This window comes from Culex quinquefasciatus, chromosome 3 (genome assembly GCF_015732765.1).
Source record: "Culex quinquefasciatus strain JHB chromosome 3, VPISU_Cqui_1.0_pri_paternal, whole genome shotgun sequence".
In the NCBI taxonomy this organism is placed as follows: Eukaryota; Metazoa; Arthropoda; class Insecta; order Diptera; family Culicidae; genus Culex; species Culex quinquefasciatus.
The window spans coordinates 138,497,647-138,630,005 of NC_051863.1; the positions used below are offsets into that span (position 1 = coordinate 138,497,647).

A 132,359-nucleotide genomic window follows, 5' to 3' on the forward strand; every position below is an offset into this window, starting at 1 on the left:
CAATAAAAACCTATTGCTGGTAGTTTGAGATTTGGGGGAAGGCTCTCATTTGTGTGCCGAGTGATGAAAGCCGTGACGCTGAGTGTCAACAAGCGGTAAGCAAAAGTGGTGAAAATTTTGGGCCTAATGGGCAACTAGTAATTTTCTACAAAAAATTTGACGAGTGATATGTTTATACCGTTTTTTCCTATTTAAAAGTAAATAGTGAATTATTGTTGCCCACCAAACTGAAGCTAATGACAGCAAGTATCATTCCCAAGTGGCAGTTTTCTGCAAATTGACGGTGGAATGCACGATTTCGTCAAATTAAGTTTGGTAGGCTCAATATAGGTACTAGGCCCAAAATAGGGACAAATACCCTATGTTTTTGCCTCTTCATAATTCGGAAGGGTGGCAACAATAACGAACGAAGTTGACTTTATAGCTGTCGGCCACCATTGCTAGTTCCAACCACTAGTGTCTTCCTTTTTATCTACAAGGACTTCACCGCCATGGGCTCCTAAGTGTATGAAAGTATGGCACGGAGCGACGGCGCCGAATACCCATATTTACACAAAGAATTTTAGAGCGCCCGCCGCGGGATTCGAACCGTCGACCTCTGGATTATGAGTCCAGTGCACGGTCCGATTGATCCACATGGGCGGGGTGGCAACAATAAGTAAAATATAAATTGGATTTGAATATTAATACCGATTTTTTAATACTTAGCATTTTTTGAAAAGATCTGCAATTTAAACTAAATTGCGGATTTAAGTATAAAAAAAATAAATAAATTGAAAAAAAATAAAAATGAGTTCAAGCGATTTTAACCATTGTATTTTGTTATATAATAATTAATAATTATTAAGCATTTAATTATTAAGCATTTGAGCAGAAACTTGCAATAGAGACCACAAAAGACCCGGGGGTCGTTAATGTGGATGGTTTGATTTTTTTTAAGCATTTGGGTCATTCTAGGTCAACTGGGTACACTTGTTACGTCAGTAAATTTTGTAATGCGTTTTGAGTAAAAATCGGGGAAAATTAATTGTAATTTGTATTAAAAATATGTAATTAAAACGATAAACGCCCAAATTCTGCCCACCGTGTACCACGTGTTCGCCGATCCCACCCTCGTCGAGCAAAATCTGTCAAACACCAAGCATACCAACGCAGACGTAAGGCTTCCGGTACGACAGTGTGAGAAGAGCACAAAATTCGGGGAGCAAAATGAGAGCGGAGCGTAAGCAGCGGTGGAGAGAGACGGTAGGTCTCGACCGTGCACAAACGTCAACGCTCGGGAAGTTCTTCTTTGGCCAGCAAACAAACCGGTCGCGTTCGCCGAGTCCGCGGAAAAAGTTTCGGTTCCACGCGGCGCGTGTTCTACTCGGTGGACGGGAACAACTCCCGGCCGAATCCCGCTGCGAGTCTCCCCAATCACCCAGCCGGGTCGAGGCGAAACACGTCAACAATCGGACAAAGTCCGACGAGCGGCGGGAGGCCGCGCAAGATCTGCGTCGTCGCCGGAGTCCGGACGAATTCACCCGGAGTTCGTCGAGCTGGGGGCAGGACGACGCCAGCTGCCAAGGGGAAGCGAATCCGGAGGAGGACCTGCCACACCGCCAAGAAAATCCGCGTCGCCGTTCAGGACAACGCACCCAACATGCCGGTCCAGAATCTGCGCCGTCGCCGAAAGATCTGCGCAACAAAGAACCGGACTCGCGCAGCGGCGATGAAGATCGCGACGTTCCGGAAAAGATCGACGGCGGGGCCGTTGATCCAGAAGAACCAGCCGGAATCGGAACGGCTGACGAGACGGCCACGTGGAGCAGTAGCAGGCTGTGCGGTGATAGGAAGAGGTGAGGCGAAAGGTGGAAGAAGAAGTAGAGAAAGGAGAGGTTAGGGCAGTACAGTGGGTCGAACCGCACAATAAATATTCCAAATTTTTAATGTTCCTCTTTTATCTGTGAGTTAGTCCGGTCTAACGTTTCACACTTTTGGACTCGACTTCCACCGATTTGGTCCAAACTTGGAGGGAACGTTCATCTATCGATAGTTGGAATAACCCTCTTTTATGACGATGTTCTTAAAAACTATTTACCTATTATTTTACTCGTAAAATAAAAAAAAATAAGGAATGAGTTAAAATCACGTTTTAAATCGTAAAATGCAAAGAAATAATATTGGAAGGCATTTTTAATTAATTAAACTCGGCTTTATCCATAAAGTACGTCACGCTAAAATCAGCCAAAATTTACCCCCCCCCCTCCCCCCCCTTTGTCACGCTTTTCCTATACTTATAACATGCAATGTCACACTTCTTCAGACCCCCCCTCCCCCCCTAGAGTGTGACATACTTTATGGATGACGCCCTCCAAGTTTTGTCCAAATCGGTAAAGGTCGAATCCAAGAGTGAACCCAGTTGACCTGGAATGACCCGTATACAAAAAAAATCCGGTTGTTTAACATAACATTTCATAGGTCATTTTAGATTTTTTAGAGCTACGTGAAATTGTAGGGGAGATGGGGGTAAGACGGCCACCCTAAGGGAGAAGTCTAATAAAATTTACACAACAGATTATTTGATCTCAAATTACGTACATATTGTTCTACTACTAATCCATTATAGAAATAACATAAATTAGTTGGTCCAAAAACCAATTTTCAATACTTTTCAGCAATTTAAAAAAATAATTGAAATCGTGTATATATGAAATACGCGGGGTAAGACGGCCAGTGCTATAAATTTACTTAATAACTTTACTAAATCCACCCAAATACCTACAAGGTTGGTTGAACAGACTTCTCTGAACATCATAACTATTTTGGTTGAAAAAAATCAGGTTTCAAATGTGAAGAAAAATGCTGTTTAAAAAATTTCATATTTTGGCTCAGTGAATTTCATATTATTGCGACCACATTTTATGAAAAACTGTGCATTTTTACTACAAAACAAACACAATTTGATGCAAAATAATTAGTTTGTGTATTTCGATTAGAATAAGTAAATCATAATTATGTAAACAATATTAAATTCGCGATTTTTATGAAAAGTTTGATAGGATTTCATACTATTCAATGAGTTTTGCTATATCACAGTAAAGAATGTTGTCGAAACGGTAGTTAACAGCATTTTGATTAAAAATGGATATGGTTTTTTTGAAAATAATTTTCCTTATCTACAAATATGTCTTAATAGTAAAAAAACCGCCAAAAATATAACCTATATCAAATAAAATCCACAAATTACGGGTGGCCGTCTTACCCCCGGAGGAGGTGGCCGTCTTGCCCCCAAATAAATTATTTAGCTCATCGCATTTTTTAAACTTTTTTAAGGGACATAATCTAGGGAAAACTTCAATTTAACATGAAAAAATATTTGAAGACAGGAAAACATATTGTTATCTAACAAAAATGCCTAAGTTGTAATTCATGAAAATTACATTCAGTTTCAAGTTCAAAAATTATTTCTTTATTTTGAGCTATTTTTATACTATTTCAAACAATATTTTTGGCAAAGGTGACTCCATATGCATAATTTAGCAACATTTTAGTAATATTCATTAGTATACTTATTAAAACAGTGGGGTGGCCGTTTTACCCCGCCTGGCCGTCTTACTCCCAGCTCCCCTATGTCTTCGGATAGTGGTCTCCGTGAAAATTGCATTCTTTAGCGTGATAACAATTTAAACAAAAGAAAATTGTGAAGAATCATCTCAGATTTTTGAAATTATTTTGAAGTGGAGAGGAAAAGCACTATACAGTACTAGTTCGGTAACTGGGCTGAACGAAAAATAACGAGGGGACCACCGATGCATAATATTTTCCTGATGAAATATAAAAAATAAAAGTTACTCAAATTATTTACAATGCTCACTCATCATATTTCTTTGATTGTGACTTAAAATTAAATAAAAGTTTGAAAAAAGTTTTTTTTTTCTTTATTGAACAGGCTTTTGGCATCCATCAACCCCTCGGCCATTTCGGTTTGTTTTGGTTTTTTGACGTTTGTGTGTTTTTTAACTGGGCTACGGCCTGTTACCGAACAACTACTGTATTTAAAATTTGAAAATGACAATAATTTTGAAAAAAAAATCCAAACATGGTTTTAACTTGAAAATGGTACCGTCATCTGCGGCGAATCGGGACTACCGTCTGAATAGGGACAGCAGTTTTTTGAGCACTTAAGAGCTTGAAATTTGGAAAACGATGCACTATTTTTGATGTTCTGTGTCTGTTCTATCCGAAACTAATCAATATAGTTGCCAAGATATCATGAGCCAAAAATAGGGCTAATTACCAAGGTGACACTGAGAAAAACTCAATTTTCAAAAAAATAGCTTTACCAATCAGCAGTCCTATCAGCAATGTTTAAAAAGAAAATTCAAAGAAAATTTGCTCAGCTCCTAACAATATTTTTTTAGGGGTGCTTTTCCTTCATAAAGTATTTTTAAATTGCAATAAACTGAACATTTTTCGAAAAAAAAATACCTTAAAATGCTTTTAACTTTAAAACACAGCACATTATCTCAAAATGTTTCTGCAATTGCAAATTTGATTTTGTTTCTAAAAACTACAATTCAACAAAACCATATCTCCGGCATCAGAAAAAAAGAATATAACTGTGAATGATAAATAGTCTAATGTAATTATCGTGATTTTTTCCTAGTACCTTTAATTTTTTTTTAATCCCAATCTCCTTTAACTTTACCGAAGACATCAGATCGATCATCTCAAGATACATATTTTCGAATATTCAAAATGCCCATTTTGTATTTATGACCAGCCCAAAAAACGTATGGAGACTTGTATGAATCAAAAACAACGATTGATGCAAAATGGTTTCTTTTGACACAGGGATTGCATAGATAACTTTTCAACCTAATAAATAAATACAAAATTTAAAAAGCCAAAAAAACATTGTATACCTCACCGAAAAAAGGACCCCAAGTTTTGGACAAGCCTAGAAACCATAGAAACAACTAGGATAAAGATTCACGAAAAGTGTGTATAACTTTTGAAAAGATATTTCTCTAAATTTTCAACCCCTCAGCTCGTTAAATTTTATCTTAGTCTTTTGTTTTGTCCATAGATTAACCCAACAAAAGTATGAAGAATGGCACCTGATAACCACACTCACCATCACAGGTGATTACCGCAAGTCTCGAAAGGGGCTGTACGCTATCAGCTCATTACAGGTGATGAAATCACCTACCAAATTGAGCAAATTTTCTCAACTCACCGTTGCACGCCGATAACAAGCCGTTTCTTCCAGCGCGCCAACAGTATTTAAGTACTGTGTGTTGGTTGACTTACAACAACAAAAAAACTCAGTCCCTGTCGAGCTTTCGCCTCCCATTTCGTGAGTCAGTCGTGATTTGTTCGTTCTACTGACCGGTTTGTGGCACAGAGTGATTTCTAAACGCAAGAAAGGGCACAACTCCAAAGTGCTTGTCGGTAACCAAAAAAGTGCTAATTATCTTACGGTTCTCAAGAAGTAGGAAAAAACCCAAACTTTTAACATTTTCATAAAGATTAAAAAATCTTGAAATTATATCTTTAAATCAACAAACTTTTGTGAATGTACCCCTCGAAACGTGGTCTTTGGTGGATGGAACCGGGTTCAAAATCGCCGACAAACGGCTAACAGTGGTCCCAAGTTCGGTACTTGAACTGAGTGTCGGTGGTAAATCCCAAACCTCTTGAAGCCAACAAAGACGTAGGATTGCGTCATATTCGGCGGGCGATTTGTGGACGACAGAAAAAAAGCTCATCAGAAGCTGCCCAGACAGAGGGAAGATAATTACTCGAGCCCTATAACTATTGCGCCAGCGCTCTGTACAGTTGGACAAGTTAAGGTAGGTTGATAAATAGGGCTTGTTGAGCCACTTCCGGTTGACTCAATAAATGACGCGAAACGAAACGATAATTATTGAGCAATTTGAACAGCACAAATAGGCAAAATACTGAGAATAAATTTACGGTAAAATTTCATTTATTTTCGCAAATGGTTTGCCGTTTTTACTAAGACAATTTTTTAGATACTTTTTTTTACTGGTAAAAATCAATTATTTCAGAGTCAGTCAAAACATAATTTTGAAACAGCAAAAAACTTGTCCATTATAAAAATCATTTTAAATTTGCAAACTTTCTTAAACTCTCTAAAATCAAATCAGAAAACATCAAATTAGTAGGTTTGAACGAACTTCCAAATTTCTTTCCAATATCATACGAGTACAGTGAGTACAGCGTATGCTTCGATGCAAGTGATGTCATTTGCTGGCTGAAGTTGATTGTTTGTCTATTCAATTGAATTTTCGCGAGTCATATTTTTGGATTTGTCATAAACCGGCTTTTTGAAATGTGCTCGATTCAGGGTACAGGCAACATAATCGGTAATAGTGTTTACTTTTGCTGGTGTTTGTATTTGAAAAAACTATTTTAGAGAAAGTGAAATTTTTTCATCCCATTCAATCCAAACCTTTCAATTTGGATTTTAAATATTTTTACAATTTAGTTAACTAGGACTTGTTTGGATGTATGATTTTTTAAAATATATTAAGGCTAGTACACATTTTGGTAAAAAATTGTCCTTCGACAGTGGTAAAATGAAACAAAATTTGAAATTTGAAGCATTATTAAAAAAACAATATTACTGTATGAATTTACAAAATGTCAAAGAATTTATGATTATTTTTTTCCAAAATCTATCTTTTTTTCCTATCTATGCACCTCGGATTAAGATTCTAAATCGATTGCACATGATTTTTTGATGAAAATTATAATTTTTGGCAATAGTCAGCCCAAGTGAACTTCAATTTTTTTCAAGGCATCAATAAACCACTTAGAAACTTTAGGGGGTGAGGGATTGTCTACGCTCCAAAAAAAGTTAAGGGGGTAGAGATTTTCAAAAGATTTTCAAAGTGTCTACGTGGTTTATGGATGGTCCCAAACTAGTTTACTAAATATTATAAATTTCAAAACCTTCATTTTTTCTCAAAATTGGGTAGTTTTATAAAATCAACGGATTTTTTTAACATTCTTAATTGGATTCTAAAATTAAGCTTAAATTTGTGATATTATTGTTCACAACGATGAAGCTTATTTATTTGAGTACAATGACCCTTTATACGATCGCAATGCATTTAAAATGGATTTTGAAATCTTTTTTTTTTATAACTTGGTGTTCCTTCTTGACAGAAAATGTCCTACTTGACAGCTCGTTCCAAGCGGACTATAGTTGATCCACAGGTTGATCCATCGAAAAAATGTCTTGTCATTTTTTTTTGTTGAATTAAAATGAAAAAAAGTGATGAAGTTGTACATAAAAATTTACTTAGGGCTTTAAGGACCCTATTGTACAAAAAACCAAATAATTTATTTGACCGAAAAAAAATACACATAAGCAACCAGTAGTCTACAATTGCCATCAATTGGTACATTATTTGCAAATAGTTTACAAAAGAGTACCATTTACTTTTTTGCTTTTCTTACAAAAGAAAGGTTTAAGGTTTACTTTTGGAAAAACGCTTTTCCCAGAAATCTTAAAAAATTCGTGCACGGCGTGGAATCGTCCCAGAAAAAATCCTATTTCTAATTTGAAGGTTTTGATGCGCTCTTTCGATTGAATTTTAGCCCGAAACCCGGAACTCAAATCCAGATTTTTGAGAGCTCTTTTTCTGAAATACTTGTGCGATGTCTGTATCCGCTCTCAAAACTTTGTGTCTTCCATCATTAGAAAACCGCTCGTAAAACCCACAATTTTTATATTTCAGGTTTGTAGCCGTGGGGTCAGAGACGAACTTTTTAATTTTTGGATTCACAATTTTCGACCATTAAATGTGGTCAATGCCATTTCTAGAGGTATTTTTTTGACTATTTTACAGATAACACTATTAAATTAAAATAATTCAGTTTCAAACAAAAAGCCATTCGAAAACATGCGCCATAAACTGCTTTGGCCCAAAATTTGAAGCTTATCCAAAATGTATTTCCAGAGATATAGCCATATTAGTGTTTTACGTCTTATTTTTACCCTATTTTTACCTGCGCGGCGAGTGGATGTGTTCTTTCTTGCTTCTCATAATAGATCGACAAAGTGCAATATCGATACATATTTTTTTAAGTTAATCATAGACTAACATTAAAGACTGAGTACCCCATGTTCAGAAATAAATTTGAAAGTTGAATGAAACTTTGGCTTTAGGCTCTTGTGAGAAGTGATTGATGAATTTCAACTAAAAATGTCCAATGATTGACATCTGTATGTCTATGTTAAAAGTATTTTGAGGTACATTTTGCTTCATAGTATTGAACATTAAATTAGAAATTAGTTGTTTTCTTTATTTAATAATGCATATCAACAGAGAGAAGTTAAATACTCAATACTTTTGATATCAATGTGTTTTTATCAATGTATTTTTATACTTAGCTTAACCAAACATGAATGTTCGAATTGTTTCAACAAAAGTTAGGATTGATAAAAATATGTTTCCGTCTTTGACGAATTCACCACGACTTTAACCAAATTAGAGGTGGGCAAAACCGCTCTTTTTTAGGAGCCGCTCATTTTCGTTCACTCATTAAAAAGAGCCGCTCATTTGAACGGCTCTTTCGCTCTTTTTCAAAATATGGATGGAAATGATATTTTTTAGAATGTATTATTTTTTAAAGCTGTTTCACATTGGAATTATATAAATTATTTGAAAAAAAAACTGAAAACGAGAAGAAGCCCTTGAAAACCATAGGTCTTGGCGGTCTCTTTGTCAAGATTTCTACTTGAACCTAAAAGTTCGAATGATTGAATAGCAAACTTAAATCGAGGAGGCTTTGGAGAAATTGCTTTCTATTTGAAAATTACGTTATTTCTGCCAAAATTGAACTAATGCTGATATTTCAATACATTCTGATTTGATCGTTAAAGTCAGTAAACGCTAAAGTTTATTCGGGCAAAAGGAATTATTTTTTCCAAAATCTCTCAGCTATTAAGTAGATTTTTAATAATAATAAAAGCAATTTGAAATACTCAAATTTGTATTCGAGTTATACTTTGATGTACGATCAGTACAAAGAAAAGTTACTTCATTTTGTTTTAAAAATCATTTAGGCCGTTGCAAATACTTTTCAAAGTTTATGTTTCCCCCCTTCCCACCTTCAAAGTTGGTCTGAAAAATCAGGGGGCAAAAAAATATTGTTCCAAAAAACTTTAAAATTTTCATAAAAATAGAAGTCTAATCAACTGAAAACAATCTAAAATCGAGTCTAAAATACATTTTTCTGCATTAATAATCATATTTAGCATGTTTGAGCTTGTTTAAAAAATGATTTGAATTTTTACAAAATTCCAATGTACAGCACCGCAAACATTTTATTTTTCGCAAATATAAAATTTTCGCCAATACTTAGGATATTTGGGAAGAAAGAACCGCGGTTCTTTTTTTGTGATCCCTGGTTCGTTCGCTCTTTTTAATGAACCGGCTCTTTGAGCGGCTCGCTCTTTTTTTGCCCACTTCTAAACCAAATTATATCAAATACAGTCTTTTAAAAGTTTTTTTTTTAAGAAAACCTTAGATAAACAGACTCAATTCTTGGAACATTTTTATTAAAAAATCTATCTATTACGCCTTCCTGAGCCATCTAGTTGTGATCGTGAGCAACACATGTGTAGATGAGCTATGGTGAGTAAGCGTTTGTCGTGGTGAGTATTAAGGGTACACAGCAACCAAGGAAGTTGTTATCTTCTAATCTAATCTAATCTAATCGAACACAAGCGCAGCCAGTCCGAAGAAAGCATCCTGGAAGAACTTGTGGTAAGATTACGCCTCAAGTCCTTTCTTGTCAATATTAATGATTACAGTACATCCGAGTTACCCCGAAAATGTATAGCAAAAATTAAAGCGGCCAGGCCTACTGCGTTGCATTAACCGCAGAGACAGATTCTGTGAACGGATCACATTTCATAGAATCATCAGGGGAGGAAGGATGCGTGGACATACCGTACCAAACGCTCCGAAACAGTTGTGGTGTGGTGTGTAAGTGTAAATTTGGCAGTTAATAATATTTAGGGGCAGGGGGAGGAGGGGAGGGGGAGGAAATGTGGATAGGAGAAAAGGAAGGTGGGAATGGGATAATATGGATATATCATTTGATCAATAGAATATTATATAAAATAAGAGAATAAAATCATCTATCAAATAATGATAGATAAAATGGATAGATCTCACCAAGTCTAGATTCAACAGCTCCAGCAGGGTTTGGACTTATCCACAAAAGCCACTTGAATCGTAATTCTTCCAAGACTTCTGGACTTGAACAGGACTACAGTAAAGAAGCGGGCAGCAACAATCAAGGTTTCAGTTCTTCCAGCAGCAATCCTGGTACAGCTCGACTGGCAGCAAAGGCATAAGACGCCGCAAGTTGGTACTTCTCACCGCACGATGCATTTAGTCTGCTACTGCTGGCCGGATTGGTAGATTGGAACAGGAGCATGATGACCACTTCATAAAGTGCTCCAGCTGTTGCTGATCCTGCCTTCTTATTCGTGTAATCGTCACCCCCATGAAGAGCATCAAGCCAACGAGAAGTTGAATTCTGGGTTTTGATATTCCACTGACACTACCTTAACCGCTACCACCATTAAAATTGTACAGGAACCGCAACCAAGGAAGTTGTTATCTTCTTATTCCAAAATTGATGAACTTACGGACCCAATCCTGAAATAATGTGATTATAAAAATTGACAAATTTTGTTGTAAATGTTTATGGAAATAGTAGCTTAGGGGATGAATACAAAATTATATCGATAGTACCCGTAGTTTTGAAGATACTAAAATGTCTGTAGCAAAAATCTGGGTGCAAAAGTTCTGGTTGATGTGCACCGTTAATCAGTCAAATTGATAGCTTATTTTTTGTTTAATGTATTTTTAAAGATATTAACTTCTATTTATCTGTGGCAAAACTTTCACATACTGAAGGAATCCCCTTTAATATTTTGAATGCATTCGAAGCGCCCGCGATAAGACTGCTCCACTATTTTATACAAAGTGGTAAGCACTACCAACACAGTTAAACCAACGCGAACAAAACAAGCAGTGCTGATTACAGCGCGCACAGTTTTGCAACTCATGTTTTGTGCACGTACGTAAACTAGTATTTTGTAAACATAGATCTGATTGCGAAATATAGTTCAGATTTGATCTTTTTGGTATTTTGTCTACGGCTGAGTCTAGGGTAATTCGGAATAAACATATTTTTTTAGAGAAGTAACAAGTAACAAAAAGATTGCAATTTGGACCGCGGCAGGATAAAACTCTCTCCAAGCAGTCTTCCAAACTGACCAGTTGTGATTTCACCACAAACATGTGCTCTTGCCACGCGACCTGGTGCTGTTATTATTTGCACCTCCCTTTTGATTTGATAGCGCCAGATACGAGCTTGCTCGCTGATATCTCGAGGCTTGTTTCAAAAATAAGCTGCAAAATATAACGCAAATTGTATTGACCAAAGCGATAACGAGACTTTGCTCGATATGTGTTGTTCTTTCAACTTGGGCACTTGATCCGCGTTGCCGTAAAAGGCTAGAAACGTGATGAAAATTTGTTTTGAACTTGATCTTGATAGGTTATATCTGGTTAAGGTTTGCTTTTAAATGGAGTTTATATTTTTACGAACTGCCACTCGAATAAAGTGTCAGTATATTTATGTAGATTTAGTAAACAGTTAAAAACTAATTTAAGAGAAAACACTAAAACAAATTCACACATGATATTCTGTTTACCCTTCCGATTCAAAAATAGACTGTTTACGAAACACACATTGCATGCCGCGCATGGTACGGCGTTTAAATTTCACGACCTTTGAACTCCGCGGTCTACCCTGGTTGTCGTCGTCGTCTTCGTCCAATTGAATAAATTTGCACCTCTTTCGCGTCGAGTTATTTACCGAGACAGAGCCACGTTGGAAAGCTTCATGCAATGCATCGACGCCGCATGTGTGCAATTCCGACTTTGTATTCAGGGTATCCCTTTTATCTGGGATGGGATAAACAGAGAGAAAAAAAAAACTATTGTCAAACTAAACCACTTTCAACATGGCCGCTTCTGTCAACCTAAACCAGTCCTTTTATGTGGGTTCTACCGCAGACAAACAGACGTAAATCTCTTGTTAAACTTGATCTATCAACAATTTGAACGGTCAGTTTGAATAATTCGAAACTCACCACGGCAATTTTGAATTCACCACATCTAAGTTTACGCGAGTGACAGTTGCTATTTCGTTTTGCTATTCAAGATGGCACAGACAAACAGACGTAAATAATTAAACAACTTTATCAAAAAATCATCACTTCTTACCAGAGCCATCTGGTTTTGAATCCGCACACTCCACAAAATTGATAGGTTAATAAATTTTGTTTTCCTTTATTGTTACAGACCAGAGCTGCCAGCATGCTCAACAAGGAAACGGGCGAGCTGGAGCTGGACCCGTTCCAGGACGGGACGCTGTACCACGACCGGGAAACCGGCGAGAACAGTTCGTACCCGACGTACGAGCTGCGCCGCGAGCGGTCCAAGTTCTCCATCCCAAAGCAGTACCTGCGCAGCGGAGAAGTGTTGCCATCGTCGTCCGGGCACCAGTACCGCCGCAAGCCCGCGTGCTGCGTGGCCAAGGTCAACGCCAGCTACCCGCTGGCCAGCCGCGAGAAGATGATGCACCTGAAGGAGGTATTCGTAAAGCGATAGCCTGAGCAAATGTCAGTCGCATTCACTACCTTTACGTATTTTGCTTGTGCGCGGGGATAACGGAGTCCAAAACGAATCACGTGCTTTCCTCCACTAAAAAAAATCAACCTCAAATTAACCGGAAACGCGTCTGAAATTGGCAAACCCTTTTCAGGAAATTATCCTCGGCTACAACAAGACCAGCTATCTGCTTTTGCTGATTCCGCCGCTGTTCGTCATGCCCAAGCTCGCCATCATCCTGATCCTGCTGAGCGAAGTTCTGCTGCACCGGTGGGCTCACGCCAAGAACGACCGCAATCGCAGCCCGGACATCTACTACCGGTCGCCGCTGCACATCGTGTCGATTCAGTTCTGCGGCATGTGTCGCCACGAGCGCCAGATGGACCGGATCGTGCAGCTGCAAGACAAGCGGATGAGGCAGATGCAGAACTACTTCCGCAAAGTTACGCGGAATATCGCTTAGAAGCGGGGGTTTTCCCCCCTATTTGTGTACGATTGAAGTCGTAGCGCCGTGGAATCGGAAGTTGAATAAAACCATCAATTGTCAAAATATTTTAGATTTTCAGTCGAACGAAATCCATTGTAATCTTATAAATGTAAATCTATTTGGCAAAACAACAATCCACAATTTGGTTCCGACGGTCATTTTGTGTCATCGGAAACTCACAGCAATTCAGAGTTCACCACAGCTCAATAACACGCATTTGACAGTTGAGTGGTTCGCGGATTCACAACTAGATGGCTCTTGTCAGAAGTACATAAATAACATATGTTTGTCTGTGGTAGAAGTTTACACTCAAAATCAGAAATACCCCTCAAAAAGGGTTCTTCTACCCTTTATCTGTCAACACAATGTAAACAAACCATTTTTGAGGGTTACTTCCACCCTTTTTTCATGTTTACAAGACTTAAGATTTGCGTTTGCAAGACTCAAAATGTGATTTACTCTTCAAGAAAATAAAACAAACAAGATCCATTGCTGTAACACTTCAATTGATGAAAAGTCATTTAATTGCCACCATTTCCTCCAGCCTTTTCCGCCAGATACTGCTCCGCAGCCCGACACAGCTTCTCCACACTTTCCCTTAGATATCCAGCCTCGTGGAAGGCAAACGTGACCCGCAGGAAGTTTCGGTGCGTTGCTCCGGAGGCGAACCGCGACCCGGCAATCGCCGTCACGCCAAAATGCTTCAAACTGTACTGATTAAAGTCGACGCAATCGACGCCCTCGGGAAAGCGAATCCAAATGAAGTACCCTCCCTTTGGTCGCTCGAATGAACATCCGGCCGGGAGTTTCGCCTCCAGCACGTCCGCGGCCGCCCGCAGCCGTTCCGAGTATTTGGTGGAATATTTTTCCAACTGTTGCTCGGCCAGTCCCAGCTGGATCAGGCTGGACACGATTCCGCCGGTGTAGTTGTTGGCCGCGCCACCGCTTTTCAGGATGCCGCTGGAATTGGGAATACGCATTTTTACTTGTTTCACAACGGTTTCATAAGGGTTGCAAGTCTCTCTAATAAGTTCAAATGATCTAAATTGAATAAAGTTGATAACCATAAATTAGTTTTTGTCTTCCAAAGGTAACATAAGCATTTCAAAGTGATAAAACCATTGTGCAACCCTTATAAAACCTCTGTGCAACTACGAAGCTACAATATAACCACAAACCTTGCCCGAAACAGCTCCAAGCACCGTGGCGGGCACTCCATCCAGCCAAGGCGAATGCCCGGGGAGAGAATTTTCGAAAAGGATCCATTCGAAATGACATTTCCCTGCCAGCCGTTCGTGCCAATATCCTCGATGTCGTACGCAAAAAGGCGCTTCGGAGGACACACTCCAGAGCCTTCTTCCGGCTTTCCAACGCTGTAGTACAGCAAATTGTAGACATCGTCACACGCCACCAAGATATCGCTGGCGCGAGCCAATCTTATCAGCTGTTTATTAATTTCTGCTCGCCCAAAAAGGAAGAAAATAAATTATCAAGATAAATAGACAAATCACAGACCAAAAGACGTCAATCTCATTTAGAATCTATCCATCGATCATCAATTTAACGGAAAGATCCGAAATTCACCACCGCAAAAATGAATTCACCAATTCAATTCTGAGTTATGGTGATATCAAAATTACCGCGATGCTGATGAGTTCCTGATCATTCAAATCGACTTTTAAAATGTTAATTAATGACTGTTTGTTTGTGATCATTTTAATAAAGATAAATTTTTGTGATGAAAGAAACCCGAGTCTGACGATCGTTTGTCTGTTGTCTTGCTTCCTTTTATGGCACTCACCTTCAGTAAACAGTATCCCGGTTGGATTATGAAAAGTCGGAATGGTGTAGTACACGCCCCAGAACAGCTTACTTCCGGTCGGTTTAAACCTGTACTTGTTGATAAGGGCGCCAAGAGCGTCCAAATTGGGCCCATCACAGTTTAAGGGAACTAAAACGAAAGGCGACAATAAAATCAGACCATTATCTTTTCACACCACCGCGATAAGCTACAAACCGGGAACGATTCGCATCGATTCAAACTGCTGGAACGCCTCCAGCGCGATCATGTAAGTAACTTCGTCCACGAAGACGACCCCGGCCAGATCGACCAGCGTCGAAAGGATTAGATGGAGACCGTGCGTTGCGCCGGAGGTCATCACCAGGTCGGATCTTTGGGGTGGGAAATAAATCAATAGGTTTTAAGATCTATAACTTTTTTCGAAAAGGAACCTACTTGTTAACCTCGGAACAATAGCCTTTGGAAAGGAATCCGGCGAGAGTTTCGCGAAACTCGGTCGTTCCGATTGTTGGACCGTATTGAAAGAGGTACGAGTTGTTTTCCAGCTCAAATTTCTGCAAAGTAGATTTGTTTAATCTCTTTAGTATTAATGTCTATAAATCAATCTATAAAAATCAATAAAATCCGCAACTCTAAATCTTTAAATCTTTAAATCTTTAAATCTTTAAATCTTTAAATCTTTAAATCTTTAAACCTTTAAACCTTTAAATCTTTAAATCTTTAAATCTTTAAATCTTTAAATCTTTAAATCTTTAAATCTTTAAATCTTTAAATCTTCAAATCTTTAAATCTTTAAATCTTTAAATCTTTAAATCTTTAAATCTTTAAATCTTTAAATCTTTAAATCTTTAAATCTTTAAATCTTTAAATCTTTAAATCTTTAAATCTTTAAATCTTTAAATCTTGAAATCTTGAAATCTTGAAATCTTGAAATCTTGAAATCTTGAAATCTTGAAATCTTGAAATCTTTAAATCTTTAAATCTTTAAATCTTTAAATCTTTAAATCTTTAAATCTTTAAATCTTTAAATCTTTAAATCTTTAAATCTTTAAATCTTTAAATCTTTAAATCTTGAAATCTTGAAATCTTTAAATCTTTAAATCTTTAAATCTTTAAATCTTTAAATCTTTAAATCTTTAAATCTTGAAATCTTGAAATCTTGAAATCTTGAAATCTTGAAATCTTGAAATCTTTAAATCTTTAAATCCTTAAATCTTTAAATCTTTAAATCTTTAAATCTTTAAATCTTTAAATCTTTAAATCTTTAAATCTTTAAATCTTTAAATCTTTAAATCCTTAAATCCTTAAATCTTTAAATCTTTAAATTTTTAAATCTTTAAATCTTTAAAATATTTTTTGAAGTATATGTTCCTCGTCTCTGACCAAAGTCGAGAGGGGAGGGGGTGGCAAACAAAAAAAAGTATAAAAATTGAAATTACGAGCCATGGTTTCAACATTTTAACGACAAAGTTGTTTTGCCATCATTAGTATCCAAAATATCTAGATATTGACAAAAATTTAATTTTTGGCGAAATATAAAATTTTTGCAGTGCTGTTTATTGGAATTTCTTAAAATTCGAAACATTTGTAAACCAGCTCAAGCATGCTAAATATGATTATAAATGCAGATTTTTTTTCATTTTCATGGAAATTTTGAAGTTTTTTGGAAAAATATATTTTTTAGACCAATTTTGAAGGGGGGCCGACATAAGCTTTTAAAAATATTTGCAACGGCCTAATGAAAAAGTCTCAAATTTCATTATTTCAAAATCTGTCAATCTTTTTTATCTTCGATTCTGTAAATCTATTTATCACTAAATTTTAAAATCCTAAATTCTACAAATCAAAAAATTACAATAATTATAATAAAAAACTTAAATTAAGAAAATGTTGAAAATCTTTAATTCTAACAATCTCATAATTTTAAAATTTTAAATTCAAAAATCGATTCATTCAAAAATCTTTTGGATAGTTTTCACTAGGCCGTTGCAAATATTTTTCAATGTTTATGTCTCTTGCCTCTGGTTGAGGTCAAGGAGGAAGGGGCATAACAATAAAAATCTCAATTAATCTCCATGGTTTTGACATTTCAATAAAAAAAATTGTTTCAAAATGCATGATACATTAGTGCAGTGGTTTTACAATCATTAATTTTCAAAAAATCAAATGAAAAAGTATTTTAAGCGATTTTTTTGCGTTTATGTACATAGAAATTTTACAAAACTTCAAATGTGGGGGCGACATGAACATTGATAAATATTTGTTTATTCATTAAGGCCTGGGTTTAGAAATAAATTTGATAATGATGGGGAAATGAAGGTTTGAAGCAAAGACTAATGCATCAGTTTGTCTACGGATCGAATAATTTATGAGAGGCTCTGAAAAAAAAATTTAGGTAACTTCTAATCCATCAGGTCTTTATGAGTTTAATCCAAAAGTTGTTAAAACATCAAGACTTATTTTTAATTTTAAAACTTTATGTAGATAAGAAGCGTTAAATTTAGTTTTTTTACGTTAACTCGTTAACTTATCCAAACAATCAAATTTCACAAACAGTCATTCGAGCAGTACTTGGGCATAATAGTAAGTCATAAATTAATTGATTAAAAAAAAATAATATTTTTTTTGCACTTTTCGCAACATTTAGATAATAAAAAAAAACAAGTGCCTCGTCTGCAAGCCCGGATCTGTGCCACTTTTGCTGAATCACCCCTCGCGAAACCGCCACGCGCAGCGCCATCCAGCTGTGAGTTTTGAAAGTGAAACTGACAGCATTGTGACTTAAATCTGTCAAGCTTGATGTCAAAAATAAATTATTTCCAGAAAGTTTGTTGTTTGTTTGAGTTTTTACAAGTAGAAAACGTTTCGCTTGAATTTCCCGACTTTTCCTGCAAATTTGACGCTGAAAATCGTTCCGGCACGATGTGGGAAGAACCGGACCAGCCGACGTCCACGTTCGTGTGGCAAAAGAAGCTGGAGAAGCACGGCCTGAAGAACCTGTCGCGGAAGGAGCTGGAAGCGCTGAACCGTCGCAAGCAGCAGGAGAACATGATCGAGCTGGAAAAGCTGAAGAAGCGGCGCCAGGAGCGGGAACACGCCCGCCAGCAGCACGAGGACGACATGTGTCTGATGCAGCGCTCGAAGGAGGCGGCCCAGTTTGACGAGTGGCAGCGGCAGGAGGAGTGCTTCCACCTGGAGCAGGCCAAGCTGCGGAGCAAGATCCGGATCCAGGATGGGCGGGCCAAGCCGATCGATTTGCTGGCGCAGTACATCTCGGAGAAGAGTTTGGAGGAGTCGATCGAGATGCAGATGCACGAACCGTATCATTATTTGAACGGGTTGGGGCTGGACGACTTTGAGGACTTGCTGGCGGACATTCGGGTTTATAATGAGCTGGAGAAGTGCCAGAATGCGGATTATTGGAGTGATTTGACGATTATCGTGGAGGACGAGCTGCAGAAGCTGCGGAAGGCCGAGGCGGAGAAGCAACGGATGGCTCCGGGAAGGCGCGAGGGAATCCATCAGAGTGTGGCCAAAGACGTGACGCAGATCTTCAAGGGGAAGAGCTCTTCGCAGTTGGAGGAGTTGAAGCGAAAGATTGAGGACAAGATTGCCAGTCCTCAGGATGGGTTGGATATTGGCTACTGGGAGAGTTTGCTGTCGCAGCTGAAGGCGCACATGGCTCGGGCAAGACTGCGGGATCGTCACCAGGAGAATCTAAGGAATAAGCTGGAACTGCTAAAACAAGAGCAGGAAATGAACATCAAGAAGGAGGAACTCGACGAGCAGGAAGCGGGTCCGAGCGGAGCTGGTCCAAGTAGAAAGGACGAACCGGTCGACGAAACATCCCGTGACAGCAGCAGTCATTCCGGAAACGAGCAGGTCAAAGACGAAGAAAACGCCGAAAACGACTTGCTGCACGAATGCTTCGAGCTGTACCTCAAGGGAGGCTACGAACCCAAGCTATTCTCCGAAAAAGACTTGGATCCATCCGTCGAGCTCACCACCGAAGAAAAGGTCGAAGAAGACCTGGACCAGCTGCGCCAGAAAGTGCTCGGAATCAACCAGGAGGACGACACGCTCTCCAAAGATGAACTCATCCTGCGCAAGGAGGCCAAACGCGGCATGAACGACGACGAGGCGGAATTCTCCGTCGAATCCCGCGTCGACTCGCAGGTTTACCTCTGGTCGGACAAGTACCGGCCCCGAAAGCCTCGCTACTTTAACCGCGTCCACACCGGCTTCGAGTGGAACAAGTACAACCAAACGCATTACGACATGGACAATCCGCCCCCGAAGATCGTGCAGGGCTACAAGTTCAACATCTTCTATCCGGACCTGATCAACAAAAACACGACGCCGCAGTACTTTTTGACGCCGTGTGCGGACAATCCGGACTTTGCGACGTTGCGCTTCCATGCGGGGCCGCCGTACGAGGACATTGCGTTTAAGATCGTGAACCGCGAGTGGGAGTTTAGCTACAAGCGCGGATTTCGATGTCAGTTTCATAACAATATATTCCAGCTTTGGTTCCACTTTAAGCGCTATCGGTACAGGAGATAGAGGGAGGGTGAGGGGTTTGTGCTCAAAGTTTATTTTATTGTGAGTGTAATTTTTTTTGTATGAATAAATAAAATGATAGACATTACATGAAGGTTTCACTCTGTTATTTCTTTTTTTTCGGCATATGAAGAGTTGTTTAGGCTGGTACAAATTTTATTTAAAGTTTTTATCTCCCTCCCCCTTCCTTGGGCATGAGTTTTTTGTTTGGGCCGGCAAGACAGGTTTAAAAATTAGGTATAGGAATGTTTGGCTTTGTAATTACAATTTTTGGGATTTGAGATTCAAGTTACTTTTAGACAGTTCAGTTAAGGCTATTGATTCAAGTTAGTTAGTTTTCCATAATAAAGAATTGGATCTAAATGATTAGTTGAATTGGTCCAAGTGTTCTATTTAAGTGGCAGATCTGCTTCTAGTTGTAATGTAGGACAAGAATACTAACGGACGCGACAGGACGTGGCCCAGAAAAGGCCTCAAGATTTGTATTCCCTAGACAAGTTAGTTTTCATCTATCGTTTTTTTTTTTTCCTTTAAATTTGATATACATGTTAGGTTTCCTTTGTATCAATCTCCGTTTAGTAACATTTTCTTATTTAATTAAATAATAATTTAATTTCCTCCGGGCCTTTTTATTTTGAATCAAAATTTAAGATTTTCATTATTCAGTGTTAAACTCAGATTACCGTAACTGCTCAAGTCATCCAAGTTCTTACTACTCACACCTACACTAATTTTCTTTCACCTTCCCCTTCCCGATCCCCTATATCTTCCGGTGGTGTTCATTTTGTATGCAATACTAGTTCGGCCACTACCCTTTTTTCCACAAGAAACCGGACTTGGACTGACTTGAGGCCGCGTCCCCCACCTTGCTCCGTAAAACGAAAACGAAACGAAGTTTTTATCTCCCTCCCCCTTCCCCCCCCCCCCCCTTTTCAAAGTTGGTCCGAAAAATCAGGGGGCAAAAATAAATTTATTCAAAAAACTTCAAAATTTCAATGGAAATTGAACTGAGATCAATTTAAAATAGAATCATTTCTAGCATGTTTATGTTGATTCAAAAATCTTTTGAATTTTTGCAAATGTTCGATTCGATAAAATTGTTGTTTTTGTCAAATCTTATATTTTTTTGAAAACTAATGATTGCAAAACAACTGAACAAGTCTGGAGTTTTCTTTTGAAAAGGTCCAATAAACCAGATTTCCAGTTTTTGCTTTTTGGGTTTTTTTTTAAACCGCCTTGAGTCAGGGGTATTAAAAAACACCCAAAAAGCAAAAACTGATAATTTGGTTTATTGGACGTTTTCGAAAAAAAAACTCCGGACTTGTTATTTCAATATTTATTTTTTTTTTGCCTTGAGTAAGCTCCCAAATTTATGCCATTTACTGGCAAAAAAGATCAAAATAAATGCACTTTTGATCAACATTCCAATTTTGCGACACCATTTCTCATCGCTTTGCACACACAAGATGAGAGCTCAACCGCTTAAAGAAAATCGCCATATCCATTTTTGCACTTGTGCTAATGTTTTCACAGAGCTTAAAATAAAAAAAAATGTATCCAACTATCGGTAAAATATTCTCTTGCACATGATTTAGCAACTCACTTGAACAAAAATCCAGAAACATGTAATTAATTAGCAAGCGCGATCAAAAAACAAACGCTCTGAGTCAAATGACGTTTTACCTATAGAGTAATCTACGTGCGCATGTATTGCGTGTACGTACACGATGGATTTCTAGGTTAAAATTTGTACCCGCCAGCAAAAACAAATGGTAAGCTAGTGTGCGTGAGATCGGGCTTAGATAACTCTATTCTCGTCGGAGGCTGACGAAAACCGAGCGAGAAGCGAAGGCAACTAAAGAACAAAGGCTTGCCACCAACACCACCAGCAGCGCGTGTAAGAGTGAGCCAGTGATGCCAGGAGACTCTGGAAACGCTACTTTTTGTCAGTTTAATCGTAAATGTTTGTTTCAAATAACATGAACTGGCAGCCACAAAAGTGCGCTGAGAGCAAAAACATGCAAGGCGATAATAGAAATTGCGTGGCCAACAGGGCATAACAAATAAAAATTAATTATTGTAGAAGTCAAATTAAACACAAATGTTTACAGAAAGCTGCTCTACTGGTTGTTGTCGTTGTTGTACTTCAGTGGCTCTTAACCTTTTTCTTGGTTAGTTACCCCTTTTCGTTTTACTCAAGCTGCTGGATCCCATATTATGTATAAATACATGAAATTTTTCGTCTAAAAAGTTATTTTTAAGAATTATTTAATGTTTCATTCAAAAATCCAAAATTTTTAATAGTTTTACGTTTACAAGGTAAAACATTCATAAAAATTCATACCTGATTTCAGAATTTTGAAAAAAATATTAATAACTGAGAGATTGTAATTACTTGCCATGATTTCAATATTTCAATGAAAAAAGTGTTGAAAAATGCATTGTATATCAGTACAATTTTTGCAACCAAAACTAATAGTTGGAAATTTGACGGAGAACATTTTCAATGTTTTAACATTCAATTTATGTCCACTCAAAGCCGAGATATTTGCATTTTAGTGACGAATTTTCAAAATTCTTGGTATATTAGCGTTTAGCTTCTTTTTTTTTTTGATCGCTCAAAAACGATATTTTTAAAGTAATGTTAAAAATTTAATTTTTGTGTAAAGACCCACAGTATCTAGTTTCACAAAACCGCAGAAAATATGTTTTTTTTTAAATTGGCATAGTCACAAGTCACACTTCCAACCTTAGTATTTTTATAAATTTAAAAAAGTTCTTCTTTCCAATGCTTTTTGAAGAATTAGTTAAAAAAATGATTCATGGCGAATTTTTAAGATCATAGATTTAGATGGAGGCGGGGTCCCAGTCACGAAATATTCTAGCAGAGCTGGTTCTGTCAGAATCCTGCTAGAACGGTGGAACATTTTTGCTAGAATGCTCTAAGAATATCCAGCTCTCTAAGAATTCTGCTAGAATGCTGCTAGAACGTCGAGACTGGGGTTGTGTTGTAAAGGGTTAATATCTTCTGATTTATAATCTTGGATAGGCCCTTTGGTTTATCAAACCGAGATTTTTTTAAGAGTGCGTGTTGCCATCGCATGCCGCAATTCGAGTTGTCAAAATTTCAACCAAATAGAGTGTGGGTCCAAAATAAGTACAGCGATGGCTCTGAAATACATTCAATAAGTCCAAAATGCATCCAACAAATGTTTTGCTGAAAATGCATATAATATTGAAATAGTCAATTTTTTTTTCAGTTTTCAATAGTATACTTTGTTAAGCAGAAATTAAGCTACAAAAAATCCTGAAACGCGCCAAATTAGTTAAACCGTTCCCGAGAACAAGGTGAAATATGTTGATGCTTTGCATAGTAGGTCCAAAATAGGGTCTTCTACCCTAGTTACCGTTTTTATTTTCTAAATTTTGAAAATAGCGATTAAAAAAGTAAAATCAAATTACCTAAATGGACTAAAATGTATGGCAAACTTAAACATTTAAATTGAAAAAAAAACTTGTAAAGTAAACAAATTCATAAACTCACCATCCGATGCTCGGTGGCAGCGCGAAATATCTGGCAGCACTCGGCCAGCAAGTCCGGCCCTGGTGCCCCGGCGGAAAGATTCGCAATCTGTTGATCGTACACATTGAGCTCACTGCCGTCGAACAGGTGCCGCATCGGAACTTCGTTTCGGGTGGCCATTTCACTGCCAATTTGCTACAGAACAAACGCGTTATCAGCGAATTTTGGGAGCTATTTAGTCACTCTAGCAGCACCGATCGAAAGATACAGACTGACTAAACTTTGTTTACCTAGTTGGTAGACAGTCACAATGTGGAAGAAATTACACTCAAACGCGAGTACGCATACGCGAGAGAGATAAGAAAACTTGAACAAAAATGAGCGTAAGAAAGGAATCTTCCCATGTGATCTGTAGCGTGAATTTTGAGGCACTGTAAAGTGGCGTAGATCTGCTGTCGTTAAAATGCTTAACTTTTTTAAATCAATTTTTAAGTATTTGTAAAACAAAATATACAGAAAAAAATCGAGCTAAGACCATGGTCAGAAAAAAAAAACAACAAAATGCTGGTCCAATTATCATAAAAAAAACAATAGCTTATCGGACCTTAAAAAAAAAAAAAAAGCTCCAGAAATGAATAAAAAATCTAACTTTAGGCGAAATTCATTTCTATTGTGTGTTTCGTGAAAACATGTCGGCGCAAATGAATATTCTCCAAATCAACGAAATCATACCATCCTGTGATCGGTTGCGGCTTGAAAGGTGTCGCAACAGTCGGCCAGCAAGTCCGGTCCCGGTGCCCCGGCACCCAAATCGGCAATCCGTAGATCGTACACGTTGATGTCTTCCTCGTAAAAGTGGCGCATCGGAATTTCTCTTCTGGTGTTCATTTTAAGATTTTTAAAACTTTCAATCAATTGAAGTAAACTTGAAGAACAAACTTTGAGTCACAATGTTGCGTCTTGACTCAAAAACAAACAACTATCGACTGAACTTAGTTTTTCAATCTAGCGGTATGATATAAAGGTAAAGTGCTGCGATCAAACTAGTCAAGCATGGATGAACACAGGGAACATGAAGGCATTTGTTTATGAAAACCTTCGGCTAAATTTATTGTATTGAGTTATTGCTCGTCAAGCAAAGCCTTACAGTAGCTTCCTTGAAAATATGAATCAGTTTACACAGCAAAATGATGGTAGCTTCAAGTATCTTGAGAACAGTTCTTTTGATTGAATTGATATCTTCGGCAAAGTGGTAGATATTTATATGAACAAGTAAGAAACATGTTAACCCTCTACTGCTTAATTTTTTTTATTTTACTCGTGTTTAGAAGGTCATTTTGAGCACCTTTTGTTCTACAAAAAACTTTACTTCTGTTGTTTTATATTTTTCCTGTTTCATTTTCAGTATTTTCAATTTTCAATTCGGTTTTATTGGTGAATTATCAATAAACAATAAGTTCTTTTGGAATACATAACAGAGTTTTGGAGTTCCTTTCAGCTGTGTGTTACAACATAATCCATTTTCAGTATTTTAATTTGCATTTATCTTGTTTAGATTATGTTTGATTCTGATAGAATTTGGCTTAAGGACGTATTAGACTTTCACAAACATACAAACAAACAATAGAGTTATCTAAGCCCGATCTCACGCACACTAGCTTACCATTTGTTTTTGCTGGCGACCACAAATTTTAACCTAAAAATCCATCGTGTACGTACATGCAATACATGCGCACGTAGATTGCTCTATCTCGCAAACAAACAAACGTTTTGACAGTTTGGCAATTTGACTGCATTTGTTTGTAGAAACGTCATCCCGCATACAATTTGCTTTGTTTGCGAGTTTGGCAAACTGTCAAACACAAAAAGTGCGAGTTTGTTAGTTTGTTTGACATAGTCTATTAACTCCTTTACTCTACCACCTCCGATCAAAACATGAAAAAAAAATAGAAAGGCAAAATGTAATGATAGGAGGTGGTAGAATAGGTCAAATACTACCCAAAACAAAGATAAACTAAACAAGATCAATGCAAATTAAAAAACTAAAAATAAAACAAGAAAAACATAAAACAAGACAAGTAAAGTTTTTCGTAGAACAAAAGTTGCTCAAAATGACTTCTGAACACGGGAAAAATAAAAATTTTCGAAAAAACAATTTGGGCAGTTGAGGGGTAAAAAATATTACAAATATCAAAATTTTGAAAAACTAAAGGAAATTGGTCCTTAAATTAAGCTTAAATTGCTGATAATATTGTTCATAACGATAAAGATTACTTTTTCTGAGTACAATGACCCTTTGTTTTTTTACTTAATTTTGGAAAATTGACTTGTCGGCCCATCTTGACAGAAAGCATCCTACTTGACAGCTCGATCCAAGGTGACCATATAGTTGATCCGTCGTAAAATGTTGTCTATTATTTTTTTTGCATTAAAATAAAAAAAAAGTTATAAGAAACTATTCAGAATACACTGTAAAACGAAAAATATGAATAAATGTTTTATATATTTATTGATGATATTTTGCCTTTTTATTTAATTAAACATTTCAAAAATCACGCTTCAAATTTTTAGTTTTGAGTTTTTAGTTTTTAGTTTTTAGTTTTTAGTTTTTAGTTTTTAGTTTTTAGTTTTTAGTTTTTAGTTTTTAGTTTTTAGTTTTTAGTTTTTAGTTTTTAGTTTTTAGTTTTTAGTTTTTAGTTTTTAGTTTTTAGTTTTTAGTTTTTAGTTTTTAGTTTTTAGTTTTTAGTTTTAGTTTTAGTTTTTAGTTTTTAGTTTTTAGTTTTTAGTTTTTAGTTTTTAGTTTTTAGTTTTTAGTTTTTAGTTTTTAGTTTTTAGTTTTTAGTTTTTAGTTTTTAGTTTTTAGTTTTTAGTTTTTAGTTTTTAGTTTTTAGTTTTTAGTTTTTAGTTTTTAGTTTTTAGTTTTTAGTTTTTAGTTTTTAGTTTTTAGTTTTTAGTTTTTAGTTTTTAGTTTTTAGTTTTTAGTTTTTAGTTTTAAGTTTTTAGTTTTAAGTTTTTAGTTTTTAGTTTTTAGTTTTTAGTTTTTAGTTTTTAGTTTTTAGTTTTTAGTTTTTAGTTTTTAGTTTTAAGTTTTTAGTTTTAAGTTTTTAGTTTTAAGTTTTTAGTTTTTAGTTTTTAGTTTTTAGTTTTTAGTTTTAGTTTTAGTTTTTAGTTTTAGTTTTTAGTTTTTAGTTTTTAGTTTTTAGTTTTTAGTTTTAGTTTTTAGTTTTTAGTTTTAGTTTTTAGTTTTAGTTTTTAGTTTTAGTTTTTAGTTTTTAGTTTTTAGTTTTAGTTTTTAGTTTTTAGTTTTTAGTTTTTAGTTTTTAGTTTTTAGTTTTTAGTTTTTAGTTTTTAGTTTTTAGTTTTTAGTTTTTAGTTTTTAGTTTTTAGTTTTTAGTTTTTAGTTTTTAGTTTTTAGTTTTTAGTTTTTAGTTTTTAGTTTTTAGGTTTTAGTTTTTAGTTTTTAGTTTTTAGTTTTTAGTTTTTAGTTTTTAGTTTTTAGTTTTTAGTTTTTAGTTTTTAGTTTTTAGATTTTAGATTTTAGTTTTTAGTTTTTAGTTTTTAGTTTTTAGTTTTTAGTTTTTAGTTTTTAGTTTTTAGTTTTTAGTTTTTAGTTTTTAGTTTTTAGTTTTTAGTTTTTAGTTTTTAGTTTTTAGTTTTTAGTTTTTAGTTTTTAGTTTTTAGTTTTTAGTTTTTAGTTTTTAGTTTTTAGTTTTTAGTTTTTAGTTTTTAGTTTTTAGTTTTTAGTTTTTAGTTTTTAGTTTTTAGTTTTTAGTTTTTAGTTTTTAGTTTTTAGTTTTTAGTTTTTAGTTTTTAGTTTTTAGTTCAAATCAAGTAATAATAATCTGACGCATCGTTGTGTTAAATAGTTCCGTTTATTTCAACAAATCAATAATTTAAAATCGTGTACAATTCTCACAGTGCAAATTTGATTTGCATTGAACGCTACTGTGCAGACCTACTGGTTTATCAAGTCTTTAATCAAAATTTGTCCCTATATTTAAATATAATATATTAAATTAGCTATCGAATACAATTAACATGTATGATGAAAAATAGTCTATTTACAATAAATAAATATCTTAAGAGACCACCGGAACGGGGAACTTGATGATTTTTATTTTTTTTGGAACCACTGCTGGGGAGGGAAAATTCCATTGCTACCCTGATGACTTTGAAAATATTCCAGTACGCAACAGCAGGACGCTCATTCAGCAAGACGCATTTTTCATAAATCAAAGCCTACCTGAAAGCAATTTGCGCGCACATGGTACATCACACGTGGTGATGGATGGAGTGACGGCTTGGTTTGTGTTTTCAGGAGTATTCTTATGTGAATCAAATTTTAAATATTGGGGAAATACCGTCATCAGGGGGGCTGAAATTTGTGTGGCCCAATCTCACCCCCAGACCCAATGTCATGCCTGATGACGGTAAGTAAAATTTGTACAATAGCCTGGTCCGTTGGTGTAGTAGTAAGCGTAGTTGCCTCTCACTCCAGTTCGCTTCGCTCCTAGTCGGCTCAGGTGGCATTTTTCGAGACCAGATTTGTCTGATCACGCCTTCCATTGGACGCGGAAGAAAATTTTGGCCCCGGTCTAACCCAGAGGATAGGTCGTTAGCTCAGTCTAGGTGTAGGAGTCGTCTCCCTGAATCAAAAGATCTGTCTCGGTAAAGTCGCTGGTCGGCGGTTGGACTCGCAATCCAAAGGTCGTTAGTTCGAATCCAGGGTGGATGGAAAACTTGGTTCGGATTGCCTCACCGTTTCAAGCCATCGGGCACCCTTATTTCGAGTAGGGATCTCGCAAGCGAACAATTTGATTTTTTGACGTACAAATGCATAGCTGAACTGGAAGACAAAAAACTGTAAACAAATACCTAAAGCCAAACAGTTTTTCGGTCGATTTTTTTTTGCAAGACTTATTTTATATCCTCATAATGTGATGAGAACTCAATTTGACTACCTAATCATATAGGATTTTGAATTAGGCCACCGAAATTCCGGTCAGAGGCCGTACAGCTCTCTTCAACAATCACGTGTGAAATATTTTCCCTTCTTTCCACAGTGCAACATCTTTTGAGTGAAATCATTACTATAAATAACCAAAACCAGAGATTATTCAAAACTAAATCTGAACCAGTCATGTCAGTCTCAAAATTGGATGAAACACAGTTTTGAATCAAATCGCGATGCTATATAAGTGCCTTTTGCTCGTTGTAAGAACTGATCGAATTGGGCAAAGGTGGAGCTGAAACATATAAATACGCTGAGAATCCTCTTTGGAATAGGAACCTGAAGCAAACGGATGCAAAACAATTCGATTTTTTTTAGAAAAGAAAGTGGAAAACTATTTATTCGACTCGACTTGATCGTTGAATGCTGACTTAGCGCGTCTGTCGTTATCATCGTTATGCAGAGACCATCAGTGAACGAACACAAAGTTGAAACGAACGTGTGTCAAGCTCGAAACTCAAGCAGCCGCGTGACGCGAATGGACATGCTCTTTCACTTTTTCTTTCTTTTTTGCTTGAAGCGAATGTATTCATTTGAATGCAAGCATGGGAAAGGTGATCGGAATTTTGGTAGAATTCAAACAAATAAACTAAGTGCTAATGATAGAGGTGATGTGAGTCAAACGGCTGTGTGAGTGACTTTGCGCTGCGCTCGTGCATCAACGAAAGCAGAATGTCAAAGTCAGGTTGACGCAGTGAAGGGGAATCGAATAGTACAAAAAATTAAAATACAACAAAGAAGATTCTTTGCTAATATTTGAAATAGCGCCATGTCTCACGCAATGCTTTTTATAATGACTTTATTTGAACAATGAAGTACCAATTGAAAGCTGATGATAAATATCAAGAAAAATAGCAAAGCTGCAACTATCCAGTACAAAACAGTATTCCAGAAAATCCTACTTTAGTTTGGCGTCAGTGTGTTGGTCAATTCAAAAACCAAAACAGTGTCAAAAAGTTATACTTTTCGAAAAAAGAACTGAGAGTATGAACTTTTCAACACTCGAATGAATTACATCGATAAGTAAACCCAAACGGTGGTCGCATCTTTTTGTTGCAAATCGGCATGAAAGTATATCAGAATCTGCACGAAAACTCTCCAAATGCATTCTTTGCGATTTAGGGGTATGGCAACTTTGCCCGTTACCGACAATTATCGACATTACCGACGGCTGTTTGATAGTATTGTAGAAAAAAAATTAACAGAACGAGGATTGAATCAATCAACTTCGTGTGTGTTGATCTGACATGCTACCACCGCGCCATGGAGCGCTTGATAACATGATAGCGACAGAACACAAACATATTCTTCTTTGTCAAGGATGGGTTAAAAGATCACACGGGCAAAATTGATATACGAACTCTGTTATAAGATGTAACATTTTATGAAGCAAATCCACTATGACAGATTTTTATATATATTTTTTCTGTGGGTGTAGTAGTATTCAATTATCGTATTTCCAATTTTCCAAAATTTATCTCGCCGGTGCCGGTTGTTTAGTGGTAAGCGTAGTTGTCTCTCACACAATTATCATGCCCGTAAATTCATCTCCCAACTTCACTACGTGAGATTCTCAAGAATTGCCAGTCTCTATCGCGTGTTTTCCCATGTGACATTCTATTTTCCTCTCTCAGTCCCATATACACAATCAATCTGTAATCTGTGGTCAATCCTCCAAGAAAACAAAAGAATTTTCGGCGAGTGTTCGTGAAAAACGAAAAAGAAGGAGTGATAGAAAGAGAATGCTCAGGCTGGCATTCATATTTTGGTGCAAGAATCTACAAATGATAGTTTTTCTATCTCTCGCTCAAAGATTTTCTTATTCACGCTCGGATTCCATCACTGTCGAATATACACAGTAGGGCAGTGTCATACTAAAGGGTAAAATATCGTACACCCACAGTAGGGCAGCGACTTCCGAGAGAATCAGGGATGGAATAATCGCAAAAAAAATCTTTTTCGCTTAGGAATTTCTTTACTCGCGAAAGAGAGGAGGCGAAAAACGCAAAAGAAAATCGCTTCCGAACTTTCTCGAGGAAAACCAATCAGGTGAAGATTTTGTGAACTTGCTTGTTAGCACCACTCAAATAAATTGATGTCGTTTTGTTTACACACATTGCCCATCAACTAAAAATGTCATGTTACTTTTTTATTTTTTTTTTGTCTTTGTCAGACTTTTTTCGGAGTTATTGGAGGTTACTGTCGGAAGGAGATTCTCTTCCCCTGAGGACACTGTGAGTGATTTTGCTTGTTCGCGTCCAACCACCCCCTTTTGGCCCTTCATACGACAGTAATTTGAAGATGCTCCCTTTGTTTCTGAGCCACTGTAATTCTAGGCAACCGCTACATAGGTCATCCTTGTGGCCCTGTTGGTTATCACATCAAATCAAAATCAAATCAAATGAGCGTCAAAAGATTTGTTATTGATGTTGATTCTTTCATAGCTGTAAGAAAAAAGCTACTGTGAACGGACGCAGAGAATAAATTCCGAGTTTGGTAAAAAAATGCCGATATCGAGAATCAAATGAGCGAACGATCACTATTTCTTGGTGGATCCTTCGCGAGAGTTTTTTTTCTAGATTTTGGTTGAGCTACACAGAAAAAAAATAATGTAAATTTGGAAGCTGTAATTTTGGAAGGTTAAATATTACCTCTTTTATGATGTAATTTTACCTCAATTTAGACTGAAAAAGTGACATTACACCAGAAAAGTGGTAAAATTACACATTTCCAGAGGTAAAATTACACCTTTTTTCTGACATAAAAGATGTACCCCTTCCCAGATGTCATATTACCATGATTTTTTTTTCTGTGTATTCTTTGAACATTTACGGAGATTTTATTTGAGTAGAGTAAATCAGACCTCCTTTGTTTAAATTTTCTGAATGAATTTTTGTCTATATGTTACTTATAAGTCATAAAAAAAAGTTGTTTTATTGATTTATACTGGGTTGCTCACTTTCATAACACAAATGCATTACATTGCTCTCTACGCTAACGAGAATTTCGTGGCCGCGGTGTCAAATCGACAAATTGTATATTTCTCTCTTTGTCCAATTGTCAAATTGTCAAATTGTCAAATTGTCAAATTGTCAAATTGTCAAATTGTCAAATTGTCAAATTGTCAAATTGTCAAATTGTCAAATTGTCAAATTGTCAAATTGTCAAATTGTCAAATTGTCAAATTGTCATATTGTCAAATTGTCAAATTGTCATATTGTCAAATTGTCAAATTGTCAAATTGACAAATTGACAAATTGACAAATTGACAAATTGACAAATTGACAAATTGACAAATTGACAAATTGACAAATTGACAAATTGAAAAATTGACAAATTGACAAATTGACAAATTGACAAATTGACAAATTGTCAAATTGTCAAATTGTCAAATTGTCAAATTGTCAAATTGACAAATTGACAAATTGACAAATTGACAAATTGACAAATTGACAAATTGAAAAATTGACAAATTGACAAATTGACAAATTGACAAATTGACAAAATGTCAAATACTTCAACACTGACGTGTGAGATGCAACTGCCCTTCGAGTGTTTACGTTCTTGGTCAATGAAATTGAAACATTTCTTTTTTTTGTGAATGTATGCGTGAATTTTCGAGAACGATCAAATCGGGAGAAATTTCCGCGTGATTTCAACGATGTCCCTTGCTTTGCTTTGCTTTTACTGCTCGTACAACCTCCGGGTCATGAGCTGTCTCCAGATGCGCTGCCACTGGACTCGGTCCTGGGCTGCTACTCTCCAATTCCGCTGCGGAACTCCCACACTTTCCAGATCTTCCTCCACTTGGTTCAACCACCGTGCACGTTGCGCCCCCCTCCGCCGCGTTCCAACCGGCTCCGAATTGAACACCAACTTCACCGGATTGATTGTCTGGTTCGGTTGGCGCGCATCCAGCGCGTCCGGCATTCTCGCGACGTGTCCGGCCCACCGAATTCGGCCAGCCTTGGCGACCTTCCGAATACTTGGCTTGCCGTAGAGTTGCGCCAGCTCGTGGTTCATCCTTCTCCTCCATACAGTGTTCTCACGCACGCCGCCAAAGATCGTCCTAAGCACTCGTCGCTCGAAAACTTCAAGTGCTTGCAGGTCCTCCTCGAGCATCGTCCACGTCTCGTGCCCGTAGAGGACGACGGGTCTTATCAGCGTTTCGTACATGGTACACTTTGTACGCCGGGAAAGGTGACCAGACCGTAAGGTCTTGTGGAGTCCGTAGTAGGCACGACTACCGGTGATGATGCGCCTCCGAATTTCTCTGCTGCAGTTGTTGTCCGACGTAACCAACGATCCGAGGTAAACAAACTCCTCCACAACCTCGAACTCGTCGCCGTCGATCGTCACGCTCGGTCCTATGCGAGTCCTAAGGGACTCGGTTCCTCCTGCCAGCAGATACTTCGTCTTCGCAACATTCACCTTCAATCCAACCTTATCCGCTTCCCGCTTCAATTCGGTGTACCGCCTGGCCACCTCCTCGAACGTTCTGCCGACAATGTCCATGTCGTCGGCATAGCAGATGAACTGGCTGGATCGGTTGATAATCGTGCCCCGCATGTTGAAGCCCGCCCGCCTCATAACACCTTCAAGCCCAATGTTGAAACAGAGGCCGGAGATACCGTCGCCTTGTCGCAGTCCCTTGCGCGATTCGATCGGGTCGGACATCGCCCCGAAATCTTCACGCTGCACCGCGCCCCGTCCATCGTCGATTTCACCAGTCTGATCAGCTTCCCGGGAAAGCCGTTCTCGTACATGATCTTCCATAGCTCTTCGCGATCGACCGAGTCGTACGCGGCTTTGAAATCGATGAACAGGTGGTGCGTCGGGATCTGGTACTCGCGACATTTTTGGAGGATTTGGCGTAGCAAAAAGATTTGGTCCGTCGTCGATTTCCCCTCCACAAAACCGGCTTGGTACGGCCCAACGAAATCCTTTGCTCGCTCCGACAGACGACAGAAGATGATCTGAGACAGCACTTTGTAGGCCGCGTTGAGAATAGTGATGGCTCGATAGTTCTCACATTCCAACTTGTCCCCCTTCTTGTAGATCGGGCATATTACTCCCTCTTTCCACTCCTCCGGTAGCTGTTCTGTGTCCCAGACCTTGACAATCAGCCGGTGTAGACAGGCCGCCAGCTTGTCCGGGCCCATCTTGATGAGTTCAGCACCGATACCATCCTTACCCGCTGCTTTGTTGTTCTTCAGCTTCTTGATGGCATCCTTAACCTCCCTCATCGTGGGTGCTGGCTCGTCCTCGCCGTCCACCATACCGCTGACGTCGTTTCCCCCGTCGTCCTGGTACTCCGCCTCTGGGCCGTTCAGGTGCTCATCGAAGTGCTGCTTCCACCTTTCGATCACCTCACGCTCGTCCGTCAAGATTCCTCCGTCCTTATCCCGGCACATTTCGGCTCGCGGCATGAAGCCAGTCCGGGATTGACTGAGTTTCTTGTAGAACTTACGCGTTTCGTTGGAGCGATACAGCTGTTCCATATCCTGGCACTCCAACTCTTCCAGGCGGCGCTTCTTGTCCCGAAAGAGATGGGTTTGCTGTCTTCGCAACTGTTTGTACGACTCCTTGTTCCCACGGGTGTTGTGCAGCAGCCACTTGTCCCGCGCTGCTTTCTTCTCGTCCCAAATCGTCTGACATTCCTCGTCGAACCAGCCGTTCCGTCGAACTCGGTCCACGTACCCGATGGCGCTCGATGCCGCTGCGTTGATGGCTGCTTCCATATGACTCCAGCAGGCCTCCAGAGGGGCTTCGGCAAGCTCACCCTCGTCAGGCAACGCAGCTTCGAGTTCCCGCGCGTACTGGGTCAACGATGTCCCACACAACTCAAATTGGGAGGGCCACCCTCACAGATTTCTCGTTTGCGTGGATAGTCCCTAGTGACACTTTTTTTTTGAAAGGTGAACTTTCTGGAAAATCATTCCCTTCTGGATTATTCTCGATTTCATTGGTAGGTTTTCAAACAAGCACGAAGCAAAACGTTCATCGTTTGTGCAAAACGAGAGAGGATTGAGAGAAAAAATACCATTTCCGGTCTCTTTTCGCTCAATTCTCTCCCATTTATCATCGAATTCCTTCATTTTCTTGACATTCGCGTCCTACTTCCTACTCCCTGATTCCTGTTTGTGTCATTTTACATGCATTCGAGTTCATCGCTCATCCATTTGAGTTCATTGTAAGTGCTCGTTTGAAAACCTACCAATAAAATCGAGAATATTATCTCGGCCATCTCGGGATTTATCCCTTCCATTCGTTCACAGTACCTCTTTACTACCGAACCATTCTCTTTATATTCTCGTAGGCCGATACCCAGTTCTGGGTGTACAAATGGCCTCCTACCTACTGAGAATTTTGGTTCGAGTCACGAGTCGATCTGGCTCGAGATCGAGCCTGAATCGAGTCGGGGCTCGAGTCAAAATTCCCAGTGGGCATCGCTGAGTGCATCGGTCAATCCTGTGTGTGTGTGTGTGGTCCAATCCAATACCCGCTAACCGGTAGCGATATTATGGGAAAGTATAGTTTGTATCAGACTTTGTATATGCCGAATGCTGATACAACTTATCTCAGTCCCGGGTATTAGGTGGTGATAGCCCTCGCGCTGCTTCCAGAGCTCCTTGCGGTCCAATTCCGAGGTCGCTGGGCATTGTTCGACCCCGCCTAAACATAGAAGCAAGCATCTGAAGGAAACTCGATCTATATTTAGACTTCCAATCCCGTCAGGCAAATCAGGGATCAGCGCGTATTTAATATGAGAAGATAACATGTTTCAACACTACGGATCATTTCACTGCTAGAGTGTAAACCTTCTGATGGCCGACTGCTTAGCGTCCCAGACCACCAATCCAAAGGCGTGAGTTCGAATCCCGCCTGATTCCTTTTTCGTTTTTGTTCATATTCAAAGTTCAAATTCCTGATTCCAAATTTCAAAGGTACCGACCGGGATTTGATCCCTGAACCTTCTGCTCGTGGGGCAGAAGCCGTAACCATTAAGCCACGGAGCCGGCTGAGTGCATCGGTCAATCCTCCACTCAAAATTCTATCGAAATTCCAGTTTTAATGTTCACTATCATAAACCATGATGGTCGGTTGTTCTGGACTGATCCTTGTCCTCCAGGCTATCTGCTTGCAAGAGATGTTACTACTCGCATATCAGGATTCACCGACTGGGACTCCACAGTCCTGACAGAATTTACAAATCCATAACTGTCAACTTCTTCGCTCTGATCAGGACAGGTCAAGACCCAACGGATATGTCATCGCCAAACACCCAAACTGAACGTCGCACGCCCAAGTGCTTATCCGTGGGGCACACGAGGTTACTTCTCGTCCGCTATTACGTGTCACGCAGCCCTAACTCAAACGGCACTCCTAACAAGAACGTGGCCATACCACGTGACAAGAGGACACATTCTTGTTTTTTTTTGCACTTCCCGTAGTCGGTCATCCATAGGGGTCTGCTAAAGCCTTGGGTCAAAGGGGCCCATCAACGGAAGTCCCTAAAACGGCCTCGTAGGGAATCCCGCTATTTTTTTCTCGCCGCACCTGAACTGGAAAAACAAATAACACGTATAGTGGTATAGTGGTTACTCACGCAGACTTGAACGATACTGCAGAATATCTTTCCAGGATCGTTCCACTGCCACCTGCGGCGATCTGAACGCGTACAACAGCTGGTTCCAGTTCCAGAACGGAAAGACCATTCAGGAAAACCGACACCACCGAGCTGTAGAAGCTTACAAACACTTTGCTTGAATTTACACTAGAGCCCCACAATCTCTCGGCGTTGGGACCTCCGATATAAAAGTCTTCTTTCTGTACGACGCGGTCCATAATCCGGAACATCCCTAAAATTACTCGAAACATTCTGAAAGCAAACCTTTGATTGTAAACAAATGAGTAACAAACTTGCTTTCATGGTAACTATGGCTGCGCCGCGACGCCACCCGTTGACAGAGGGGAAAATCAACAACAAACAGTGGTTCTCAAATGGTGGAATCAATGTATGGAAAAATGAAATCTTCCTCCGTTTGAACAACTTTTTCTGCAACGCGGTTGAATGAATCAACATTTTTATTTCGTCTGTACCTCCGTAAGATTTTGACGATTCTAAAGAGCCTATACATGCCTAAGAAAAAATGAACCGATTTGTAGACACCTACATTCTACTCCAATTTCTACCAAAAAATAGCGCAATTTTACCAATTTCAACAACAGGTTTCAAATAGAAAGAGTGCTCAAATCTCTACATGCAACCTTTCTACATGTTCAAAATTGATCAATTTAGGTGACCCGATGATTTCAAAGCATTTCATTCAGCCATTTTTGAGTTCTGGGGTCAAACGTGGAAGAAAAGCTCGTAGCAGATTTTCCGCCTCCGGTGGTCTCTTAAATACTGTCATTTCACAGAATAAGAGGACCATATTCTTATCTCTTGCTAAATTTCGCTCTGCATGCAGTGAATCGCCGAATCCTCCGATAGTTCATCAAATGAAGATTCTGAAAAAATGGTTTTGATTATTAAACAAAATAAAATTAATTAATTTCATTGTATCAACTTACCATGTCTGCTGTACGGAGACGATTTCGAGGACACAACTGTATTGTTGTTGTTGTTGTTGTGATTGATGCTGCCAAATCCAGAACTTCCCGAACCGCCCGAATGTCCGTGCATCGGCGGTCCCGGACCCATGTGCATCGGTCCGTGACCTACGTTGGCCTGCTGAAACGTGTACGATAGCTGCAGGTTGATGTGTCGGGCGAACGGATTCATGTCACCGTTGGAAGGAACTGTTGAGAGAAAGCTTAGTTGAAGAACTGTTCATAGCTCTATGTGCTGAACTACTTTACCTTGAACGTGCTTCTTCTGGCGAGCTCGTGAGTTCTGGAACCACACCTGGGTGACCCGTTTGCTCAGTCCCGTCACCGAAGCTATCCGCTCCAGATCCTGCCCGTCGGGATTGCTGTCGATGTTGAAGTTGGCCTGCAGAATCTGCAGCTGCTCCTCGGTGAAGGTCGTCCGGACACGTTTGCTTTTGTTACTCTTCTGTAAGCCATCCGCTTCACAGCCATCTAGAATAAAGGTCATTACGAAGGTTCAGAACTTGATCCTGGTAGACCTTCCCCCTCGAAATCCTCACCATCGCTGGACGTTCCGCAGTCGAAAAACTCCGAGTAGTGCTTCTTGCACAGCACCTTATCGTCGGCCAGCGCAAACTGCTCCCCGGTGGACAACTGGCGGCCGCAGCTGTCGCACGCGAAGCACGCCAGGTGGAAGATCATCTTCCGGGCCCGCCGGACCCAGTCCGAGGCGGAGATGCTGCGGCTGCAGCGGGCACACTTGGCGCCGAACGTGCTGGAAATGGCATAAGAAATATCTTAATGGTCTATTACACTCAACCCCCGGTGGTTGGTCACTTTTTCGTTTGACACTTTTTTAGTTTGTACCCCGTTGGTTGGTCAAAGTCAAACTAAAAAGTGACGAACTGTCACTTTTTACACGACGCTCACGCACACTATCAAAACAAACGTTTGGTAGTGTGTGTGAACTCCGTGTAAAAGGAGTGTCAAACTAAAAAGTGACCCCGTTCGTTTGACAACAGTTAGTGTCAAACCATCGGGGTTTGAGTGTATTATTGCTTAGTACACTCAAACCCCGATGGTTTGACACCAACTGTTGTCAAACGAACGGGGTCACTTTTTAGTTTGACACCCCTTTTACACGGAGTTCACTCACACTATCAAACGTTTGTTTTGATAGTGTGAGTGAGCGCCGTGTAAAAAGTGACAGTTCGTCTCTTTTTAGTTTGACTTTGTCAAACCAACGGGGTACAAACTAAAAAAGTGTCAAACAAAAAAGTGACCAACCACCGGGGGTTGAGTGTAATATTATTTAGAACACATTTTTGAATCCCCTGATTTTATCAAAAATATTTGAAAGGAAATATTTCAACATTTTTGTCAAGATTTTTGTCTTTCTTCAATTATACTTTCAACAAAACAAACAAATTCATTCAACAGACACTTTCATTTCATAATGTTCTTAATTAATCATTCAAACCAGGGCTGTGGAGTCGGAGTCGGAGTCGGAGCCGGAGTCGGTGGAGTCGGGTCTTTTTGGGGACCTGGAGTCGGAGTCGGAGTCGGAGTCGTCAAAACTCAAACAGCTGGAGTCGGAGTCGGAGCCGGAGTCGGCTAAATTTTAAGAGCTGGAGTCGGAGTCGGAGTCGGAGCCGAAGATTTCTGATAACCCGGAGTCGGAGTCGGAGTCGGAGTCGGAGTTATCTTAAATTCAACAAAAAATATGATTTTTTATTGTTCAGTATTTCCTATGTAACAGCATAATTCATAAAACTTTTCATATTTTTTATTATTTTTTACGTCGTATCAGATGCCATTATGTTTTTGAAGCTATTTATTGTGATAGGAAAGCTCTAATTGTGTTATTTCACTAAAATCACTAAATGATAACCTCTTACCCAAGTATGTAGTATCATAATTTAAAAAATAATAAAAAATATTGGTTATGTAGTCAGACATATCTTATTAATTCTTGACTTCTTCCTTTTGCCTATATTTATGTGCCCTTTCAATCCAAATTTGACCAAATTTCATCCAGTCATCTTTTACCCCGATAGCGAATGTCTTGGAGGTTTTAAGTTGAATAATTTTTTAGGAAAAAAATTACGAGGTACATAAAAAGATTAAAAAAGTAATCACTGTTTTTGGAAATCCAACAAGAGTAACTGACAGTAACAAATAATCAACGTAATAACAATGTCTTACTTGGAACTCAACATGCGCATTTTGTTTATAACTTAGTACAAGAAAATCAAAGTGTTGCATTTAAAATAATTAAAACTAACAAAAAATATCAAAAGAAGTTGTAACTAATTTTTAAATAATCATTGAATGTTGATGTTGATGTTGATTTAAGATAAACTATTTTGATATCGTTGCAAATTATCGTTGAACAAATCTCAAGATTTCAGTACAAAAATGAACTAATAAAAAAATGTATAGAACAAAATATAGGATTTAAATTTATTTTTCAAATATTATTAAAAAAACAAAATCAAAATATTATCAACCTGTAAGAATTTTTTTCATACTGTATGTCCCACGTCAATATGACGGATGCTTATTATCATTGGGTAATTCTCCGCCAACTCACACAGCAGTTGCCCCGACCCCTTTTCGATTTGCGTGAAACTTTGTCCTAAGGGGTAACTTTTGTCCCTGATCACGAATCCGAGGTCCGTTTTTTGATATCTCGTGACGGAGGGGCGGTACGACCCCTTTCATTTTTGAACATGCGAAAAAAGAGGTGTTTTTCAATAATTTGCAGCCTGAAACGGTGATGAGATAGAAATTTGGTGTCAAAGGGACTTTTATGTAAAAATAGACGCTCGATTTGACGGCGTACTCAGAATTCCGAAAAAACGTATTTTTCATCGAAAAAAACACTAAAAAAGTTTTAAAAATTCTCCCATTTTCCGTTACTCGACTGTAAAAATTTTTGGAACATGTCATTTTATGGGAAATTTAATGTACTTTTCGAATCTACATTGACCCAGAAGGGTCATTTTTTCATTTAAAACAAAATTTTTCATTTTAAAATTTCGTGTTTTTTCTAACTTTGCAGGGTTATTTTTTAGAGTGTTGCAATGTTCCATAAAGTTGTAGATTAGAGGGGTTTGCTTATAAACATCACGAGTTATCGCGATTTTACGAAAAAAAGTTTTGAAAAAGTTGGTCGTCATCGATCATGGCCGTTCATGGTCACCCGCGACAGACACGGACGACGAAACAAAGAGAAACGCAAAAAGTAACTTTTTCAAAATATTTTTTCGTAAAATCGCGATAACTCGTAATGTTTATAAGCAAACCCCTTATGTCTATATATCAAAATGTTTATAATTGTCTGCTCTACAACTTTGTAGAACATTGTTACACTCTAAAAAATAACCCTGCAAAGTTAGAAAAACACGAAATTTTAAAATGAAAAATTTTGTTCTAAATGAAAAAATGACCCTTCTGGGTCAATGTAGATTCGAAAAGTACATTAAATTTCCCATAAAATGACATGTTCCAAAATGTTTTACAGTCGAGTAACGGAAAATGGGAGAATTTTTAAAACTTTTTTAGTGTTTTTTTCGATGAAAAATACGTTTTTTCGGAATTCTGAGTACGCCATCAAATCGGGCGTCTATTTTTACATAAAAGTCTCTTTGACACCAAATTTCTATCACATCACCGTTTCAGGCTGCAAATTATTGAAAAACACCTCTTTTTTCGCATGTTCAAAAATGGAAGGGGTCGTACCACCCCTCCGTCACGAGATATCAAAAAACGGACCTCGGATTCGTGATCAGGGACAAAAGTTACCCCTTAGGACAAAGTTTCACGCAAATCGAAGAGGGGTCGGGGCAACTTTTCCCGATTTCGTGTGAGTTGGTAGAGAATTACCCCATTGCAAATATTTTACTTGTGGATATTTGTTTTTTTTATTATATTTTAAATTGTTTCATTTATTTTGATGGAGGTGCAAGATCATTCATAAAGTTTCGTTTTAGGTGAAGATTCACGAAGTATCCTTTTAAATGTATATTGAATTTTAAAATTAAAAAAAAAAATTAAAATTTCCAGGGTAATTTTTTTTTTCATGTCACAGATATTTGAAAAGGAACTCTCAAGCGTCCTTTCCACGAAGAAATTGTTTAGATACATTGATTTGCAATAATAATTTCCTTCAGTCATGGCGTGATGTCCATGTACGTTAGGGTGCCCAGAAAAAATGAGCCCCTGCTCCACAAGCGGAAAACGGTTTTTTGGGTTATTTTAAGCATCTATGTAAATTTTGAGCGAAATTGGATGAGATTAACCCATTGATACCCGAGCCTACAGTCAGAAAAAAAATGTTTTTCATACAAAAATGACTTTTTTAAATTGCTAATAATTTTTCAGGATCGAGTTTTACAGCTTTGGTATGTTCTACAAAGTTGTAGAGCATTAAATTTCCAATAAGAATCTCACTTTTGAGAATATTTGGATGGAAGAAGCGCACCGTGCAGACCAAACCGTAAAAAAATGGGTTTTCCATAATTTTTTTTCGATTTTTTCCATACAAACTTCACCTCCGAGTATCAATGGGTAAATGATGACCGATTTTGCTCATAATTGGCCCAGAGTCCTAAAATAGGTCAAGGAACAATATTAAGCTTGTGGAGCGAGGTTTTGAAAAAAAGTTCCATATTCTGGGCACCCTAATGTACGTCTTAAAAAAACAAAAAAAAAATGTTTCGTTTGTCATTAAAAAAAAGGTGCCTGTCACTGTGCTTCTTATAAATGTCAACCTGAAAGTGAGCAAATTGAATTTTTATGTTCAATAGATCATTAAGGCCAGGTTTATTTTAATTATTCATTCAAAAATAACAATTAAATATTTAAATTTATAAGCTTTGAATAAATTATTTGCAAATTTGAGGTTAAGCAAATAAATCCAAATTTACTTACAAAACTGTTCTTCTCAAAATGCCTCTAAAACTGATATTTTTGATTTCTGTTTCCATAACGTATAAAACTTGTAACCTAGAAACTTTTTTTCCGTTTTGTGATTCGAACTTATTTTTCTTGAGAAAAACATGACGCTTAGCGAGTATTTAAATAATCCTATTTATCAATGTTTTAAAAATAATTAACTATAATAATAATTAACTAACTTTTGAAACATTTAAAAATATGTGGAGTCGGAATCGGAGTCGGAGCCAACCATTTGTAAGAAGCTGGAGTCGGAGTCGGAGTCGGAGTCGGCTAGAGTTGGTAGGCCGGAGTCGGAGTCGGAGTCGGAGCCAACCATTTGTTGAAAGCCGGAGCCGGAGTCGGAGTCGGAGTCTGCTAATCTGAGAAATGACGCTTAGCGAGTATTTAAATAATCCTATTTATCAATGTTTTAAAAATAATTAACTATAATAATAATTAACTAACTTTTGAAACATTTAAAAATATGTGGAGTCGGAATCGGAGTCGGAGCCAACCATTTGTAAGAAGCTGGAGTCGGAGTCGGAGTCGGAGTCGGCTAGAGTTGGTAGGCCGGAGTCGGAGTCGGAGTCGGAGCCAACCATTTGTTGAAAGCCGGAGCCGGAGTCGGAGTCGGAGTCTGCTAATCTGAGAAAGCCGGAGTCGGAGTCGGAGTCGGAGTCGCTTGAAATAAGACCCGACTCCACAGCCCTGATTCAAACTACTCCTGCTTCTGATACTTGATACGACAAAGCTTTCATCGCTGCCATCAACTCGTTCCTTCTATCAGAACCACGCGATCTGGACAAGCTCCCTGTTGTTGCTGCTGAACATGCTTGCTGGGCCTGTCTCAGAGACTCATGTCGCGAGGATCGCGAGCATGCGATCAAGATCTTCGACGCTTCATCTCACACGTCACATCTTCATTGCTTCACTGCTTCTAGCATGCAACCTTCTCTCTTTCTCTCTCTGGACCATGTCGTCACATGCAGCGATTCACCACCGGATCCATCGCGGGATCAGCCTCTGGACCAGGGTTGCCAGATCAACATGGTATTGAACATCAAGTCAAGTCATAATGAGAAGAATATAACATAATATCACACCAATCACAACAAAACATCTGGCAACCCTGGCCCCCGGACAGACAGTGGGAATGATAAATTTCGAGATATTCGCCAGATTATGTGCATAATTTGTCCGCTCATGTTACGCGCGCGCAGATTCTTCTTTCCCTTCCATTTCAGCTTCTTTTCTCATACTGTGCAACATTTCGTTGCATGCTTCCGTGTGTTCCCAGGGAGCAGCAGGTCCGGCCAGGTGACGACAGCCCCCAGAGAAGACAAAACGTTCCACCAAGCGTTCGGTCCATTAGAAGGTGGAGAGGGAAGAAGGGAGAGGGTGGGATCTCTTAAATGTCCAGAGTCTGAGGCTGACAAAATTCAACCTCACTTTATTTTTGTGTACGTACACGCAATGCACGTAGATTTCCTAGAAAGTGACGAACTGTCACTTTTTACACGGGACTCACACTTACTATCTTACGTTTGGTAGTGTGCGTGTGAGCTCCGTGTAAAGAGGGTGTCAAACTGAAAAGTAACTCCGTTCGTTTCACAACAATTGAGTCCTAAAATTAAGCTTAAATTAGTGATATTATTGTTCACAACGATAAAACTTATTTTACTGAGTACAATGACACTTTGCCCGAACACAAAGGATTTGAAATTGATTTTTAAATCAATTTGAAAAACTAACTTCGCGGCCCTTCTTGACAGAAAAATGTCCTACTTAACAGCTCGTTCCAAGGGGACCGTAGTTGATCAATCAAAAAATGTAGTCTTGTCAGTTTATTTTTTGACTTAAAATGAAAAATGGTGATCAGAAATGGTATTTTAAATAAAGTCAACTGGTTATAATAACATAAATTTTAGAAACACATTACTTTCGCAATGTGTTTCTAAAACCATGTTAAAATCAGCAAAAATTAACCCCCCTTTCCTCTATTTGTCACGCTTTTCCATTTAAAATTTAATGTTCATGCTTTGCAAGGGAGTAATTTTAAAGAAATAATTTTTTTTCGAATATATCAATTATGATTTTAATTATTTAAATGTAACATTATCGATGCATTTCCTTTGCAAAAAAAAAAAACAATTTGCAACATAAGTTTTCCCATACAAGGTTTCATACAATTATGCGAATTGTTCAAACAAAATGGGCATGCTTAAAGTGCCTAATAGAAAGTGGGGACACGGAAACTGAGAACCCAGCGATTTTCTGTCAAAAAATTGAGCGCCTCCAAGATCTTACACATAAGGTGCTTACAATCTCTACTTCGTCAATAGGATTTGTCAAAAAATAAACACCTTCCATTTAAACGCTTGGTAAATTTTGAGTGACCAACTGTGAGTGGCATTGCATTTTGAGTGCCTTGTCCCCTATTAGGCACTAAAGTGCCTTATGTGTAAGATCTTGGAGGCGCTCAATTTTTTGACAGAAAATCGCTGGGTTCTCAGTTTCCGTGTCCCCACTTTCTATTAGGCACTTTAGGCATGCTTATATCTGAAATTCTATATCTTGAGAAAAGATTTTCTGATCGATTTGGTTTCTTCGGCAAAGTTGTATGTTTTTTTCAGAAAAAAAGTTCTCGTTTTTTTAATTTTTAGTGTATCGCTAAAAAATAAATTCCAAAAATAAATATTTTTAAACATTTCGGTTTTTGGGATGCAAAATCTGGTATCTGAGATATGATCTTTTTTTATGAAACAAAGGTCAAACTAAATTTGAAATATTTAATGCAATATAAATTTTTTTTCGGCGAAAATGACTATTTTTTTAATAAGGGGCACCATTTTGAAGCTAAGGAATGTTCATTCTTTTTTTAAATTTAATGATATTTCATGAAGAAACGTATCCCAGCAATCAGTGCTTGAAAAGAGATCTGTTACTGAACTGCTCAATATATGAAATAACTTTCTGTCAGCGATCATTTCCAAACACGAAATTTGATCGCGCACACACCCGAACGAGACAACGTGCTCTTTCTCTTTCTCTCGTTTTTCGTCTCTCTCTTCCTTGTGTTTTCCTGCGTGGTGATAGAAGTCATTTGAATGCGATCATGTGAGCGATGATCGGAATCTCGGTAGAATGTCAATCGACCATTCTCTGAGCGAGTGTATTTCTAGAGGAAGACTGTTTGAGTGACTTAGCACTCAATCGTTTGTGTGTGGAACGAACAAAAGCAGAATGCCAAAATCAGATGGACGTGGTGAAGACGATTGGAGTGTCAAACAAAATCAAAATGTTGATACATTTTTACACAGCTATACATTTTTTTAAAGCTAGAAAAAGTCTTATAAAATTTGAAAAACAAGGTTTACAATGTCACTCAACTAGCCTTGATTTTTCAACTCACTTTTCGTTTTATTTTCAATATTATAAATATATTTTTTGTGAAATTGTCAGCTGAAATTTGAAAATCTGGCCAGTATTTTTAAATGTCTAAATAAATTTTGTAAGCTCTTTCAAGAGGTCCTAAAATTTTGGAATTATTTGTTTATTATAAAAAGCAGAAAATTTCACAAAAATTTCGTTATTTAACATTGGAAATCAAACCAATAATTTCCTAGTTATAGTTAATTTGAAAAAATGTGTAAAAAAATTGGGTGTGCAAAATTTATTTATTTTTCTTTTGTACATGCTACATAATACACGTTTTCTCATACAATATTACATGCTTTTTCTCACAAAGGTTTTGCATGCAACTTTACACAGAAATTTTTTACTGTGTAGGCTAATTAATTACACAGCTAAAAAAGTAGTGATCAAGCTGCGTGTAAAAGGCCTGGGCGTAAAATAAATATTGCATTATTTTATGCAATTTTATGTGATTTTACACCCTGAAATATGTAGCCCATCAGTATGGGAAACCTACTTGACCGAAATGTCAAGCTCATATATGCGTTTATCCGTACAATTTTTATCGGTCTGATTGCCGAGTGGGCTAAGGCGCCAGTCCTTACTGTTGGTGCTGGGTTTGAATCCCGTCGGTTGCAACTTTTTTTTGTGTTTTTTATTAAGTGTTTATTTTGACGAAGGTGATGTGCATGCTTTTGCATGCGATTTTATCATCGAATTTTTTGCTGTGTATATAAACTTCGAGAGGCTTTTTAAGCAACCAGCAGTCTGATAAAAAAAAAATCATAAAATGAAAATCTGGGAGCTCTCCCAATATATTTTTTAATAAGTGCTTTTGCTTCATGAAGTATTCCTAAATTTGAAACCGGAACATTAATCGAAAAATGTCTATATCTTCAAAAAGGTATGTTTTACAAAAAAATAGAGTCATTTTCGATGCTCTCCTTCTAAAAAACCTTTAAAAAATCAGGGGGCAAATCTTAGAAGTGCAATCAACTGAACTGAGTAACGAATAATTTAAAAATATTTTGAATAATGATGGAATTATTATGAGTAGAAATAACATTGACTCTCGATACTAATACTCATCCAGAGTAGTGGGACATATTTAATCATAGGAAATATCTGCAGCCACCTAAATTTTTTTTTGATAATCGCATAAAAATTTGATGCGCATAAAAATTCTTGAACGCTAAACAAAATTGAAAAAACAGTGGTTTTCTGAAAATGGAATAAAGTGCTATAAAGTGGAGAAAAATGTTTATCTACTAGTTTAACTGTAATTATGATTGATATAAATGGTATGGTATGCAACATAATTACACGTGATTCAAGAATCAAGTAAAAAAATCACAGCTGTAAATTAGCCTCGTTCGAGCAATTTTAGGAATTATCATAAAATTTTTCTCACCCTTTGCTCACTAAAAAGGGTCAGTTTTCCCTTTTCAAGCCAACGAGCCAAATACCAAGTGTCGGGCAGCAATAGTCCGAGCCCCAGCACAATCGAACGGGAACAACCTCGATGAGAATTCCGCAGTTTTTTTTTTATTTCGAACCAGCTCACACTTATTAATAAAACATTTTTCGCGTTCGGAAATGTGCACTGACATGATTTTGACAGTAATTTTCACATGTCGCCAGCGAACGCCCATGGAATTTTAATTACTCGCATACACCTCTCTCGTTCTGTCAGCAGTTGAACACAAGAAGCAAGCCACTGTGCACGTAAATATTTGGCTCCCATGTGGTGTTGATGGCTGGCCGTTCCAGGTTCTGGTCCAGGGTCTACACACAGCCAGGCCAGCTTCCCATTGAGCTGACCAGCTTCAAAACCATTCTGAGAGAGGGATAAAAAGTGGAAAAATAATAAATATCGACATATTTTTTCACGCGCGCCACAAGAACGTTAACATGCAATAACCATGTAACCATGCGCCTTACAATGCATTGCAATCTCTGGTGCGGGAACCGGGGTCCGGGCCCAGTATCGACAGCAATGCAGAACATTGCAGAACGCAGCAGCAACATTTCTCGAATTGCTGTTATCGTTCCGTGCTGTTAGACAAGGTTGGAGATTTAGGGTACTTGTAGCTAATTTTAACTTTCCTTCAACTTGAATTTAAACTTTCTTTCGTTAATCACATTAAATTAACATTTAACCACATCCAAATTGATGACCCCTTGATCAGCGAAATTTGACCATTATTGACGATCGACCCTCGTAAAAGCCTCCTCTGCTTCGCACGGTAAAAGTTTTGCCCCATTCTCACTGAGTCCGCGATTCAGTAATTCCAGCATCCCATTGATCACATCTGACCGGGGCTGGCTGGAGTAAACCGGTAGCGCTCAACAGCCAAATGGGCGAGCAATAAAAATCATTATCTCTGACGGAGCAGAAGACGCTTCGACGTGGACACGATTTTTGTTCTCACCACACCATAGCCTGCCTGCACTGCCAGAAGGGGTATTGAATGAACGACTAACCGAGCTGCACGATGGTCAACGAATTGGATTGTAACAAACACTTAAAAAGTTGCAAAATTTAAGTCAATGAAGGAATTTTTGAAAAAAATACATTTTAACAAAATGAAATAAACAAAACAAAAAAAAAACTTCAATTTCGAAGGAAAATGAAAAATGTATTGTCAATGTCGTGATCGGGGACTTTCTTTTATAATAAAAACACAGATATTTTGCAATCAACAAACAACACGTCTTATTCCACAGAAATTAACCACAAAATTGATTTGACAATCTTCATTCTCTCTTTCGCTGGCCGCGCGCATCTCGTTGTTTTCTCGCTCGTTGTTCTCTCTCGCAGCTCGCTAGCGCTCTCGCACTCAATCCACAATCAGCTAACAAGGCAATATTCATGAAGGTGCGCACTTTTTGTTGCGCTCTTAACTCTTATTTATGAATTATATCAATCTTATAATAAATACTCATTTAATAATTTATTACATATTCAATCCTGCAACCCATAATCCCTACATTCTCCCTCTTTTCTACTCTCAAGATGACGAATATCAATCATAACTCCTAACAGAAAAATTGCATGAATGCTAAATCAAACAATATTTTTTTTTAATTTCCTGAAAGATTTTCGTCGGGTTCCTCGACTTTGTTTTCATGCTGATCTAAATACGAAAGCGCAGTCTTCGAAATGTTTCATCTATGTTGTCCAAGAGACTGACATCCGATCGCAGGAGTTGTAGAAAATGGAATGCGCTGATGAGGTTGAAAATTTAAAAACACCTGAAAATATAAGAAAAAGAAAAAACGAGGAGAAAAACAAAAACCACAACTATTTCTCAAATAAACGCAGGTTTATAAATTTTTTATGCAATACGAGATTAGTGATTGTTTACCTGATTTTCTTTAAATTTTATGTAATTTAAAATTAAAAAGCAAATTTTACAAACATTGCTGAAACAACACGATTTAAAAAAATAATAATTCAAATTCAAAAGCAATTTTTATTTTTTTTAAACATTTTGAATGAAATGGAATCACATTATTTTTATTTATTATCATTATGTGAATATGAAATATAAAACAATGTATTCTAAATTCAAAAATCTAACATGTTGCTGACTTAAATAACAAATGAAGCATAATTATGGCGTTTTTAAAGTTTTAAATTTATGTGTACCATAAAAAAACAAAGAATAAACATTTCTAAAAATATATACAATGTGATAATTTATTTAACTTATTTTAAAAAAAATCTGAAACAAAAACTATGACAGGCACAGATATTGTTTTTACTCAAATTTACACTTTGAATTTATGTGCGCCCGCCACGGAGTTCAAACCAATCTATGGATTATGAGCCCAAGCCCAGTGCCACGTCCGATTGATCCACCAGACGGGACTTGATGGTAAACATAAACTGATTTTAATATTAAATGCAGACGTGACGAAAAGTATATGTTTGAAATTAATACCCAAAAACACCCAAAATGGATCTACAAGCAAGCTTATTCCTTCCTCATTTTCAATATTTTTATCTGTACTTTTCTGTAATTTATTCCCAACCAAGCTGTACAGCTAAAACAAACAACATTTTTTTTAAATAAAGGCTAGTATGGAGATCGGAAGGAAAGAGGTCAAGAAACAGCTTTACGAACAGCAGAACAAAGGAGAGGGAGCGTTTTCTTGGGGCTTTTCTTCACCCTATCTGGCTTGCTTTCGCTTCTACTGCTGCCCATTTGAATTTTTTCTTGAGCGGTTCCTTCCGATGTGCATACACCGCTTAACATTGTATCAAAAATTACCGCATTTTAACTAATTTTGAAACTGTTAATAAATCATGGCATAAATTACTAAAATGCAAAATCAGTAATATTTTCGAAGATTTTGTTTTCATCAGTACCGGTACACTTTTATAAAATAAAAAATAGTCCATATTTCAGTTTAAGATGATTTCTTGAAAAGCAATCTCAATAAATGAAGCAAATTGCAAAAATAATATAAATAATTCAATTAATGCTCTAAATGAGCTTTGCTGCACAAAATACATTTTTTTTATAAAAAAACAAGCCTTACCCGACAAACTTCGTTCTGCCTTTATTCGTTTGTTGACGTTTTTCGATTTTTTGCTTATTCAGCCTCCTGTGACCAAAATTTAGTTTTTCGTTTCATTTCCCATGCAAACGGTGATGTTCCGGAATCAGTTCCAGAGTGGCCAAAGTGTCAATTAGTTAGCGTAAGAACCTTCCATGGGCTTATACGAACCCAACCCAACAAAAAGCACCTCGATCCGACGCTCCGTATTGAACTGATTCGCGTTCGAACAAAACCGTCGAAATTTTTTATATATATAGATAAAATCAAATGTTTTTTTATTTTTGCCACAAAAGCTTTCTTTAAAAAAAATTACCGATTTAACGATTTTGTTCTGTAAATGCATGGTAGTATCAACATGTTTCAACTTTTATATTCAAAATTTTGAACTTTCTATTAATATTCACTTACACGATCTTTTAACCAGACAAACGATAGTTTTTACCGAATAGTTTTTTTTTCTCTGTTGTGTCTACTTAAGAATATTTTTGTTTATCTTGAAACAAAACATAGTACAGAAAATATTATTCTAACGAATAAAACAAAATCATGTGGTAAATTGTTGCAATAAAAATTAAATATATAAACTGAAATAAATGCCGTTCCGCTATATTCGATTTCTATTATATGTCAAATTAATTTTCTCTTCAAATTGTTTTTATTGTAGCTAAAGGTATGGATTCAAGCACTTTTGATATTACCGTAGATTAGATTATTCAATGTTACATTTAATCATGATCAAAGCAATGTTTAAGGTCATATTATTTATATATACCTTCAAAATGTACTGTGCTTATCAGATAACAACAAAAAACATATTTTATTCAATTATTCTTGTAATGCATAGATGTATAGATTGCAATCTGACTACTTTCTCAAAGAGTTCCAGCTCAGGCGAAACATTTTTCAAACTACCACCGCAGAGGTCTGTCAGGCTCCAACACGGAGGAGACAATATCCTAACCATAATTTCCTTCAAAACGTACCTTGCTTATCTAAAAACAGCTGAAAGATTTTTAATGTTTTATATTTAAATATTTTGTTTTATTTTTCTCGTAATGTAAAATGGGTTCCAAGCAACTTTGATATATTACTTGAGTAGATTGTTCACAGAAACTTAATTTTTTTTTTAATCACGATCTTTACGATCCCTGTCAATAATTTCTTTTCTTATTTAAAATTTTAGCTTTTTCTTTGCTGATAAACTCCTGTTATGTAATTTGAAAAAGTTTAGTTTCATAATTATGTACAATCGATTAAAGAACCCCAAAGTTTCTTTAATTTATTTCAAAATAATGTTTCTCTTAATTTAATTTTGATATATTTACATTACTAAAATTCTGAAAGTTTTTTTTTTAACTCAATTAAATGATACAGTGTTAAAATATAATTTCTATCGAAATTAATGAATGATTTTGAATTATTTTGATACAAATAACAGATATTGCATTGAAAAATAAAAATAAATATAATAAATATTTCCTAGTTTTTTTTTAAATAATGTTTTTTTTTCGTTGCTCAAATTGTCACTCATACTTCTCAACTCAAAATTAATATTTAAATATTTGTATTATTTTCTCTTGTGACGCAACGCTCTCACACTTTAAATTATATTTTAAGCATTTCTGATGATTAATCATTCCTTTATTTATTATTTAAAAATGCATCAAATTAATAATTAAGTGAATTATTTTACCTTTTTTTTTAACTAATAATGTATTGTTCATGTTAACGATTACTTAAATTTTTTACTTCCCTGTGAAATAATGTTGGGTTTCAAGCAACTTTTGTATCACAGCTGAGTAAATCGATTAAAGTAACAATTAACCATAACAACTATCAATATGGAATACCTGATCATTAACGTCTTTCAATTTAGAGGTTTATCTTTCAAGAAAGGACAACTCCAGTGTTAGTGACAACCGTTTTAGTCCTATTCGATGAATTTAAAATCATTTTTTAGGTAGTTCACAGACATAACGCCAAAATACACATTGCTTTATTTGTGGATACCAAAAAGTGCTCACTTTCACATTTAAATTTATTTATTCATTTTCTTAGGTCAATTTCTTTTGTGATGTTAAAGACGGTCCTTAATTGAATGAAAAGATTTGCTGAACAATATATTTTTAAAATCCATAAGGCTCCTTCTGCGAAGTTATTTAAAAAAATCATCACAAAAGTCTGTCGGGTTCCTTTATCGAGGAGATTGTTATCTGACTGCTTTCGCAAAGAACTCCAGCACAGATTATTCATTTTTTTTAATCTGACTACCATCGCAGAGGTCTGTCAGGCTCCAACACAGAGGAGACTTTTTTTTCTGACTACCATCGCAGAGGTCTGTCAGGCTCCAACACAGAGGAGACTTTTTTCTGACTACCATCGCAGAGGTCTGTCAGGCTCCAACACAGAGGAGACTTTTTTTCTGACTACCATCGCAGAGGTCTGTCAGGCTCCAACACAGAGGAGACTTTTTGCTGACTACCATCACAGAGGTTTGTCAGTCTCCAACACAGAGGAGACTTTTTTCTGACTACCATCGCAGAGGTCTGTCAGGCTCCAACACAGAGGAGACTTTTTGCTGACTACCATCACAGAGGTTTGTCAGTCTCCAACACAGAGGAGACTTTTTTCTGACTACCATCGCAGAGGTCTGTCAGGCTCCAACACAGAGGAGACTTTTTTTTCTGACTACCATCGCAGAGGTCTGTCAGGCTCCAACACAGAGGAGACTTTTTTCTGACTACCATCGCAGAGGTCTGTCAGGCTCCAACACAGAGGAGACTTTTTTCTGACTACCATCGCAGAGGTCTGTCAGGCTCCAACACAGAGGAGACTTTTTCTGACTACCATCGCAGAGGTCTGTCAGGCTCCAACACAGAGGAGACTTTTTTCTGACTACCATCGCAGAGGTCTGTCAGGCTCCAACACAGAGGAGACTTTTTTCTGACTACCATCGCAGAGGTCTGTCAGGCTCCAACACAGAGGAGACTTTTTGCTGACTACCATCACAGAGGTTTGTCAGTCTCCAACACAGAAGAGACTTCAAAATTAACTATGACTAATCAATTATAACGGCAAAAAACGTTGCTCAAATCAAATTTCAAAGCAAAACATTGATTGTCAATTTCTGCATAAATCTATAAAATTTTCATTAGAATTCTAAAACGATAGTTTTCAATTTCCACAGCATCAAGCAACAATCTAATATTGCATCAAATTCACAGTAATAATTTATCGTCAATAATAACAACAATCAAATCTTCATTCAAATGAGAACTAAACATTTTTTCATTAACCATAAAATTAATAATCAAATTTTGCATCAACTTCAAAACAAAACATTGGTCATCAATTACCATATAAACAATCAAATATTGCGTCAAATTTAAAACTCAAAATTGCCCATCATAAAACAACAATCAAATATTGCATGAAATTTAAAACCGAAAAAAATACCGTTCTATAATAACAAAACTCAAATTCAGAAAACAAATCTTGGCCTTCGATTGCCACAACAAAAAGCAAATCTATCATCATATTCAAAATAATAACTGGTTTTCGATTACCACAATATCAATCAAACCTCGTATCTTACTCGAAACAAAATATTGGTTTTCATTTATCGCAAAAATAAGCAAATTTGTCATCTTATCATAACAAAACATTGGGCTTTAATTCCCTCATCAACAATCAAACCTTTCAATCAAAATTAAACCTGTAAATTTTGTAATTTGTGATTTTATTGGACTTTGCATCAAGCCATTGCCACAACAAGCATATCTTTCATTAAATTTAAAACAAAACTAACAAGAAGCAAATATTTATCTTATTCAAAAATAAACATTGGTCTTCAATTATCAAAATAACCAGCAACCAATCCAAAATAAAAAATTAAAATAATGATCATCAATAATAACAATCCATAACAATCAAATTTTGCATCAAATTCAAAATAAAACATTGGTCGTCAATCAAAACAACAACAATCAAATCTAAAGCAAAAATGTGATTGTACAAAAACAATCAAATTTCGAGCAAATTATTTGCCTTCAAATTTCACCATAAACTTAGAATAAAACATTGGTTTTCAATTATCACAACGAAAAGCCAAACTTACTACTTCAAAACAAAACATTCGTTCCCAATATCACAACAACAAGCAAATCATTCATTAAATTCAAGACCGTTAATTATCGCAGATAGTTTTATGCCTTTTATCAATTTCAAATAACAAGTTCAAGCAAAAATCTCCCTGTTTCACACAGGCAAAACAACAAAGCGAAACTTTGGACCTGCATCCTGGCAGGTAAACAAAACTGTTGGATTTCACAACACAACAATTCAAGCAAAACAAATGATCTTTCATGAATCAAAAGGTTCGACTTACCGGACTGTGCCATTGTCGTGATCGGGGACTTTCTTTTATAATAAAAACACAGATATTTTGCAATCAACAAACAACACGTCTTATTCCACAGAAATTAACCACAAAACTGATTTGACAATCTTCATTCTCTCTTTCGCTGGCCGCGCGCATCTCGTTGTTTTCTCGCTCGTTGTTCTCTCTCGCAGCTCGCTAGCGCGCTCTCGCACTCAATCCACAATCAGCTAACAAGGCAATATTCATGAAGGTGCGCACTTTTTGTTGCGCTCTTAACTCTTATTTATGAATTATATCAATCTTATAATAAATACTCATTTAATAATTTATTACATATTCAATCCTGCAACCCATAATCCCTACAGTCAAGAAACAAAATATGAACTTAAAAAATGTATAAGGTACCAGATTTTGCTCCAAACTAAACATTAGCACAGAAGGTGCCGTTTTGAGTCCCCTAAAACATGAGCAGTTCTTTAGAATTCTGCAAAAATAAATCCTGATTTTAAATTTTGTTATTTGTTTGAAACTCTGTCCAACGAATCCTTATGCCATTATTGCTATTTACATTATTAGTTTCTTCATACAAATCTCCATAATATTGTGAAGGCTGTCCATTAGGCCGTCCCAAAAAAATGAAAAGTTGTCAAATCTTTGGTGCTCACCCCTAGAATGATAGATTAGGATGTCAGGAACAATGTTTTCATACAACAAAAAAAATCCCAAAAATGGTTTACAACTCGCGCGCGGAGCTTGAATGAAAAAAGTGCATTTTTCGAGTATTTTTCAGAAATGCGAGTAACAATCATACTAAAGTCATTCAAATTTGGTCATCTTGGGCTTCAAGTTATAGTTTAATGTTCCCTGAACAAATTCCTGTACAGGCATAGTCCATAAAAGCTTGTGTTTGGGCATGGCATTGCGTTTTAGGGAGAAAAAATTGCATTTTTTAGCCAAAAAATTTCAAAAATCACTCCTCAAAACAAGCCAAAAAATTTTGCAGCCAAAACTAATGCATTCAGCTTATAGGAAATTTTACGGAGATCATTTTGCTTTTTTTTAACATTCAATTTATGTCCACGCAAAGCCGAGATATTTGCATTTTAGTGAACAAAAAGTGACGAATTTTCAAAATTCTTGGTATATAAGCGTTTTTAGCATAAACCATTTGCTACTATGATTACAAACGGGAAAAGGCATATATTTTGGATATTTTTATTTTGCTCGCTCAAAAACGATATTTGTTAATAATATTTCATGAAAAAATATTAGATTTTCTCACAATGCGACGTAAACGACATATTTAAAAGTACTGCTATGTGCTCTTCCCGATATGAACAAATAGAGCTCTAATGGGTAACTTTTTTTGAAAAAATAAGTTTTTTTTTATAAATGAATTTGTTTTATTCGAATGTACATACATAAAAATCAAGTTCACAGCCTAGAGATATGAACTTTAATAAAATTAATTTTGATTTATGATTATTTGTCGTTTACGTCACATTGTGAGAAAATCTCATGATTTTTTCATGAAATGTTATTAAAAAATATCGTTTTTGAGCGAGTAAAATAAAAATATTCAAAATATATGCCTTCCCGTTTGTAATCATAGTAGCAAATGGTTTATGCTAAAAACGCTTATGTACCAAGAATTTTTGAAAATTCGTCACTTTTTGTTCACTAAAATGCAAATATCTCGGCTTTGCGTGGACATAAATTGAATGTTAAAAAAAGCAAAATGATCTCCGTAAAATTTCCTATAAGCTGAATGCATTAGTTTTGGCTGCAAAATTTTTTGGCTCGTTTTGAGGAGTGATTTTTGAATTTTTTTGGCTTAAAAAATGTAATTTTTTCTCCCTAAAACGCAATGCCATGCCCAAACACAAGCTTTTATGGACTATGCCTGTACAGGAATTTGTTCAGGGAACATTAAACTATAACTTGAAGCCCAAGGTGATCAAATTTGAATGACTTTAGTATGATTGTTACTCGCATTTCTGAAAAATACTCGAAAAATGCACTTTTTTCATTCAAGCTCCGCGCGCGAGTTGTAAACCATTTTTGGGAATTTTTTGTTGTATGAAAACATTGTTCCTGACATCCTAATCTATCATTCTAGGGGTGAGCACCGAAGATTTGACAACTTTTCATTTTATTGGGACGGCCTAGAAAGGTGCTACGAAAACTTTCGAAGATCTGAATATCTAGAAGGGATTTTATGTTTGATTTGGTGTCTTCGGCAAATTTATAGGTTATAATTAGGACTACTCAGAAAAAAATAATTACACTCTTAAAAAATTACTAATTTTTTCAACTTTTTATCAAAAAAACTCGATTTTGACAAACTTTACCTCCTTTTTAATTTTTGAAATTACGACTTACATTACAATAAGGATAAATTTTGATTAAAGCCCTTTTGAAATGTAAGTCGTGCTTTTAAAAATCGAAAGCAATCAAAGGTCGGATCAACAATGTCCAAAAAAGTATTCTCAGCTTCTTGTATATTTGAAGGATAGACAAGGATGGACACTATTTTATTAAATTAAATAAATGAATTTATCGAATAATTTGGCCCAAAATTGGCTAGAACTCGGAACCGGTGCTCTTTTTCAAAATTCTGCAAAATTACTATCGATTAACAATTTAATTTCTCGTCTATAAATGTTTTTTTAATTTTATTGTGAGCTTTTTCGATACTATCTAAAAACACTTTTAAAAAATCATAGCTTGTCAAAAAACAAATCGTCCGTCATACCCTATAGCTCAAAAGTTTACAAAAACACATCAAAAAATTAACAAAAGTGAAGGGGTAAAGTTTGTCAAAATCGAGTTTTATGATAAAAAGGTATTTAAAAAAGGGAATTTTTTTTAGAGTGTAACTTTTTTTCTCATTAGTCCTAATCATAACTTAAATCTTTGCCGAAGACACCAAATCAATCATAAAATCCATCCTCGAGACACAGATATTCTGTAATGTTTTCGTAGCACTTTTCTTTGGACAGCCCCCAGATTTATATGGAGCCTGCATGAAGAAAAGTAAGGATGCAAAATGGCTTATTTGGACATGTAAAGAAACGATGAACAAAGTTTCACACAAATAAAAATAAACCTAGGTGATCGAACTGTTTATGATAAAAAATTTGAAAAAAAATAATGAAAATTTTGTTTCCGTGTATCTAATTTTTCTAAAATGTACTAATCTTAACCTACAATTTTGCCGAAGACACCAAATCGATTAGAAAATCCTTTTTCAAGGTACTTTTGACATAGGAAATGTATGGACAAAGTTTCATCCAAATAAAAAAAAATACAAAATTCTAAATTTGACACAAAATCTAGACAAATTGGCATATTTTCCTATCTATTTTGCATTTTTGATTTCTTTTGGATAAAAACAACAAGAAAACAATTTATAAAGTCAGTCCAAATTTATCTAACAGTAAATTGAATATAATCTATCTAAAATCTATCTAATCTATCTAAAAGTTGTCTTAAAATTTGCTTGAAAATTAAAAAAAAAATATAGAAATTGAAATAACAAGCCATGGTCTCTACATTTGAAATGCATTTTAAGATGTTTTTCAATCATAAGTTTTCAAAAAAAGTAAGATTTGACGAAAACAAAAAAATAGCGAAAAAAAATGCGATACTAAACATCTAAAGTTTTCAAAAATTTAAAAGATATTTAAATCAACCCAAACATGCTTAAAATGATTTTAAACGCAGGGAAATGCATTTTAATACAATTTCATCTGATTGCACTTAAATTTCCATAAATTTTTTGAAGTTTTTGTAAAAATATTTTTTTTTGCCCCCTGATGTAATATAACCATAACTATTATTTCTTGAAGGTGTAGGGCCATACATAAAGCACGTGGTTACAATTTTTGAAATTGTGTTTAGCGATTAAATTTTGGCTAGCTTGAAGAAAAACAAAAAATAAGTGGCGAGATAGATCATTAACTGACAGAGTCGGTTCAATAATTCGATTTTACTTTCAAAGACATTACCATAGCAAAAACTGATAGTATCCTAAAGCAACCAACGAATACATATTTTCAAAATTTGCACAGAGATGAAAAAGCACCATAATTTGAATATTTTTGGTTTTAGATTTAAAAGTTTCATGACAAAGATGTGAAAAGTTCCCATTAATTAACAAATTAAAAATTAAGAATGGTGCATACATAAGTAAATCACGATTAGTTGAAATTTTAAACATATTCAAAATCGTCAGACCAGAAATTCTTTGCAGCTGATTCCATTTTTTCGCGCACAAATTCAACAATTTGTTGAATCTAAACTAGCCTTTTTGCATTGATTTGAAAAAAGAGAGAAAAAAAATGCAAACAGCTTTCAACACAAATGTTGAACTCTGTTCTGTTCTGCGCGTGAAAAACTGTTCTTGGCCAACAACACCACCATTTTATGCATCACTCGTCGTCACCCATCGGTGGGGCTGCTGCCACTGCAGAAGAGAGCGAGCTGTTTATCATGTTGCCCCCACCCCAAATGCCTACCTAATTGAGTTAAATTGTGCATGTAAAACGTGTTATTTATGTCAGTGTGTGTCTGTGCGTACCTTATTTATTCATTTTCACTTGTCCAATCCAGGTGCGAGTCAGTTCCAATGTTTGTGGGGCGTTTGCTGCTGTTTGGCATAATTTTTCCCGGCCAGCAGTTCATTTTTTTTTCATACATAATTGCCAGCTATCATCAGCTTCGGTTCTTCCCCCGCGCGAGGGGGAGAAAAAATAAACGCCTTCCCCCCGGGGTAGTTGGCGTACCTGTTCTAATCATGGGCCCAAATCACGCACACACTCCCGCCTAAATTAATTAGCCAAATTAGCCTCCGCTGTGGCTGGTGGTTGTGGTTTGAGAATGCGTTTTGTTTTTTTGGAGTCCGTTATGTTCAGTTATAATTTAGGTATCAAATGCTGGAAAACTGAGAAAATATCAAATAATCACTTAAATCGCGCAAATCTGAGAAAGTAGACCATGTAATTTTTTTTTTTAAATAATTGGAAATGGAAATCGTTTTTGTATATTTTAGCAATTTTTCGGTATTTTCTGTTAAACTATACCAATCAGGATTAGTGAATTTTCACGATTGTGCGGACTGTGTGAAATTCGTAAAATTTCCGTGTAGTTTGACAATTTCTTAAACCAAAACTTAAAAATAACAAAATTCAACAAAAATTTTACCCACAAACAATTTTTATGTAAATTATACAAGACTGAAAATTCCATTTAAGACTTTTCTTCAAAAACATACATAATTTAGATATATTTTCATTCCTTAGCTTTGCTTGGTTGACCGTAGTAATTTAATCATATTTTCTTTCCCTGCAAAAACAATTTGACTTTAAATTTTACTTCATTATATTATTTTGATTTTGGGTTGCATAGAATAATATTTTAGTTTTTTTTCTGCGTTTTGTGCAATTATCACGAAATTTCATCATTTGGTGATGATCCCCATGGATATTGGAAGTATATTTTTGCTTCTTAATTTTATAATGAGGCTTTTGAAGCAAGAGATGAAAACTTTTAAACATATTTAAAATACTAACATAAATCGAATAATTTGAAATGAATATTTGCATTAAACAAGATTAACAAAGAACAAAGACATTTAGAAAAGATTTGCTTTCAGTGACACTTTAAAAATTGGTGAACAAATTTTAGTTGATTGAAGAAAAACACAAAGTGAAGTATATAAAGTATACTTTATGTAGTTTATGAGTTTACAATGAGACTCTCTAAACATTTTTTTCACATTCCGTGAAATTTTATTTAATTTGCTATATTTGAGTGTGAAAAATCACTAAGCCTACACAGAAAAAAATTATGGTAATATTACATCTACTGCCCATAATTGAAAATTCGGCTATTATGCCAAATCAAGTATTCCGAGAAAAACGCGTTTTAGTGTTTGTCACAAAATCTCCATCAAGGCAATTTCCCGTAAGAGTGGCATATTAGCCGTTTGGTTTTTCGCATCGGCAGCCAAGTCTAAACACTATTTCAGTGAAATTCAAGTTCCAGGAGATGCGTTGGAACATCCTCTACCACCTGGTGCTAATATCTCGTTTTGACGTAGACTTACGTCTTTGTCGAAGGTACTGGGGTGTCATTCCAAAAAACCCGGGCCGAAGGCCCTGGATAACTGCGTCATCCGTCAAACGCTTATATCTTCCTTCCCTCTAATCGAATCGACACGATTTATGTTCCATTCGATTCGAAAATTATTCAGCAATTTGCTATAAAACTTTCATTGTTGGCAAAATAGTTTAACTATTGAAACAATTGAATGTTTTAAAATGTTTTCAAAATGCAGAGATTTTGCAAGCAAATGAGCGCTTCCCACTCACGGACGGGAATGTCAAGTACCTATTTTGAGGGGAAAATCATCCGAGCAACGCGACCGAGTGTCGGTCGCGAAAAAGGAGGGGAAGTAGCGGGCCGAAATCATACATAAGAACGTGCGCCAGAGCCCATTCCATCATTCACGTCTCAGACGTCGGACCGGCAGCAGCAGCAGCAGCAGCAGGAAAGCTCAGCCCAGAGCAGCAGCAGCAGGAGAGAGACCAGAGCAGCAGCAGGAAAGCTCAGCCCAGAGCAGCAGGAGAGAGACCAGAGCAGCAGCAGCAGGAGAGAGGGACCAGAACTGGAAAAGAAGTGCGCATCGCCTTCTCGTCGTCACCGTCAGCCAGTTGCCTCTCGATGGCCGGACCGTTAGGATCTTTCGTGGTTGCTGTGGTTCGGAGGTGCTTCAATCCCCATCCTCGTCCCACCCGGGACGAGGCATCAACAAGATGAGGCGCGCGCCTGCTGCCTTCCGCCGAAAAGCCTCTCGTGGGTCAAGCCTTGGTTGTTAAACAATCGGGACATCCAACTAGCTCGTCGCATTCGCGGCGAGCGCTTCTGAAAGATTTACGTCTCATCAAATTCTAGTATTGAAAGAGTTGCCCTCGTCCCACCCGGGACGAGGCAGCGAGCTAATTTGAATTTAAATTTCAGGGACAAATTTTGGTCTTCGGGGGCGACGGATTGCACAGCTTTCTGAGGCTGCTCTCGCCCCCAACCCCTATGCCCCCTCTCCCCCTCCCCCCATTCGTAAAGTAAAGTAAATCTTTCCCAGTTCCTGAGGGGAACACCCTTGAAGAGTATCGGGGCCGGCATTTACAAAGCGGATTCAGTGGCAGTTTCATTCTCAACTTAATGTTAACATATTAAGGATATTGTTAACATTCCATAGGTCGCCTCCCTAAGGTGTCGTGATAAGGTCCAGTTTGTGACGATACACTACCTTCCCTTTACTAAGCAATCGATTCCAGAAGGGAAAAGATCACCAGTTGTGTTGGTCCGAGCCGGGATTTGAACCCCGATCTACCGCTTACGAGGCGGAAGCGTTACCACTGGGCTACGTGGCTCGGTAAAATTTCCCCCCATTCGGCTCGCTAAAATTCCTTCGTCTCTTTCTTTCCTCTCTTTGCCGTTCGAATGGGTGTTCCTTCCAATATATATAGCTAATTCTTCAAATTAATATATGGAAAACCCACATGTCCACATATCTAAATTTTACGTAAGTCTACGCCATTCCGGTTATGTCTGTGACATAACTACTTTGACTTTTTGCCAAAAGTGGATATTAGCCGTTTTTTCAATGGTGGGCAGTCTAGGAAGGGGTACATATTTTATTTCAGAAAAAAATGTGAAATTTTACCTCTGAAAATGTGTAATTTTACAACTTTTTTGATGTAATGTCACTTTTTCAGTCTAAATTGAGGTAAAATTACATCATAAAAGAGGTTATATTCAACCTTTTAAAATTACTCCTTCCAAATTTACACAATTTTTTACTGTGTACCAAATAATATAAATAATAATAAAAAGCCACATTTAAAACAAAATTTTATGAACTAATTTTACACTCCAATACACCCACACTCCCTCTCACCTCGCGTAGTCCGCTTTGCAGTAGATCTGGCGGTCCCGCAGGAAACACGACGGCTGCTGGTCCAGCGGGGTGTGACAGATGCAGCACCGGAGGCAGGCCGAGTGCCACGAGCAGCCGCCAACGTCGAGCAGGTACTGGTCGGAGATCGGTTCGCCGCACGCGGTGCAGGAGCGGAGTTCCTTCTGGAATGAGAAGTAGAATGAAAATTTAAAAGAATTAGAAATTTAAAAATAATCATTTTCATTCCTCCGAATATCTCTGCAAAAAGTCAGAAAACCCTTGAATGCACAAACGCACTTTGGGACCTCCTGCGGCGACCAATTCTGTTCAATGAGCATCAGCCGCTACATCATCTCGAGTGCGGATTGCTTTCTATTCAATTTCCACTCAAAATCAAATCTCCTGGAAGCGCAGCAGCACCTTTTAGCCCACAACAAAGCCACCACCGGAATGATGAATGGAACGAACGTCCTAACCACACAACCCGGAATGGTAACTTTGGTCGGTCGTACAATACCCGTTTAGCTCGGTTAATGGGGAGGGAGGAAGAGGCAAAGGACACTACGCATTGTCAGAGGGAAAATTGTAAAGGGCTGGAACGTGTTACATAATCGCCACATTTTGTAGCCAAAATGTCCTAGCACTTGAGGGTCTCCACAGTTGGCAGACAATTCCGGGAAGTCCTCCAAGCGTACAAGAAGCATTTGTGCTACAATAGCCAATTCGAGAAAGAAAAAAAGTCAAAAGAAGGGAGCGTTAAATCTGGCGCTTAGCAAAAGTAGCTTCTTGATTTATAGGCTTTGGTGTGGTCATTGAATTTGGGCATGTGCCCTCGGCCAGAATTAGCACCTGGACACACGATATGAGCGGCTAATTGGGAAGGAAGACTGGTTTGGAAGGTTGTAATAATTTATATTGAAGGTTTTATATTCTTTGGACACGAGCCTCCAACTATTTGAGGGAGGATATAAATTTATATTTACTAAAGTGATACTGTATTAATTGATATTTAAGCTAGTTTTATACTGCAAATTGGTCCAGATCACATAAGTAGTGGTAAATTCCTAGAAAATTTAGCAACTTTGGTGCTTGTCTCCGATATAGTTTTATTAGTTCACGTTTATCAAGTTTTTGAAAATCAAACTTTTTAAGAATATTTTTAGTTATTTTCATCAGTCAGTCAGTTTTTTAAACTATTTTGGACGATGATCCCGATTTCCTTTTCTCGATATCTCGAGGCGGTGAAGCGTTACGACCCCTTTCTTTTTTATATTTTTTACTAAATCATATTTTATATTCTGTCCACACAGTTAAAACATTATAGTTATGTGTATTGTACCTATACAAATTTCAATCATTTTCCGAAGTAATATATACAGCCATTCCACGTCAAACAGGAAGTCTCCAAATCAAAAGTTCTCCGATTTGGCTCAAATTTGGAGTGGGGTTTTTTGGCCCAAATAATTAGACCCGTATTTTTTTTGGCGATTAGGGTGGTCCTATCCGAAATAGGGTGGTCCATAAAATTGCGTTTTTCGTCGATTTTCGCAAAAGCCACATTTTTCAAAAAATCATATCTCCGGAACGGCTGAACCAATTTTGGAGCGCCACAATACAAAAGAAAGGATATTAGTTGTGCTTTTAATGAAAAATATGTTGATGTCCAAAAAACCACCTGAATATTTGAAAAGGTCCTATGAAAATTTCATTTGCCGATTTCAAGGTCTCGGGACCAAAGAGCCCATGTCTGAAAATATTTTTCCCTGATTCCTTGTAATATTTTACATAACATTTAAAAAAATTGCGAATATCCATTAACACGTTTCGGAGATATGATTTTTTTAACATAAAAACTGGGTTTTTCGACGCGCCGCGCGCAAAAATGGGAAAATGACGAAAACGGGTAAAAATCAACTTTTTTCACTAAAACTGTGATAACTTGAAAATTTCAGCGATGACCTATGCATGTCTGGGTACCAAAAGTCAATTACGAACATTTTGGTACCCAAACATGTATAGGAGAAACAAAATTCCGTGTATTCTTTTTTCGGAAACAAAAAAAAAAAGAGGTAAAAAGTTCGACAATATTGAGTTATTTTGTTACAAAGTGAGAAAAACTAGACAATTTTTTCCGTGTACTAGTTATTTTTTTATATTTATACAGTTTTGCCGAAGATACCAAACCGATCAGAAAAATCCCTTCCCAAGATACGGATTTCGAACATTTTCAAAGCACTTTTGAATGGATGCTAGTATCCTAATATGGAGAATAGCGTGGTTCACGTTTCTATGAAAAAGACAAAAGTTGTTGTTCAAAAGCCACCATCTAAAAGTATCTGTATCTTTAAAGGGTCACTTCCTAGCATGTTGGTATGTTCTACAAAGTTGTTCCCCAGTTCAAAACCTATCTCCTACTATAAGAATCAAGTCATTTCATTGATTTATTAAAAAAAATCCTAATACAATGTAAAAAAAGATAGTTTCCCATGGAAAATAAATCAAAATCCCATATAAATTTCAAATTAAAACTGGAGCTCCTAGACCTTACCAAATGGGCTCAAATTTTCAGGAGTGCTTCTGGGGACATAAAAGAACGAAATTCCGGTTGATGCAAGACAAAATAACAACTTTTGTCTTTTTCATAGAAACGTGAACCACGCTAATGGAGAATTCATTCATGCAAAATTGTTTACAAGGAAAACAGGAATCAATGTTTCAAAAATCCAATTAAAGTACAAATAAAAAAAAATAAAACAAATAAAAAAAATATAAAAATTGAAATTACAAGCCATGGTTTTAACATTTTAATGAAAAAGTGTTTAAAAAATGCATTTTACAACTGCCCAGATGTTTTGCAATCTTTAGTTTTTAAAATATCAAAGTACTGGCGAAATATTTTTGTTTGTCGAAAAAAAACTTATTGCAGTAGGGGAACAGCATCTAATTCCAGCGTGCCTCTAAGGTTGCCATATCAGCACTTTGACGTTCAATTGCAGCTCATAAAACGTGTTTTCAACTGAAATCGGGTGATAAATAGTACAACAGGAAGTGAGCAGGTGGGTTTCTATAAACAGTTTTCCAAAAAAAAAGTTGTTTAAACAGTGAAATTGGATGGAGTTACGAGAGAGTTCTTAACCTGCCAAACATACGTGAATTTCCCCTTCTGTACAACGGAATTTCAACAAAAAAATATTTTTGATCGATCTCAAATATGCTAAATATGATTTTAAACGCATGAAAATGCATTTCAATTTATTTTCAGTTCATTAGACTTCTCGTTCCAATAAAATTTTGAAGTTTGTTTAAAAAAAATATTTTTTGCCTCCTGATTTTTCGAACCGATTTTGAAGGGAGAGGAGGAGGGGGGGGGGGCGACATAAACTTCAAAAAATATTTGCAACAGCCTAATGATTTTTTTAAAGTTTGGTTAGAAGAGTAAAATAAAGTATTTTTAAACCTATTTTCGATCTCATTAGGTTTTTGTGCCAAATTTTCCCTAGTTTTTGTTTAATTACATTTGAAGAACCTTCTGTTACTAAGCGGTTATTGAAAAGGAAATATTTGCAAGGAACACCAAATCTCTATGAACCAGTTATTCCTCACAAGTTGTAAAATTGTTATTTCGATAAATAAAATGAATTGAATTGAATCAAACTATATTATGAATGTAAAGATGGATTTGCAATGGAAAAGTAATTATGATAAATTTATATAATAATACTAATAATAATCTCAAATTATTAAAAAAAATCAGAATTAAAAGAATTAACGTAATCGAATCAAATGATTCAAGACTACTTAATTTAATATCAAAAAATTGAACTCATTCTTGACACATTATTATTTTTTGTAGATACTTTTAAGATAAAGTTAAAGGTCATTTTAAATTTCGTTGCTGTTCAAAATTTGAAGATGCCATCATAAGCTCCTTATAAACATCAACATAACGGTTTAGAGCAAGTATAAATAAGTTATTATAAGTTATCTTAAAATGTATTTCAAAACATGCCGTTGCAAAAACACAACGACTCAATTAATCATTTTGCTTTCATAAAAACAAATAGCAGAAGCCAGAGCAGTTCTACAGATTCCGGCTTTGGCTGACACCGCTCGGTCACTTCGATGCCTTCATTGAACCGCCCCACAACCGTGAATAATGGCGTTACTCTTTTCACCGAAATTGAAGCGTCGCGAATCGCTAATCGCACTCCCCAGACGCACACACACACACATACTCGCTAATCGCTCACTCAGCTACAACTCTATCGATCGTCCAGCTACCAGCATTAATGGTGGGCTTGTACCTCGTGCGCCAAAGGTTAAATTGCACAGTAAAAAGTTTATTAATAAATTGTTGTTTTTACAATTATCTTTTTTTTTTAAATCAATAGAAATTTAAATATTTCTATTGAAATTAATTTGAGAAAATCTAATTTTTGTATTGTGCCTTCAAAAGTGAGAGAGTTAATAAAATATAATAATCCAAATTACCGCAAACCGATCGAAGCATCATCATCGACGACGCCTAATGGCGCAAGAAAGTGGCGTTGAAAGTCGGGGACGACCTGAACGTTCCCTTTCAAACCTTCTCCTCCAAACAGTCAGTGTTGCTCGTGCGCGGAACCAATTCATCCGGAGCTCCACGGCTTTGGATTTTCCCTTCACGCCCATCAAAGGCTCTGATCGCTCCGTAGCACATCCATCAGGGCCTAGCTATGGCTGGCGGAGAAAGATTTTGAAAAAACGAACGGGGAAATCGCCACCACCGCCGCCATGGACACACAATCGATCCGATGATCTGTGAAATCATGTTTAACGGTAGCGCTTTGCTTTTGGTGTTTTTTTTTCTATCTATCTGTTCAATGAATGTAAAAAACAACAACGCTAAAATAGCGACAGAGAAAGGATTTTAATAAAATTTGTTTCTACTTTTTCTATAACTAGAGAAACATTTTGCAGCAATGGTTCGTCCAAATAAGTCTTTATACAATTCTGGCAACCGGCCATCTGTATCTTGAGAACGGATTTTCGAATCGATTTGGTGTCTTCGGGAAAGTTGTAATTATTGCTTATAATCGATAAAATCGAAAGTTATTATAACCAAATTTTTCTGAAAAAAAACTGCAAAAAATAAGAGAGAGTTGCTCTGCTATGAAAATATATAAGAATTTTTATCTTGAGAACATGGTTTCAGACAAGATTTCAGTTCAAGTTGAAAATCATAAATTTTGGAAATCAAAAATAATGGTTATTTTTTATTTGTTTTATAAATTTGATTATAATATTTCAAACTTGAAGGATCAGAAAATTTTGCTGATGATGCCAACTGATTTCGCAAATTTATAGTTACAGATTTAATTGATGGTCAGGTTTCGTGAATAATTGTTCATTTCGATAAATTGATCACCTTCCTGTTATTCCTAAAAATCGTAAGGCAAAACAAGTTTTCTGTTTACAAGTGTTCTATGAAAATGTTGACTGTGTTTTTAAAGGTCTTCGCCAACTACTTATTAGAAATAAAATATGAAGAAATAATGATCTCTAGGCTTAGTGATTTTTCACGCTAAAATAATGCAATTTTCGCAGGGAACACTATCAAAAAAACACAAATTCTCACGGAAAATTCACGGAGCGTAAAAAATGTTAAAATAACTTATAAACTCTTAACAACCGGAAAGATTTTCGTATACCGTAAAACGGGGTGACTTTGATAGCCGGGGTGACTTTGATAGGTTTGCGATTTTTCAGCAAAATGAAGAGTACTATTAAAATACGTACGGAATGGTTTAGAATCATACTGGCCGTGTTAGAGAAGTATTCAAAGTACCTCAAAAAGAACTTTTCATAAAATTTTGATAAGTTTAAAAAGTTAGTAATGTTAAGAAAATGTTGATAAAAGTCATTATTTTAAACTTCTCAAAGTGTCATGATTTTCTCAATGATCATGATTTTGAATTGGAAAACGTAATGCATTTTCGGATTCTTTGGACAATTTTGTTGAAAAGCTTATAAACTTAGTTAACTAAACATAAACATTGATTTTTTTTTCTTAAGAACCATATCAGCTACTTTAGTGATGGTACATTTAACGTACAAATACAGTTTGAACATCTTAAATATGATTTTAACAAGAAAAACTATGACTATCAAAGTCACCCCGGAATGTAAACTAAGATTTTTTAACGTAACTATTTTTCTAAACACTATTGAAAAAACTTTTTTTTCCAAAATAGTACATGGACTTTGTGTGGCCTACCCCAGTTCATGGTTTAAAAATAATAATCTTGAGAAAAACCTTACCTGTTGGAAAATATTCCAAAAACAAATTGAAATCCTATCAAAGTCACCCCGGTTTACGGTACTTTATTATATACATAGTAAACAAATGTGTAAATTTTTAAGGTGTAATTTTGAAAGGTTGAATATTACCTCTTTTATGATGTAATTTTACCTCAATTTAGACTAAAATAGCAACATTACAACAGAAAAGTGGTAAAATTACACATTTTCAGAGGTAATTTTTTTTTCTGACAAAAAGTACCCCTTCCCAGATGTAATATTACCATGATTTTTTCTATGTTTAAAGCTAAGTGATTTTTTATGCTGAAAATTTTCAGTTTTCAGTTGGGGCGCGGACTTAGTAAGCTAGATATAACTATCGTCTGTTTGAAATTTTTTTAGGATTACAGATATTTTTATTTTATTTTTAGTTTCTGTCCATAAAACAAAATTAACTAAAAATATTGAATACTAAGCTTATTTTTATATTAAGCAAAGTGTATCAAGTGATGCTTTATACATTTTTACAGTTACATGCTATTGTGAAAAAAATAAAAAAATCCCTGCGTGCTACTGGTATTTCCAATCTGTGGTTCCAACACTCAAAATTTGAGAAAAGCTTAAAAGTGCTAAATTAAATTGAAAACGCTAAAAAAAACAAAATACAATGATTGTACTCATTTTTATTTCAATGAAAATTTATATTTTTAGCATACTTTTTTTTCAATTCAAATTCCGCTATATATTTTGTTATCTTGACAGATACGTAATTCGTCTACTACTTGCAGACTTCATCAATCTTTCGTGTTTGTCAAGATAATAAAATATATAGAAAATTTAAAAGGAACAACTCGTCTCTTTGTATTCACAGTAATGCATTCTGCTAAAACGCTTAACCAAACCACAAATAAAGTATGTTTATTACAAATATTTTTTGCTTCAATTAGATATTTAATGCATGCATTTCTTATTAAATGTTTCAACAACTCTTATTTAATAATTGAAATTTTTGAAATATTAGAGTTCAATTCAAGAGTTCAAAAAGTAAATATCTCGTTTTCAATTGAAAACTTATCAAATTCACACGTTAAACCATTGTGGGTTAAATATTTGGTGTTTTTGTACGTTGATTTCCGAAATTCTTCGAATTTCACGTGATTTCGCGTAAATTGTGGAATTTCACGAATTTTACGACGTCCGTGAAATTGTGAAAAGTCACTAACCCTAATGATCTTTAAAACGATTTTATTCTCCCAAACTTCAGAGCAATAAATTTCACAAAATCAGAATAATAGATTTTCCCAAAATAAAATATCATAATTAACTTTCTGTAATTAACTGTTTTCTAAGTTTTAACTTTTACTTTTTGAGCTTAGTTTTCAAACTAATATTTTGATTACGACACAGTTGTTGATGCTGTTGTACGGTATTTTATGTAAATGCTTTTAACTTTTATCTATATTTTTTATTTTTTATTATTGGTTTAGATCTGTTTAGATCTGTTAGTACAAACTTCTAGTTACCAATTTTATAATCAATATTTTTTTTTTGTAAAAATTTCGTTAAAATTGTTTTTTATTTATGTGTTATGGATGAAAACCAAGAAAATCATATTTTATAGATACTTTTACAACAAGTAACATAATGTTTTTCGCAGTTCCTAAAACCACTTTTGAAAAGGATTTTGCAGTGAAACTTGCATCAGGTTGGCTTCTAAGACAGTATCGAAAATTATTACTTTTCGGTGCAATGAACTGATCAGCACTGTTATTTTTGGTCAGTATAGAATGCCACGAAAAGTTAGTATTTTAAAAATGGAATTACAAAAAAAAAGGATTTTCATCCAACTTCTTATTTTCTGTTTGTGTAGTCGAGTACTGATAATGTAAATGTTATGGTTCAGCAACAAGTTGCAAAATGTTGATTTTCAGCACGAGTAGTATATTTCTCCAGGATCGATCAAGTTGAATAAATACGACGGGTGCAGCAAAACATCGATTTTTTATACTAGTTATTACATACAACATGATTTGCATTTACAAAATACTCTTCTAAATATAATTTTCGTTTTCCCGCGTAAGTTTGGCATCCGTGAGTTTGGACAACTCAAAAATCAAAACACTGTTGATACAAGTTCTGAAAAGTTAAATTTGAGTGCTATACTGATAAATACTGTTATTTTTGGTTGTGATAAATAGGCCATAATATGACAGGAAAAGAAAATATTTTCAAAACGGAATTGCAAAATAAAACATATTAGTGAATTTTTCTTAATAACTAAAAATTTAGTTCTGTCCAGCTGCCCCTCAGAGAAAGTTCTCCATTCATCGATCTCTCACCTGCGAAACCTTGGCCCGCACACGTAAAGATGCCAACTTTATGAGCCGTACCTGGTTCAGTTCAGCCTCTTTTATCACTGCTGTCGTCGTTGATGTTTCATACTTTAGAACCGGACGCCGCTGTGCTGCTGCTGCGTGCCCGAGCTATAAACTTATCTTAATGAGGACCTATAATAATATAAGCAAAACGGTTCGCTCCCTGGACAGCGTTCTGGTTCCTCGAGTTGTCTCGATTCGTGTGGGAGTTTTTCTTCATTGACAGGCTCTTCGATTTCGCCAAATTATATTTACTAAAGTGAAGTTAAAACCGGTAGCCGCGTATTCACATTTAAATTTTGTGGCGTTCGCATCATTGATTGTGGTATCGGTTCCGAACATCGGACTTCCCGGGAACTGGCGCGTAAATTTTGAACACCAACTAACTTGACGCCTACTAGACGAGGCGTCGCGAGCATCGCGTCAAGTCATCAAGTTGAACTCCATGCAGTAGTACTCCACGCAATTGCTATTTATAGATAAGGTTTACATATACAGTGTCTTGCGAACCTTCGTGGTGAACGGACACTAGAGCTGCGGTATTTTTTACTACCTAAGCTCAGAGTTATTTCAAACAAAATTCACAGTCTTTTTAAAGACTACCTGAGTTACTTTCCAAAATTCTAAACAGTCTTTTCAAGACTAACCCCACCTGAAATTTTGTTGTATTTTACAAACGAAGCCATCTTTTAAGAGAACTTTGCTTGCAAAATGCGTCAAAACAAAGGTAAACGCAAATCTTCTGAAGATTTGGTCGTTACGTCGGTGAAGCGTTTGAACGCTAAGCCGGCTAACGGAAACAGAAAAAGAAAACAGCCTCATCCGAGGTCTGATTCTGATTCTGAAAATGAGGTCAATCCTCCAATTCCATTGGCAAACAGTTTCGGTGTTTTATCCGAAACTGTTGACAAGGATCCTTCTCCTCGTACTGAGCCTTCTGCCGTCGAGAAACGAGTAAAGGCTCCGCCAATTGTAGTGACTTCCGTCTCCGATTTGGCCAGCTTTCGAACGCAACTGAAGAATTGCAAGGAAACTTGCAATTTGAAGGTTTCGTTCCAGCTTGGTCGAAGAGGAGAATGTCGCTTGTTGACGGAATCTTTACAAGATCACCAAACTTTTGTTGGTTATTTGAAAAACCACAAACACAATTTCTACACGTATGAGACCAAGAATGCTCGTCCATTCAAGGCGGTCCTGAAAGGTCTCTCCAACGACTTGTCGGTGGATGAGATCAAAAACGAACTTAAGGTGTTGCTTGGCTTTGCCCCATCCCAAGTAATACCAATGAAGAAAAAATCAAACGGGAATATTTCTCGCTTTGGTTTGACTTCACAATTTTATCTGATTCATTTCAACAGAAATGAAATCAACAATTTGAAACTTTTGGACAAAGTTCAGTTTTTGTTCCATGTACGGGTAAAGTGGGAGCATTTTAAGAAACATGGCGGTAATGGCCAGAATCTGACCCAGTGCCGGCGTTGCCAGGCATTCGGTCACGGTACTGATCATTGCGCCATGGTTCCAAAATGCATGGTTTGCGGGGATTCTTCTCACGACAAGGACAATTGTCCCGTGAAAGAAGTCACCCAATTTAAATGTGCAAATTGTGGTGGAAATCACAAATCAAATTTCTGGGATTGCCCCATCAGAAAAAGGTTTTGGATTCTCGTGCTAAGCATCAGCCGAAAACCAAACCGAAATTTTCTCAAAGTCAGGTTGTACCTGCATCTTTAAATCAAACGTTCGTGCTGTCTCACTCGAACAATACCCCTACCATGGAAAAGTTAGGTAACACAATGGTATTTCTTATGCCAACGTCGTTTCGGGTTCGGGTTCATCCACGAATTTTAAATCCTCTACCAATCTTCCTGAAATTGGGCAGGTACCTCAAATTTCATTTGAAAATTTTTCTGCTGGCAACGCTTTGGGATCTTCTGATCTCGGCGATGTTACGTTTGAAAAATGACTTTTTGCAAAACTCACTGTTTGGTTTGATTCAAACAATGAGTAATGCTACATCCATGATGGAAGCTATCCAGATTGGATTAAAATTTGCGAATGATGTTGTTCTTACCCTGAAGTTTAATCATGGATCTAAGTAATTCCATCAATATTATGAATTTTAATGCTCGCTCTTTAAAAGCGAAAGAAAATGAATTTTTCAACTTTTACGAGTTCATAACGTGCATGTTGCTGTTATAACCGAAACATTTTTAAAAACTGGCACTTATTTGAAAAGTGATCCAGATTATAAAGTTATAACCAATAACAGAATGAATCGAAATGGCGGTGGAGTTGCAATAGTTATCCACCGTAGTATGACTTATAGCACGTTACGTGACTTTAAGTTAAAAGTTATTGAAAGTTTGGGCATTGAACTTGAAACTTCTTTTGGGAAAATTATGATTGCAGCTGCATATTTGCCTTCCAATGCACTGGGGAAAATAAAAATTATTTCAAAGGGGATTTGAATAAACTTACTCGGCATAGATCTCGATTTTTGATCATCGGTGATTTTAATGCCAAACACCAATCTTGGAATAATTCAAAAGTAAATTCCAATGGTAAAATTCTATTCAGAGATTGCACTTCTGGTCTTTATTCGGTTTTATACCCGAATGGGCCAACTTGCTTTTCTTCTGTTAGAAATCCATCAACAATTGATTTGGTTTTGACAAATCAAAGTCAGTATTGTGGTCCTTTAGTGACTCATGCTGATTTTGATTCTGATCATCTTCCAGTAACTTTTTCACTTTCTCATGAAGCAGTTACCAGACCCAATAGTTCTGTGTTTAATTACCACAAAGCTAATTGGGACAGGTATCAGCATCATATTGAGAATAATTTAAATCATGATTTTGTTTTAGAAACCAAAGCTGATATTGATTCAGCCTTGGAATCTTTAACTAATGCAATTTTGGATGCTAGGAATATTGCTATTCCTAAAGTCCAAGTCAAATTTGATTCTCCCATTATTGATGACGATCTTCAGCTTCTGATTCGTCTGAAAATGTTCGCCGAAGACAGTATCAACGTTCTCGTGATCCTGCACTGAAGCGAATTCAAAAGATTTGCAAAAGGTTATTGACCACAGATTCACTCTCCTGCGAAATGAAAAGTTCGCAAGAGATGTCGAACAAATTAAACCTTATTCCAAACCTTTTGGAAACTTTCAAAGGTTCTTAAGAAACCTCAAAACCAATCCCTTCTTTAAAAGATGGTGATAATATTCTATTAACTAATGGGGAGAAAGCTCAAAAACTTGCTCAGCAGTTTGAGAGTGCTCATAATTTCAACTTAAATGTTTTGAGTCCTATTGAAGATCAAATTTCAATAGAATTTCAGAATATTGTTGAACAAGAATTTTCATCAGATGAAGTTTTTAATACGGATCTGAATGAAATAAAATCTATTATCAAAAATTTTAAAATATGAAAGCCCCTGGTGAGGATGGCATTTTTTACATTTTAATTAAAAAATTACCTGAAGCAACTTTAAGTAGCTTGGTCAAAATTTGCAACAAATGTTTTGATTTGGCATATTTTCCCAGTAGTTGGAAAAATGCCAAAGTAGTTCCGATTTTGAAACCGGATAAAAATCCTGCTGAAGCTTCAAGCTATCGGCCCATTAGTTTGCTTTCATCTATTAGTAAATTATTCGAAAGAATAATTCTTAATAGAATGATGACGCACATTAATGAAAATTCAATTTTCGCTGATGAGCAGTTTGGATTTCGCCTTGGGCATTCAACTACTCATCAGTTGTTGAGAGTTTCAAATTTGATTCGAAGCAACAAATCTGAGGGCTATTCTACTGGCGCTGCTCTTCTAGACATAGAAAAAGCATTTGACAGTGTTTGGCATAAAGGTTTGATTGCGAAATTGAAAAGGTTTAATTTTCCGATTTATATCGTGAAAATTATTCAAAATTATTTGACGGATCGTACTCTGCAGGTATGTTATCAGAACAGCAAATCTGATCAACTACCTGTACGTGCTGGCGTCCCTCAAGGAAGCATTTTGGGTCCAATTTTATACAATATTTTTACTTCTGACTTGCCTGATTTGCCCCCAGGATGTCAGAAATCACTTTTTGCTGATGATACAAGCATCTCCGCCAAAGGTAGAAGCCTTCGTGTCATCACAAGAAGATTACAAAAAGCTTGGATATTTTCAATTCTTATTTGAAAGAATGGAAAATTACTCCAAATGCTGCAAAAACTCAACTTATTATTTTCCCTCACAAACCAAGGGCTGATTTTCTTAAACCAAAAGTCATCACATTATAAAGATGAATGAGGTAAATTTAAAGTGGGAGGATCAAGTGAAATATCTTGGACTTGCTTTTGACAAAAACCTTACTTACAAGGATCACATTGAAAGTATCCAGGTTAAATGTAACAAATATATTAAATGTTTGTATCCACTTATAAACAGGAATTCTAGACTTTGTCTCAAGAATAAACTGTTAATTTATAAACAAATTTTCAGACCTGCCATGCTTTATGCTGTGCCGATCTGGACAAGCTGTTGCTTAACCAGGAAGAAAAAACTTCAGAGGATTCAGAACAAAATTCTGAAAATGATTCTGAAACTTCCTCCCTGATTCAGCACCAGTGAACTTCATCAATTAGCCGAAGTTGACACTTTGGATGTTATGTCCAATAAGATAATTGATGCATTTCGACAAAAATCATTGCAGTCTTCAGCTGCATTGATCCGCTCTTTATATAGTTTATAAGTTAGTTTTAAGGTATCCCTTTTCCCTTTTGTACATGTAGGACCTCCTACATTTGAAATCACTGAATAGCGAAAGCTCCAATATTTCATGAATAAATGAAAGTTGCTACACAGCAAAAAATCCGATGGTAAAATAGCATGCAAAAGCATGCACATCACCTTCGTCAAAATAAACATTTAATATTACACACTGCATGTACAATTTCTGCAACACACAAAAAAAGTTGCAACCGACGGGATTCAAACCCAGCACCATCAGTCAGGACTGGCGCCTTAGCCCACTCGGCCATCCGACCGATGAAGAGCTGTAAGGATAAACGCATATATGAGCATGACATTTCGGTCAAGTAGGTTTCTCATACTGATGGGCTACATATTTCAGGGTGTAAAATCACACAAAATTGCATAAAATAATGCAATATTTATTTTACACCCAGGCCTTTTACACGCAGCTGGATTACTACTTTTTTAGCTGTGTAGTATTTAAAATTGAAGTGAAAAGTCATCGATTGTGATTGGACACTCAATAATATTTTAACTGAATGAATGTACATGGAAAAGAAAAACTGAATAAATATAAATTTAAAAAAAAAAAAAAAAGATAAGGTTTACAAAACAAAAAAAAATCAAGCAGGCTAGACTTGTGGACACTGTGCGTTGGCAGCGGAAGAGTTGGTTGGCCAACGAAATAATTTTTCAACGATTGCCTCGACCACTGAATCATCCCACGGGGGTATAGCTCAGTGGTAGAGCATTCGACTGCAGATCGAGAGGTCCCCGGTTCAAACCCGGGTGCCCCCTCAGGATAATATTTTTGATTGTTTTTTTTATTGAGAGTGTTAAGAACTTTGAGCTTATAGTTTGTATCTTAGTTAAGAAATGTTGCCCAGATGAGGTTTCGCAATGTGGAGAAATCACGAAAAGCAAATTTCTTCCCAAGTTCCATTCCATGCAGAAACCACTTTCTAGCGCTCTGCGTGTGCCAAACGAAGACAATTAGCAACTTTATGAGGAGAAAAGAATGGCAGCCAAGTCAAACAAGACAACCCTATTTCGTTTATTTTCACTGACAAAATTAATGATGAACCTCGGTTCGATTCCCGCGATGCGGGGTCCCACGAACAATTCAGATCTTCTCCGCAGGTCTCGCGAGCAGGCTGAAAGTGTAACTTTCCATGTCCAGAGCCTAAACAGCAATCAGCAGAGTCCTACGATGATGAACGATCCATTTCCGGTAAGACGATGCTCGACGATGTGGAGTCTCCAGTTTGCCAATTGGCTGATCTTTACGACCTTTCGACACGCATTACTGCTCCTTCTGTTGTAGCTGCTGCTGCTGATTGTGGGCTCTCCACCGAGTTCAGATAGTTTTGAGCAATTACGTACGACGGATCTTGGCGCACAAATTCCGGAGTTGTCCCCAAGAAAGGGCGGGGAACCGCCGCAATCGGAAGCGCAAACGGACAGCACAATGGATCGTTTCTTAGAACATTTTACGAGCTTTTTCTCGCTCTAAACCGGGGTTTGGCTATGCTGAACACGTGTTGGTGTTGTGCTCGTGTGTCGCAAATGGTATTTTGGTAAAATGTTGAGTTTAAGGCGTCGTTTTTTGCTTATATTCATATCTGTTTCTTACATATAAGAATTTAACTACGATCTTCTGAAGAATGTGTTGTGCAATCAGTGATAAAAAAAAATGTCGTTGTCGTGCTAACTTGTCGCACGTGCATTTTGGGCCAAATTGAATTAAGATGGCCATTTTGTGCAGGAGTGTGGAGATTTCTTGGTCTAAATAAATAGGCACATCTTAGCCGAGGTAGAGTGGTTACAAAAATCATTATTTAAGATAAATAAACTTTTTTTTTCCAAAAAGATCTGTGGTCCTCCTCGTTTCAACTGATTTTGGCTCCCTTGAATGCAAATTAATGGTTTTAAGTAAGATTTTTAAGAGATAAATAGTTTGATAACCTAAACAGTTTTAACGACAATGTTTATCGTTATCTTTATTACGATAATTCTGGCGATAATCGTATCCATAATGATAATGTAGTAAGTTTCAAAGTTCAAATCTCGGGTGAGTTTTCAAAAAGCCGTAAGAGTCACCGTAACCTCTGACACTTATATTTGTATTTCTTCAAATTGCAACAAAATTTCATTTATTTTTAAGTTTGGGCCACTTGAAAGACATGTAGATGAACAATCTTAAGCATTTTTAAAATTGATTTCCGTAAGTAGGTCGAATACTGAGGCAAAAAGGCTTTGTTTACTATTGGCTCTTACGGCTTTTTGAAAACTATCCGAGAAATGCTGAAACATTTTCACAAAATACCGTTTATTTTGAAAATACACAAATTTCAAACGATGTGAAATTTCATATGAGCAATTCTCTATCAAAACCGGAAATTGTGATTTTTGAATTAACAAAATTTTGCAGAAGTATGAACCATTTTTTTTAAATGGTGAAATCTTGTACTAAAAATTTTTTGAACTTCATTTTTAAGGTGAAATTGAATTTGCAATCGAAAAGTACTTAGTCATAGTCATAGTATTTTTTAAAATTAAAAAAATTGCAAATAATTCGCTTAAATCAAACATTCGGTGACTATTTATTGAAAACGCGGCCCTATATTAAAAAATAATTGTTAAGTACTTTTAGATTGCAAATTCAATTTTACATAAAAAAAATTGGGTCAGTTTTTTTGCATGGAATTTTAAATTCATAACTCAGCGGCAGAATGTTTGTCCATACTTCTCTATGGCTCAAAAATTGCGGGTTTTTGTCTTCTAAAACATATCAAAAAATCTCGAAAATAAAAAATAATACGTATTTTGGAAAATTGAGTTTTTGTGAAAAAAGTCAATTGAAAAATCGCCTTTTTTCGTATACCTATTTATTCTGAATATTCCTCAACAATACCTACAACTTTCCTGAAGACTCCAAATTAATCATAAAATTCATTCAAAAGGTACACGGTACAGATTTCGAATATTTACGTACCATTTTTGTATGGCGACTTGTATGGGTGAACAAATGACAAAAATAGCTCCATAGGGAAGGTCCCCACAAAGTTTAAACCAAATAAAAAAATACAAATAATACAAATGGTAAAAATCAAAGAATACAAAAATAAAAATTTACAAAAATAAAAAAAAATATCGAATTCGGTCGATTTCGTAGGGAATGGCTCATATGCATCATAAAATTTATCAGAGTTTTTTTTAATGTAAAATAATAAAATTTCATAAAATACCTTGTTTTACCAAAATACTCATATTTTTATAATTTGCAATGTTGGCCAGAAATTTGTATGCATTTTCACATGATTTCATTTTTTTAAATAATAAAATTTTCAGAAAATGCCGTATTTTTTGCGAAAATACTCAAATTTTCAGAATTTACATTATAAATGACATTTTGAATGCATTTTTAATTTATTCAAGTGTTTTTGTAAAATACCATTTTTTTTACAAATTATCGTACTTGTACACTAAAATTTATGTAAATTGCAATATGGGTTTCAAACGAAGTAAAATTTTGCAAGTATTTTCGCTAAATTACAGTTTGTTTTGAAAAAAATACTCATCCCAAGTAACATTTTTTTCCAGGAGTTCTACAAAAGCTCTTCACGATAGCTACAGCATAGCAGTTTGGACCGCGGTAGGATAAAATTCTCTTCCGATTTTTGAATTAACAAAATTTTGCAGAAGTATGAACCATTTTTTTTAAATGGTGAAATCTTGTACTAAAAATTTTTTGAACTTCATTTTTAAGGTGAAATTGAATTTGCAATCGAAAAGTACTTAGTCATAGTCATAGTATTTTTTAAAATTAAAAAAATTGCAAATAATTCGCTTAAATCAAACATTCGGTGACTATTTATTGAAAACGCGGCCCTATATTAAAAAATAATTGTTAAGTACTTTTAGATTGCAAATTCAATTTTACATAAAAAAAATTGGGTCAGTTTTTTTGCATGGAATTTTAAATTCATAACTCAGCGGCAGAATGTTTGTCCATACTTCTCTATGGCTCAAAAATTGCGGGTTTTTGTCTTCTAAAACATATCAAAAATCTCGAAAATAAAAAATAATACGTATTTTGGAAAATTGAGTTTTTGTGAAAAAAGTCAATTGAAAAATCGCCTTTTTTCGTATACCTATTTATTCTGAATATTCCTCAACAATACCTACAACTTTCCTGAAGACTCCAAATTAATCATAAAATTCATTCAAAAGGTACACGGTACAGATTTCGAATATTTACGTACCATTTTTGTATGGCGACTTGTATGGGTGAACAAATGACAAAAATAGCTCCATAGGGAAGGTCCCCACAAAGTTTAAACCAAATAAAAAAATACAAATAATACAAATGGTAAAAATCAAAGAATACAAAAAATAAAAATTTACAAAAATAAAAAAAAATATCGAATTCGGTCGATTTCGTAGGGAATGGCTCATATGCATCATAAAATTTATCAGAGTTTTTTTTAATGTAAAATAATAAAATTTCATAAAATACCTTGTTTTACCAAAATACTCATATTTTTATAATTTGCAATGTTGGCCAGAAATTTGTATGCATTTTCACATGATTTCATTTTTTTAAATAATAAAATTTTCAGAAAATGCCGTATTTTTTGCGAAAATACTCAAATTTTCAGAATTTACATTATAAATGACATTTTGAATGCATTTTTAATTTATTCAAGTGTTTTTGTAAAATACCATTTTTTTTACAAATTATCGTACTTGTACACTAAAATTTATGTAAATTGCAATATGGGTTTCAAACGAAGTAAAATTTTGCAAGTATTTTCGCTAAATTACAGTTTGTTTTGAAAAAAATACTCATCCCAAGTAACATTTTTTTCCAGGAGTTCTACAAAAGCTCTTCACGATAGCTACAGCATAGCAGTTTGGACCGCGGTAGGATAAAATTCTCTTCAAAACTTCTTCAGGAGTTTGGAAGAGTACTTGAAGAGAGTTTTATCCTACCGCGGTCCAAAATGCTATGCTGTAGCTATCTTAAAGAGCTCTTGTAGAACTTCTGGAAAAAAATGTTACTTGGGATGTTTTTATGAACTATTTTGAAAATACCGTATGTTTTTTTAATTGTTTCTTTGAAAAAAAATGATATTTTGTTAAAAATTTAATGTTTTGCAAAAAAAAGACGATTTGTGAAAAATTTAATGTTTTCCAAAAAAAAACCTAACAATCTAAAAATTTATACTAAATTTTCAAAAATTGCAAAAAATTTACACGTATCCGTGACTTGTGACGTTCGTAAGCAAACCCCTTATGTTTATAAATTTTTTTTTGTTATTGTCTGCTCTACAACTTTGTAGAACATTCTTACACTCTAGAAAATAACCCTGCATAGTTAGAAAAAACACGAAATTTTAAAATGAAAAATTTTGTTCTAAATGAAAAAATGACCCTTCTGAGGAGCGGCCGTGGCTGACTGGTTACGGTGTTCGCTTTGTAAGCGAATGGTTCTGGGTTCGATGCCCATCTGCTCCCAACGAGAAAGTTAAGAACACATACATTTGGAATGATGAATATGAACGAAAAATCAAAGTCGCTCGAGGCGGGGTTCGATCCTCCGTCCTTTGGATTGGTAAGCAAAAATGCTAACCACTAGGCCATGACGACTTGGTGAGCGAGGACTGGAATTAGGAATACTGTTACAGAGAGAAAGTTGTGGCGCTATAACCACGGCAAATAGAGTCCAGGGCATTCGTGGAAATACAATGTCCCATCCCAGAGGGTCCCGGAGTACCAAACCTTCTTAGCATGGTGCTCCCAACGAATACAACCAAAAATCTCGGAGCGTATGGTGGTGTGTCCCCACTCCCCACGCTTCTTCCTCCCCTGTCGATTCAGAATTGTGTTGTTGTTCGAACACTCAGTGCTCAAACTCAACCCAATTACGAGTCATCTCTGCGATACGGCTTTACGCAGTAGGCCTGGCCGGTTTAACACTTGTGATGTTTCAATGCATTCCGATGCAATGGCGCACTACAAATGTTAATAAATGACAAGAAGAGTGCTAGGCGTCATCTAACCTAAGGCACTCTCCAGGATCCCTTCGAAAGATTGGCTGCGCTAGGGTCTGATTAGATTAGATTAGATTAGAAATGAAAAAATGACCCTTCTGGGTCAATGTAGATCCGAAAAGTACATTTAATTTCTCTTAAAATAACATGTTACAATTTTTTTACAGTCAGGTAACGGAAAATGGAAGACTTTTTAAAACTTTTTTAGTGTTTTTTTTTTTAGATGAAAAATACGTTTTTTTTTTTTAAATTCTGAGTACGCCATCAAATCGGGCGTACAATTTTACATAAAAGTCCCTTCAACACCAAATTTATATCTCATCACCGTTTCAGGCTGCAAATTATTGAAAAACACCTCTTTTTTCGCATGTTCAAAAATGGAACGGACCTCGGATTCGTGATCATGGACAAAAGATCTCCGTGAAAATTTAGTTGTCCATACAATGCAGCCTTTTTTTTTTGTCTCCTGAACAATTTTAGGAAGAACTGCTCAGCAAAAATAAAACAAAACAAAAAATGTGTCGACAGAGTATGACGCCGCTCAAGTTTGTTGTATGAATGAAGTTTGCCACTGCCTTCGTCCGGAGACTTGCTTCGAAGTTGCGGAGAAGCTCCAGCAGAGTGAGTAGATTGCAGATAACAGATTCTACGTTCCAGCACACGACCCTCTGCCTCTTCCCAAGTTTGGTGTGCAACACGATATAAAACAACCTTAGCGCGCCGCAGATGATTTGTACATTTTCGTTTAAAACAAATTTCTTTGATGTAGGTACCTATTACCCGATCGAAACGATGTGATATCCTCCTCTCTTTTTGTAGTGATTTGCGATATCACCTTCCAATCAAAACAATCGAATCACACACGAACCCCTTTTGCAGTTTCATGACGGTGCTGAAGGAGACGTGTTCCGTACTCGGGTATAGCAGAAGGTTGACGCGCACAGCTGTACGGAACGGATGCTTTGCATTTTACGACCTCTCAACCGAGGGCCATATTGGCTGGATATTATGGGAAGATTGTTGGGAGTTAATAGAAATCAAACTGTTTCCCCCCATATCGTGTTTGTTTTGAGCGAGAAAACAGTTGGATGCTGGTTATCGGGTTGAAACCATATGCACATTAACCGAAAACCTTCGACTCATTGTGGGATTGATGAGCGTTTGGTGGTTGCTTATCGTAGATTTAATTTACAAAATTTACCTTGCTAACAGGTGTGTGAATTGGCTTCGGCTGAGGTCACCAACAAAAGAGCTCTCTCTAGATCATACTAAAACAAACTAACCAGTTCAAATAGATACATCACTGTTTAAGTATAAAATACCCAGACTATATCGTTCCAGATCGTCAAACTTCAAAGCCAACGACTCTCCTGTAATCTCAACGACCCGCGCGAGCCGGATAGACATAAAGTTATCAAGTTATGACCCCGAACTAAATAATTAATAATTCAATGGCCCGTCTTAGGCGCACATAAAAGGCCGCACGACCACGAGTCAGAGTGATCACACGTCGTCATCATAATCGTCACAGCACAAGCCGCCCTGGACTGGCAAAGGGGAGGCACGGGATGGGGCCGCCTCCTCTGTGAGTCCTGAGTCTACTTAATGGGACGATGAGCTGGTGTGCTTGGGCCCTCCCGTCGTTTTAATTGTCCCCACGCCAGGGCAGTGATGGGGGATTGAAATCGTAGAATGATAGTTTCAAGACATCCTCAAGCTCAAAAGCATATTTAAGGGGATAAGAAATTCTATGAAAAAAAAATATTAATTTGATAAATAGAAAAAATCATGTAAATAGTAAAACAAATTGAATTACACGGAGAAAAAAGAGTTTCCAAAATCGTGAACAAGCGTTCAAAAAAAGAAAAAAAAACCGCGAACAATTCCCATGGTACGTTTTTGAAAAACGTACCACGTAATTTGAACACTTTGTTCGTGGTTCATAATTTCATGATCACTTGTTCAAGATTTTGAGAACTTTTTTTTCTCCGTGTAGGAGTTAACAATATTAATAGAAATCATGCAAAGTTTAAATACACTTTTTGAACAACTTAATACGAGTCTGTTAAATTTAAGATCAAAAACAAAACAAAGGTTTTCTCGTGGAAATTTACAAACAAAAACAAATTACTAAGCCATGGTGGTGACTAAACCAATCGTTCCTACATTTTATGGAGTTGTTAAGGACCTCTAAAGGAGCTGAACAATTGCTATATTCCCAACCCAACACTCCTCCGTGATTTGTTCTCCATACAAAATTCAAACTTTTTGTATGAAGCGTGGAAACCCAATCAGAGAGTTAAAATCAGAGTTACCATACACCGGGGTGACTTTGATAGGATTTCAATTTGTTTTTGAGATATTTTCCATCAGGTAAGGTTTTTCTCAAGATAATTATTTTTAAAACATGTACTGGGGTAGGCCACACAAAGTCCATGCACGTTTTTGGAAAAAAAAAGTTTTTTCAATTGTGTTTAGAAAAAAATAGTTACGTTAAAAATTCTTATTTTAAATTCCGAGGTGACTTTGATAGTCATAGTTTTTCTTGTTTAAATCATATTCAAGATGTTCAAACTTTATTTGTACGTTAAATATATCATAACTAAAGTAGCTGATATAGTTTTTGAGAAAAAAATCAATGTTTATATTTAGTTTACTAAGTTTAATTAACAAAATACATATTAATTTTAGGTAAAATTGTTAAAAAGTCGGAATTTTGCCTGAAATTTGAGAAAACTAGTTAAGTTTGTAAAATTATCTATTTATATGGCATTTTATACTGAATTCGAAACACGAATCACAAGTTTTCACATTTTACAATCGCCTATAAATTTGGACATTTTTTTAAATTGTGTTTCAAAAACATATATTTTTTATTATTTACAAACTCATTTAACCTTTTCCTAGTGGTAAAATGTCCAAAGAATCCGAAAATTCCGTTTTCCGATTCAAAATCATGTTCATTGAGAAAATCATGACACTTTAAGAAGTTTAAAATAATGACATTCATCAACATTTTCTTAGCTATAGTTATCTAACTTTTTAAACTTTTCAAAATTTTAAGAAGAGTCCTCTAGAACAGTTCTCTATCACAGTCAGTATGATTTTAAACAATTCCTTACGTTTTTTAATTTTTCTCTTCATTTTACGGAAAAATCACAAACCTATCAAAGTCACCCCGGCTATCAAGGCCACCCCGTTTTACGGTAATTCTCATCTGAAAAATGATTCCGAACAAAAAACTATTCATAAAAAAAAGTCAAAATAATCATCGACAAATTTTTAAATAAATTTGAAAAAAATCAAACAGTTGATATTTTTGGTAAAAACAGAAACTTATCAACAAAATCCTAAAAAAATATTTCAAAAATGAAAGCATCCTTTAATTTGATTCAGAGTTTACCCATTAACAATCAGTCTTATAATTTAAATGTTTATTTATAAAATTGGCAATCGCAAGCGTATGCGTTCTACGCATAATTGTCCCATGTAATTTTTGGACGATTCTTTTTTTTAACATTTTTAAGTTTAGTTCTAATAGTTTTTGATACTTCGTTTCAACTAGAAATGGTAAAAGTTTAATTTAACTGAATTTAAATTTTATTCTTTGTTTTCTTGTTTTTCTTTTAAATAAATGATTTTTTAGGTTCCCTTCATATTTTGTTTATTTTGATATTGATTTTTTTTAATCAATGGTTATTTATCTAGTTATCAGTTACCTGCTTTAATATATTTCAGTGAAAATATCAGTTTGATAAGATTCTATGTTTACCACATATTAAGATTCAAAAGATTGAAGAGACAAATTCATTAATCATATTATTAACAACTTAAATCAAAATTTCCTAGTTTTAATTTTAAATTTCAATATTTGTTAATGTTTTCAAAACATAAAAACAGTTTTTCCATTTATTCATTCAGAACGAACAACGATTGGATTTTATTCGATATTTTAGCAGGGAAGGGAAATAAGAACTTGCACTTAGAGTACGGTAACTTTGATAAGCACCTCACTGCAAAATAATTGGGTGCTGTGCTTGGTGATTATATTCAAAGCCGGTGCCTAAAACTTCCCAGTCTGTTAAATGTAGTTATTTTCAATTTTCACTTTAAAAAATGTCGTAATTTTCTTTGATATTGTTGCGTGATCAATTATTGTGAGTACACAATTTCTTACCTGTGAATATTTTCTTCAGAATTAAATTGTCAGGACATTTTCAGCCATAACGAAACTTCGGAAGCCTTTCGTGGGCACAAAAAAAAACCTTTTTTTTGCTTTTTTCCAGTACCCAGTTCTTTCAGCAAATCAGTTTATTTATTTAAACAATCTCAACACTTTTTTCAGCAATTTGAAATGATTTTTTTCACTTAACACTAGTTTTTTACTGAAGGGAAACTAATTTTCTTTCTTAAACTAAATCACTGGACACAAACATAAAAAAAAACAGTCAAAAAATAAGCACCTTGAAGTCAAGTGCTTATTATACGCACCAATAAAAATTGGGTTCCGGTGACAACTAAAGCACAGCACCTTTGATATTTTGCAAAACCAGGTGCTTAAATCCCAACCCGGTATTTTAGTTTGCGTTAACTAAAAATAAAGCTTTATCTATAGTACTCACAAAAAGTTCAAAGAAAACCATTTAGTAAAAAAATGTCTGAAATTAATTAATAAAAAATTACCGCGAACAAAAAACCGTTGCCAAACTCAAGTTGATATCTTTTATCAAATATTCAATCGATGTAATGTGACAAAAAGAATTAGAACCATAACTTTACGCTGGCCATAATCGTTAAAATTAGGCTCTATTTAACATTAGTTTTAATTAACTTTGTTGTTGGTTTAAGTTTGATGTTACCTCTTGTTTGATAAACAAAAATTAATAAAAATCTCTTGATCAGTGTTGTTAAAATATCAAACTACCAGCACAGAGCTATAACATAATTTTCAAACAAGTTTGTTTGGGATTCATAACTGTTCCCGACTTTTTGACAAAAAATCACAAATTCCCGACTTTTTCCCGTTTTTTGGCAGATTTTGTTGAATTCCCAACTCTTTCCGACTAGAGTGGCCACCCTGTCATAATGTGTACAGAAATACCAACTTTTGGAATGCCATTTGTGAAAATTTCCTCATGAAAAACAGAACTTTCCCATCCCTGTCTCCCACCGCTCGCAGCCATGCCGCCTCACGGGACCCCCTCCGGCGAACCATCGGTCGTCGCCTTTTACCATGTCACCGCCCAGAACCGATCCGCGGACGATACTTTACTCACGGCTCCATCAACACCTGACAGCTATACGAGCCCATTTGGCGCACAGGATTACGGGACGACGGGTTCCTCCGGCAACAGCAGCATGTTCTGCCGCGACTCGATCGTGTCTTCGCCGGCCGTTGAGGACGGTAATTAACGCGCGCGCGCACACACTCCTTTCCGAAACCTCGGCCGCCAGGAGACCGCGGTCCCGCGCGGATCATCGAACCGTGCAGCGAGAGAGAGAGACCGTATTGGGTACTTTGATGGCTAATTAAAAAGCAGCAAACCTCCCGGGCGGGCCACGCAACCGGGGTCCAGCGCCAAAATATGGAGGTCATTTACTCTCCCGAACTCGAGCATCAAAGTCCCATTAAGTGACACGGTGTTATTTTTTGTGCATAAAAATAAAAACAAGAAACCTCTGCGGCGGGGGACGTTCTCTTTCACCAACACGAAAATTTGCATTTTGCACAGTTTTGTTTTCGTTTCCGACCGAGAACCACCAGTGTTACGTACGAGCGAACTATTGGGGACCGCAATGTGTGGACCGTCGTTGCTGGGTTTTGGCGAAACCCTAAGGAGAGAGTGCCACTCCGGCCATCCGGAATCGGAACCAGCCAGGCAGGCAGAAGGCAATGAAAACAAATTAAATTAGCATACGAAAACGTTCCTTGCTTTTTATTGATCTCACGAGCAACGACATGCATTGGAAGAATTTGGAACGGGGTGATCCGTTGTGGACATCGGGATCAGTAGGATCAGTGCTTCAACTATGTTTTGAAGCTTTCGACAAAAGTAGATTTAAAAAACATAGTCTTCAGGAAGATTCTAATTGTTCGAAACTTGAAAAATCGTTCATCCCAAGAAAAGTATAGTATAATTCTCTACGTTTTCACAAATCTACTTTTCTTTATATTATTTACATCAACAATTTGTGGGCTGTACATCAATTTCCTGCTTGAGTATTCTCTGGCGTTAGAGGACATTTGAGCTATTCTCTACGAAATCGGTCTTTTTTTATTTTTTTTAAATGTTTAATCCGGCTTTCAAAACGGGCCAAACATTCATTATAAAAAAGAAAATATTGTTTTCGAAAAAATCGGAAAATCTCACAAATGTTTCATATTTAAATATTGAAAATTGGACCATTAGTTGCTGAGATATCGACATTAGAAAATTGTGCGTTGTTGGGTGAGACTTAGAAAACATCAATTTTCCAGCTTTTAAATCATTTCATGGCAATATCTCAGCAACTAAGGGTCGTATCAACAAAGTTCGAAAAAGCAAAATATAGAGAATTTTCTCAGCCTTTTAAAAATATTTTTTCAAAAGTGGACAAACAGGGGCACTAATTTTAAAACATGAATAATTGCAACTAATTCCAAAAAAGTTACCTAAAAATGGCTTAAACCTGAAAACGGTGCACTTTATCAAATTTCACTAAAATACTTTTTAAAAAAATATTAAGCCTTGAAGGAAAAGATCGGAGACTGATTTTATTGGTCCAGAGCCCTTCTTTGGTGTTCCAGACTGCTCTATGAAAATGGAGCTTAAAATTTGGGAATTATCAACAGTTCAATTTATTTGGAATACTACAGATACTTCCAGACAGGCAAAAAGATTTATTTTCCCCAATGAGAAATCATCCCGGGAATTACTGAAACCAGACAAAAAAAAAATTAAGGGTGATCAATATGTCGATTTTGTCAAATGGAAACTGAAACATCAGAGCACTTGCTATGCAATTGCGGTGCCTTGATTCAAAGTAGAATTTCAATTTTTGGGAAAGGGGTCTTACAGCCCTCCGATTTAATTAGGTTCCGTCTCGGCAGGGTCATAGACTTCATCAAAAAAGTCGACCCTAACTGGGACAAAACGCAGTAAACAGGAGCCGCCTATCACCGTTCCATGGTGCTGGGTCAACCTGATTTTGCTATAAAAAAATGAGTCATACCACAATATTCCTATAATTGGTCGCAGTGGTTTCAAGGCTCTACAAAAAAAAAGTACTTTTTGATTGAAAATTCGAATTTACATCGAAAAATGAAGTTGAAAAATTTTTGCGACCAATATTTAGATTTTTTGAAAAAAATTAGTATTGATTCAAAAATTTATAAATTGGTCCAAGATTTTTTGCCTATTCTGATTTTTTTTTTCTGGAAAGATGGCATTTAATATCCCCGAAACATATCAGAAAATATAAAATATAGTGTTTTTTTAGAAATCAAGTTTTAGTGACAAAAGGTTAAATTAAAAATCACAAAAAAATTACCGCGTATATTTTTTTCAGTGTAGTCCTTATATATACTTACAACTTTGCCGAAGACAGCAGAACGATCAAAAAACTCCTTCAAAAGATACAGATTTTTGAATTTTCATGCATGGATAGCTGCCAAATTTGTATGGAAAATTATATGGACAAACTAGTGATGCAAAATGGGTTCTTTGGGCATACCGAAGGCACCAAAAAATTTCAGAGGTTTGCTCATTTTTACAAAACTCGTAGCGCGCTGGAGAGATTTTGTTGAATAGACACCTGATGTCTCACAATTTGCAAAATAGTCCCAGCTGTTAAAATTATGTTGCTCCGCAAATAATGTTTTAAGAATTGTTCGCTCAATTTAGAGCATTCATTTTTCATTGTTTGAAGCAACTAAATTATAAAGTCTTGAGGCTTGTACCAATTTTTATTGAATTTCCAAAAAATATAATTAATTATAAACACTGGAATCAATTATGTAAGCATAGCTCGGAACTTAATTACCTGTTAGATAATAATTGGAAAAATAAAAACAATATTTCAATGATTTTGAGCAGGTTGACCCTGATGACTTTGTAATATTCTTGCGCAAATGAAATTTGTTTTATTTTTTTGAATAATATATTTTTTTATTCAAATCTCTGAACATTCGTTGCACTTAAATATTTCAATATGTTTTTCTCAAAACAAATCCTGGTTCAAGACCTCCCAGAGCTTCAACAATTGATGCACCTTCTAAGGTACACCTTCATCCCCGTCAAAATTCCGAGGGCGTGTAGAATGACAGCGCAAACACTGAAAAATAAACGCGTCCATTGAAATCTCAGCCATTCTTTGCACGGTGCTTTGCCGCGTGGAATATGCATAAGCCGATCGCGATGCAGCAAGTTTTTGAACTTTTTTTTCCCCCTTTCCATTCCAATGCAATACAGACAGGTACAATCTGTATTCTTAACACGAAACACACACCGACACTGTGAGTGAGTGTGTGTTTGCCATCATAATTCATAACCCACCATTATGCAGCAAAATATGAATTATGAGCCGTGAAAGAACTTTGGCGGCGAAACTTTATCTTTTTTTCTTTTTGGGTTCAACCCCTCCTTGACCAGGCACCAGGTTTTGGCCAACCCACGGGAACACCCGATGATGATGATTATTATTATTACCAAAAACCACCACCATCACCGCCAGATTACTCTAAAGTGGGGTCGAGGGAAGAAATAATTAAGAAGCTATTAAGTCAAGCGCGAGGCGAGCAACTACTGAAGTTTTGCGCACATCATCTGTCTGGATTAGTGATGTGATAAATCTGACCCCAAAGTATGATAAATTGTGCCAACATCCCGCACCGGAGTCTGTTTTAATGCTCTCTCTCTGCTACTCTTTGAGAGTATGTTTTCGGAAGCTGGGCGGTTTGTTTGACAGTACGCACGAGGTTTTTGGAATTTATTGCACCAAAAGGTTCACGGCTCTAATCGGGTATTAATCATCGCAGATTTAGTTTACTCTTACTGAAATGTTTCGTGTACCTTCAACGTTTCTACCAAGAAATTTTACTATGAAAAACTATTTCTAGACTGAAAAAAATCATTTGATGTTAGCCAAGAACCCTCTTCAAATACTTTAAAAAATATTTGGAAAAAGTTAACATTTACAATATTGAGCCTTAAATTTTAAACTCATGAAATGGAGTAAATCTACATTTTTTAAATTAATTGATTTTTTTCAATTCCTTTCATATTACTGATGGGAAAATTTCGCTGATGCAACCTACGAAATCTTCCATAACATAATCATGGCACTGGGAAACGGAAGCCCAAAATGCTTTGCTCAATCACGAATGAAATTCGATATTGCCACCACAACTCTGCCAACCGACTCGCTGATAAGATATTCGAAGAAAGGCTTACGCACATAAAAAATGAAACACAGAGAATGAAAGAATGTATTCGACCCGAGTGGGGCCACCACGACCAGAAAACAAAAAAAAGCCCAAAATGTCAAGAGAAAAAAGAAAATCGCTCGCTCGCTGGCCTGCGCTGACCGATCCAATCCAGCATCTTTAGGATAAGTTATGTGACGTTTAACTTTATTAAAGCGGAATTCCCTCCGCTCTTGGAGCCCGGTGTGCAACCCGAGTGGCCCCTGGGAAATTGCTTCTTTTCGGGGTTCAAAGCCTGGCACCGATCGCCCAGCACATCCCATTCCGTCCAATGGATTAACCTCGATAACTGCCGAAAAGAAGATACAAAGAAGGGGGAAAAGGAATAAATCGGTAGTATTTCAACAGTTTTATTGATATTAACATATTATGTTGTTTATTGTGCGGCTTTATCGCTGAGTCGCATGTTCTCAGCCGGCAGATAACAGCAGAAAACTTCTTCCGTACACACACAACTACCGGGGTGGCATCTCGACATCATCGCGAGGAGATAGAGAGATTGTTCTCACAACTGATCGATGCAAACGGAATCGGTTGTGGATCATTAATCATGTGTCATGTTGGCAAAAAAAAACCTCCCGAAAAAACACCGGGATTCGAACTCGGTGAATGATTAACAAATCGGACACTCATGGACGGTGTTGTTCCGAAAGATGAGTGTGTCTCAATTTCAACGTTAAGAAAGAAAAAGTATGAAGACGACGGCTTTGGGAGCATGAGCCATCGATCACTCATGAGGAGCCAACACTGCTGAGAAATCAATCAATCGAATCTCTTTGCCAAAATTTAAGGTTGAGATTTGCAGGAGTACACAGTAAAAATGGCAATACAAAACCAGCGTGTAAAAGGACTGCGTGTAGAATAAATGTGGGTCATTCTCCGCCAACTCACAAAGCAGTTGCCTCGACCCGAAATTTTGTTCTAAGAGGTATTTGTGGTCCCTGGTCCCTGATCACCCATCATTTTTTGATATCTCGTTAGCTAGTTAGTAGTCTGCTGAACAATTTTTTACGAAATCGGTCTTTTATTAGAATTTCAATTTTTGTATTTTTTAATCCGGCTGAAACTCTTGTGTTGTGCTTTCGGTATGCCCAAAAAAGCCATTTTGCATCATTAGTTTGTCCATATAATTTTCCTTACAAATTTTTCAGCTGTCCTTACAAAAATGATGTGTGAGAATTCAAAAATCTGTATCTTTTAAATGATTTTTTTTTATCGATTTGATGTCATCGGCAAAGTTGTAAGTATGGATGAGGACTACACTGAAAAATTGATACCGTAAACTGAGGTGACTTTGATAGGGTTTTCAAATACACGTCAAATTAATATCTAAACATTTTTGAGAATTTTGAGTATATAAGCATTAAGGGATAGCGTATTACCGAACATATATGAAAAAATAAGACTGTTACATTGGATGTATCAAAATTAGTGGCCAAATCAAATTTCTATCAATGTCACCCCGGGCTATCAAAGTCACCCCAGTTTACGGTACACGATAATTGTTTTATGTAATTTTTCATTTAACTTTTTGTCACTAAAACTTGATTTGCAAAAAAACTATTTTTAGGGGACATCAAATGCCAACTTTTCAGAAATTTCCAGGTTATGTTAAAAAATAATTGACCGAGTTATAAATTTTTGAATCAATACTGATTTTTTCAAAAAATCTAAATATTGTTCGAAATTTTGATAAAGTGCACCGTTTTCAAGTTGAAGCCATTTTTAGGTGACTTTTTTTAAAAATAATCGCAGTTTTTAATTTTTTAAATAAGTGCACATGTTTGCCCACTTTTGATAAAAGTATATTTGAAAAGCTGAGAAAACTCTCAATATTTTTTTTTGAACATTGTCAACACGACCCTTAGTTGCTGAGAAATTGCCGTGCAAGTGTTTAAAAATAGAAAAAATGATGTTTTCAAAGTCTCACACAAACAACCTACCATTTTCTAATGTCGATATCTCAGCAACTAATGGTCCGATTTTTAATGTTAAAATATGAAACATTTGTAAAATTTTCCGATCTTTCCGAAAACAATATTTTCAAAATATTTAAATCAAGACTAATATTTCAAAAGGGCCGAACATTCAATATGACGCCCTATTAAAATTTTAGTCTTGGTTTAAAAATTTAGAAAATATATTTTTTTGAAAAGATCGAAATATTTTTTAACCGTGTATCTTTTTTTTCAGTGTAGTACTTATCCATACCTACAACTTTGCTCAAGACACCAAATCGATAAAAAAATTCCTTCAAAAGATGCAGATTTTTGAAATTTTCATACATCATTTTTGTATGGACAGCTGCAAAATTTATATGGAAAATAATATGGACAAACTAATGATGCAAAATGGCTTCTTTGGGCATACGCGATTTTAACAGAGGTTTTTTTGTAGTGTTGCGAATAAAATGAAGCTAAAAACAAATGGATAAGCGAACACTTTTTTTCTCAAAGTTTATTTAATTTTGACAGTTTCTTCAGTAACGAGCAGATGAACAATTTTTGAAGTGAATAATTCGTAAATTGATCGAGTACCGATAGAAAACCGCTTTTTTCAAATAGCGCTCTATATCTATTGCAAACTTACTCAAGATATTTACAAACTATCTAGGGGTCAAGCTCGACAATGAGAAAAAGGCAACAAAAAAAAAGTTTTTTCGTGATTCGAAATATCCGAAGTGAATTTTTTCCAAGCCATTCAGATGATCAAGTCTGTACTGTTTGTAATTATTTTATTGAATATTGTTGATAACTTTACAACAATGCACAACTAAGCTGTATGTTTGTTTTTATTTCAAATGTCTTAAGATAAATGTGTCAACTGATAGGAAAGTGTTTTGAAGATAATTAATATAAAACAAATCAAACCGAAACGTTAATGAATCCCCAAAATTACGAAGTCATCCCACATATTCGGAACACCCACAAATTCGGAACACTTTTGTGATAATTAGTCAATAGCATGTCAAATGCAGCTTTTCTCTCGACCCTACTATTTTTAGGGCCTTTATTTGGACATTTTCTTGCTATCTCACTAGTAAAAGTAGTACTTTTTAAACAAAAACTGAATTTCCAGACTATTTTATCCTAAGCAGCAAAACACTGCCTCCAAATTGCCTGTTTCATGATTGTGGGATGTTATTGTGTCTCCCACAATTGTGGAACACCTGAATTTAACTGATATTTTCACAAAAAAAAGTTGTCAGACCATTCACAACACATTACTTAGCATGAGTTTTATTGGTTTCAGAGTGCAAAGTCATTATTTTTTTAAAAATATGTACTCCTGGAGAGAAAAAAAAAGTTTGTTTACATCGTAAGAAAAAAGTGTTCCGAATTTGTGGATTTCAAGGGTCAATGTTTTTCTTTAAAAACTTGATATAAAACGTAAAAATGTACAGCCGGTCTATACATCAATCGAAAGATCGCATGAAAAGCTTTCAAATGAAGGTAAAAGCGAATCATTAAGTTCAATTACCGATTTGCTATGATTTTTTGAACATTGGCCGATCTGTAAACTGTTCCGAATATGAGGGATGACTGTATCATGTTTCCGCCAAAACAGAAACACCGTCGGCATTCTAACACGACTCCGTCTTTCACTTACCTTCATCTTCTGTCGCTCTACCGACGTCGTTGTCACTGCTCCTGCCACTGCTATCGCACACATGAGACGTAGCTGCTTGTTCCGCTAATTCCAATCCACCGGTGCCGGTTCAATTCTCGTAGCTGTCTGCACAATTTACCACCACTGACCATAATTGTTTTATCACTGCACATTTCCCCGGTCAAACGACGACAAGTTAGTAATTAAAATTCTCCCATAAGCTGCAATGTGCGCTCACTCAGCTCCGAGCGCCACCAGTGAGAGCGACTCTTGCGTGAGAATTTTTCCATTTTCATCAATCGAGATTTTTCCTCATTTTCACATTCGCGCGATTTTCCCATGCCGGCCGATCAGCCGGTTTCTTCGTCATCGATCTTTTCCAATCGTCATGGTTGTGTTTGTACGAAATTATCGATACAGAATAAAAGATCGCGCCAAAAACCGGCGCTCCCAACTAGCTGCTCGCGAGCACACTCACACGTCTAATCGCGACCGTTACTCGTACGGAACTGGAGCTGCGAATGATTGGTGATTGTGATTGTGCGAGGACTTTTGCTTCTTCCTTCGCAACATCCCCGAGTGCTTCTCGCACGTGATCTTGCGAGCGAGCGAGCGCCAAACAAAAGATCAGCTGGCTGAAAAAAAGTTGAGCCGATTTTTGTTGTTGTTGTTTTGCTCTCAAACAGATTGACTTTTGTTGCATTTTTGTTGATTTTTATGTTTTGCAATTGTTTGCTTTTGAGCGCGCTCGAATTTGCCCGGAGAGCGAGCTTTTTCTCACCAGCGAAGAGAGAGCAAATCATTTGTACATACAGCGCTTGCTCACGTCTGAGAGAGAGAGAGCGCGCGCGGTGAAGCGTCATGGAAACTGCGTTTGGCTCCGCCTACTATCGTGTAGCTTCGATATTTGAGCATTTACTCACACACTCATCCCATTTTCCCTCAATATTGGTTTTGCTTTATTTAGCGTGTGATGATTATGTTTTCAGAGAAATTCTCCCCGTTCCGCTCGCGCGTCAGGATCTGAAAATTTAATTTCATTTTAAAGAGTGTGATTACTCTTCAGCAAAATACCCGAAAAAGCAACCCCACATTTGTGTGTTTTGAAGAGTGTCAAGGGTTAACTGCTTCTCTATCCCATAAATCATCTGAAAAGCCTTCGAGGACCATGAACCCACTCAGAAAAGTTGATGAATTTTTACGATTGAACATTAAAAACGAAAAACGACGAAGCGCACACACATTAACAAATGTGTTATGGCGCCTTGGCAAATGGTTTTCCTTTATTTTTCAATTAAACAGCCGAAACAAAAATCATAAAAACTCACTCGATTGTTTCCATGCAACAACAGTGCCTTTTCTAATTGGGCTTTACTAGTTTTGGTTTCGAAGGAAAAATTTCCATTTTTTAAGAGCGTCTTTTCTGTTGGACTAAATTGCACAAAATGTCCGCGCCGCGCCAACAAGCTGTCAAAAGTGACGCCCGGCGATAGCGATCGCTGATCTGGAGATATCATTATGCGACATTGTTGTGATGGATTTTGTGTGAAAAAAGTGCTTGATTTATGGGAACACGTCCTCATTTTTAGGGTAGTTATGGAAAGTTTCATTTTTGGTACGTATAATCATACACTTTCTGTCAATCATATCCAATCTAGTTCAAAATTTGATGATCAAATTTTCAAAAAGTGGGTGCCAAGGTATCTCATCACTGCACAGTGGTCCAGATCGCAAAATTAAGTGGAAAATGGATTTTCCGTAAAATGATGAAGTTTTGGGGTTTTGGTGTCTTGAGAAGAGTTGTTGCATATAGAAAGGGGCAACTTTTGGTTCGGTTGGAAATTAGGGTGGTCCACTATTAGGGTGATTTTGAAAATCTCACTTTTCAGGAATATTTTTGGGACTTTTTAGAAAGTTTTTGGGCTTGCTAATCCAAGCAACTTTGTCGAAGACCCCAAAATTTTATCTCGTAATCTACGCCTTCTACGACCAAATTTATATAAAGCCTCTGGGCAAACCTTCAAAAATTAGTTTTTTGAACGTGGCAATTCAGGGTTAAGTTTTAGAGATAAGTGGTGTTCTGGGCACTTTTAGAGATACCAACATTTTTATTTTTTGACAAGTCAATTTGGACTTAAGAGTCAAAAGTTACAGCGATTTTAAGGTAAAAAAAATGCAAATTTAAAACATAAATATCTCGAAAAGGCGCAGGCTAAACTTTAAGCACCAGGTTGCAGGGGTGTTTTTCTTTAAACTCGAGATATCTTTATTTGAAAAAGTCTAATTTTCAATGGAAAACCTTACGGGACCTTCCTAACGAATTTCTAAAATTGTCCAATTATATGTTTTTCTATGTAAATTTGCCCACTGAATCTGAATCTGCCCTCAGAATTGACCCAAAGTGTCGAAAAATTGGTTTTTGATCATATTTTGGGTTTAAGGGTGCACAGCAACCAAGGAAGTTGTTGTCTTCTTATTCCAAAATTGACAAACTTACGGACACAATCCTGCAACAATATGATTGTAAAAATAGGCAAATTTTGTTGTAAATCGCTTAATAGACAGTACGTTAGGGGATGAATAAAAAATTATATCGATAGTTCCCATAGCTTTGAAAATCCCATAGCTCTGGTTGATGTGCACCGTTAAATGATAATTTTACAGTCTTCAGACAGCCCCCAAGTACAAAAAAAGTTCCTACTGTGAATACATTCGAAAATCTGACACTCGAGAAGGGATTTTCTGATCGATTTGGTGGCTTCGTCAAGGTTGAAGGTTATGACAAGGACTATTTAAAAAAAGTTACACTCAGAAATACATTCACCTTTATCTTAAAAAAAACTTTTAATCACAAAAACTCAATTTTGACAAATTTTACCCCCCTCGATATTTATATTTTTTTTTATATGTTTTTAGAGTTAAAGGTTTTGGTTTCGTTTTTGGCCACTGTATGATTTTTTTTGGAAAAAAGGTTTTTTATGATGTATCAAAAATAAAAACATGAGAAATTAAGAAAATCATTTAAAAATGTAAAATTAAATTCTAAGCATATTTTCAGATTTTTAAAATCAAGAGGGCAAAATAATATGAATTAAGCCCTTTTGGAATGTGGGTTTCAAGTTTCACTTTTTATCATTGAAAATCTGATCTATGGTTTCCTAGGTATCATCGATTGAAAAATGAGGGTTAATTGGGTAAAACTTAAGGGGTTACATACATGTAGTAAATTAAAAAAAACATATTTCAGAAAAATCATTAAATCCACTTAAAAGATGATTTTCAAAATCACTCCTGAAAGTTTCATGAAGATATTTCATGATTAACCTGAGTAAGAGACGATTTGCGCTCAAAATTTTGCCATGCGCAAAGCGAACTGTCAAACTTTGTGAGCTTTTTTCTCTGAACACCGAGTTGATTTACGGGTGCCACGATATCTCGAGATGGGATGGACCAAATTGGCTGAAATTTGAGGTGAAGACTTGCAAGACATATTCCGTGTGCATGACGAAGCTCAATTTTGAAATTATGCATTTTAAAAAAATACAAAAATCAAAAACTGGCGATTTTGTGTATGAAAAACACAAAAAAAAATTATCTTTTTTTCAAATAAATTTTTCGAAAATCGGGCTTCGTCCTGCACACAGGACCGGTTTCACGAGGCTTCACCAAAGTTTTTAGCCGATTTGGTCAAAGCAGTGTGGAGATATCGTGGCACCCGTTTTTTGAAACTGCTAACTTGAAATATCTATAACTCGGCAATTATACAACCAAATGTCTTCAAATTTATTTTGATGTGCCCTAAAACAGATTAAAAAAAAGTTTAAGTGTGTGCTCAAACCAGCCTCTGACATTTTTACGATTTACATGTATGTAACCCCTTAAAATAACTCATTTTTGGTAATTTTCATTTCTTAGCAACCAAAGGTCGGAGCAACAATGTCCAAAAAAGCAAATTGTCAGTTTTCAATATTTTTTTCAGCGATTGATACGTGTAAAAAATATTTTTTTTCAAATTAAAAAAAATACAATTTTGTCAAATAATTTAACTTAATAATGTTAAATAATTCAACCTGTTAATTATAAAACAAAACTGTAAAACGGTGAAATTTATTGAAATTTTACAAAATAAATTTTCGAGTTCAATTATACATTCAAAAATGATTTCTGAATGTTTGTGTATTAATTTTCTATACTTTCATAAAAACACTTAATTCAAAAACACTTTGTTCACAAAATTAGCTTGTCCAATAAGACAACGTCCGGCATACCCTATAGCTTAAAATTTTGCAAAGTTTGAAAAAATCGAAAGAGTAGCTCAAGTGATATTTTTTAACAGCGAATTATCAAAATGGAACTACGTCATGCACACATATCATATCACATACCTTGAGGGTTTCCACCCTGAAAAAAAAAACCTATCAAAAAAAAAACATCGTCAATACTTCGATATTTTATAAATTTAAATTTGAATTTTGGATTCCAAAACTACAAGGTAGGTGTAGAATGCATTTTAGAAAACTTTGTTCATTAAAATGTTGAATTGAAACCGCAGCTTGTTTTTTTTCAACTGAAAACTTGAGCAGCTTGGTAATCTTTTTTTTACAACTGAAAACTTGAGCAAACGATTATGAACTGTTAAGAATACATTTTATAACGTTTACTTCCAATTTTTAGTCAATAAGTACACTTTAAGCTGTTTGAAAACTGTGGATTTTTTTTGGGAAACTTGCACCCCAAACAAATAACTATTTTTGAAATAGTTGCCCTGACGATTTCCAAAATTATTTTTTTCGTAACGATAATACAATTTCCAATCAACTGCAGACCGATTTGATGCTTTCAAAGTGTCACCAGCAATTTATTTTCAAATTGCGATACCTTAATAGAGTGTAACAAAAATGACTTTTTGGCGGGCATTCAAGGGTTTGTTCCGGTGGGCATACTGAGCCCAAATCCCAAATATGAGCTTGATTGGACGTAACAGGAGCTGGCGCTCCGCCCTTCAATTTTAAATCGGATTTATCCCGTAAAATTACTTTTTTTCAAAAATGTCTATTTTTGAGGCACTTTGGCCACCAATGTGTTTATCAAAAACATCACTGGCGTGTAGGCCAGATCCATGCGCATCTTTTGGTACATATAACATTGTAGTTTGGAGCACCCTGGAGCTCAGTACAGACCTTCAAAGTTTGGCATTTTTTCGAAAAATCGTCCCCGGCAAAAAAGATATGCGTCGCACCTCGCGACGCCCGAGACGCCATTTGATTTTGCCGGGCCGATTTTTCGAAAAAATGCCAAACTTTGAAGGTCTGTACCGAGCTCCAGGGTGCTCCAAACTTCAATGTTATATAAAAAGATGCGCAAGGATCTGGCCTACACGCCAGTGATGTTTTTGATAAACGCATTGGTGGCCAAAGTGCCTCAAAAATAGACATTTTTGAAAAAAAGTAATTTTACGGGTTAAATCCGATTTAAAATTGAAGGGCGGAGCGCCAGCTCCTGTTACGTCCAATCAAGCTCATATTTGGGATTTGGGCTCAGTATGTCCACCGGAACAAACCCTTGAATGCCTGCCAATAAGTCATTTTTGTTACATCCTAATACCTTAAAAACTATTGGTCCGATTTTTGCTGTTAAAATATAAGATATTCCGGTTAATTTCTGTTTTTTTACAAAAAAGGATCTCAAACAGTTTTCACATTCGAAATAAATTTAATTTTTAAAACTAAAATAGAAATCATTTCTCAAAATTAATTTAAAACCATGCATTCCTTTGTCCCATCTTCCTCGGTACACTTTACATCATCGGCTCCATATATTTTCCCTCCCGTCCCGGAACCGTGATGATGACCATTGAATTGCTGCAAAGGTCCGGCCATCGGTGCCCCGAAGGAATTTTGCCCTCTCTTGTTGAGGTGCAGCACAGGGCAAGGAAACGAGCAAGTGACTATAACGTAAACTGTGTATTTTTATTTGATTTACCTTCTGCTGCTGCCTTCACCTTGTACCACCCCTTAACGATCCCTCAACGCCCAACGCCCCAGCACCAACCTGGCCTGCCCTGGGATGATGGTTCAACATTCAACAGTCAAACAGAGCCAACGCGTTGGGTCAATTTACAATTTATCATATTTTTATTACACACAAATGTTATAGTTTTCCCTCCCTCCTCGCATGGTCATCAGCGGACCCTGGGCTCGACTCGAGAGACTTGACTCGACTTGCTTATTTGTACATCTTCATTCGCTTGGTTTGATGTTCTGCTGTTCTCACTTCTGATGAATACACACGGCCATAGGCTGGCTGGCCACTCGATCGATTACCTTGTAGTTTTTATTATTATTTTTTCCTTCTTGCCCTTTTTTTTGCGTCCCCGTTTGTTTTGTAGCTTTTTGATGTTTTCAGTGAAAATTTTATATTTGTTTTTTGCCCTGTCGAACACGGTGAATGAATAACGTTTTAGCATGGAGCCGCTGATATGCTCCCGGCAGTGTTACCAGAGTTGGTTTAATTTTGTAAGTCGTTTATGATAACAGAAATTTCTGATTTCAGCAAAATCTAGCCTTTCTAAATTTTATCAAGAAATTTTCATAAAAATTTCAATTCTTCATATTATGTAAAAATCTTGTCAATATAGTTGGCCACACTGCCACGCCATGCCACCCAGCGCAGATGGCTTCCCTCACATTTCGAGAGAGTCGATGATGTTTTATCGCTGTTCAACATTGACCGCCAACACTGCTGCTGCTGCTTTCGTCCATGTTAATATCTTTGCTTCAATGTTGTCGATATCTCAATCAACAAAATGAATTGTATAAAAAAAGCTTGTAATTTTGTATTTGACGTTTACAGGGCGTAGTTTTGGCCTGTTTTCCTTCTTTATTGATGGCAGATGAATATTACACACACACACTGCGCCTGGCACTGGGCAGCAGCACGTGTCAGCCGGAGCGGAGATCACCTTTGAAGCGATCAAAGGAAAAATATTTGTCTAATAAATAAAAATCAACACACCGTATGATTGAGGCACGCCGATAGCAATTACACCTGCTGTGGGGTGGAAATGAGCTGAAACTGCCGCAGATCGGGCGAGATATGTCTTCTTTCTGAATATCAACTGCAATGAAGTTTTGTTACGGATTTGTTCAAATTCAATTTGAATTTATTTTTTAATTATATGAAACAAAGACTCGCAAAAAAAATAAGGGGACAATGTTGGTGAAACACGATTAAATTACGTTCAAAACTACGATTTAAATTTAGGCCGTTGCAAATAATTTTTTTAAATTTATAAGTTGGAAACTTTTCCAACTTATAAATTAAACCAATACAAATTTCTATCAAGTTTTTTTTAACGCCCCCCTTTTTTTAGAATGTCCCCATCAAAGCAGGGGGCGAAAAATTACAATCGTTTGTAAACTATTGGAATACATCGTATAACTTTTCTTTTTGTATTCAATCAAATGGTGTACTTTTAAGCTTTTATTTATTCTCTATGGTAAAGGTCAGGGGTGCCGACTTCGGGGGGGGAGGGGGGCATGGAACCTCCCCCCCTCCCCCAAATTTTAACTTTTCCCCATGGTGAGATAGGCTGCCCTCCCTTTGCCCCCAAACTCAGTCAGAATCGGTACTGGTAATGGTACTAATAAACTTTAAAATACACTTTTTTGTCATACATTCATTTATATTCTTATTTTTTTAGGGTGGCATAACTGTAACAATGTTTTTTAAGATTTGTGTCACTTTAGTTCATATTTTTGAAAATAAGACTAAAAAATTTTATATATTTCTTTAATTATTCTGTTCAATTATTTGCAAAATAATTTTTTTAAATCATTAACTTTTCTATTTTTACCTGCAATCAGCCCTCAAATATATCTTAAAAACGTTACTTAATCCACCTTTAGGTGGTTGGTGCCTTCCTCATATTCATAAAGTCAAATTCAGTAAAAATAGTAACATTCCCCCTTAACATGTTTAACAAATCAACTTTATTACTCATTTCTTTTGATATGGTTTGCAGACCATCAATATTTCTGGCTCATCGGCAAGGTCTGATAAAAAAAACCTATCCAACGATAGTTCGCATGGAAGATTCAGACAATATTTTTATCACAATATCTGAAATCAAACCTCTAAAAAGTGTATAAATAACACTTAAGTGCCAATAACTTTTGATAGGGTTGTCAGATCCTTGATGTTTTAGGCTCATTTGAAAGGTCTTTCGATTATCTAACTAACGATGGGTCGCATGATAGACCCGGATATCATTTTTACTGAAATATCTGAGATCCGGCCTCCAAAAAGTGTATAAATAACACTTAAGTGTCAATAACTTTTGATAGGATTGTCAGATCCTTGATGTTTTAGGCTCATTTGAAAGGTCTTTCGATTATCTAACTAACGATGGGTCGCATGATGGACCCGGGCATCATTTTCATTGAAATATCTGAGACCGGCCTCCATAGAGTGTATAATTAACACTTAAGTGCTAATAACTTTTGATAGGGTAATCAAATCTTCAATGTTTTGAGCTCATTAGAAAGGTCTTTTTAATACCTTTCTGGAAATGTATAACATGACAGGGTTTCTTACAAAAACCACCCTTTTTACAATCTTCCGGACATACGCCAAAATCGTTTTTTTAGCATAACTTTTGAAGTACTTTACTAAACTTCATAATTTTCAATAGGGACTTATGGGACCCCAAGACGAATCGAATGAGACCAAAACGGTCCAAATCGGTTAAGCCAGTGCTGAGATAATCGAGTGCATATTTTTTGGTGCACAGACCCACATCCCTACACACACACACACACACACACACACACACACACACACACACACACACACACACACACACACACACACACACAGACATTTGCTCAGAATTTGATTCTGAGTCGATAGGTATACGTGAAGGTGGGTCTACGAGGTCAAATTAAGAAGTTCATTTTTCGAGTGATTTTATAGCCTTTCCTCAGTAAGGTGAAGAAGGCAAAACTGTCAGTTTTATCGTAAAAAAAATTTAATGTCCGTTTCGATTGCAAATTTGTTTTGCTTATAAAAATGATTTTTGAAACTAAAATTAGAAACGTTTACGGAACCTCCCCCCCTCCCCCAAATTTTAACTTTTCCCCATGGTGAGATAGGCTGCCCTCCCTTTTGCCCCCCCCCCCATACTCAGTCAGAATCGGTACTGGTAATGGTACTAATAAACTTTCAAATACACTTTTTTGTCATAGATTCATTTATATTCTTATTTTTTTAGGGTGGCATAACTGTAACAATGTTTTATAAGATTTGTGTCACTTTAGTTCATATTTTTTTTGGAAAATAAGACTAAAAAATTTAATATATTTCTTTAATTATTCTGTTCAATTATTTGCAATCATTTTTTTAAATCATTAACATTTCTATTTTTACCTGGAATCAGCCCTCAAATATATCTTAAAAACTGTCAGTTTTATCGTAAAAAAAAGTTTAATGTCCTTTTCGATAGCAAATTTGTTTTGCTTATAAAAATGATTTTTGAAACTAAAATTAGAAACGTTTATTTTATTTAAATTATGTTTTTTCAAAAGATATCTTTGTAATTTTCTTTTGCCTTAACTTCTCTGCGGGTTAAAAGTAGTTTTTTGGCCACCAAAACATATTTATTTTTCATATTTCAAAACATATCAAAATAATTAAAAATAAAGTAAAAATACGGTTTTAGGGAACTTCACATTTTTGAAAAATAAGTAGAATAAAAAAAATGGTAGGGTAGAGCAGTTTTCAAGACACGTTTGGGTTTCAACTTTCAACGATTTTTTGTATTTTTTCATCATCATATTCAAAAATTTTAAAATTTAGATTGAGGCATACAAAAATGCAGAATTTTGTATGACCCAATCTGACCGCCCAGACCTAATGTCACCTCTGATGATGGTAGCTGTTTTTTTCTGAATTGTCCTCATCATAACCTACAACGTTGCCATAGGAAAGCCCCCCAAAAAGTTTCAGCCTATCTAAAAATACAAACAATATCCGTTTCTGACCAAGATCATTAATCCATGAATGTAGTTTGCTCAGGAGAATTTAGGAAATTTTGAATATTTGGAGGACTGTCAAATTGACAGGATTTATATTTTCCGCTAAAAAACCCTTCATAAACATGATAGTTCCATTTCGACGCCGTCGTGCTAACTAGTCGTACGTTGCTTTCTAACGTTCCGAGAAAAACGCGTTTTAATGTTGACCTTGAATAAACCAAAACGAGAGCACGCAATGTAAACAATAACAAACACGATTTGTTTGGTTGACCATTCTGTGCATTGTTCTGAAGTTTGGTTGAATTTGGTTGCAAGTTATCACTGAAAATGTTTACGGTAGTCGAGCTCGTACTTGCGTCGAACGCGTTCTGATCTGAAATCCCTTTGGCCAATTGTCGCACTTACATCAATTTTCAGGCTCTGTCGAGATAGCACGACATAATTGAAACTTCTGTCTAACAAAAGTGACAAAAATGCATGGAGTTTTTTCGATTTTATTGAATATCTCAGGATTGAAATCGAATTTTGGGGATCTGTGAAGGTCAAAAGGTGAGGCATTGTGAGCTGCACAAAATGGCGATCTTTACTCAATTTGGTCCAAAATCGACGTACGACAAGTTAACACGACAGCGACGATTTATTAAATTCTGAGATAATATCAAAAGCGTAATAAATCACTTTGGTCCAAATTTTCCCCAGGTTTGATAGCACCTCTACCAACGCAACATAAAAACCCAAAAAAAAATCTTTTATAATTTCTTTTAAACAAAACTCTGCCTAGTTATTCGCTAAAATCTTAAAACTGGTTATTTTATGGAAATTTTTCTGCAATCTGCAATAGTTTATTTATAACAATAACTTTTATTTAAAATTTTTTTTTTTATATTTCTTGTTTTTCTAAGGTTGTAGAACAGTTAATTACAATAATTTTGAAATACAGTTAAACCTCGCAAAGTGCGCAGGCGTCACGTTTTCTATTTCATCGATCGCAAAACATAATCCTCTCTGAGCTATTGGTTCCCAAAATTAAGCTTAAATTTTTGATATTATTGTTCACAAAGATAAAGCTTATTTTCCTAAGTATAATGACCATTTGTTTGACCGCAAAGGATTTAAAATGGATTTTTAAATCAATTTAAAAAAAAATACTTCGTGGTCCTTCATGACAGAAAAGGTCCTACTTGACAGCTCGTTCCAAGGGGACCATAGTTGATACATCGATAAAATGTTGTCTTATCAATTTATTAGTTTGCATTAAAATGAAAAAGGGATCAGAAATGGTTTTTAATCGTGTTTTTACCGTTGTACTTTGTGCACCGTTTGTAGGGACGTTTGTAAGGAAGGCCGAAGAACGCAACTTCCGAAAGTTTAAAAAAGATTGAAAACTTGTTATGGCTTTCAGAGTAATCGAAGAAATACAAAGCGTAACGTCTGCGCACTATGCGGGGTTTAACCACACTCTGTTATTTAACTGCACCAAATTATGAGGTTCGTAATTTTACTGATTTATAATGAGATTACAAATCATCCCCCTCCCCCCATTCTTAGGCATTAACCTCAAACAATATTGGCAATTGCCTCAAGTAAAAAATAGAATGCATGCTAAAAAACAAATTCAGGCAATTTTTTAGATAAATTTTGAAATTGTCAGAAACGGTTAACCATCCAATCTCAATTGCTCACGAATCGTGCTCCATAATCACGCTCAACTATCAGAAAAGTTTAGGCAAACTTGGACCCACCAACGACCCGAGGTCACCACGATGCTGCTAGCCGATGCTGGTGGTAATTAATTTGATAAATTAACATGTTAATAGAGCCCGAGTAGAACAAATTGCCCTGCAGAGTCCGGTGTTCGTTGTTGGCCCCAAAACTTCAGTTCGATACGCGCGCCCTGGCTGATAAATTGCTCACACGAAATCGACCTTCGTGGTCTCTTTTTGAGGTATCTTGGCGGGCTTTCTCGATTATTTTTTTCAGAGAGAAAGAAGAAACGCTTTCGATCCTGCTGAGCGGGTAACGATTTATCAAGATTTATTACACGCTAATACCGAAAGAGGCGATACCGCGATCAACAAAGTTCAACTCTACGCATTTTTTTTTTTGGGTTGAAAATTTCAAATCGTAGAAATCTATTCCGTTTCTTTGCAAATTCTCGCAGCTGGTGTGTGTGTGTACTCGAAGAATGTTCTCACCATAAAATCAATTCTTTATTAATCTGTAAAGATGACATGGCCAAGATTACACGATCGTCATCGTCCAAATGTTGTTGTCTAATTGCTTTTTATGGTTGTTCTTTCGGGAGAGAGAAGTCTCGTGCCTAAATCTACGGCCATCGGACCTCCCTCGGCGGGAGAAAACCGCGCGCGCCATATAATATGGCCCAGATTTTTACTGCCCATTTGGGGGGCTCAGACTCGGCTTCTAAACACAAAAATGCCGCCTCGGAATTGATGTCGAACAAATTTCCTAGACAATAGGAAAATTCGTGGCGCCTTGGCGCTTTCCCAGAGCCGTAAAAGTGACGATTTTCTCACGACCAAGTGTTCCGAGAGTGACACTTGGACCGCTCACTCAATATATGGTCCATATGGTTTTATTGGTGATATACCAGGTGGGTTTCCCATGAGTGGACACCTGAACGTGAGAAAATTCAAATTAATTGTCCAAGATTGTTTCGCTACCTGGTGATTAGGTGGCGTCTTGTGGTTCTGATCGGTGCCGGCCTTGATCGGGATCGGTGATCTTCAATAGCGGACAATTGCGAAACAAAGAACGGAAATTTATAGATCAAAGTTAAATTGGATTGTTTGTTGTAATTGAGTGCGAGTTTGATTGCCACATTTGTCTTTGAAGGTGACTTCTGTGTGGAATTCATTTTCCTAGGATATTCATCACCGGAATTGGTGGGAACTTAATTGCGTCGATCAACAATTTTCAGCCTGTATATTGCCTGGTATATCAGAAATCATTGATTTATTTTCAATATTTGTTTTATTACATTAAAATTAAGATTTTAATAAAACAAAATTTACTGTTTTTTATTGAACTGTTTTTTAAAATATATTTTCGCTAGATACAATGTATTTCATAAATGTTTCCATCCAAATCTTAACCAAGTCTAAATGAGGACACTTCCAATCACCACCCGGTAATCACTCCTGTCCAAAATCAAATTCTCATAGAGATGTCAGCGCAGTACCACTGCCTGCACCGCCGCGGCGATATGCTGCCTCAAAACTATCGACCATGTCGTGAGATATACGGGCACTTAAGCATTACAAATAGCCCGGTAGAGCCGGCGCTCCACGGGAGGTGGCGCTAGACCCCGGGTTGTGGCTTGGCCTACGAATCCACCATGGTGGAGTCTCTGACGTCAAGCTTGGGGCCAGGGAATAAACTCCTTCAAAACAGAACTGGTGGAAACCCACTGCTGTGCGTGTAAATAAATCTGTAATCGATTCGAAAGGTAAAATTGTTCAATATTAAATCTTCTCTTTCTCCCTCTCTCATCGCGCGCTGCTGAAGAATTGATCACCGCAACTCCGCGGGTAAACTGCCCAGCAGCAATCAGCTGGGAAAATTGTTGCCAACAATCAGTATAATGATTACACGTGCGCACACACGTGGTGAAGCCAACTTCCACGGGAGAAATGGTTAACCTCCACTAAGTCAACCCATTTAACGATCGCTTCAAAAAGTGACACTTCACGCTGGATCCCTACTTAATCCTGCACACTCAGACGAAAAAGGAGGTAGCCATAAAAGTTATAAATATGTAAAAAGCTACCAACTGTGTGGCTGAGTGTGCAATGCTCGGGACAACGTGTTGAAATTTATTTTATTATTAACACAAAATCAGCATGGGTTCGCAGTCGCGATGAGCAAAAGCCTTGTTGGATGCAACTGCACGAGCGATGATCGAAATGATGGCGAGCATAAAGGTGCTACGCGAAATGTTGAACGTGCGAAGAGAACTTGCCATCAGGAAGTACCCGTGGAAGTGAGCATGGAAAATGTGTCGTGGTGTATGTCTGTTGCACAGCAGCAACATATTTCGATATTATTTATTACTGTTGCTGGTTCCTTAAGTTTACTGCGAAGGTGCTTACAGAGAAATTAAAAATTATTTTGTTCCACATAATAAGGATTGCATTTAAAAAATTCTATTATCTGAAGGTAAACAATCGATTCAATTCAAGTTCTGTGACCCCGTTTTACTCAAATTTGAGTGGTTTATTGCCTGTACCATATGCATTCTCTAAATATTTCATCAGACGAGTCATTCATCAAGACAACCAAACAATGTTTATCGTTATTCCATTATCTGAAGATTCAATTATTCGAAGTGAATTTTTCAAGGACTTCGGACCTTGGTCTAGACTTTTTGGGACTCAATTTTGACCTTTAGCGTTCATACGGAAAATCGATGCAAATACGATAGTCGTACGAGAAAGTAACCCAAGTAACATTTTTTTCCAGGAGTTCTACAAGAGCTCTTCAAGATAGCTACAGCATAGCAGTTTGAACCGCGGTAGGAAAAATTCTCCTGGAAAAAATGGTTACTTGGGAAACCTTGAGAAAATAATATTCTTTCCGAATTATGTTGAGAATCACATGTCTTTCAGTTCATATTATTTCGATTCCTTGAGTAAAATTCTGAATATGAGCCAAATCGAAATTTCTTTACCTCTGTAGTGCATTAACATTGACTGAAGGTTATGATGACCATTCGCATACAATAAGGTCTACATTGAACATCTTATAACACATTAAGATTTGATCGAAGCGATTAACGCTTTTCGACAAAATTATTAGCATTGAAATTCGCTCAAGAATCAAAAATTTTACAAAGTATCGACAAAATGGACACATCCGAAACATTTCAGAAATAAAATATGCGCGTGGATTTTTTTTGCCGATTTTGAAATAATTTATAAAAAATAAATTTGCCTCAATTCGTAGTTATTTATTTTTGTTTTTTTTTGTGTATTTATGTAAAGTCAGAAATATTTTGAGAATTTTGGAATCAAGTCTATCATTTCAAATGGGCGTAATATTGAATGATCAGCCCATTTGAAATAAAAGTCTTGATTCCAAAAAAATTCAAAATATTTTAAAAAGATCATAAAATTGCTTGAATGTTTCAACATTGAACATTTCCACCATGACATGCTGAGATATTGGCAACATAAAATGTGAAAATATTTAGATGAGACCACAAAACATCATTTTTAAATTTTATTTTATCCGCTGTGTTTCAGCATCCTCCTTCTTATTATTAGGCAATTTTATTGGAAATTTTCTGAATTTTTCGAACAAATATTTTCAGGAAAGGACATTCATGGACACTATTTTTTAACAAATCGAAAAACGGAACTGATTAGTTAAATTAAGCTTGAAGTAGAAAGTATTTTTTTAATTTTTATTTTTTCCAAAAAACAGATTTTTTCCAAAAAAAATCATAACTAGGCGGCAAATGTATTTTTTTTTAATGTATTCTTCATACTTCTGTATGATTCAAAAGTTGCGCTTTTTGTCCCCTAAAACATAATTTCATCGCTGAAATTGTTAAGTTATCGCAGCTTTGGTAAAAAAGTTGTCTTTTCACGATTTCGTCATTTTCTCTTTTTTTGCACGCGGTGCATCAAAAACCCCAGGTTTTATTTTCAACAAATGGTAGAGGAAAGTGAGGCAAGTGTAACAAGCTAAGGAAATGCACGTTATAACCCACTAATACGTTAAAAAAATCAGTCGGATTTTTCATAATCATCTTATTCCAGGACTTTGATAGTACAAGTTTTTAAAAAATCCTGTTTTTTAATGTAAAAAATTGATTTTAAAATTTTTGATTATCCGTACGTTCTAATCAACTAGAGGGGCAAGACGAACAACCCGTTGGGGCAGGAGGAAGAATGCACGAAACAACATGTTAATTTGCTAACTATTGAACTGTTATTACTTAGATACATCAGATTAGAATGTATTTGAAACGTTTCTTTAATTTTAAGATTAAATAACAATAGTTTACTAAAAATTTGATCGTTTTTACGAAAAAAAATTATTAGTTAGAAGATAAATAGTAAATTTTAATAATATCTCTATATTTTGAATGAACAATTTTTTTAACAATTGTTTATCAATTTTTATGTACTTTTATGTATTTTTTTCCAATAAAATATGTTGTTGCAGCAATTCGTATTTTTTTCCATGCTAAAAATCCATATGGTACACTTGCCCCAACCTAACAAGATTTTTTAAAAGCTCTCAACAAAAATAACCAAGAGTTAAATCATACTTTATAATAGGTGCAAGTCATTGGTAGGGACACTTACTGATCTAGGAAAAATAGCATTTTGATAAAAAAAATCGAATAAAAAAAACCCTAAGCCTTATTTTGTACTTTACAAATATTATTAGAAAACAAAGGTTTTGAAAAAATCTTCATTAAATCTTATGCCCCGTGGCGTTTACGTTGTTTTGGCGGTTATGGGTTAGTAGAATCAGCTAATTGCATTGCTAGCAACAATTCCTCATACTGGAAATAATCAAAATTGTAAAAATTACGGCCGTACAAACGATTGTTCCTCTTGCCCCATGTGGTCGCCTTGCCCCATCTTCCCCTATCCCGGAATCCTGTTATAATAACTTTACTATTTTTTGATATGTAACTTAAAAATTTTCTGAGGAATCCGATAAAAAATTTTCCTGATAAGGGCTTTTTGGTCCCAACACTTTCAAATCAACATTTTTTGTTTTCATACGACCTCAAAAACGACCTTTTCAAATGTCAGACCAGATTTTTGAAACTTTTAACAATTTTTCTAAAAAACCTATCTAACAACCATTCATTTGCGTCAAAAACAGCAAAAATCGGTTGTAATGGCGCGGAGTTATGATTTTTTGAAAACTCGACGAAAATTGCCGTTTGTTTTACCCAAAACGGCGTAGGTCACCCTAATGACCAAACAAAAAAATACTGGTCTAATTATTCCGGCCAAGGAACCCCCAGAAATTTTTTGGGCCGTTTTTTAGAATCATGATGTTTTCGTGGGAATCTGTTGAGCTTTTTGTTGACTGAAATTTTCCCAAAAGGACAAAGTCACTCCGGCTATTATTGTCACCCCGGTTTAAGTGTCCTTGTTTGGCCATAAAATAATGTTTTTTTTTAAGCTGAGAAAGGTCTCTAAAATTTTCATTTTCAGCCATAAATATTGGACAGTAAACTATTGAGATAGAGCTCTCCAATTGATTAATTGTTTCAAAAAAAAACCTCCATTCTTCAACTGACGATCTTTGCGAATCTTGTATTTAAAAAAAACTGCTGTAAAATTTTCTGTTTTATGATCGTAACATTTTTTTCTGAATTAACTTACAATTTTGCTGAAGATACCGAATGGGTCAAAAAATTCCTTCTCAAGTTACACAATTAAGAATATTTACAAAGCTGCCAAATTTGTATGATAACTTGTGTGGACAAACCAATTTTGAAGAATAAGTGTTCTGTCACCCAAAGTTAAAGGAATGTCATCCACATAGTTTTATCCAAATCAAAAAATATTAAAAAAATCTAGAAATTGGTCGATTTCAGGAAGCACAACTGCAATGCCAGTATATTATCAGACAATATTAATATCCAGTTGCAGCCAAACGTGTACAAACATTATGACACCTGTTTGCACTTCTTCCGTTGGTGTAAATGTCTTAAACCTTCCTCTTTGACCAATAAATCTTTTAATCGGCTTTATGTCACATCGCTGCTGAAAAAGGCTTACTCACAGGCGAGTGCACGCTGGACCTCGCTGGTGTTCAACTCTTTGATATATGGACTCACATCCTGATCAAGTTTAATACCTTACACCTCCGCGTTGTGCAGGGTAAATATTTAAGGTTTCCCCTTCCCATCGGTTGAAGTGGGATGACAACACTAAAATGTGTTCTGATCTTAGGCAACATGTTTGCTACAAATTATGCTCTGTTGATCGAGCACATGGTTTGGGTTGTTTGATCTTTTTTTGGAAACATTTCAAAAAATAGAACATCAGTTCAGCCTCTGTTTTGGTTCAATTTGAAAGAACAATATTGATTTTTCCCAGCTGGCCTACAATTTTTTCGTGGGAATCGAATTTTTAACCAGTTAAAAAAACTTCATCGAAATTCAACAAATAAACTTAAACACACACACATCCACCAACAAGGGTGGCTCCATCTTATAATTACATGTCATTATTATCACTCGCCATGTACGCCGGAAGATTAATGATTCCTCGTGAAATGATTTATTCCGCGCAAATGCGTCAACTTGTCACGCGTAACAACAACAACACACGTTCCGAGACTGACAGACCGGTGGTGGCCTTGTTTATACAAAATTAATGCCCCCTGCGCAAGCTGACGGATGAGCGCAAACATATCCTCTCTCGCGGGTAAAAATTTGCACCTCGTGCCGCCCAGCACGTGGTCCTGCAGGTGGTGCTGGTGGTGGTGGGCTCCGCATCGAAGGCTTCGTCATCTCATCAGACGTCATCATAATAACATTAACTGCCGGGAGCATTAATTTTTGCGCTACCTTGTTTGTTTTCAGCGGATTTTAAGGTCACGGAAGGGATGTTGGGTTTGGATGATTATTTCGTTAATTGAAATTACTTATACTTAACTTTTTTTAAATACTTCCAAAAATAAAATCTGAAGGTTAGGTTTTACCCCCTGATTGTATAAATACCAGTTTGTATAACTACAGTATGTAAAAAAAGTATGTACACTCCTTGGGCACTATGCACATTTTCTAATGAAACATGAAAACAATTTAAAGTTTGACAGAAACCTAGTACTACGTTTTGTTCAGAAACTCATGCCGAACAATTTGCCACAAAAAGTTCACGAAAAGATTATTTTTATAAAAAGTTATCGGATATCGTTACCAAATTAATTACAATTACAAAGTGATTTCATTTTTTTTTAAATACAGAGAAAACTCTTTTTACGCGGTGGCGTAACGCTTTTCCCAATATAATATTTTTGCAAGCTTCAAAAAGCGTTTTGTAGATCTGAACAAAACCTACAAATTGCTTTTAAAAGATTGCAGAAATGACGCGTAGTAACAGTATTCCTAATTCCAGTCATAGCTCACCAAGCCGTGATGGCGTAGTGGATAGCATTTTTGCTTACCAATCCAAAGGACGGGGAATCGAACCCCACCTCGAGCGACTTTGATTTTTCGTTCATATTCAGTATTTGAGTAAAATTTCTAAGTCTTAAACTTTCTCGTTGGGAGCAGATGGGCATCGAACCCAGAAACATTTGCTTACAAAGCTAACATCGTAAGCAGTCAGCCACGGCCGCTCCTATAACTTAATTTTGCAAACTTTTAATTTAATTAAATTTCAATTTATTACCAAGAAATAGGTAAATTAAATTTTTGGAGTGGAAATAACACCGTTTTGAGGGCCTTTGTATCGATAAAATTGATTTTTCGTTGATAATATTATAATATTTTTTTTTAATTTTGATTGCGGCATCCGAACCGGTCCACGTTCCACAAGTCATAAAATGTGCCATCGAAAAGGGCATTGTTTTTCCGATCATTTGATACCTAAACATCTAGGTTTTCTCTAAACCCACGTTTTTAAACACCTGAGCAAAAAGTATGTTTGATACCAGAACAAAAATTACAGAAAGTTTTCATTTTCTTTACATTTTTGGCCTTTTTGGCAGGTTGCTAAATTTAAACCGTAACAACATTTTAACCTAGGTGTTTTAAAACGTGGGGTTTCTTGAATGCCTAGATGTTTAGAAATCAAAAGATCAGATTTTTATCGTAGTATCTTGTCGCACGTGCATTTTAGGCTAAATTGAGTTAACCTTTTTTTTTTTGGCAAAATTTCCGAGATATTCAACAAAACCGTAAAAACCTCGTGCAATGTTGTCACTCTAAATAAGAAAGTAATTGCGATCTGATCGTGCTATCTTTGCACACCCTATTAGGCTTCATCCATAAAGTACGTCACGCTAAAATCAGCCAAAATTTACCCCCCCTCCCCCCCCCCTGTGTCACGCTTTTCCTATACTTATAACATGCAATGTCACACTTGCTCAGACCCCCTCCCCCTAGAGCGTGACATACTTTATGGATGACGCCTTAGCGCGACAACTGACCAAAAGCAATTTAAACACTAAAATACGTATTTTTCCCGTTTTTTTTTTAATGGAATGGTTCTCGAAAAATACTCAAAATTATTGTTATTGCATTATGGGTATCGAATGATCAGGATTTTTTCAAACATTTCGAAAGTAATTACACTTTTTTTTTAAATTTTAAGATTTTTCTGTAAAGTACGTATTTTCGAAATAATCAACATTTTAGTTATTTATAGTAAGGGTATCAAAAGATCGGGAATTTTACATATATTTCAACAGTTATGACACAAATTTTCTAAATACTTCAAAAAAAAATTCGAGAAGATGCTTAAAATTTTAGTTTTTTACAATATGGGATCAAATGATGAGGAATTGTTCATACATTTCGAAAGTAATATTTTGTTTTGCGAAACATTTTTTTTTACAAAACTAAGTATTTTTGAAAAAAATACTAAACATGTGGGTCTTTGACAATCGGTAATGTCCATGACATTCTACAGTTAAAATACTTTTTTGAGAGTACTCAAAATATTCACAAAACAAATTTATTTTCGAAAAAAAATACTCCAAATTTATTAGTGCAAATTAAGTTTTGTGAAAAGTTTGAGCTTAAAAAAAGTATTGTTATCTCATTACATCATCCTTATTATCACATTTTAAAAACCAAAATTTTCGGTACTTGTTTGGGACCATCCATATTATCAATATTTTTAGTATGGATCTTGAACAGCCGAAACCCCTCCCCCCTCGTTTTAAGTGTCCACGTAGTTTATGGATGGTCCCTTTTCGAAAATACGTAGTTTTGTAAATAGAAATGAGTGCTCTCAAAAAAGTATTTTAGTTTCCGAATGTTATAAAGAATATCTGGTTGTTTGATACCCATATTGCAAAAAACCTAAAATTTTGGTATTTTTTGGAAAAACGTAGTTTTGCGATAATTTGGAACATTCTTAAAAAAAATTGAAACTTTCGAAAGTTATGCAATGTTCCCGATCATTAGATACACACATTGTAAAAACTAATATTTTGAGCATTTATTAAAAAAAAATGTAGCTTTGTGACTTTTTTGAGTATTTTCAAAACAAAAAAAAACAAAAAAAAACAATTTCCTTTTCAATATTTCGAGATACGATTGGTTTTTCGACGCACTGCGCGTCAAAACTGGAAAATAACGAAAACGAGAAAAAAAACACTTTTTTCACTAAAACTGCGATAACTTTTAAATTTTTTTAAATTACTTTTTTGGGTACCAAAAGTTGCGTCTTTCAATTAAGAAAATTGGACATTAGAAAATGTGGGAATGTTTGGATGAGACTTAAAATACTTAAATTTTATTGTTTTTTTTTCTTTTATTCACCGTATTTCAACAACCAGAGGATCAATCTTCAACGCCTCTTTAAGCAAGTTATTGGACATTTTTTCAACATTTCTAAAATAATATTTTCGGAATGGACAATCATGGACACTATTTAAAAAAATCGAAAAACGGGAGTTTTTCAGTTTAAAACGGTTCACTTTATCAAAAATCTGAATTCTGTACAGTAAATTTGATGTAAAAAAAGTGAATAAAATTTAGTTCTTTTAACTTAATTTGTAAAACATAGCAGATATTAATATCTTGTCACTTGTGTGCCATCTTGTGACACGTCTGCTGTAAAAAGATAGGACGTGTCACAAGATAGCGCACAAGCGACGATCTTCTAAAACTCAACGTGCAGTTCTTAACCTTAAATTAAACTGCAGTAACTTTTCGGCTCTTCATTCCAACGCCCATTTCCTGCTCGAGTTATCCATCATTTGTCGCGTGCGCGGCTCTTAAATCTGCCCGACTTTTCAGCCTTTTCAAATTCCTACCGGTCAACACAGACTCTCCAGTTTTGGCTTGTGAAGAAGTGCCAAACAGGCGCGAGAGATGGAATGAAAAATTACCCAAATTTGCATAAACCTGTTAACTACTGTTGACACTTTAGCGTCACTGAGGGTATGTAGAGTTGTTGATGTGTGCAGCTCAGCGGAATGCTTGACGATTTATAGTGTTACAGTGCAACAGGTAGTGCTCAATGCTCATGCTCGTTATAATAAACGCGTATAAATATAAATAATGAAGGTGCTGATTTGCAAATTAAATCCCATTAATCAGCACTGCTAATTGACGCTAATTTCATTAACGATAGCTGTCGGTCGTGGTTGACAGAAATGATTTTGAATTATAGCTGGTTTTAACTCGATCTGATATTTGATTAAAAACTTTGAAAAAACTCCAACAACTTCAAAAATTCTTTTTTACGTGTGCTCACTACTGGATAGTTTCTGGATGGATGTCATGTACACAAATGTGGGGCAATTTTTCATATTGCTCGCCGTACAATGCCGCAAGTTGACAACAAAGTTTGACCGGCCTGCCTCAAGCATACCCAAGTAGTTCCCAGTAGCAGAGTGGCAGCGGTTTGTTTCCGTTTTGGAAGAAAAACACCTTTTTGTTAAACATCAGCATCTTTATTATTGCGCATTTTGCACTTTACTAGAGTCTTGCGCAAATATTTTTATCACAGTATCTTTTAATCACAGTGATTTTTCTTCACACTTCCAGTCGTTGCCATAGAAAACTTGATTTTGTTTGTTGATGTTATTTTTTCAAAGTCGAAACCGTTTCCCTCGAATTATTTCGAATTTGTATCCATACCAGGTCAGTGTTAGTTCTAATTTCTTTCATATTTGATTAATGTTTGAAAATATGTTCCAGGATCAAATCCTACCAAGAAACTGCTCCGAAACAGAGCCAAAATGGAATATGTTCTGTGATTCCCGGGTAGCATTGATGCCTCAATCTAAGTTTTCAGGACATGCAATGGATTGAGAAGAAAAAGATTTTCGTTAAAAGCATCATAATTGCGTCCACAACCGGAAGCAGTCAGAATTGTTAACAATTTAGTAGACAATCACTCCGTCCAAATCCAGTCTGCAATCCGCTAAAATCGCCGTCTCCTAGCGAAGCGAATCACACCGTCTTTATAGACCAAATTTATTAACAAAACGTTTAGTTCAAACGCGACAAATACAGACCACCCAGAGAAGATGGGCGGGAATCGAACCCAGGTCCCTTAGACATCATGAGAGATCGGCAGCCAAAGCCTGGCAAGATGGACCAACCGCAGCCTTACAGCCCAAAGGAAAAAAGGTGCTAACCAACGCGCCGAGGGTCCTCATTCGATTTTGTAAAACGTTCTGGGTAATGAAATGACCGAAACCCAATGACCATCTCCAAGGTTTTTTGCTAGTTTATCATTAATTTTTATTTATGACGATTACAAAAAATATAAGCCAAACGAATGGGATTTGAACAGATTTTCCTAGGAGCCCTAGACGGTTGTACTTGGTTTCTTGAGAAAGTTTGAATCAGGTCTTGCAGAAGACGGCAAAAGATAAGGGAACTCGTCGCACATGGCTCCGGCGTAAGCCTGGTCGCTCACAAAGATCTTGACCTAAATGACACTCGATCGCATACGAATGACCGGTATCGATCGCATTCGGGTAGTGACTCGGTTGGCAGCCTATCTGTGATCTGAGCAGTGAGTTTCCGTAAAATTCTTCTAGACAACGGTCGCACTATATTCCTGGCAGCACTAGCACTCTCCGCTCTGATCATCCTTGCGTTGTTTCAAATTCAGCACACTTCTTAGTCGTCAATCCATTCGGATTACTCTTGCAAGCTAGAAGAAAACGAAAGCGGTCATCGCTTGTCACTGGCATGCCGAAGCTTCCGTACTTAACCTTTCTCTGAAATGGGAACGCTTGGGCGCTAACAGCCAGCCAAAAAATCGTCACCGAGGCAAGCAGAAGTCGTCTTCGAAATGCTATCCATGGTAAACTTGAACTCGGTTCCCTCAGACGCTCGGATCAATCCTGAACCGGTCCAGTTGTTATTTTGCGATTTTCTGATTGTTTTTATATTGTTCCTTGAAGCTCCTTTCTTGTGATTCCGTGGCTGAGGACTTTATTTATTGTTGATAAGCAAAAACGTCGAGTTTCAGAAGCAACTAGCAAAGTTGAAGAAATGCCACTGTGATGAAAATAATTGCGCAGCACTCTAGCAAGGTGCAAAGTGCGCAAAGTTGACAGTTGTAGCCAGCCATGACCACTGTGATGAAAAACTCATAGGCCATCACGATTGACACAAAACTCTAGAAATTCATGCAAGGCGCAATATGCAAATTGTCGACTTTCGTCACACAGGGTTCCTCTTTTTTCAAACGCTCTTTTTAAAATATGCGATCATTTTGTGGGAAAATTCAACAGTTTGTGCACGTTTTCGCCTTTCAAAGACAGTGTTCTATGGTTTTACTTCTTGTTGGTGGGTCTTTACACAAATGTGGAAAAAAAACCTAGAATAGTGGTAATACATTTGTCCGGAACCGAACTCGAGCATACATTCCGTCTTCATTTAGCTTCGCCGGTTGATTCCTACAGTAGGTGTGGAATGAAAGAAGCGGCCAAGGTTAAAATATATTACAACTTAATCATGTTGGCACTATTTATCATCTGGTTGTAATGAATAAAAATGTTTCGATGGAAGAAAGGATCGATTCTTTCGTAACGGGACAATGCTTGTACGCATATGTTTTCAGTGTTTTGCTTGTAACTTTAATCTGTTTGAAAAAAGTACCAATATTTATACAAATTCGGATAGTACGTTAAATTTGCCATAAGGGTTGGTTCAAAAATTCCATCCAAGAATAGGGGGAGGGGGGCGGGGGTCTGTGGTTTGTGACAGCCCACGTTAAAGGTATAGGAATAGTGCGTGACAGGGGGAGGGGTGGGGGTCTGAAATCCTGAAAATCTCTGGACATAATATTTGAACAACCCCTAAGATTCCCTCCAGAAAACAAAAAAAAATCACTAAGTTTGAGTCAAGAGAGATGCAAATGTTGTTCTACAGTTGTTTCGAAATTGAAAAACGAACATTTTGCTTCCTGAATCAAGCAATTTCGTCAAATTTTGTTGAAATGTCAGGTACTTCTTTTCGTGACAGGACAACGCAGATATTTTTCAAAAGAGTGTTTTGCTCGCATGGTCCCGTCACGAAATATAGCAATTGTCAAAATCTCCTCAAAATCAGGTTTTCATACAAAATTAAACTGTCATTTATAGTTTTGAATATTTACTAGTTTTATTTAAATTCTTCTAAATTTCATAAAAAAGCTCTTTATGAGTGTTATCTATTATTTGTGGCAGCTAGAGGTGTGCAAAAAAAGAGCGAGTCGCTCAAAGAGCCGGTTTATTAAAAAGAGCGAATGAACCATAGCTAACAAAAAAAGAACCGAGGTTCTTTTTTAAACTCCGGTCTTTTGAAAGAATCGTTTCAAAATGGAATAATTTTGAAACTTGTTATAAATATAATTTATTGAATTTCTAACAAATTGTAATGTTAAATTTGTTTTTGAGAATTGAAAATACAATTTCAAATATTTCAATGCTAATAAAAAAATTAATCCCAACAGCCCTTAGTGTACTTTTTCAAGTACTTTAGGATAAAAACGGCATGTTAATGAGGGGCTATTTACCGACATTTTCAGAGCTGAATCGCCATATTTCATTGGGGAGTCTATAGCAACTATCTCATCAATATATCGATGTCTCTGTGTTCTCTTGTTCTAAGCTTGCTGGTTTTCCTATCTAATTAGCATAAGAGAGCACAGAGGCCTCGATATATTGAAAGACGCTCAATAGCATTGATGTCAATCTTTGAACACCACTTAATAGTTTGCAAGCTTATATTTTCAGTTTCCTTCTGTTTTTTTGAAATTCCAAAAGTAAATGATTTTTTTAAACAAAATGAAGAAATTTTTGTATTGTATTCATCGTACATTAAAGTATTCCCGGAATACAAATTTGAGCATTTCCAATTGCTCAAGTTGTAAATTATTATCAAAAATCTACTTAATAGCTTAAAGATTTAGGAGAAAATAAATCCTCTTGCCCGAATAAACTTCAGCGTTTATAGACTTTATCAAGCAAATCAGAATGTAGAAAAGAGTTAACAAAATCTTTTCTTATAATAAAATATCAGCATTAGTTCAATTTTGGCAGAAATAAACGCCATTTTAAAATTAAAAGCAATTTCTCCAAAGTTCTAGATTTATGTTTGGACGCCATTCAATCATTCAAACGTTTAGGTTCAAGTAGAAATGTTGACATAGAGATCGTCAAGACCTATGGTTTTAAAGGGCATCTTCTCGTTTTTAGTTATATTTTTTAAATTATTTGTATAATTCCAATGTGAAATAGCTTTAAAAGTCACACCATTCTTAAACATACAGTCATCTCTCATATTCGGAACAGTTTACAGATCGACCAATGTTCAAAAAATCATAGAAAATCGATAATTGAACCTAATGATTCGCTTTTACCTTCATTTGAAAGCTTTTCTTGCAATCTTTCAAATGCTGTATCGAACAACTGCAAATTTTAACTTTTATATCAAGTTTTTGAAGAAAAACTTTGACCCTTGAAATCCACAAATTCGGAACACTTTTTTCTTACGGATGTAAACAAACTTTGATTCTCTCCAGGAGTACAAATTTTCTACAAAATAATGACTTCACACACTGGAACCAATGAAACTCAAGCTTAATTATGTTTTATAAATGGTCTGATAACTTTTTTTGTGAAAATATCTGTTAAATTCAGGTGTTCCACAATTGTGGGAGGCACAATAACATCCCACAATCATGGAACAGACAATTTGTAGGCAGTGTTTTGCAGCTCTGAACAAAACAGTCTCGAAATGCATTTTTTTTATTCAAAAAGAACTCCTTTTGCTAGTGAAATAGCAAGAGAATGTCCAAATAAAGGTCCTAAAAATAGAAGGGTCGCCAGAAAAGATGCATTTGGCATGCTATTGACAAATTATCACAAAAGTGTTCCGAATTTGTGGGTGTTTCGAATATGTGGGATGACTCTAACTATTTCATCTATATTTTGAAAATGACCGAAAGAACCGTTCAAAAGAGCGGCTCTTTTTAATGAGCGAACGGAAATGAGCGGCTCCTAAGAAAGAGCGGTTTTGCCCACCTCTAGTGGCAGTCCATTTTTTTGTTAATATCTTTGTTGTTTTCAATAGTTAAGGAACAATACCCGCAAATAGCGATGCAAGAAGCAAATGTCGTAACAGGCCAGTTTTTTATGGACCTAGAATAAATCTGAAATCCGGATCTGCCTGTTGATTTTTCCAATTCTCAAAGGAAAACGAGATATTCAAGATGGCGTCCAATATAGCGGCTGAATGGAAAAAAAACCACTCCAAAGTATTCAGGGAATGTGCAATTCAAGATGGCGGCCAATATGACGGTGCTAGAATATTTGAAATTTTTATACAGAAATGTAACAGGCAATAAAAAGGTCAAATTTCATTAATGTGGAATTGCTGAACTGAAATATGAGCCCTTCGAAGTACTCAGGAAATGTGCTTTAAAATACCTGAGACCTAGGACTCAGTAAGTTACTCCAAATTAGTTGAATTTGACCTGCTGATTGCCTGCTACAATTCTGCATAAAAATTCCAATATTTTAGCTTTGTCATATTGGCCGCCATCTTGAATTACACATTACACATTACCTGAATACTTTGGAGTATTTAAGGAGTTATTTTCGAGTTCAGCGATCCCAAATTAGTTAAATTTAATTAATTGTTTGAACTTATAAATCCTTTTATGGTGGTTTTTCTATTCAGCCGACATATTACACGCCATCTTGAATATCTCGCTTCCCTTTGAGGACCAGGAATATCAACAGGCAAATTCGGATTTAGGAAGGTCGATGATCGATCAAATACTGACCTGTTACACGATTTGCTTCAAGTCACAAAAAATGAGCACCTTTTTTGAATTCATATCTTGAAATCCGTCAAATTACCGAAACTGGACGATATTTTTTTTCTAACGCCATTAGTAGTAATAAGAACAAACCTAAAATGGGTTGTTTGACCAAAAAATTGGCGTTACGAGACAACGCAATTCTGGTTCCTTTTGACCAATTTTTGATTTCTAAGAAGTGTTTCAAAAGGTTTTATGAATACAAAGAAAATCCGAAATATGATGAAATAAGATTTCACAGACGATTGCAAACTAAAAAATTGTATTTTTTCGTGGCGGGACAACGCTTCTTTATACCCCCTTTTTGGATGTCCTTTATGATTTTATACTTACATAATCTGCTTTTATCAATAAGAGAGCTTATTAAAGAGTCATTTTACTACAAAATTCCTTTTAGATTGATTAAATATATGCAATCCATCCATTAATTTGAGCTATTTTTTTAATTGATGGCAAAAATTTAAAAAAAATCAGCATTCATATATTTTACAACTTTTGCTCAAAGATATGTTTAGAATAAGAACTTTGCTGTGGAAATATGTTTTTTTTTTGTGGTTAAAATAGTTGAAAAACATGGAAAATTATCAGATTCATCCAAAGTTCAACTGGAAAAAATGACTGCTTGGTAAACAAGTGCTAAGAATTGGTCTAATAATCATGTGTTTAGTATGGGGATAGCCATTGCCATTTTTGAGCATGTTAGCCGTTTTAGCTATTCATGTCAACATCATAGGTATATGGTCAACTTGTTATACTCAAAGCATATAAAACCCCAGTCTGAAAGCATTCCATGGGAACGCCTAAAATTGTTCACATGGATTGTAACATACGAAAAGCATGGCTGTAACATTACCACTCAAGTTCAAAATGGACATTCCACATCCCCACGGCATCAAGCACCACTCAAGTGCTCGAAGCAGAAGTAAAAATATTTTGACAAACCTTTGACAAAAAAAGCAGACGAGCCGTGGAACCCGTGAGTAATCTGCTGCACTTGAACTCAGAGGAAGCCGCCGCCGTAGCCGAAATGGAAGAAAATATTTGTCTGTGGCCTAAACAAAATATTATTTTTTGTCTGCTGCTTCGCGTCACGGACCCCTCGTCCAAATCCGACCCCAAAAAGTGTTGAAAAAAAGGGGCGAAAAGTGATTACTCACCGCTTAATCATTACTTTTCCGCGGGGTCCCGGCATGCCCGCTGTGGGACACTCCGCGGTCGCCGATTCAAACCCAGTGCTCACGGTTTGGTCAGCTTTGAGGGCATCAATGTTTGGACGGGATCCCCGCTGGAGTTGAGCGCGAGCGCGAGATATTGATCCCCGTCTTGAAGCACTATGGTGCAAACCGATGTGTGTGTTATACGTGAGTACTTTTGAGCGAGTAATGATATCATTACAGCATGATAATCCATTTGCGCACCTTTATTGGTGAGAGACCCATGTGGGTGAGGATGAGAAATCAATTCAAGCTGAGCCGGGGGAGAATTGGATTGAAAAGACTGTAGTTTGCTCGCAACGATCAACGAATTGGAAAGTGACGATGGATATTTGCTCAAGAATGTGATGTATAACTCTGGAGAAAATCCTAGATTTGAATTATTTATTTCGGTAGAATAGAATACAGACAATGAAGTTTGTGCCCAAATAAAAATATAATAAGAAATTTAAATACTAAAGTTAAATCGGTACCATTATGTAAAACAAATTGCAGTCGACTGGTTGTGAATGAAGAATGTTATTCAAATAAATGAAATCCATGCTTAACAATTCGATCTAAAATCGAAGTTTATAAAAATACTTTGATTTATTTCTTTGCTGGCTTAAAATAATATAAGGAAAAATGGAACGAACTCGAAGGCGACAGTTTCTAAAAGCAACCCTAGTTCAACTTTAATCATTTTTTAACACGGGGAGAACGGATTTTATGAACGACTGGGTGTCTTCGGCAAAGTTGAAGGTTTTGCTAAGGACTTCTTAGAAAAAATAGTTATACCAGAAAAAAAATATTGACCCATTTTTTTTTATTCAGCTTTTAACATGAACATTGTAATGCCATCTTATAACATTCCAACTCCCAAGTCTCCAAAAAAGTTGGAACGGTAACTTCAACTCGCTGGCTCTCGGGCATAACTCAACCAATCAAGATGATTCTTTTTTCCAGTGATTTGTTAGGATATCTAGATGATTCTAGAGCTTCGCAGAACTCAATTAGATCGAATCTGTAAATTTTGCGATCAAAAACATCGTTCCAACTTTTTTTTTCAAGTGTAAAAAAATCGCCAAAAATTTCACCAAGGCAGTATTTTCAAGAAAGGTGAAACGATGTTTTCGGTCGTTGAAATTACAGATTTGTTCAAATCAAGTTCTGCAAAATTTTAGGATCCTCTGAACATTCTTACAAATCACTGGAAAGAGGAATCGTCCCGATTGGTTGAGATATGCCCGAGAACCAGCAAGTTGACGGAACCGTTCCATCTTTTTTGGGAGGCTTGGGCGTCCGTGTAAGTGCATCTCCAGCGCTGGTGGCAAACATCGAAGCAAATCAAATTTTCACCCGACGTCAACCCCACCGCGGTACCTGTCGCGGTAGCAAATTTGCTCTCAGTTATTCGGGATTTCACTTTACTACACGGTATTCAGCCTGTTTGCTACAGCATCAAATGGAATTATGCACGGAAAAATCGAATCAAACGAGGAAAAAAATAAAAAAAAATTTAAAAAATATTAGAAATTTAAAAATTTTAACATTTAAAAATTAAAAAAAATAAAATCTGAGATATTTAATAAAATTATAAAATTTAAGAATAAAAAAATGAAAAATTTGAAGATAAAATCTAGAATTTTTTTATATAATATTTAAATCTAAAAAAATGAATAATTAAAAAATTAAAACAAAGAAAAACTCGTAAAAAATAAGCGCTTTAAATAATTTATAAAATTGACGAAAATATAATTTTAAAAACTAAAATCTAGGATTTTTTAATAACGTCCTATGATCAAATGTAAACATTTGGTGTATCCCGCTTATTCCGATGGAGATTTGAGAGGGACATACTCAATTTTTGCATTTGTTTACAGGGCCTAATCAAGGGAAGGCTAAAATTCAATAAATAAATAAAACCCAAAAAAAGACATAATTTTAAATTTTAGAATTTCTAATTTTTTTAAATTTTTAAATTTTGGTACTATTAGATTTTTTGAATTTTGAGATTTTTTAATCTACGATATCGGCAGATTTCTTCCAATTTTATTTTTTGTATTTTTTTATTTGGCTCAAACTTTGTGGGGGCCTTCCCTATGACCAAAGAAGCTTTTTTGTAATTGGTTCACCCATACAAGTCTCCAAACCATTTCTGCAGCTGTCCATTTTTGAAAAAAAATCGAAATTTTATACTTAAAAAAATTACCTCAATTTTTATGTAAAATTAAATTTGCAATCGAAAAGTAATTTACAGATTTTTTGATAAAGGGCTCCTTTTTCAAGATATAGCCACCAAAAGTTTGATTTGCAGTTTTTCGAAATATTTGCAGTTTTTCGATTTTTAAAAATAGTGACCATGAGTGACTATTTCTAAAAAGTTCCGAAAATTTGCTATGAAATTTTCTAATGACGATATCTCAGCAACTAATGGTTCTATTTTCAATATTAAATCATGAAACATTCGTAAAATTTTCCGATCTTTTCGAAAACAATATTTTGAATTTTTTTGAATCAAGACTAACATTTTAAAAGGGCCAAACATTCATTTAATTTTTTTTATTACATTTTTTTATTTTTTTTTTCTTATTATTTATTATTGTTGTTTCACAGTTTCTTCTGCTAAAAATAACTGTTAAAAGGGTTGTGTAGGGGACATCTCAAGATGACTTAGCTGAATAAATCTCGCTAATCCTTTAACTTTGACAGCTTTCTAAAGTTGAGGTACGTTTTTGGCCAAAAGTAACCTCTCGAAAAGTAATTTTTTAATATGTTTGTTGGAATTGCTCGAAAAGTACCCAAATATTCGAAAATCTCTACTTAAAACATTGTAGCATGTCAATACGATTACCTCGAACAAGAAACACTGCTGGATGACTAGTTTTTACCATATCATATCATTTGAGCATCATTTTAGTTACATTTGACCCAATGTCACCCCTTCTAAGGGGTGAGATGGGGTCAATTTTCAAGTGATTGGCATTTAAGCTAGAGCTTATCAAATTCCACCATATTTTGGAAAAATGTAAGTAAACTATCTAACAACAAATCTACATTAAAAGATTTTCAATGTTATTTAAATTGTTTTTGTTAATAAGAAATTACGAGAGTTGTATCGTTTTTTGAACCATAGTCACCCCTACTAACGGTGCATTCATTCCATGTTTTCTCAATTTTACCGAAAAATATTGGAAAAAAATGTTTCCTTCAATGTAATATCAATTAAATTGTAAAATCTTAAACATTAGATTCAAAGATTGACTCGATACTGGCAATGATTTAGACATACTAATGACTCCACTGAATATATTCCGTTGAAAATCATAAATTCTTTTCCAACTTGTTGCACAACAAGCGTGTAAAAATGGATGTCCTGAGGGCAATCTCTCGCGTAACAAGTTTCGTCCTCCATTGCAAATATCGTGCCCCAAGTTATGAGCTCACCAGAGCCAAGGATAACGCTCTGCGTTATTTATCAAATTTAATGGTCTCGTTATCGTTGCTGGTGCAGAGTCACTAAAAAGAGGAAGAGTTCAGCTACTTGCCCAGAAGCTTTTAATTATATTTTTACATGAACGGGACGCGGCTAGTAGCCGTGGAGTTGTGTGTTCTTGCGCTGCAGGTCGGCAAGTCGAGCATGGGCGGAGTAATTGACTGGCGTCTGCCGCCAGGGCGAAAAACTCTATTACTTCTTCCCAGCAGCACCAGGTCGACCCCCACTCGCAACGCGACTTGTTCCCATCGATGAAGCTGTACGCCATAAATTATGAAATTAATTTTTATATTTGTTTACTTTTTGCATGAAAGAGGCAAAACAGAAATTTTTCATTGATCGGTAGCGTTTTTTTTTTCCTGTGCCAGTGGCCTTGGTGTGCAGAAGCGAAAGAACCCCGAAGGAAAGAGTTTCTTTTTGTTTTTTCTTTGCAGAGCGGAAATTTGATCGCTTGACATTTCAATTAAAATTTTCGTTTCCCCACTTTGGGAACGAGAAGCCAAAACATGAAAAATGGAAGGGGTATTTGTTGTTTTTGTTGGGTCGAATTCGACCAATGTTGGAATTTATCTGCGGTGGCAAATGTACAGCAAGTGTATGAGCAGTAGCAGCAACAGCAAAAACAAAAGAAACCCATATGCATTTTTGATCAAGCAGATAAGATTAATTCGATTTCACAATTCAAAGTTCAGTGACTTGGGCTCGAAAAGCGGGGAACCAGAGATATAGAATTAAACTGATACTGATTTCGAAACAAAAGGTTTTAAGGAATCCCAGATTTTTTCATTATAAATTAATTGAAGCCAACTTCTAATTCAACAAGTTACATTTTCTATTGTTGAAAATTAACAGAACTTTACAGAGAAATAAATGTTACAAATATTGACCTTCTATTTCCTTAGAATTTATTCACAACTTTGCTTAAAAACAAAAAAAAACATACTTTTTCTATAACTTGTATCAAATATGAATGATCATCAATTGTTCCAAATGAAAATTTTATATTTTCAAATGTGATCAGGCATAACACTATTTTGCAAACCTAGGAAATTTAATATGTTTAGAAAAAAGTCAATTTTCAAAGAAGAAATTATCGATTAAAAATTCAAATAGCCAATTATTCTAATTAAATTATAAATTTTAACCCTTAAATGCCCAATAGTATTATATTTTAACGTTTTAAGTATTAAAATTCAGTTTTGACCGATTCCTTATATTTTTATTTACGGACAATTTTACATAATAATCAATGTAGACCTCAAACTAAAATGAACTATTGGCGAGATACAGCGATTTTACTGAAAAAAGTTTGTTTTTGCACATCACTCGGAATTACATGATGTACTTTTCAACAAAAAAGGTGGAATCGCGCATAGTTCGGCTTTTATATGTGAGAAACTTATTTCGGATTTGAATTCATAGGACAGAGTGCAGCGTAAAATCAAACTTTTTCAGTAAAATCGCTCAAATAGTTGCAAAGTTATCGTTAGTCGTCAAAAAAGAGGGCGGTGCCAAAAATAGAGGGATGGTCCAATCAGCACCAAACTTAGGATTTCTGTTAACTATCGATAGATGAACGTTCCCTCCATGTTTGGTCCAAATCGGTGAAGGTCGAGTTCAAAATTGTACTCAGTTGACCTGGAATGACCCTTATAAAATTAAATAAAACTTAACAAAACATTTAAATAAAAAATGGGACTAATGGTCCACAAACATATTTCTATGAGAAACAAAAAAACATTAAACAAGGGAAAACTTACAAAAACTATTGTTGGAAATGTTGGATATTTTTGAGAAAATTCCTTTTGAATGTAGATCGTGAATTAATTTGTAGACCCTTTCATCAAATGTCATGTTAAGGTTATCGTTTGGTTTCTAGAAAAAAAAACAATTGCTTCTTACGGTATAATAGTCAATCTGAAATTCTGGTTTGATTTGATAGTAGCCTTTAACAAAATATAACTATAATTTTTCTCACTATTATTGAATTGGAAAACTTTTTAGATTTTTTAAGCTCAATACCAATGATTAGGGCTAGTGATTTTTCACGGAAAAAACGAAATTTCGCGGCCTGCCAATTACGAAACATTGGAATTTCACGGCAATTTCGTGGTACTCTAAAAACTGCTTAAAATATACGTCAAAGTGTGTTCTGTTAGCATAACTATGGACAGAAAAGTGTCTTTAAAGTTAGCAGTAGTTCAAAATACAAAATAAATCAACTGACAAAATTTGGAAAAATTACAAATGTATTGGATTTATTTAAGCACATTTTGTAGTATTTCCGTCAGTTAAATTTATGATTCAGATATTTCGGTTTTATTGAGCTTTTAGGAATTTAATTTGCTGATGCTTTAAAACGAAGCACATCATAATCGCCATATTCCTAAGGAGTAGAATCAGTAAAATAGGTGTTAGAAAATGTGGTTTGTTTTCCTGAATTTCAGCAAAACTTCATTAATAGCAGTTGCCTATTTCAAATCAATGTATATGTATTTTTTCTCAAAATTTACTTGTTCATCGTTATTTTAAAAAAAATCACTATGATTTAAAAAAAGCTCAAACTTTTTTGCATTTATTGTTATTGTGGTGTTGAACTATTTTCTTAAGCAATCTTTTTGGGATTTTGTGGAATAATGAAATTTTGCTGGATTTCTCGGGTTTGTTTTCGAAAGGTCGTATACGCCACTTGTAAACAAAGCCGTTTTTGATCAATTCACTTATTATCAAATTCAAAAATGATATGATTTTTTCATCTGCACGTCCTTTAGAAGCACTTTATTGAAAAGTATTAAACTTTTTTTTTTCAGAGAAAAAATCCAATTTGTACCGGATGGCTGTTACGACGTATTAACCAGAAAATGAATAACTCATTATCTGCCTTTTGTAAAATATTCTTATAACAATATCTTTAAAAAATAATAAAAATTTGACATGCATTTTTTTAAGTTTTTAAACTGCATCCAAATTGTTGATTGAGTATTTCGCGGCATTTTACTGTATTTACCAAATTTCACGGCAAGGGGCAAATTTCACGGATTACACGGCTTCCGCGACATCGCGAAAAATAACTAGCCCTACCAATGATGAAATAAAAAAAAAGTGTTTTTTTAATTTAAAAAAGGACAACCATTTTCATATCTGTGATATATTTAAAAAATATTGAATTAACTTTTTTATTTTTTAATAATTCAGAAAGTATTCATCAACACTCAACAAAGTCATTCAAAACTCGGCCCATGTCCCAGCCTAATTGAAACATAATCCATGATCAGTCTTCAAATTACTCGGCGCAGTCGTAAATTGTACACGCTTTATTTTAACAACCCTACTCCCGGTTTTACTTTGCGGTTTCATTACTTATTTTTTGCAATGATCTGTATCCATCCAAATGGCAGATCAGCAGCAGCAGCAAGAGGATGGGAGAGAAAAAATAAACAACCAAAAACATTGTACCAACTCTCGTTTTAGTGATTCTGGAAAGTAATTTTGCCCCAGATAATTTACGACAAGGGGCGAGCTGTCGATAAAAGTCTCGGTTTATGCCACGGGTTGGTCAGATCGTTCGAAAGGCTGGATTATGTGCTGCGCGGAAAGCTTTATGGGATCCGATGGTTGATTTGCAGAAGCCAGAACCAATTATTGGGAATAAAATATTTCAGCAATTACTTAAGAACCATTTCAAGCGGATTGAGAAAATGATCTGCTCTGGGCATCTTTGGGATGGGCGGAGCAGGGATTTCAGACTTGTTTAGTGGTGATAATAAATCGCAAGTTGATTTTTATCTTCCTGGCTCAGTTTCAACTTATGGTAATACATATATAAAAAAAAGCAGGAAACATAAATCATACGTTAACTACGTTCGTTTTATTAAGCAATTGGGCAACCTATCTACACTAAAGCACGCACTCTGCTGCTGCTACCACTCTCCACTGATGGTTTCATCAATCTCAACGGAATCTCCCTTGAACAGTGTTGCTCCGTCCACGGGTTCTCCCATGGCAAACGGAACCACCTGGGATTCGGCCCCCTCATGGACGTTCTTATACATCTCAAACTTGGGAACCGGAGCACTTCCGCTGTACTCCTCCGTATGGCTAATGCTACACTTGGCCGGTTGTCGCAACACCTTCAAGACACTCTTGCCCGGGTAGCAAATGTGTTGCTTCTTCTCGACGATCACGTACCCGCAGTTACAGTTGGTGACCGGTTCCGGCTGATACCGCTGGTAGTGCTGGTGCTGGTACGGAGGTTGGTAGCCCTGTCGGGTTTCGGCGCCCACCGGTTCCGGCTCGTCCTCCTCGGAGTCTGAAGTGTCCAGCCCAACGCTGCCCACCGTTACGGTTCCGGGACGCTGCTGAAGCACCTTCATTCCGCCGAAACACGCCGGCAGGAGCAACGAAATCAGAAAGAGTTTTCGCATGGTTCTGGGGTTCTGGACAGGCACGATCAACTGGTGTGACCTTCTCGGGTTGGCCAAAGCATTTATAACAGTTTGGCGGGATACGTGCCAGGTGAGGCAATCGTTACATCGTCGCCAGACATGATGTTTGTGCAATTTTAAAGCACAGAAACGTCTGGCGTTATTTGTCTGAATGGGAGAAATTTGGCGTGATGTAACAATTTTCTGAATGTTGCCCTCTTATCACATTCAATTACGTAAAAAGGAACAATTCCATATTGGCAAAAATGAATGTTTGCTTCAGAATCCGTCAAGCTATGGTCAAAAATATTCAAAATCATTAAGCTTATCTAGTGATTTTTCACGGCAAAAATTTAATCTGCTTAAACTTAACGCAAAAGTTTGTTATTTAATAATAATACGTACAGAATATTACATGGAAAGTTAGCAGTAGAGTAATTCTCTACAAATTCGGTCTTTTTTCTTAAATTTTATTTTTTGTATTTTTTAATCCGACTGAAACTTTTTTGGTGCCTTCGGTATGCCCAAAGAAACCATTTTGCATCATTAGTTTGTCCATACAAATTTGGCAGCTGTCTATTAGGGTGCCCAGAAAAAAATGACCCCCTGCTCCACAAGCGAAAAACAGTTTTTTGGGTTATTTTAAGCATCTGTGTAAATTTTGAGCGAAATTGGACGAGATTAACCCATTGATACTCGAGCCCAAAGTTGTTGAAAAA

At 36.0% G+C, this 132,359-nt stretch overlaps 4 protein-coding genes and 1 non-coding gene across 5 annotated transcripts; 3 read left to right on the forward strand and 2 right to left on the reverse strand.

The window, feature by feature from the left end:
• Positions 1-5,325: 5,325 nt before the first annotated feature.
• Positions 5,326-13,266, forward strand: LOC6034572. Its single transcript, XM_038264227.1, has 3 exons — positions 5,326-5,837; positions 12,408-12,698; positions 12,871-13,266. Exons 2-3 carry the CDS (start codon positions 12,423-12,425, stop codon positions 13,177-13,179), a joined length of 585 nt encoding a protein of 194 aa, XP_038120155.1. The 5' UTR covers positions 5,326-5,837; positions 12,408-12,422; the 3' UTR covers positions 13,180-13,266.
• Positions 13,267-13,686: 420 nt separating this feature from the next.
• On the reverse strand, positions 13,687-23,375 carry LOC6034573 (2-aminoadipate transaminase). The gene is made up of 6 exons (XM_038264223.1): positions 23,109-23,375; positions 15,440-15,558; positions 15,221-15,375; positions 15,005-15,154; positions 14,382-14,661; positions 13,687-14,163 (listed from the first exon to the last, which is right to left on the reverse strand). Exons 1-6 carry the CDS (start codon positions 23,265-23,267, stop codon positions 13,725-13,727), a joined length of 1,302 nt encoding a protein of 433 aa, XP_038120151.1. The 5' UTR covers positions 23,268-23,375; the 3' UTR covers positions 13,687-13,724.
• Positions 17,851-19,589, forward strand: LOC6034574 (cactin). Its single transcript, XM_001844819.2, has one exon. The coding sequence runs from the start codon at positions 17,927-17,929 to the stop codon at positions 19,565-19,567; it is 1,641 nt and encodes a 546-aa protein (XP_001844871.2). The 5' UTR covers positions 17,851-17,926; the 3' UTR covers positions 19,568-19,589.
• A 13,124-nt stretch (positions 23,376-36,499) lies between the features above and the next one.
• On the reverse strand, positions 36,500-94,777 carry LOC6034576 (LIM/homeobox protein Awh). The gene is made up of 6 exons (XM_038264228.1): positions 94,486-94,777; positions 61,962-62,143; positions 37,254-37,468; positions 36,964-37,185; positions 36,676-36,903; positions 36,500-36,612 (listed from the first exon to the last, which is right to left on the reverse strand). The coding sequence occupies exons 1-6, from the start codon at positions 94,546-94,548 to the stop codon at positions 36,551-36,553; spliced, it is 972 nt and encodes a 323-aa protein (XP_038120156.1). The 5' UTR covers positions 94,549-94,777; the 3' UTR covers positions 36,500-36,550.
• Positions 76,084-76,155, forward strand: Trnac-gca. Its single transcript has one exon. It is a non-coding gene; the product is annotated as a tRNA-Cys (tRNA).
• Positions 94,778-132,359: the final 37,582 nt, after the last annotated feature.

Bases quoted from the DNA above. Each gene is read 5' to 3' on its own strand.
- LOC6034572 (XM_038264227.1), top strand. From the start codon at position 12,423: ATGCTCAACAAGGAAACGGGCGAGCTGGAGCTGGACCCGTTCCAGGAC. The intron at 12,699-12,870 runs GTATTCGTAAAG...AACCCTTTTCAG, and splicing joins AGATGATGCACCTGAAGGAG to GAAATTATCCTCGGCTACAA.
- LOC6034574 (XM_001844819.2), top strand. From the start codon at position 17,927: ATGTGGGAAGAACCGGACCAGCCGACGTCCACGTTCGTGTGGCAAAAG.
- LOC6034573 (XM_038264223.1), bottom strand. From the start codon at position 23,267: ATGGCCACCCGAAACGAAGTTCCGATGCGGCACCTGTTCGACGGCAGT. The intron at 15,559-23,108 runs GTGAGTTTATGA...TCTACTTTGCAG, and splicing joins CTGCCACCGAGCATCGGATG to AAATTTGAGCTGGAAAACAA. The intron at 15,155-15,220 runs GTTTGTAGCTTA...CTTTCGTTTTAG, and splicing joins ATCGATGCGAATCGTTCCCG to TTCCCTTAAACTGTGATGGG.
- LOC6034576 (XM_038264228.1), bottom strand. From the start codon at position 94,548: ATGTGTGCGATAGCAGTGGCAGGAGCAGTGACAACGACGTCGGTAGAG. The intron at 62,144-94,485 runs GTAAGTGAAAGA...TTCTCATTCCAG, and splicing joins TAGAGCGACAGAAGATGAAG to AAGGAACTCCGCTCCTGCAC. The intron at 36,904-36,963 runs GTAAAGTAGTTC...TTCTCTCAACAG, and splicing joins CCAGAAGAAGCACGTTCAAG to TTCCTTCCAACGGTGACATG.